Source organism: Syngnathus floridae, unplaced genomic scaffold (genome assembly GCF_059516105.1).
Source record: "Syngnathus floridae isolate MCC-2025c unplaced genomic scaffold, RoL_Sflo_1.0 HiC_scaffold_63, whole genome shotgun sequence".
NCBI classification, from domain to species: domain Eukaryota; kingdom Metazoa; phylum Chordata; class Actinopteri; order Syngnathiformes; family Syngnathidae; genus Syngnathus; species Syngnathus floridae.
The window spans coordinates 18065-157726 of NW_028284092.1; the positions used below are offsets into that span (position 1 = coordinate 18065).

At 46.1% G+C, this 139662-nt stretch overlaps 6 protein-coding genes and 9 long non-coding RNA genes across 16 annotated transcripts; all 15 read right to left on the minus strand.

Moving 5' to 3' along the window:
* Positions 1-11807: 11807 nt before the first annotated feature.
* Positions 11808-13452, minus strand: LOC148378125 (uncharacterized). The gene is made up of 3 exons (XR_015856155.1): positions 13267-13452; positions 13029-13142; positions 11808-12797 (listed from the first exon to the last, which is right to left on the minus strand). It is a non-coding gene; the product is annotated as an uncharacterized LOC148378125 (long non-coding RNA).
* Positions 13453-14432: 980 nt separating this feature from the next.
* On the minus strand, positions 14433-20433 carry LOC148378126 (uncharacterized). The gene is made up of 2 exons (XM_088368001.1): positions 20148-20433; positions 14433-20076 (listed from the first exon to the last, which is right to left on the minus strand). The coding sequence occupies exon 2, from the start codon at positions 15470-15472 to the stop codon at positions 14756-14758; it is 717 nt and encodes a 238-aa protein (XP_088224127.1). The 5' UTR covers positions 15473-20076; positions 20148-20433; the 3' UTR covers positions 14433-14755.
* A 13708-nt stretch (positions 20434-34141) lies between these two features.
* On the minus strand, positions 34142-37262 carry LOC148378127 (janus kinase and microtubule-interacting protein 3-like). Of its 2 annotated transcripts, XM_088368003.1 has the most exons (14): positions 37209-37262; positions 37054-37124; positions 36813-36917; positions 36555-36668; positions 36354-36473; positions 36066-36128; positions 35881-35979; positions 35566-35799; positions 35380-35445; positions 35250-35318; positions 35096-35173; positions 34806-35039; positions 34601-34726; positions 34142-34231 (listed from the first exon to the last, which is right to left on the minus strand). In XM_088368003.1, the coding sequence occupies exons 5-13, from the start codon at positions 36420-36422 to the stop codon at positions 34610-34612; spliced, it is 1029 nt and encodes a 342-aa protein (XP_088224129.1). In that variant the 5' UTR covers positions 36423-36473; positions 36555-36668; positions 36813-36917; positions 37054-37124; positions 37209-37262; the 3' UTR covers positions 34142-34231; positions 34601-34609. The 2 variants fall into 2 exon arrangements, with proteins under 2 accessions (XP_088224129.1, XP_088224128.1); XM_088368002.1 differs by lacking the exon at positions 34142-34231 and having other exon boundaries at positions 34587-35039.
* Positions 37263-37335: 73 nt separating this feature from the next.
* LOC148378128 (uncharacterized) lies at positions 37336-38980 on the minus strand. The gene is made up of 3 exons (XR_015856154.1): positions 38795-38980; positions 38557-38670; positions 37336-38325 (listed from the first exon to the last, which is right to left on the minus strand). It is a non-coding gene; the product is annotated as an uncharacterized LOC148378128 (long non-coding RNA).
* A 17506-nt stretch (positions 38981-56486) lies between these two features.
* LOC148378129 (janus kinase and microtubule-interacting protein 3-like) lies at positions 56487-57527 on the minus strand. Its single transcript, XM_088367995.1, has 4 exons — positions 57325-57527; positions 57051-57113; positions 56866-56964; positions 56487-56780 (listed from the first exon to the last, which is right to left on the minus strand). The coding sequence occupies exons 1-4, from the start codon at positions 57391-57393 to the stop codon at positions 56487-56489; spliced, it is 525 nt and encodes a 174-aa protein (XP_088224121.1). The 5' UTR covers positions 57394-57527.
* Positions 57528-57859: 332 nt separating this feature from the next.
* Positions 57860-58229, minus strand: LOC148378130 (uncharacterized). Its single transcript, XR_015856151.1, has 3 exons — positions 58176-58229; positions 58021-58091; positions 57860-57884 (listed from the first exon to the last, which is right to left on the minus strand). It is a non-coding gene; the product is annotated as an uncharacterized LOC148378130 (long non-coding RNA).
* Positions 58230-58729: 500 nt separating this feature from the next.
* On the minus strand, positions 58730-60393 carry LOC148378131 (uncharacterized). The gene is made up of 4 exons (XR_015856156.1): positions 60216-60393; positions 59763-59956; positions 59525-59638; positions 58730-59293 (listed from the first exon to the last, which is right to left on the minus strand). It is a non-coding gene; the product is annotated as an uncharacterized LOC148378131 (long non-coding RNA).
* A 16932-nt stretch (positions 60394-77325) lies between these two features.
* Positions 77326-78307, minus strand: LOC148378132 (janus kinase and microtubule-interacting protein 3-like). Its single transcript, XM_088367996.1, has 4 exons — positions 78164-78307; positions 77890-77952; positions 77705-77803; positions 77326-77619 (listed from the first exon to the last, which is right to left on the minus strand). The coding sequence occupies exons 1-4, from the start codon at positions 78230-78232 to the stop codon at positions 77326-77328; spliced, it is 525 nt and encodes a 174-aa protein (XP_088224122.1). The 5' UTR covers positions 78233-78307.
* Positions 78308-78698: 391 nt separating this feature from the next.
* Positions 78699-79068, minus strand: LOC148378133 (uncharacterized). Its single transcript, XR_015856149.1, has 3 exons — positions 79015-79068; positions 78860-78930; positions 78699-78723 (listed from the first exon to the last, which is right to left on the minus strand). It is a non-coding gene; the product is annotated as an uncharacterized LOC148378133 (long non-coding RNA).
* A 171-nt stretch (positions 79069-79239) lies between these two features.
* On the minus strand, positions 79240-81143 carry LOC148378134 (uncharacterized). Its single transcript, XR_015856153.1, has 4 exons — positions 81055-81143; positions 80602-80795; positions 80364-80477; positions 79240-80132 (listed from the first exon to the last, which is right to left on the minus strand). It is a non-coding gene; the product is annotated as an uncharacterized LOC148378134 (long non-coding RNA).
* An 18304-nt stretch (positions 81144-99447) lies between these two features.
* On the minus strand, positions 99448-100429 carry LOC148378135 (janus kinase and microtubule-interacting protein 3-like). Its single transcript, XM_088367997.1, has 4 exons — positions 100286-100429; positions 100012-100074; positions 99827-99925; positions 99448-99741 (listed from the first exon to the last, which is right to left on the minus strand). Exons 1-4 carry the CDS (start codon positions 100352-100354, stop codon positions 99448-99450), a joined length of 525 nt encoding a protein of 174 aa, XP_088224123.1. The 5' UTR covers positions 100355-100429.
* Positions 100430-100820: 391 nt separating this feature from the next.
* LOC148378136 (uncharacterized) lies at positions 100821-101190 on the minus strand. The gene is made up of 3 exons (XR_015856148.1): positions 101137-101190; positions 100982-101052; positions 100821-100845 (listed from the first exon to the last, which is right to left on the minus strand). It is a non-coding gene; the product is annotated as an uncharacterized LOC148378136 (long non-coding RNA).
* A 500-nt stretch (positions 101191-101690) lies between these two features.
* Positions 101691-103265, minus strand: LOC148378137 (uncharacterized). Its single transcript, XR_015856157.1, has 4 exons — positions 103177-103265; positions 102724-102917; positions 102486-102599; positions 101691-102254 (listed from the first exon to the last, which is right to left on the minus strand). It is a non-coding gene; the product is annotated as an uncharacterized LOC148378137 (long non-coding RNA).
* Positions 103266-119636: 16371 nt separating this feature from the next.
* LOC148378138 (janus kinase and microtubule-interacting protein 3-like) lies at positions 119637-120619 on the minus strand. The gene is made up of 4 exons (XM_088367998.1): positions 120476-120619; positions 120201-120263; positions 120016-120114; positions 119637-119930 (listed from the first exon to the last, which is right to left on the minus strand). Exons 1-4 carry the CDS (start codon positions 120542-120544, stop codon positions 119637-119639), a joined length of 525 nt encoding a protein of 174 aa, XP_088224124.1. The 5' UTR covers positions 120545-120619.
* Positions 120620-120897: 278 nt separating this feature from the next.
* Positions 120898-121389, minus strand: LOC148378139 (uncharacterized). The gene is made up of 3 exons (XR_015856158.1): positions 121327-121389; positions 121172-121242; positions 120898-121035 (listed from the first exon to the last, which is right to left on the minus strand). It is a non-coding gene; the product is annotated as an uncharacterized LOC148378139 (long non-coding RNA).
* Between the last annotated feature and the right edge of the window lie 18273 nt (positions 121390-139662).

Sequence of the window (139662 nt, forward strand, 5' to 3'; positions counted from 1 at the left end):
GTTCAGTGCGGCATGGTGTTGTTCAGTGCGGCATAATGTTGTTTAGTGCGGCATGGTGTTGTTCAGTGCGGGATGGTGTTGTTCAGTGCGTTATAATGTTGTTCAGTGCGGCATGGTGTTGTTCAGTGCAGCGTAATGTTGTTCAGTGCGGCATGGTGTTGTTCAGTGCGGAATGGTGTTGTTCAGTGCGGCATGGTGTTGTTCAGTGCGGCATGGTGTTGTTCAGTGCAGCGTAATGTTGTTCAGTGCGGGATGGTGTTGTTCAGTGCGGCATGGTGTTCAATGCGGAATGGTGTTGTTCAGTGCAGGATGGTGTTGTTCAGTGCGGCATGGTGTTGTTCAGTGCGGCATAATGTTGTTCAGTGCGGCATGGTGTTGTTCAGTGCGGCATGGTGTTGTTCAGTGCGGCATGGTGTTGTTCAGTGCGGCATAATGTTGTTCAGTGCGGCATGGTGTTGTTCAGTGCGGCATGGTGTTGTTCAGTGCGGCATAATGTTCAGTGCGGCATAATGTTGTTCAGTGCGGCATGGTGTTGTTCAGTGCGGGATGGTGTTGTTCAGTGCAGGATGGTGTTGTTCAGTGCGGCATGGTGTTCAGTGCGGGATGGTGTCTTTCAGTGCGGCATGGTGTCGTTCAGTGCGGCATGGTGTCTTTCAGTGCGGCATGGTGTCGTTCAGTGAGGCATGGTGTTGTTCAGTGCGGCATGGTGTTGTTTAGTGCGGCATGGTGTTGTTCAGTGCGGGATGGTGTTGTTCAGTGTGGCATGGTGTTCAGTGCGGCATGGTGTTGTTCAGTGCGGTATCGTGTTGTTCAGTGCGGTATCGTGTTTCTCAGTGCGGTATCGTGTTTTTCAGTGCAGTATCGTTGTGTTGTTCGTATTGTGTTTAACACTTAGCCTCTAACACTTAGCCTCTAACACTTAGCCTCTAGCATCTAGAAGGTAAATAAATAGGAAGGAAGGACTCACCGGTGACGTCTTCGCCCACGTCCAAGCGTTGTACTTTGTATTTTCATCCTTCTGACAGTGGAAAACATAGCCAACAAACACCGTGGAACCTAAACGAATGAAAGAAAACTATCATTTGGCCACAACCAACATTCACAGATACAACACAATGTGACGTGCGGGGTTGAGGTTAAAGGTTGAGTGCAGGGCCCTCGTTTTAAACTACTTTTTTGAAAAGGATTGGGAACAAGTAAGACGTATTTAATTTATTTAATGGGAAGTAGTAAGAGCTATTGAATTTAATCTATGTATTATATTCTATTGTATTGTATGCTGTTGTATTCTTTTGGATTGTATTCACACTAACCCCACTAAAACTTCAGCCCACAAAAACTCGCCTCTGGCGCCTAGCCTCTGGCACTTAGCCTCTAACACTTAGCCTTTAACACTTAGCCTTTAACACTTAGCCTTTAACACTTAGCCTAGAAGGTGAATAAATAGGGTTAAAGGTTGAGTGAAGGGACCTCGTTTTAAACTACTTTTTTGTAAAGGAGTGGGAACAAGTAAGACGTATTTAATTTATTTAATGGGAAGTAGTAAGACTTATTAAATTTATTTAATCTACTTTTCTTCCCAGGCAAAATTTGATGTGCTGCAATTCCAAATTTCCAAAGTGAATGAAGGAATGAAGTCCTTTAAATTATGATTTTGTATAAATACTAGGCATTAACACAAAATCGACGGCACAAAATGGGCAGACTTTACTTGTTTGAAAAGGACTGGTTACAAGACAGACTTTTTTAATTTATTTAATGGGAAGAAGACTTATTTAGTTTAATTGATCTATTTTTGTTCCCTGCCAAAATTCGATTTGCTGCAATTCCAAATTTCCAAAGTGAATGAAGGAAAGAAGTCGTTTAAATTATGATTTTGTTTAAATACTAGGCATAGACACAAAATCTACGGCACAAAATGGGCAGACTTTACTTGTTTGAAGAGGACTGGTTAAAAGACAGACTTTTCTGATTTATTTAATGGGAAGAAGACTTATTTAGTTTATTTAATCTATTTTTGTTCCCTGGCAAAATTGGATTTGCTGAAATTGTATTTTGCCAAATCTTGCCTTGAGACCTGATAGGAAGTATTAAACGCTTAGTTAAATCAATACAAGTTGGTAATAAGAGCGAGTAATGTTGGTTGAACCGATGAATGAAGGTTGAAAGCAATTTAAATTATGACTTTGTATAAATACTAGATATTAACAGAACATCTACTGCGCGAAATGGGCAGAGTTTACTTGTTTGAGAAGGAGTGGCTTATTCAAAACTAAGATTTATTTAATCTGTTTGTTCCCAGGCAAAATTGGATGTGATGCAATTCCAAATTTCACCACATGATGGTGCCCAATTTTGACTTCATAGGACATATTAAACACTTAGCTTGTTATTATGTTCAAGGTAATCAGATTTGTTTATTATTCTAATGGCCTCTTCAAAACTATTCTGGATTACTACTTTGGATCTATTCTACATTACTTGGCAACAACATACTCTGTAACAGATTAGGCAGTATAATCATATCTGTTAACTTGAGAGTGCCCACACTCAATCTACTTATCGTGATGTTTTAAATCAATTACTGTTAGACATTATTTGTCTGATAATCTACCAAATCTTTGAATTGAAGAATTTGTGATTTAATTAATAGCTTGTTGTTATGTTAAGGGTAATCAGACTTGTATATAATTCTAATGGCCTTCTTTTGAAAACTATTCTGAATTACAACTTTGGATCTTATATTACTTTGCAACAATCTACTCCGTGACAGATTAGGCAGTATAATCACATATGTTAACTTCAGTGCCCACACTGTATTTATTTATGGTTATTTGTTAAATCAAGTACTGTTAGACATGAAATAGGAAGTGTTTAACATAAATGTTATGGCTACTCACCATTGTAGCTCGCTCCTGGTCAATGATACGAGCCTCTTCTTGCAGTGGAAAACTTGCAGCCAACAAACACCGTGGAACCTAAAGGAATGAAATTAAACATTAACATTTCGCCTCGACCAATTTTCACACGTACAACGCAACGCGGCTACACTTCTGCTATTACAAACGTAAATCTCCTTAAACACAATGAGTGTTACTTACCGTGTACGCTCTAGACGGTCCAGTTGCAAGCAGAAAATAAAGATATTTCTGTTGATAATCGTCGCTGCTCAGTGGCTCACGGCCATCGCGCCAACAGATTTGAATTTTGGCGGAGGTTCGGGCAATTACGTCATATCCACGGCACATGACTGCGACGTAATACCCGCTTATCTGAAACGGCAGTTAAAAGTAGAGTTACATCAAGTTTTCTTGGAACCTAAACGAATGAAAGAAAACTATCATTTGGCCACAACCAACATTCACAGATACAACACAACGTGCGGGGTTGGGGTTAAAGATTGAGTGAAGGGCCCTCGTTTTAAACTACTGTTTTGAAAAGGAGTGGGAACAAGTAAGACGTATTTAATTTATTTAATGGGAAGTAGTAAGACTTATTAAATTTATTTAATCTACTTTTCTTCCCAGGCAAAATTTGATGTGCTGCAATTCCAAATTTCCAAAGTGAATGAAGGAATGAAGTCCTTTAAATTATGATTTTGTATAAATACTAGGCATTAACACAAAATCGACGGCACAAAATGGGCAGACTTTACTTGTTTGAAAAGGACTGGTTACAAGACAGACTTTTTTAATTTATTTAATGGGAAGAAGACTTATTTAGTTTAATTGATCTATTTTTGTTCCCTGCCAAAATTCGATTTGCTGCAATTCCAAATTTCCAAAGTGAATGAAGGAAAGAAGTCGTTTAAATTATGATTTTGTTTAAATACTAGGCATAGACACAAAATCTACGGCACAAAATGGGCAGACTTTACTTGTTTGAAGAGGACTGGTTACAAGACAGACTTTTCTGATTTATTTAATGGGAAGAGGACTTATTTAGTTTATTTAATCTATTTTTGTTCCCTGGCAAAATTGGATTTGCTGAAATTGTATTTTGCCAAATCTCGATTTGAGACCTGATAGGAAGTATTAAACGCTTAGTTAAATCAATACAAGTTGGTAATAAGAGCGAGTAATGTTGGTTGAACCGATGAATGAAGGTTGAAAGCAATTTAAATTATGACTTTGTATAAATACTAGATATTAACAGAACATCTACTGCGCAAAATGGGCAGAGTTTACTTGTTTGAGAAGGAGTGGCTTATTCAAAACTAAGATTTATGTAATCTGTTTGTTCCCAGGCAAAATTGGATGTGATGCAATTCCAAATTTCACCACATGATGGTGCCCAATTTTGACTTCATAGGACATATTAAACACTTAGCTTGTTATTATGTTCAAGGTAATCAGATTTGTTTATCATTCTAATGGCCTCTTCAAAACTATTCTGGATTACTACTTTGGATCTATTCTACATTACTTGGCAACAACATACTCTGTAACAGATTAGGCAGTATAATCACATATGTTAACTTGAGAGTGCCCACACTCAATCTACTTATCGTGATGTGTTAAATCAATTACTGTTAGACATTATTTGTCTGATAATCTACCAAATCTTTGAATTGAAGAATTTGTGATTTAATTAATAGCTTGTTCAGGGTAATCAGACTTGTATATAATTCTAATGGCCTTCTTTTGAAAACTATTCTGAATTACAACTTTGGATCTTATATTACTTTGCAACAATCTACTCCGTGACAGATTAGGCAGTATAATCACATATGTTAACTTCAGTGCCCACACTGTATTTATTTATGGTTATTTGTTAAATCAAGTACTGTTAGACATGAAATAGGAAGTGTTTAACATAAATGTTATGGCTACTCACCATTGTAGCTCGCTCCTGGTCAATGATACGAGCCTCTTCTTGCAGTGGAAAACTTGCAGCCAACAAACACCGTGGAACCTAAAGGAATGAAATTAAACATTAACATTTCGCCTCGACCAATTTTCACACGTACAACGCAACGCGGCTACACTTCTGCTATTACAAACGTAAATCTCCTTAAACACAATGAGTGTTACTTACCGTGTACGCTCTAGACGGTCCAGTTGCAAGCAGAAAATAAAGATATTTCTGTTGATAATCGTCGCTGCTCAGTGGCTCACGGCCATCGCGCCAACAGATTTGAATTTTGGCGGAGGTTCGGGCAATTACGTCATATCCGCGGCATTTGACTGCGACGTAATACCCGCTTATCTGAAACGGCAGTTAAAAGTAGAGTTACATCAAGTTTTCTTGGAACCTAAACGAATGAAAGAAAACTATCATTTGGCCACAACCAACATTCACAGATACAACACAACGTGCGGGGTTGAGGTTAAAGATTGAGTGAAGGGCCCTCGTTTTAAACTACTGTTTTGAAAAGGAGTGGGAACAAGTAAGACGTATTTAATTTATTTAATGGGAAGTAGTAAGACTTATTAAATTTATTTAATCTACTTTTCTTCCCAGGCAAAATTTGATGTGCTGCAATTCCAAATTTCCAAAGTGAATGAAGGAATGAAGTCCTTTAAATTATGATTTTGTATAAATACTAGGCATTAACACAAAATCGACGGCACAAAATGGGCAGACTTTACTTGTTTGAAAAGGACTGGTTACAAGACAGACTTTTTTAATTTATTTAATGGGAAGAAGACTTATTTAGTTTAATTGATCTATTTTTGTTCCCTGCCAAAATTCGATTTGCTGCAATTCCAAATTTCCAAAGTGAATGAAGGAAAGAAGTCGTTTAAATTATGATTTTGTTTAAATACTAGGCATAGACACAAAATCTACGGCACAAAATGGGCAGACTTTACTTGTTTGAAGAGGACTGGTTACAAGACAGACTTTTCTGATTTATTTAATGGGAAGAGGACTTATTTAGTTTATTTAATCTATTTTTGTTCCCTGGCAAAATTGGATTTGCTGAAATTGTATTTTGCCAAATCTCGATTTGAGACCTGATAGGAAGTATTAAACGCTTAGTTAAATCAATACAAGTTGGTAATAAGAGCGAGTAATGTTGGTTGAACCGATGAATGAAGGTTGAAAGCAATTTAAATTATGACTTTGTATAAATACTAGATATTAACAGAACATCTACTGCGCAAAATGGGCAGAGTTTACTTGTTTGAGAAGGAGTGGCTTATTCAAAACTAAGATTTATGTAATCTGTTTGTTCCCAGGCAAAATTGGATGTGATGCAATTCCAAATTTCACCACATGATGGTGCCCAATTTTGACTTCATAGGACATATTAAACACTTAGCTTGTTATTATGTTCAAGGTAATCAGATTTGTTTATCATTCTAATGGCCTCTTCAAAACTATTCTGGATTACTACTTTGGATCTATTCTACATTACTTGGCAACAACATACTCTGTAACAGATTGGGCAGTATAATCACATATGTTAACTTGAGAGTGCCCACACTCAATCTACTTATCGTGATGTGTTAAATCAATTACTGTTAGACATTATTTGTCTGATAATCTACCAAATCTTTGAATTGAAGAATTTGTGATTTAATTAATAGCTTGTTCAGGGTAATCAGACTTGTATATAATTCTAATGGCCTTCTTTTGAAAACTATTCTGAATTACAACTTTGGATCTTATATTACTTTGCAACAATCTACTCGGTGACAGATTAGGCAGTATAATCACATATGTTAACTTCAGTGCCCACACTGTATTTATTTATGGTTATTTGTTAAATCAAGTACTGTTAGACATGAAATAGGAAGTGTTTAACATAAATGTTATGGCTACTCACCATTGTAGCTCGCTCCTGGTCAATGATATGAGCCTCTTCTTGCAGTGGAAAACTTGCAGCCAACAAACACCGTGGAACCTAAAGGAATGAAATTAAACATTAACATTTCGCCCGGACCAACATTCACACGTACAACGCAACGCGGCTACACTTCTGCTATTACAAACGTAAATCTCCTTAAACACAACGAGTGTTACTTACCGTGTACGCTCTAGGCAAAATTGGATGTGATGCAATTCCAAATCTATCTGAAACGGCAGTTAAAAGTAGAGTTACATCAAGTTTTCTTTTTTAATCAACACAATCATTTACAACCGTTGACCAGAAAGAATCGTCGAAATTCGACGTCCCCCACAAACGCCACGCTCACTCGCTTTTCAGGGCAACAAAAGTACTTCTTTTTAAAAACGATGAGTTGTACTTACCGTGTACGCTCTGGACGGTCCAGTTGCAAGCAGAAAATAAAAATATTTCTCTTGTTAGTCGTATGTTACCATCCGCTGTGTCTTTGTCAACATCGCCGCCATTTTCCTACTTCCTGCTGCGAGCCACGCCCACGGATTTAAATTTGGGCGGAAGCTCTTTCCATTGGCGTCGTTTTCGCGTATAGCAAATCCGATTGGTTGGGAAGGGGGCACGGTTATGCAGCCGAGGAGTCCTGTGATCGGTGGGATGTAAAGTAGGCGTCGACGTCACGTCCGCGTCACGTGACCACGACGTGGCAGACGTCAAATAGCAACCGCTGTTTTGTTTAGTAGACTTACAGTTGTTATGCATTGACATAATGGCGCACACACCAAATAGATTTAAATAAATTAAATAATTCTTCTGCCCACTCTCTTTTAAACAAGTTAACTCTCCCCGCGGATTTGAATTCCGGCGAAAGTTACGCCCATCGACGTCACGTATGTCACGTGACCACGACGTGGCAGATGTCATATAGCAACCGCTGTTTTGTTTAGTAGATTTACAGTTGTTATGCATTGGCATAATGGTGTGCACTCAAAATAGATTTAAATAAATTAAATATTTCTTCTGCCTACTCCCTTTTAAACAAGTTAACTCTGCCCACGTCCATTGACGTCTTGTCTGCGTCACGTGACCACGACGTAGCGACGTCATATAGTAACCGCTGTTTTGACCAGTAGACTTAGTTATTATGCGTTGACATAATGGCGCACTGGTTAGCATGGCCACCTCTTAAGCATGATGATGCGGGTTCGACGCCTGATCAATGTTAGCATGGAGTGAGCTGAAGTGCATGGCGCTGAAGATTTGAATCTTTGAAATGCGCTGAGGTCTGACATATCAGGCAGAATGGTTTGCCATCACGTTCAACAAAAAATAGAAACTTTCCCACTCTGATTAAAACGTCCTGTGTTCATCTACGTATTTTCGTTTTGCTGTGCATCTTTTCCCTGCCATTTCGAGAGCCCAATTGACACTCATAGTTTAAAGAAATGTGTTTGCCCATCCTACTTTGTGGAATTTCACCACATGCGCTTTTGACCAAAATACCAAATTGAACTCAAGTGAAGCCAACACGCACAACCCCCCCCCCCCCCACACACACACACACACACACACACACACACAAATGTTGATATGAACATAAAAGAGCCGCATGCGGTTCGGGAGTTGCGGCTTGGCCAAACCTGTACTATACAACTTTATTTGTATAAAATTTTCACAACAGCTGTCACACAAACAAAGCGGGAAAAACCGAAGACGTGCGTGTTCCGCCCACGCTGGATTTATTTGCACCTTTGAAAAGACACCGTATTGCCGCAGATGTGGCAAAGAGTACTTTTGGGCATCTGAGACGGAAGGATGTCCAAAGCATCACGTCACCTGCTCTGGTAGGCATGGTGGTGGGACGTTGAGGTCAACCGCTTTGGGGTTGGCTGACTCTTTGATCGCAGGATGCCACACACTTGAAGACAGAAGCAGAAAAGCAGAGCTAAATGCAAAATGTACTCACCGGTGATTCCAATTTTTTTCCCCCCTGAAGAAACAGCTGGACGGGTGGCCCCGGCTGGCCAGTGGGACTCTTGTTATTCTGACCCTTTTTAGTGCGCGTTTGGGGCAACAACCGTTTTTTGTGGCGCTCTCTTCTGGTTCAAAAGTGCCCTGCATGTGAATTTGCTTTTCCTGCCTTCTGATTGGATGAGCGCCGGTGTGACGCGGTGCCTCTGTCACCGTGGCGGGGGGTATACGTTGGCATCGGAGCGTCTGCCAACGTCTGAGACCGGCTGGCAGTGTATCGGAGGTGTCGAGTGCGGTGCCGCTGGAGCTCACTCACCAGCTGGTGTTGGGGCCACAGAATGAAGGCCAAGGAGAAGAATAGAAAGAGAAACAGAAACTTCTCCTCCAATTGTTTGATTTGTCTCTTCTGAGCTTCGATGAATTCTTTCAGCTCTTTGTTCCTCTAGGACGGACAAATGGAAAGTGGCATTCAAAAGCCAGTAAGCGTGCAAGTAAGTGCCGGGCTGGCTTTGGGCCCTTACCTGTTGCGCGCTGTGCAGCAGATCCATTCTCTCTTGGAGGATGCAAGCGTCGCGCTCCCTCAACTCGCACATCAGGGCTCGCTTCCATTGGTCCACGGCGCTCCTAAGCTCTTCTCTCTGATCCGCCGTCAGCACGTCATTCACGCCAGCGTGGCTGGCTTTTTCGCCGTCCGTGGCGGGGCAGTCCCGCTGCGGTAGCGCCTCGTACAACATGGCCTCCAGCTCCAGGATCCTCTGGGCCGCAATCCTCGTCCATCAGTGGTCCGGCGGGAGATTTGAGGGCGGCTTACCTTATGAGCCTGGTCCATGGAACACTTCCTGAAGTCCAACTCTTCATCCAGGTAGCCCTTCTGCTTGCAGAACATATCCTAGCACAGCTCAAGGTCAGAATTGTTGGGGCACATTGCCGGAGTTCCCCTTGGCTGATGTCGCGTGTCTGTCTACCTTCTCACTTTCAATGTCCAACATCTTCTGTTGAAGTGCTGACTTGGTCACTTTGATGTATTCTAACCACTGAGGAAAGGCTGCTGTCACATAAGCAGAATGCGAGAGCGTGCGTGGACGTGCGCGTTACCTTCTCGGCTAGGGTGAGAAGGGTCCTGGCGTGAATCACGACCACCTGCTCCTCGTTGGTGAGATTCTGCAAGAGCCCAAAGGCACAGCGTCAACAAGCTTCTTTCAGCGCAAAGCCTTCCAAAAGTCACATTTGAGCCGCCGAGTCTCGTGGAGTGCGAACATAAGGAGTTCGACATACACTTACGGCGTTATAGCCCAGGATGTCCAGCTTCTTCATCAGATCACTGATGACGATGTCCGGGGGAAAGGCGCAAGGAGCAATGTAAGGTGTTCTGGGACCTCGGGTTAAGGTTAGGGTTGCGAGGGACGCCTTACGTACGCTCACGCCCTCGGCCTCGCAGTAGATCTGCAAAGGGCTGAGGCCGTCTGGGAAACGGACTTGCAGAAACTTCAAGACGGGGCGCCACTCCCTCTCCTGAAAGGCAGAGGCATGCATCCGTCCGTCCGTCCGTCCGTCCGTCACATCTCTGGCCTCAACACGCTTGTGCGAGTCTTCCCACCTCCAGCTCCAGGATGCGGAACTCAAGCAGTTCGTTTTGGTCTCGGATATCCTGGATGTGCTCTTTCAGACGCGCTTCTTCCGCCTCCATCCGCCTGACCTGAAAAGACAGTCAGACCTCATCTGCGGGGCTTCCCGACAGGTGTGACGCCAAGCGACTCCGCCCAGCGCCTTTCTTTCCGTCACCTTTTCGGCCAACTGCTGATTGCTCTGACGCAGCAGCTGCTTCTCCTCCACCCACTTGACATTCTAGAAGAGACAAACGCGTGGACAGCTTTGGAATGTTGTGTCATTTTCATCCACAAATTCTTTGGTTGACTGGAAAATGACATTTGCTTTTCTCCGCATTTTCCCAGCCACGTTCGGGGGGGGGGGGGGGGGGGGGGTGGTTGGTCCAGTAATGCCAGACGGATGAGTGACTGAAGAATGTAGCTATTTTGTCTGAGAAAAAGGTGTGCTCATTGATGAGCTTACCTGTCCTTGTTGCTTCAGCGCTGACTCCAGATCTGCTACTCTGCTTTGATAGTGACCCATTTCTACCATCAGCTTTTCTCTGGTCTGAAAGGAGGAGGAGGGAGGCTCCTCCTCCTCCTTTCAGACCAGAGAACACCCGAGGCTGGGTGAGAACGGGGAGGCTGCGACCCGGCCGGGGGTTGCGGGAAGGGGCGCCACCTTGATCTCCTTCTCGGCGTCGTAGTCCCCTTTCGCTGGTCTGGGCTAGCAGAGCGTAGGCTCGTTGCAGCGCTTGATATTCTTGCGTCAGCTGGCGGTAGCGAAGCTCCGCCTCTTCATGCACACACCAATGCAACACAGCACTAGTACCAGAATCAGTCAGACCGGCGACAAAGCACCCGCGACGCAAAGACGAGTCCGATTCCAGGCTGAAGAGGAATGTTTGGTGCCAATACGCTGGCAGAAATGGCGGGCTACCTCTTCGGGTTCCGTGTCGGGGGTTCTGTCGGTGTGAAAAGACAAGGACGATCCGTCCGAGTCCACCAACACGTCTTCGTCGTAGCCGTAAAATGTTTCGATGACCTGCGGGCGCGGAAGCAAACATCTCTCTGAACAAACTGAAGCGACACCTCACGATGAATCGACGAGAGGAACGATAGCGAGAAAAAGGCCATTTCATCTTGCGCAACACCAAGCAGCCGCAAACAAACAGACTCACCTTGCAGGACCTCACGCTTTGTTCCTCCTCAGAGATTCTCGACGTCGGTATCGTAGCAGCAAATCTCTCTCCTGTCGACACAAATAATCCGCCTTTGAGATTCTTTGGATGCAAAGGGAACGAACGGCTCCGGCGCAGAAACAAACGCGACTCACAATGACATTTCTGACATGAGCTCCTGTCTCCAGAGCCTGAAAAACACGTCACCGGCGATGATTGGAGGGACGCTCGTCTTTTCCAAAAGTGACAACTACAGGGTGTGTCAGGGTTTTCCAGATTATCTTTATCGTATCATTGTGTTGCTTTGACTTTGACTGCGACCTGTAATAAATAATATTATTTATCCCTTATTTATCCCTATCGCTTATCCCTTCCTACACAAAGTCGTAAAACACCCCTTGCTATGTTTTGACTAGAGGTCAAGGGCTTCCTCTATTCAATCCACTCTTACACCCACCCTGTTTCTCTTAATTAAAATGCTCGTGCAGGAGCCGAGAGTCAGACTTCATTCGTACAACGGATGGACTCTCCACCTGCAGGTGTCCAAAAGAACTTACTTGTCTCCCGTGTGGTTCTTGCAAAATAAGTTGGAGCGAGCGCAACTCTAACAGGGTGCATTTTGCCACTAGCTGCCTACGGACAATGACGTCGCGCTCGCGGCTCATGGTTGACGGGCTGAGCAGCCGGGCAAGTCCGTCGTTTTCAGCGCACAGCGAGTGGCAAAGGCGCTGACAAAACGGGAGCTTTGAGCTGCTGAAAACGGCAAAACAAGTCTAAAGCGTGTTCAAACGCGTGCGCACAATGCTCCTGCTTGAAAGGTCGGAATTTAAGGGGCCAATTTTTTGGATGGCGGCCGCCGGCCAAGCTTTGGACGGAAAAGGTTTCCTGGCGACAGCGAGCGAGCGCGGCGCTGCCGTACGTGCACCGAGTCGCCTGCCTGAAGACCTTGGACAAGTCGTCGATGATGTGCCGCTGCTCCACAACTTGAAGGAACTCCATTTCACCGTCCTGCTGGCCGCAACCGCGGTCCAGGTCATTGAGCGAACTAGGCCTTCTCTGTGGAACACAAATGCAGTGGACTCTGTTGGCACGCCGCCGTTGTCCGCGTCGACTTACCAAGCTTGCCATCTCCTCGTTCTCCTGGGTGACAAAGCGCACTTTGTTTTCAAGGCGACACAGCACCAGCGAGAGTTCTTCATTCTTCCTGCTCAGGCGTTTGTTTTTGTACAGGAGTGGCAGAAACTGGCTTTCTGTTTCTCTCAGTCGCTTTAGCTGCAAGCATGAAGTGCGGGATGTGAAAGACGCACAACACGCGGGCCAGAACGTATCCATTCCTTTTGCATCGGTTTGAACGGAATCGTGGCTTTGGCTCCCAATAAAAGACATCTACCAGGCAACCGACTCGCCGCGCCGCTCAACTAATAAGCAAGCGCAATGGGTGCCTCGCTGGATGGCGCGCATCAAACGTAGCGCAAACCTTCAAGCGTGCCGTCAATAAATTACCAGTTCATTGCGCTCTTCAGAAAGCAGGGCGTTTCGATCCTCCAGTTTCCTGATGACTGCGCTGAGCTCAGCGATTTTCAGATGAAACCGTCGCGTGTCCCGATCCTCCTGAGACTGAAAACGCCCCGCAACACACACACACAAGCACTCGTTCAAAGTTCAAAACTGTTTTTGTGCTACCTTCCTCCAGCAACGAACTAAGTCATGCGTACTGCAAGTGTGTGATGAGGTGGCTTACGCAATGAAGAGGATTGCTAGTAGCGGCGTTGACCCCACTTCCAGGGTAGTTTAGGCCCGCCCTTTGGGAATCCCTCAGGGCAGCGATCTGCTGCTCGGCAGCCTGAGTCTGCAGCTGAAGGCGGTGGACGTGGCCGGCCCCAGGGCTTCATCCAAAACACTAACCGCTCTGTCTTTCAGCTTGATCTCATCCGTCTGGATGTACAAACGGGGAGCGCTCAGGCAGGCGGGCAAACTCATTTGCCAGAATTGTGACAAAAACAAAGAGAGCAACCGGCCAATTTTTTTTCTTGAATCGACTGGAACACCTTTGCTGTGACAAAAGCGAAGCGAGCAACCGGACATTTTCTTCTTGTGAAATAGAATAGAATAGAATGCCTTAGGTGTCATTGCACTGCAGGTATACAACGAAATTGGGAACATAGCCACGCACCGCGCATCTGATCAGTCCTACCAGTCGGCGGATCTCCCTCTCGCAGTCTCTCTTGGTTCGGCTCAGCTCCTCCCGATGCTGGTGATGAGCCGATCGGAGCTCGGCCGCTCGGGACTGCCAGGCCTGCTGGGCCGCTGCCAGGGCTTCTTCCGCGCTCCTGGTGGAGGCGACACCGCTCGGTCTCCCGACACCGCCGCGTCTCCTCCACCTCCGCCAGCAAAGCGCCCCCCCTCCTCACCTGAGCAGACATTGCGCCACACCGGGCCGTTGAGACCGCAACGGAGCGCCGCGACGCTTACTGGGGACAAGCTACACAATACGGTAGCGGCCGCATCGAAGCCCGACGTGGCGTGCGGATAGTCAGACACGGATAGAGCGGATCACCTTGTCCATGGAGCCGTCCCTCAGGCTGAGGACCAAGGCATTCAGTCGCTGGATCTCTCCATCTTTGATTTTGATCACTCTCATCAGCTCCATTTCATGCTGCCGCAGTAATGTCTCCCTGGTAATGGCTAACTCTTTCTGCTTCTCCTCATGGAGTTTGCTTTTGAGTTCCGTCATGGCGGCGGTGGCACGGTGGTGCTCCGCCCGCAGGTCCTGACTTCTCTCTCTCTCCAGACAGCTGACCTGACATGACTTAGACTTAGACTTAGACAAACTTTATTGTCATCTTGTCTGCACATGGTGCATACAAAACGAAATTCCGTTGCATACGTCTTACAACAAAGTAGTGATATTGCAGTTGAATAGAAGTAACATATCCTATGAAAATATATATATATACATATATACTATATATATATATATATATATATATTAAAAATAAGTATAAAGTGCAGCAGTGATAATTATGCAATAGTGCAAGTAGGCAAAACAGTATTCAAGAGTGTGCAGAGGAATGCTAAACCATGTATTAAACTTCTATTTAAAGGGTTTATACAAGTTCAGTAAAGTTGGTGGTGCGAGATAGTGCAAGATAGAGGTCCGTAGTGTCATAAAGTACAGTTCTGTGAATGTGTGATGCAGAGTTCAGTTTAGAGCTCAACAGTTCTTGTGTTCAACAGTCTGATGACAGCAGGGAAAAAGCTGTTGCAGAACCTGGTGGACCTGCAGCGGATGCTGCAAACCTCTTCCCAGAGGGCAGCAGGGAGAACAGTCCATGGTGGGGGTGTGATGGGTCATTGATGATGTTACGGGCACGGGACATGCAGCGCTGAGATGAAATGTCCTGAATGGAGGGAAGAGGAGCCCCTATGATCCTCTCTGCTGTCCTCACCACTCTCCTCACGTTCTTCCAATCGGAGGCGGTGCAGCCTCCACACCACACAGAGAGACAGCTTGTCAGAATGCTCTCTATGGTGCTCCTGTAGAACGTCCTCATGATGGGTGGGGGCAGGTGGGCTCTCCTCATCCTCCGCAGGAAGTACAAGCGCTTCTGTGCCCTCTTGACCAGTGCCGTAGTGTTCATAGTCCAGGTGAGGTCTTCTGTGATGTGGACCCCCAGGAATTTGGTGGTGCTGACCACCTCCACAGCTGAGCTGTTGATGATCAGTGGAGCGTGGTGAGGCTGTTTTTTCCTGAAGTCGACGATGATCTCCTTCATCTTCTCCTCATTCAGGATCAGGCTGTTTTCTCTGCACCAGCCCACCAGCTGCTCCACCTCCTCTCTGTAGTCCAGGTCGTTGTTGTCTCTGATGAGCCCCACCACCGTTGTGTCGTCTGCTGACTTCACGATGTGATTGGTGGTGAACCTGAGGACGCAGTCGTGTGTCATCAGGGTGCACAGCAGGGTCAAGTCAAGTCAAGTTTATTTGTATAGCCCTAAATCACAAACAGTCTCAAAGGGCTTCACATAGCCAAAAATTGACAATTATTCTCAAAGCATCCCCTGATCATAAGCTCCCAAAAGGGCAAGGAAAAACTCAAAAAACCCCTGGCAGGGGAAAATGAGAAACCTTGAGAAGGGACCACAGATGGAAGGATCCCCCTTTCAGGATCACCAGGTTATAATGGATGCAGAGAGTGCACAAGTAATACATAATATGAAAATCAATGAAAAAATGGATGTCGGAGGTGCCCTCGGTTGTCCTGGCCGTGTCTTCAAGGAGGTTGAGCTGCAGTTCCTTCATCTTGAATTGGTCCCCGAGAATCCAGCTAGCCGCGATCAGCTTTTGAGCCACCTAACCTCCCCCAGCCGGGGAGGGGGTGGGCAGAGAGAACAAAACAAACTCCGGCCAAATCGGCCATCACAAGTTAGTTAAAGGCCATCTCATAGAAATGTGTCTTTAAACGTGTCTTAAATGTTTCTACTGAGGTAGTAGTTCTAATATCCATTGGTAGGGCATTCCAAAGCTCTGGAGCCCGAATAGAGAATGCTCTAGACCCTGCAGACATTTTCTTGGCCCTCGGTATAACTAAAAGACTAGCGTTTTGCGAACGAAGGTTACGAGACGGAACATAAGGAACGACTAGGTCGACGAGATATGAAGGCGCTAAGCCATGCAGTGATTTATAGGTTAGTAGAAGAACCTTGAAGTCACATCTTAAATGGACCGGGAGCCAATGTAATTTGGCTAATATTGGGGTAATGTGATCAAATTTTCTTGACCGTGAGAGCATCCTCGCAGCGGCATTTTGCACTAACTGTAGACTTTTGATACTGGACTTAGGAAGACCAGAGAATAATACATTACAGTAGTCCAGGCGCGACGTAACGAACGCATGTATAATGGTTTCCGCATCCCCGGTCGAGAGGATAGGACGAATCTTAGCAATATTACGAAGGTGAAAAAACGCAATCCTGGTTATATTCTTAATGTGTTTTTGAAAGGAGAGCGTTTGGTCAAATATTACCCCGAGATTAGTTACCGTATCACTCTGAGTGATAGTCCGGTTATCTATAGTTATAGTGGTTTCCTTAAATAAGTGTTGATAACGAGTAGGACCAATTATCAACATCTCAGTTTTATCTGGGTTAAGACGAAGGAAGTTGAGAGACATCCATTGCTTGATCTCCGCAAGGCACGCCTCGAGATTACAACAGTCCCGTGGATCTGTCATCGATAACGGCATATATAATTGGGTGTCATCCGCGTAGCATTGAAAGCTAATATTATATTTACGTATTATGTCCCCAAGCGGAATCATATAAATATTAAATAAAATCGGTCCGAGTACCGATCCCTGTGGAACACCACACGTAACATTATAAAGCTCAGAGGACGTATTACCATGGACCACTCGGTGCGTCCTGCCTGATAGATAGGAATTGAACCAGCTGAGTGCTGACCCTGAGATACCAACACAACTTTTAAGACGCCCTAATAAAATATCAAAGTCTACAGTGTCAAAGGCAGCACTAAGATCGAGTAGTAACAATACAGACGACGTATTTGAATCCATAGCTATGAGGAGATCATTAGTCACTTTAGCAAGTGCTGTCTCTGTAGAATGATTAGCTCTAAAACCAGACTGAAAGGAGTCATATCGATTATTAGCGACCATGTAATCAATAAGCTGCTGCGCTACTACTTTTTCGAGAAGTTTTGCTATGAATGGGAGGTTTGAAACTGGCCTATAATTACTGAGACAGTCCGGGTCGAGATTTGCTCGCTTAAGTAGTGGTTTGATAATAGCGGTTTTAAAGGCTATTGGCACTATCCCAGAGGAGACAGACAGATTGATTATATTTAAGACGGACGGTCCTAAAATTGGAAATAATTCTTTAAGTAGTTTGGCTGGAAGCGGGTCGAGTAAACATGTTGTTTGTTTAGCCGTACTAACCAATTTTGTAAGCATTTCAAGGGACACGCTATCAAAATTTGAGAGGGTTATTGCATGATCCCCAGCGCTAGTAACCAGCGGAGCGATTGGCATGGTATTTTTGATCTCGTCCCGAATGGACTCAATCTTTTGAGCAAAAAATTTCATAAACTCGTCAGCTGAGTGGAAGGAGCTATCGGGGGTCGGCTGGCGCAGAGTTAGCTTTGCCACTGTATCAAATAGGTATTTAGGATTGTTTTTATTAAGATTAATGACTTGCGAAAAATAACAAGTTTTTGCTAAAATTAGCGCATCTTTATATTTCAGGAGGCTGTCCTTCCATGCCTGATGGAAAACCTCAAGTTTGGTTAAACGCCATCTGCGCTCATGCTTTCTACATAATTGTTTAAACGTACGTGTTTCATCTGTGAACCACGGAGTTGGCCATCTACGGCGAGTTTTCAGACGTAGCGGTGCCACAGAGTCGATGGCTTTTAATAATGTCGCATTGAATTCATTTGTAAGATTATCGATAGAGCCGCTGTATGCGGGAAACATGGCGGTTGCCGGCGACAGTAACTCAGACAGCGCAGTTGCAGTCATGGAGTTAAGATTACGGCTGCTATAATTCCGATTGCTCTCTTGTCTTTGACAAGGAACTAAAATTTCAAATTTTATTAAGAAATGATCAGACAGAACAGTAGTGTAGGGCAGTACTGCTATATTTGAGGTTGCTAGTCCCCGGGATAATACCAGATCTAAGGTATTTCCATTCTTATGCGTTGCTGCTTGTACAGCTTGCGTAAAACCACACGTATCGATTAAAGTTTGAAATGCCGAAGTCAGTGGTTCTGACGGTGAATTCATGTGGATGTTGAAATCACCCATGATAACTATATTATCTGCATTTGTCACTAGATCAGCCACAAATTCTGAAAATTCATCCAGGAAGCCAGAGTAAGCCCCGGGTGGGCGGTAAATAACAACAAGATAGAATGACGGTAACGCAGTGGATCGCACAATGAGAACTTCAAATGTTTTAAATACGTGAATTGAGCGAGGCCTAAATCTAAGCTCAGAATTTGAGATGAGGGCGACACCCCCACCCTTTTTTCGAGGACGTGCCACATGCGAGCTCACAAAATTTGGAGGCGAGGCCTCGTTAAGTGGCAGCAATTCATTAGGTTTTAACCAGGTCTCGCAAAGACCAAAAACGTTTAGATTATGTTCCGTGATAAGGTCATTAACGAGAACTGCTTTCGTATGAAGTGATCTAATATTCATAAAACCGAATTTAAGTGTAATCGGTTGATCAGGGTGCGTATCTATCGAAAGATTTTTAAACGGGATGCGAGTAAAATTGTGTTCTCTAGGCCTAATATCACCTCTCAAAAGTTTATTAGGGCGGTGGGATGAAACGACCGTGGGAATTTGATGATGAATATTTGTTACACATGTGAAGTTATCTAAAACAGGCACCGTTTCATCAGCAAGACCGGTCGGAACGGAGTGATTGGATTTGTCTACTACCCCAGTAGAAAGTGTGTTTATGTGCATTGCAGCACTATTTAAACTGTCGCGCTCTAGTCTACACAAGGAGCTATGTGTATGCTGAAAGTCTAGCCTAGCGCTAGTTAACTTTAACTTATCAGACTCCAAACCCATCCTCACAGGTGGTCTAATCACCTGTGCCCTGGCCTGCTCTAGAGTGACCTGTCATGAGAGGCTCAAACAGTAATCTATATTCCTAGAAAGAGTGAAGGCGCCTTCACGGTTAGGGTGAAGGCCGTCCTTCCTCAGCAGGTCAGGGCGGCCCCAGAAGGATGACCAGTTATCTATAAAATACAGTCCCTGCTTTTTACAGAACCCAGCCATCCATCGATTAAGGGAGACTAATCTACTAAACCTCTCATCAGTGCCTCTCCCAGGCAGGGGGCCAGAGACAAATACTCGATGCCGACTCATCTTTCTGGCAAGATCACAAGTCCTCGCTATGTTTTTCTTTGTGATCTCTGATTGTCTCATCCTAACATCATTGGAGCCGACATGTATCACTATGTCCGAGTAGCTAGTGTTGTTGGAACTACGCTGTTGACTAGGCCTATTGCGAGTCAGCTCCCTAAGATTAGCTTCTATGTCGGGTGCTCTGCCCCCAGGAATACACATTACCGTGGCTGGATTTTTAAGCGTAATGTTTCGGGTAATGGAGTCGCCTATGACCAAAGTGCGAGGGCCAGTAGACCGAGATGACTTTGGACGGCTATGCGTCTTACCTGGCTCATCGCGATTAGCAAGCCGCTTGGGGCTAATGCTAACCGGGCTAGCGGGCTGACTACAGCCCGCGTCTGTGTCCGCCGCAACTACTGTTATCGCACTATTCTGCTCTAACTGGCGGACACGTCCCTCTAGCAGAGACAACCTCTCTAAGAGAAGGGTGCAGTTGGTGCACGAAGCCGTACATACCTCTTGGTCCGCTGCCATACTTTGTGTCCGAGGAGCGACGATCTGTCAGAGCAACCCGGAAGTCCGGGGGGGCTCAGGACGCAGCCCTGAAGGGAGCCTGTGCTGAGGGTGATGACATCAGAGGTGTTCTGTCCGACCCGGACTGACTGAGGTCTGTTGGTGAGGAAGTCTAGCAGCCAGTTGCGAAGGGGGGTGTTGAAGCCCAGGTGTTCCAATTTTCCTACCAGATGCTGTGGGATGATGGTGTTAAACGCTGAGCTGAAGTCCAGGAACAGCCTCCGCACATGGGTGTTCTTCTCCTCCAGGTGAGCCAGGCTCAGGTGAAGAACGGAGGAGATGGCGTCCTGAGTGGAGCGGTTTTGCCGGTCGGCAAACTGGAACGGGTCAAATAATAGGGGGAGTCTGGAAACGATGTGACCTTTAAGCAGCCTTTCGAAGCACTTCATCATAACCGGAGTCAGTGCAACAGGCCGGTAATCATTAAATGAGGTGATTTGAGGTTTCTTCGGCACCGGAATGATGGAGGCAGTCTTAAAGCACGCCGGCACTGTGGCTTGGCCCAGCGAGGTGTTAAAAATGTCTGTGATGACCCCAGCCAGATGACTTGCACATTCCCTGAACACACGCCCAGGAATGTTGTCGGGGCCAGGGGCCTTACAGGGGTTGACTCTCCTCAGGGTCTTCAACACATCGGCGGAGTCAAGGCAGAGTACCTCCTCTTCCTGATGGGGGACAGTTTTAACTGCTGGAGTGCCGTTTAGTGCCTCGAACCTCCCAAAGAAGTTATTTAGACCATTTAGAAAGTCAGCATCAACTACACCCACCGGGGGGGGGGGGGGGGGGGGAGAGTGAGTTGTAGTCTGTAATCGCCCGTATGCCTTGCCACATACTCCTGATGTTTTTGACGTCGTGGAAACGATCCTGAAATTTTCGACTGCGGTCTCGCTTCGCTATCCTGATGGCACGGTTCAAGTTGGCTCTCGCTGTCCTCAGTGTCTCCTTGTCGCCAGACTTGAAGGCAGAGTTCCGCGCTCGTAGCGTTTGACGTACCTCCTCAGTCATCCAGGGTCGTTGGTTGCCCCGGGTGATGATATTCTTAGTGGTGCTGACGTCCTCGGTGCATTTGTTGATGTAGGCTGACACAGTCATGGCACACGCATGTCTAATCTACATCGGGAAAACTGGGAGGGAGGGAGGGAGGCAGGCAGGGAGGCAGGCAGGGAGGCAGGCAGTGTCTGTCTGTTGAGGTTTTCACCTTGTTCTTCTCCTGCTGAAGTTCTAACTGGACGTCCATCAGTTTGGTTCTCAGCTCGTCATTGGCGGCCTGAAGGGCGTCCGTTCGCTCCGCCTTGGCCCGCCCTGCCGGAGCTCGTTTGGACATCTCTTACTCGAGTCTCGCCCGGTCGTCAGTCAGAGATCACAACATTTGTACCTGGAGAGCACAAACGCAGCGCTGTTTTCCACTGGCTTCGAACTCAACTTCAATCGGTACCGTAACTTACAACATCATAAACATAGAACTAGCTTGACTTATTCATTGAATAAATGCATTTGGTTCTTCAAAACTGCATCACGCAACATAGCGTGACCGAGACGGCCGTTATCCACCTGCGTGAAGTTATTTGGTGAAATGAATGAGATGTTTAAGACACCATCGTTCTGTCTCTATGTAGATGAAGGGAAATAATCGATTGCTGAAGGTCCAAAGGTGTTGTGATAAACAAATAAACATATTAGTGATTAGTGACATATTTGTGATAAACATATTAGGCAGGATAATCACATATGTTAACGTGACTGCCCACACTGTATTTATTTATGGTTATTTGTTAAATCGAGTACTGTTAGACATGAAATAGGAAGTGTTTAACATAAATGGAAGACGAAAGGGGTACTCACCATTGTAGCTCCTGCTGGTCAATGATACGAGCCTCTTCTTGCAGTGGAAAACATACAGCCAACAAACACCGTGGAACCTAAAGGAATGAAATTAAACATTAACATTTAGCCTCAACCAACATTCACAGATACAACGCAACGCAAACTACACAAACGTAAATCTTTTTAAACACAATGAGTTGTACTTACCGTGTACGCTCTAGACGGTCCACTTGCAAGCGGAAAATAAAGATATTTCTGTTGATAATCGTCGTGTTTGTATCCGGTGTCTCGCTCAAGGCCATTGCGCCCACAGATTTGAATTTTGGCGAGAGTTCAGCCTATTGACGTCATTTCCGCGGTGTAATACCCGCATATCTGAAACGGCAAAGTTAAGAGTAGAGTTAAATAAAGTTTTTAGTCAACGCAATAATTTACAACCGTTGACCAGTCGAAATAATCGTCGAAATTTGGCGTCTGTGGCTGGAAGCAGACGCCGAGTTCGACATTCCTCCCAAACGCCACACTCCCTTGCTTTTCAGGGCTAAAAAAAAACAGTTGTAATTACCTTGTACGCTCTAGACGGTCAAGTTGCAAGCTGAAAACAAAAATATTTGCCTTGTTAGTCATCGTGTTACTAACAGCTGTGTCTTGTTTGCCAGAACTGCCGCTTTCCTACTTCCTGTTGCAAGCCACGCCCACGGATTATAATTTTGCCGTGAGTTCCGCCTATTGACGTCATGTCCGCGTCACATGACTGCGACGTAATATTATCTAAAACTGTTTGTGCGGTATTGTGTTGTTCTGTGCGGTATTGTGTTATTCTGTGCGGCGTCGTGTTGTTCTGTGCGGCGTCGTGTTGTTCAGTGCGACGTCGTGTTGTTCAGTGCGGCATGGTGTTGTTCAGTGCGGCATGGTGTTGTTCAGTGCGGCATGGTGTTGTTCAGTGCGGCATAATGTTGTTCAGTGCGGCATAATGTTGTTCAGTGCGGCATGGTGTTGTTCAGTGCGGCATGGTGTTGTTCAGTGCGGCATGGTGTTGTTCAGTGCGGCATAATGTTGTTCAGTGCGCCATAATGTTGTTCAGTGCGGCATGGTGTTGTTCAGTGCGGGATGGTGTTGTTCAGTGCAGGATGGTGTTGTTCAGTGCGGCATGGTGTTGTTCAATGCGGCATGGTGTTGTTCAGTGCGGGATGGTGTTGTTCAGTGCGGCATGGTGTTGTTCAGTGCGGCATAATGTTGTTCAGTGCGGCATGGTGTTGTTCAGTGCGGCATGGTGTTGTTCAGTGCGGCATGGTGTTGTTCCGTGCGGCATGGTGTTGTTCAGTGCGGAATGGTGTTGTTCAGTGCGGCATGGTGTTGTTCAGTCCGGGATGGTGTTGTTCAATGCGGGATCGTGTTGTTCAGTGCGGGGTGGTGTTGTTCAGTGCGGGATGGTGTTGTTCAGTGCGGCATGGTGTTGTTCAATGCGGCATGGTGTTGTTCAGTGCGGGATGGTGTTGTTCATTGCGGCATGGTGTTGTTCAGTGCGGCATGGTGTTGTTCAGTGCGGCATGGTGTTGTTCAGTGCGGCATGGTGTTGTTCAGTGCGGCATAATGTTGTTCAGTGCGGCATGGTGTTGTTCAGTGTGGAAAGGTGTTGTTCAGTGCAGGATGGTGTTGTTCAGTGCGGCATGGTGTTGTTCAATGCAGGATCGTGTTGTTCAGTGCAGCATAATGTTGTTCAGTGCAGCATGGTGTTGTTCAGTGCGGCATGGTGTTGTTCAATGCGGCATGGTGTTGTTCACTGCGGGATGGTGTTGTTCAATGCGGGATCGTGTTGTTCAGTGCGGCATAATGTTGTTCAGTGCAGCATGGTGTTGTTCAGTGCGGCATGGTGTTGTTCAGTGCGACATAATGTTGTTTAGTGCGGCATAATGTTGTTCAGTGCGGCATAATGTTGTTCAGTGCGGCATGGTGTTGTTCAGTGCGGCATGGTGTTGTTCAGTGCGGCATGGTGTTGTTCAGTGCAGGATGGTGTTGTTCAGTGCGGCATGGTGTTGTTCAATGCGGCATGGTGTTGTTCAGTGCGGAATGGTGTTGTTCAGTGCAGGATGGTGTTGTTCAGTGCGGCATGGTGTTGTTCAGTGCGGAATGGTGTTGTTCAGTGCGGCATGGTGTTGTTCAGTGCGGCATGGTGTTGTTCAGTGCAGGATGGTGTTGTTCAATGCGGGATCGTGTTGTTCAGTGCGGCATGGTGTTGTTCAGTGCGGCATGGTGTTGTTCAGTGCGGCATAATGTTGTTCAGTGCGGCATGGTGTTGTTCAGTGCGGCATGGTGTTGTTCAGTGCGGCATGGTGTTGTTCAGTGCGGCATGGTGTTGTTCAGTGCGGCATAATGTTGTCCAGTGCGCCATAATGTTGTTCAGTGCGGCATGGTGTTGTTTAGTGCGGGATGGTGTTGTTCAGTGCAGGATGGTGTTGTTCAGTGCGGCATGGTGTTGTTCAATGCGGCATGGTGTTGTTCAGTGCGGGATGGTGTTGTTCAGTGCGGCATGGTGTTGTTCAGTGCGGCATAATGTTGTTCAGTGCGGCATGGTGTTGTTCAGTGCGGCATGGTGTTGTTCAGTGCGGCATGGTGTTGTTCAGTGCGGCATGGTGTTGTTCAGTGCGGAATGGTGTTGTTCAGTGCGGCATGGTGTTGTTCAGTGCGGGATGGTGTTCAATGCGGGATCGTGTTGTTCAGTGCGGGGTGGTGTTGTTCAGTGCAGGATGGTGTTGTTCAGTGCAGGATGGTGTTGTTCAGTGCGGCATGGTGTTGTTCAATGCAGGATCGTGTTGTTCAGTGCAGCATAATGTTGTTCAGTGCAGCATGGTGTTGTTCAGTGCGGCATGGTGTTGTTAAATGCGGCATGGTGTTGTTCAGTGCGGGATGGTGTTGTTCAGTGCGGCATGGTGTTTTTCAGTGCGGCATAATGTTGTTCAGTGCGGCATGGTGTTGTTCAGTGCGGCATGGTGTTGTTCAGTGCGACATAATGTTGTTCAGTGCGGCATAATGTTGTTCAGTGCGGCATGGTGTTGTTCAGTGCGGCATGGTGTTGTTCAGTGCGGCATGGTGTTGTTCAGTGCGGCATGGTGTTGTTCAGTGCAGGATGGTGTTGTTCAGTGCAGGATGGTGTTGTTCAATGCGGCATGGTGTTGTTCAGTGCGGGATGGTGTTGTTCAGTGCAGGATGGTGTTGTTCAGTGCGGCATGGTGTTGTTCAGTGCGGCATGGTGTTGTTCAGTGCGGCATGGTGTTGTTCAGTGCGGCATGGTGTTGTTCAGTGCAGGATGGTGTTGTTCAATGCGGGATGGTGTTGTTCAGTGCGGGATGGTGTTGTTCAGTGCAGGATGGTGTTGTTCAGTGCGGCATGGTGTTGTTCAATGCGGCATGGTGTTGTTCAGTGCAGGATGGTGTTGTTCAGTGCGGCATGGTGTTGTTCAATGCGGCATGGTGTTGTTCAATGCGGCATGGTGTTGTTCAGTGCGGCATGGTGTTGTTCAGTGCGGCATGGTGTTGTTCAGTGCAGCGTAATGTTGTTCAGTGCGGCATGGTGTTGTTCAGTGCGGAATGGTGTTGTTCAGTGCGGCATGGTGTTGTTCAGTGCGGCATGGTGTTGTTCAGTGCGGGATGGTGTTGTTCAGTGCAGGATGGTGTTGTTCAGTGCGGCATGGTGTTGTTCAGTGCGGCATGGTGTTGTTCATTTCGGCATAATGTTGTTCAGTGCGGCATAATGTTGTTTAGTGCGGCATGGTGTTGTTCAGTGCGGGATGGTGTTGTTCAGTGCGTTATAATGTTGTTCAGTGCGGCATGGTGTTGTTCAGTGCGGCATGGTGTTGTTCAGTGCGGCATGGTGTTGTTCAGTGCGGCATAATGTTGTTCAGTGCGGCATAATGTTGTTCAGTGCGGCATGGTGTTGTTCAGTGCGGGATGGTGTTGTTCAGTGCGGCATGGTGTTCAATGCGGAATGGTGTTGTTCAGTGCAGGATGGTGTTGTTCAGTGCGGCATGGTGTTGTTCAGTGCGGCATAATGTTGTTCAGTGCGGCATGGTGTTGTTCAGTGCGGCATGGTGTTGTTCAGTGCGGCATGGTGTTGTTCAGTGCGGCATAATGTTGTTCAGTGCGGCATGGTGTTGTTCAGTGCGGCATGGTGTTGTTCAGTGCGGCATAATGTTCAGTGCGGCATAATGTTGTTCAGTGCGGCATGGTGTTGTTCAGTGCGGGATGGTGTTGTTCAGTGCAGGATGGTGTTGTTCAGTGCGGCATGGTGTTCAGTGCGGGATGGTGTCTTTCAGTGCGGCATGGTGTCGTTCAGTGCGGCATGGTGTCTTTCAGTGCGGCATGGTGTCGTTCAGTGAGGCATGGTGTTGTTCAGTGCGGCATGGTGTTGTTTAGTGCGGCATGGTGTTGTTCAGTGCGGCATGGTGTTGTTTAGTGCGGCATGGTGTTGTTCAGTGCGGGATGGTGTTGTTCAGTGTGGCATGGTGTTCAGTGCGGCATGGTGTTGTTCAGTGCGGTATCGTGTTGTTCAGTGCGGTATCGTGTTTCTCAGTGCGGTATCGTGTTGTTCAGTGCAGTATCGTTGTGTTGTTCGTATTGTGTTTAACACTTAGCCTCTAACACTTAGCCTCTAACACTTAGCCTCTAGCATCTAGAAGGTAAATAAATAGGAAGGAAGGACTCACCGGTGACGTCTTCGCCCACGTCCAAGCGTTGTACTTTGTATTTTCATCCTTCTGACAGTGGAAAACATAGCCAACAAACACCGTGGAACCTAAACGAATGAAAGAAAACTATCATTTGGCCACAACCAACATTCACAGATACAACACAATGTGACGTGCGGGGTTGAGGTTAAAGGTTGAGTGAAGGGCCCTCGTTTTAAACTACTTTTTTGAAAAGGATTGGGAACAAGTAAGACGTATTTAATTTATTTAATGGGAAGTAGTAAGAGCTATTGAATTTAATCTATGTATTATATTCTATTGTATTGTATTCTGTTGTATTCTTTTGGATTGTATTCACACTAACCCCACTAAAACTTCAGCCCACAAAAACTCGCCTCTGGCGCCTAGCCTCTGGCACTTAGCCTCTAACACTTAGCCTTTAACACTTAGCCTTTAACACTTAGCCTTTAACACTTAGCCTAGAAGGTGAATAAATAGGGTTAAAGGTTGAGTGAAGGGACCTCGTTTTAAACTACTTTTTTGTAAAGGAGTGGGAACAAGTAAGACGTATTTAATTTATTTAATGGGAAGTAGTAAGACTTATTAAATTTATTTAATCTACTTTTCTTCCCAGGCAAAATTTGATGTGCTGCAATTCCAAATTTCCAAAGTGAATGAAGGAATGAAGTCCTTTAAATTATGATTTTGTATAAATACTAGGCATTAACACAAAATCGACGGCACAAAATGGGCAGACTTTACTTGTTTGAAAAGGACTGGTTACAAGACAGACTTTTTTAATTTATTTAATGGGAAGAAGACTTATTTAGTTTAATTGATCTATTTTTGTTCCCTGGCAAAATTCGATTTGCTGCAATTCCAAATTTCCAAAGTGAATGAAGGAAAGAAGTCGTTTAAATTATGATTTTGTTTAAATACTAGGCATAGACACAAAATCTACGGCACAAAATGGGCAGACTTTACTTGTTTGAAGAGGACTGGTTACAAGACAGACTTTTCTGATTTATTTAATGGGAAGAAGACTTATTTAGTTTATTTAATCTATTTTTGTTCCCTGGCAAAATTGGATTTGCTGAAATTGTATTTTGCCAAATCTTGCCTTGAGACCTGATAGGAAGTATTAAACGCTTAGTTAAATCAATACAAGTTGGTAATAAGAGCGAGTAATGTTGGTTGAACCGATGAATGAAGGTTGAAAGCAATTTAAATTATGACTTTGTATAAATACTAGATATTAACAGAACATCTACTGCGCGAAATGGGCAGAGTTTACTTGTTTGAGAAGGAGTGGCTTATTCAAAACTAAGATTTATTTAATCTGTTTGTTCCCAGGCAAAATTGGATGTGATGCAATTCCAAATTTCACCACATGATGGTGCCCAATTTTGACTTCATAGGACATATTAAACACTTAGCTTGTTATTATGTTCAAGGTAATCAGATTTGTTTATTATTCTAATGGCCTCTTCAAAACTATTCTGGATTACTACTTTGGATCTATTCTACATTACTTGGCAACAACATACTCTGTAACAGATTAGGCAGTATAATCATATCTGTTAACTTGAGAGTGCCCACACTCAATCTACTTATCGTGATGTGTTAAATCAATTACTGTTAGACATTATTTGTCTGATAATCTACCAAATCTTTGAATTGAAGAATTTGTGATTTAATTAATAGCTTGTTGTTATGTTAAGGGTAATCAGACTTGTATATAATTCTAATGGCCTTCTTTTGAAAACTATTCTGAATTACAACTTTGGATCTTATATTACTTTGCAACAATCTACTCCGTGACAGATTAGGCAGTATAATCACATATGTTAACTTCAGTGCCCACACTGTATTTATTTATGGTTATTTGTTAAATCAAGTACTGTTAGACATGAAATAGGAAGTGTTTAACATAAATGTTATGGCTACTCACCATTGTAGCTCGCTCCTGGTCAATGATACGAGCCTCTTCTTGCAGTGGAAAACTTGCAGCCAACAAACACCGTGGAACCTAAAGGAATGAAATTAAACATTAACATTTCGCCTCGACCAATTTTCACACGTACAACGCAACGCGGCTACACTTCTGCTATTACAAACGTAAATCTCCTTAAACACAATGAGTGTTACTTACCGTGTACGCTCTAGACGGTCCAGTTGCAAGCAGAAAATAAAGATATTTCTGTTGATAATCGTCGCTGCTCAGTGGCTCACGGCCATCGCGCCAACAGATTTGAATTTTGGCGGAGGTTCGGGCAATTACGTCATATCCACGGCACATGACTGCGACGTAATACCCGCTTATCTGAAACGGCAGTTAAAAGTAGAGTTACATCAAGTTTTCTTGGAACCTAAACGAATGAAAGAAAACTATCATTTGGCCACAACCAACATTCACAGATACAACACAACGTGCGGGGTTGGGGTTAAAGATTGAGTGAAGGGCCCTCGTTTTAAACTACTGTTTTGAAAAGGAGTGGGAACAAGTAAGACGTATTTAATTTATTTAATGGGAAGTAGTAAGACTTATTAAATTTATTTAATCTACTTTTCTTCCCAGGCAAAATTTGATGTGCTGCAATTCCAAATTTCCAAAGTGAATGAAGGAATGAAGTCCTTTAAATTATGATTTTGTATAAATACTAGGCATTAACACAAAATCGACGGCACAAAATGGGCAGACTTTACTTGTTTGAAAAGGACTGGTTACAAGACAGACTTTTTTAATTTATTTAATGGGAAGAAGACTTATTTAGTTTAATTGATCTATTTTTGTTCCCTGCCAAAATTCGATTTGCTGCAATTCCAAATTTCCAAAGTGAATGAAGGAAAGAAGTCGTTTAAATTATGATTTTGTTTAAATACTAGGCATAGACATAAAATCTACGGCACAAAATGGGCAGACTTTACTTGTTTGAAGAGGACTGGTTACAAGACAGACTTTTCTGATTTATTTAATGGGAAGAGGACTTATTTAGTTTATTTAATCTATTTTTGTTCCCTGGCAAAATTGGATTTGCTGAAATTGTATTTTGCCAAATCTCGATTTGAGACCTGATAGGAAGTATTAAACGCTTAGTTAAATCAATACAAGTTGGTAATAAGAGCGAGTAATGTTGGTTGAACCGATGAATGAAGGTTGAAAGCAATTTAAATTATGACTTTGTATAAATACTAGATATTAACAGAACATCTACTGCGCAAAATGGGCAGAGTTTACTTGTTTGAGAAGGAGTGGCTTATTCAAAACTAAGATTTATGTAATCTGTTTGTTCCCAGGCAAAATTGGATGTGATGCAATTCCAAATTTCACCACATGATGGTGCCCAATTTTGACTTCATAGGACATATTAAACACTTAGCTTGTTATTATGTTCAAGGTAATCAGATTTGTTTATCATTCTAATGGCCTCTTCAAAACTATTCTGGATTACTACTTTGGATCTATTCTACATTACTTGGCAACAACATACTCTGTAACAGATTAGGCAGTATAATCACATATGTTAACTTGAGAGTGCCCACACTCAATCTACTTATCGTGATGTGTTAAATCAATTACTGTTAGACATTATTTGTCTGATAATCTACCAAGTCTTTGAATTGAAGAATTTGTGATTTAATTAATAGCTTGTTCAGGGTAATCAGACTTGTATATAATTCTAATGGCCTTCTTTTGAAAACTATTCTGAATTACAACTTTGGATCTTATATTACTTTGCAACAATCTACTCCGTGACAGATTAGGCAGTATAATCACATATGTTAACTTCAGTGCCCACACTGTATTTATTTATGGTTATTTGTTAAATCAAGTACTGTTAGACATGAAATAGGAAGTGTTTAACATAAATGTTATGGCTACTCACCATTGTAGCTCGCTCCTGGTCAATGATACGAGCCTCTTCTTGCAGTGGAAAACTTGCAGCCAACAAACACCGTGGAACCTAAAGGAATGAAATTAAACATTAACATTTCGCCTCGACCAATTTTCACACGTACAACGCAACGCGGCTACACTTCTGCTATTACAAACGTAAATCTCCTTAAACACAATGAGTGTTACTTACCGTGTACGCTCTAGACGGTCCAGTTGCAAGCAGAAAATAAAGATATTTCTGTTGATAATCGTCGCTGCTCAGTGGCTCACGGCCATCGCGCCAACAGATTTGAATTTTGGCGGAGGTTCGGGCAATTACGTCATATCCGCGGCATTTGACTGCGACGTAATACCCGCTTATCTGAAACGGCAGTTAAAAGTAGAGTTACATCAAGTTTTCTTGGAACCTAAACGAATGAAAGAAAACTATCATTTGGCCACAACCAACATTCACAGATACAACACAACGTGCGGGGTTGAGGTTAAAGATTGAGTGAAGGGCCCTCGTTTTAAACTACTGTTTTGAAAAGGAGTGGGAACAAGTAAGACGTATTTAATTTATTTAATGGGAAGTAGTAAGACTTATTAAATTTATTTAATCTACTTTTCTTCCCAGGCAAAATTTGATGTGCTGCAATTCCAAATTTCCAAAGTGAATGAAGGAATGAAGTCCTTTAAATTATGATTTTGTATAAATACTAGGCATTAACACAAAATCGACGGCACAAAATGGGCAGACTTTACTTGTTTGAAAAGGACTGGTTACAAGACAGACTTTTTTAATTTATTTAATGGGAAGAAGACTTATTTAGTTTAATTGATCTATTTTTGTTCCCTGCCAAAATTCGATTTGCTGCAATTCCAAATTTCCAAAGTGAATGAAGGAAAGAAGTCGTTTAAATTATGATTTTGTTTAAATACTAGGCATAGACACAAAATCTACGGCACAAAATGGGCAGACTTTACTTGTTTGAAGAGGACTGGTTACAAGACAGACTTTTCTGATTTATTTAATGGGAAGAGGACTTATTTAGTTTATTTAATCTATTTTTGTTCCCTGGCAAAATTGGATTTGCTGAAATTGTATTTTGCCAAATCTCGATTTGAGACCTGATAGGAAGTATTAAACGCTTAGTTAAATCAATACAAGTTGGTAATAAGAGCGAGTAATGTTGGTTGAACCGATGAATGAAGGTTGAAAGCAATTTAAATTATGACTTTGTATAAATACTAGATATTAACAGAACATCTACTGCGCAAAATGGGCAGAGTTTACTTGTTTGAGAAGGAGTGGCTTATTCAAAACTAAGATTTATGTAATCTGTTTGTTCCCAGGCAAAATTGGATGTGATGCAATTCCAAATTTCACCACATGATGGTGCCCAATTTTGACTTCATAGGACATATTAAACACTTAGCTTGTTATTATGTTCAAGGTAATCAGATTTGTTTATCATTCTAATGGCCTCTTCAAAACTATTCTGGATTACTACTTTGGATCTATTCTACATTACTTGGCAACAACATACTCTGTAACAGATTAGGCAGTATAATCACATATGTTAACTTGAGAGTGCCCACACTCAATCTACTTATCGTGATGTGTTAAATCAATTACTGTTAGACATTATTTGTCTGATAATCTACCAAATCTTTGAATTGAAGAATATGTGATTTAATTAATAGCTTGTTCAGGGTAATCAGACTTGTATATAATTCTAATGGCCTTCTTTTGAAAACTATTCTGAATTACAACTTTGGATCTTATATTACTTTGCAACAATCTACTCGGTGACAGATTAGGCAGTATAATCACATATGTTAACTTCAGTGCCCACACTGTATTTATTTATGGTTATTTGTTAAATCAAGTACTGTTAGACATGAAATAGGAAGTGTTTAACATAAATGTTATGGCTACTCACCATTGTAGCTCGCTCCTGGTCAATGATATGAGCCTCTTCTTGCAGTGGAAAACTTGCAGCCAACAAACACCGTGGAACCTAAAGGAATGAAATTAAACATTAACATTTCGCCCGGACCAACATTCACACGTACAACGCAACGCGGCTACACTTCTGCTATTACAAACGTAAATCTCCTTAAACACAACGAGTGTTACTTACCGTGTACGCTCTAGGCAAAATTGGATGTGATGCAATTCCAAATCTATCTGAAACGGCAGTTAAAAGTAGAGTTACATCAAGTTTTCTTTTTTAATCAACACAATCATTTACAACCGTTGACCGGAAAGAATCGTCGAAATTCGACGTCCCCCACAAACGCCACGCTCACTCGCTTTTCAGGGCAACAAAAGTACTTCTTTTTAAAAACGATGAGTTGTACTTACCGTGTACGCTCTGGACGGTCCAGTTGCAAGCAGAAAATAAAAATATTTCTCTTGTTAGTCGTATGTTACCATCCGCTGTGTCTTTGTCAACATCGCCGCCATTTTCCTACTTCCTGCTGCGAGCCACGCCCACGGATTTAAATTTGGGCGGAAGCTCTTTCCATTGGCGTCGTTTTCGCGTATAGCAAATCCGATTGGTTGGGAAGGGGGCACGGTTATGCAGCCGAGGAGTCCTGTGATCGGTGGGATGTAAAGTAGGCGTCGACGTCACGTCCGCGTCACGTGACCACGACGTGGCAGACGTCAAATAGCAACCGCTGTTTTGTTTAGTAGACTTACAGTTGTTATGCATTGACATAATGGCGCACACACCAAATAGATTTAAATAAATTAAATAATTCTTCTGCCCACTCTCTTTTAAACAAGTTAACTCTCCCCGCGGATTTGAATTCCGGCGAAAGTTACGCCCATCGACGTCACGTATGTCACGTGACCACGACGTGGCAGATGTCATATAGCAACCGCTGTTTTGTTTAGTAGATTTACAGTTGTTATGCATTGGCATAATGGTGTGCACTCAAAATAGATTTAAATAAATTAAATATTTCTTCTGCCTACTCCCTTTTAAACAACTCTGCCCACGTCCATTGACGTCTTGTCTGCGTCACGTGACCACGACGTAGCGACGTCATATAGTAACCGCTGTTTTGACCTGTAGACTTAGTTATTATGCGTTGACATAATGGCGCACTGGTTAGCATGGCCACCTCTTAAGCATGATGATGCGGGTTCGACGCCTGATCAATGTTAGCATGGAGTGAGCTGAAGTGCATGGCGCTGAAGATTTGAATCTTTGAAATGCGCTGAGGTCTGACATATCAGGCAGAATGGTTTGCCATCACGTTCAACAAAAAATAGAAACTTTCCCACTCTGATTAAAACGTCCTGTGTTCATCTACGTATTTTCGTTTTGCTGTGCATCTTTTCCCTGCCATTTCGAGAGCCCAATTGACACTCATAGTTTAAAGAAATGTGTTTGCCCATCCTACTTTGTGGAATTTCACCACATGCGCTTTTGACCAAAATACCAAATTGAACTCAAGTGAAGCCAACACGCACAACCCCCCCCCCCCCCACACACACACACACACACACACAAATGTTGATATGAACATAAAAGAGCCGCATGCGGTTCGGGAGTTGCGGCTTGGCCAAACCTGTACTATACAACTTTATTTGTATAAAATTTTCACAACAGCTGTCACACAAACAAAGCGGGAAAAACCGAAGACGTGCGTGTTCCGCCCACGCTGGATTTATTTGCACCTTTGAAAAGACACCGTATTGCCGCAGATGTGGCAAAGAGTACTTTTGGGCATCTGAGACGGAAGGATGTCCAAAGCATCACGTCACCTGCTCTGGTAGGCATGGTGGTGGGACGTTGAGGTCAACCGCTTTGGGGTTGGCTGACTCTTTGATCGCAGGATGCCACACACTTGAAGACAGAAGCAGAAAAGCAGAGCTAAATGCAAAATGTACTCACCGGTGACTCCAATTTTTTTCCCCCCTGAAGAAACAGCTGGACGGGTGGCCCCGGCTGGCCAGTGGGACTCTTGTTATTCTGACCCTTTTTAGTGCGCGTTTGGGGCAACAACCGTTTTTTGTGGCGCTCTCTTCTGGTTCAAAAGTGCCCTGCATGTGAATTTGCTTTTCCTGCCTTCTGATTGGATGAGCGCCGGTGTGACGCGGTGCCTCTGTCACCGTGGCGGGGGGTATACGTTGGCATCGGAGCGTCTGCCAACGTCTGAGACCGGCTGGCAGTGTATCGGAGGTGTCGAGTGCGGTGCCGCTGGAGCTCACTCACCAGCTGGTGTTAGGGCCACAGAATGAAGGCCAAGGAGAAGAATAGAAAGAGAAACAGAAACTTCTCCTCCAATTGTTTGATTTGTCTCTTCTGAGCTTCGATGAATTCTTTCAGCTCTTTGTTCCTCTAGGACGGACAAATGGAAAGTGGCATTCAAAAGCCAGTAAGCGTGCAAGTAAGTGCCGGGCTGGCTTTGGGCCCTTACCTGTTGCGCGCTGTGCAGCAGATCCATTCTCTCTTGGAGGATGCAAGCGTCGCGCTCCCTCAACTCGCACATCAGGGCTCGCTTCCATTGGTCCACGGCGCTCCTAAGCTCTTCTCTCTGATCCGCCGTCAGCACGTCATTCACGCCAGCGTGGCTGGCTTTTTCGCCGTCCGTGGCGGGGCAGTCCCGCTGCGGTAGCGCCTCGTACAACATGGCCTCCAGCTCCAGGATCCTCTGGGCCGCAATCCTCGTCCATCAGTGGTCCGGCGGGAGATTTGAGGGCGGCTTACCTTATGAGCCTGGTCCATGGAACACTTCCTGAAGTCCAACTCTTCATCCAGGTAGCCCTTCTGTTTGCAGAACATATCCTAGCACAGCTCAAGGTCAGAATTGTTGGGGCACATTGCCGGAGTTCCCCTTGGCTGATGTCGCGTGTCTGTCTACCTTCTCACTTTCAATGTCCAACATCTTCTGTTGAAGTGCTGACTTGGTCACTTTGATGTATTCTAACCACTGAGGAAAGGCTGCTGTCACATAAGCAGAATGCGAGAGCGTGCGTGGACGTGCGCGTTACCTTCTCGGCTAGGGTGAGAAGGGTCCTGGCGTGAATCACGACCACCTGCTCCTCGTTGGTGAGATTCTGCAAGAGCCCAAAGGCACAGCGTCAACAAGCTTCTTTCAGCGCAAAGCCTTCCAAAAGTCACATTTGAGCCGCCGAGTCTCGTGGAGTGCGAACATAAGGAGTTCGACATACACTTACGGCGTTATAGCCCAGGATGTCCAGCTTCTTCATCAGATCACTGATGACGATGTCCGGGGGAAAGGCGCAAGGAGCAATGTAAGGTGTTCTGGGACCTCGGGTTAAGGTTAGGGTTGCGAGGGACGCCTTACGTACGCTCACGCCCTCGGCCTCGCAGTAGATCTGCAAAGGGCTGAGGCCGTCTGGGAAACGGACTTGCAGAAACTTCAAGACGGGGGAGCGCCACTCCCTCTCCTGAAAGGCAGAGGCATGCATCCGTCCGTCCGTCCATCCGTCACATCTCTGGCCTCAACACGCTTGTGCGAGTCTTCCCACCTCCAGCTCCAGGATGCGGAACTCAAGCAGTTCGTTTTGGTCTCGGATATCCTGGATGTGCTCTTTCAGACGCGCTTCTTCCGCCTCCATCCGCCTGACCTGAAAAGACAGTCAGACCTCATCTGCGGGGCTTCCCGACAGGTGTGACGCCAAGCGACTCCGCCCAGCGCCTTTCTTTCCGTCACCTTTTCGGCCAACTGCTGATTGCTCTGACGCAGCAGCTGCTTCTCCTCCACCCACTTGACATTCTAGAAGAGACAAACGCGTGGACAGCTTTGGAATGTTGTGTCATTTTCATCCACAAATTCTTTGGTTGACTGGAAAATGACATTTGCTTTTCTCCGCATTTTCCCAGCCACGTTCGGGGGGGGGGGGGGGGGGGGGGGGGTTGGTCCAGTAATGCCAGACGGATGAGTGACTGAAGAATGTAGCTATTTTGTCTGAGAAAAAGGTGTGCTCATTGATGAGCTTACCTGTCCTTGTTGCTTCAGCGCTGACTCCAGATCTGCTACTCTGCTTTGATAGTGACCCATTTCTACCATCAGCTTTTCTCTGGTCTGAAAGGAGGAGGAGGAGGGAGGCTCCTCCTCCTCCTTTCAGACCAGAGAACACCCGAGGCTGGGTGAGAACGGGGAGGCTGCGACCCGGCCGGGGGTTGCGGGAAGGGGCGCCACCTTGATCTCCTTCTCGGCGTCGTAGTCCCCTTTCGCTGGTCTGGGCTAGCAGAGCGTAGGCTCGTTGCAGCGCTTGATATTCTTGCGTCAGCTGGCGGTAGCGAAGCTCCGCCTCTTCATGCACACACCAATGCAACACAGCACTAGTACCAGAATCAGTCAGACCGGCGACAAAGCACCCGCGACGCAAAGACGAGTCCGATTCCAGGCTGAAGAGGAATGTTTGGTGCCAATACGCTGGCAGAAATGGCGGGCTACCTCTTCGGGTTCCGTGTCGGGGGTTCTGTCGGTGTGAAAAGACAAGGACGATCCGTCCGAGTCCACCAACACGTCTTCGTCGTAGCCGTAAAATGTTTCGATGACCTGCGGGCGCGGAAGCAAACATCTCTCTGAACAAACTGAAGCGACACCTCACGATGAATCGACGAGAGGAACGATAGCGAGAAAAAGGCCATTTCATCTTGCGCAACACCAAGCAGCCGCAAACAAACAGACTCACCTTGCAGGACCTCACGCTTTGTTCCTCCTCAGAGATTCTCGACGTCGGTATCGTAGCAGCAAATCTCTCTCCTGTCGACACAAATAATCCGCCTTTGAGATTCTTTGGATGCAAAGGGAACGAACGGCTCCGGCGCAGAAACAAACGCGACTCACAATGACATTTCTGACATGAGCTCCTGTCTCCAGAGCCTGAAAAACACGTCACCGGCGATGATTGGAGGGACGCTCGTCTTTTCCAAAAGTGACAACTACAGGGTGTGTCAGGGTTTTCCAGATTATCTTTATCGTATCATTGTGTTGCTTTGACTTTGACTGCGACCTGTAATAAATAATATTATTTATCCCTTATTTATCCCTATCGCTTATCCCTTCCTACACAAAGTCGTAAAACACCCCTTGCTATGTTTTGACTAGAGGTCAAGGGCTTCCTCTATTCAATCCACTCTTACACCCACCCTGTTTCTCTTAATTAAAATGCTCGTGCAGGAGCCGAGAGTCAGACTTCATTCGTACAACGGATGGACTCTCCACCTGCAGGTGTCCAAAAGAACTTACTTGTCTCCCGTGTGGTTCTTGCAAAATAAGTTGGAGCGAGCGCAACTCTAACAGGGTGCATTTTGCCACTAGCTGCCTACGGACAATGACGTCGCGCTCGCGGCTCATGGTTGACGGGCTGAGCAGCCGGGCAAGTCCGTCGTTTTCAGCGCACAGCGAGTGGCAAAGGCGCTGACAAAACGGGAGCTTTGAGCTGCTGAAAACGGCAAAACAAGTCTAAAGCGTGTTCAAACGCGTGCGCACAATGCTCCTGCTTGAAAGGTCGGAATTTAAGGGGCCAATTTTTTGGATGGCGGCCGCCGGCCAAGCTTTGGACGGAAAAGGTTTCCTGGCGACAGCGAGCGAGCGCGGCGCTGCCGTACGTGCACCGAGTCGCCTGCCTGAAGACCTTGGACAAGTCGTCGATGATGTGCCGCTGCTCCACAACTTGAAGGAACTCCATTTCACCGTCCTGCTGGCCGCAACCGCGGTCCAGGTCATTGAGCGAACTAGGCCTTCTCTGTGGAACACAAATGCAGTGGACTCTGTTGGCACGCCGCCGTTGTCCGCGTCGACTTACCAAGCTTGCCATCTCCTCGTTCTCCTGGGTGACAAAGCGCACTTTGTTTTCAAGGCGACACAGCACCAGCGAGAGTTCTTCATTCTTCCTGCTCAGGCGTTTGTTTTTGTACAGGAGTGGCAGAAACTGGCTTTCTGTTTCTCTCAGTCGCTTTAGCTGCAAGCATGAAGTGCGGGATGTGAAAGACGCACAACACGCGGGCCAGAACGTATCCATTCCTTTTGCATCGGTTTGAACGGAATCGTGGCTTTGGCTCCCAATAAAAGACATCTACCAGGCAACCGACTCGCCGCGCCGCTCAACTAATAAGCAAGCGCAATGGGTGCCTCGCTGGATGGCGCGCATCAAACGTAGCGCAAACCTTCAAGCGTGCCGTCAATAAATTACCAGTTCATTGCGCTCTTCAGAAAGCAGGGCGTTTCGATCCTCCAGTTTCCTGATGACTGCGCTGAGCTCAGCGATTTTCAGATGAAACCGTCGCGTGTCCCGATCCTCCTGAGACTGAAAACGCCCCGCAACACACACACACAAGCACTCGTTCAAAGTTCAAAACTGTTTTTGTGCTACCTTCCTCCAGCAACGAACTAAGTCATGCGTACTGCAAGTGTGTGATGAGGTGGCTTACGCAATGAAGAGGATTGCTAGTAGCGGCGTTGACCCCACTTCCAGGGTAGTTTAGGCCCGCCCTTTGGGAATCCCTCAGGGCAGCGATCTGCTGCTCGGCAGCCTGAGTCTGCAGCTGAAGGCGGTGGACGTGGCCGGCCCCAGGGCTTCATCCAAAACACTAACCGCTCTGTCTTTCAGCTTGATCTCATCCGTCTGGATGTACAAACGGGGAGCGCTCAGGCAGGCGGGCAAACTCATTTGCCAGAATTGTGACAAAAACAAAGAGAGCAACCGGCCAATTTTTTTCTGGAATCGACTAGAACACCTTTGCTGTGACAAAAGCGAAGCGAGCAACCGGACATTTTCTTCTTGTGAAATAGAATAGAATAGAATGCCTTAGGTGTCATTGCACTGCAGGTATACAACGAAATTGGGAACATAGCCACGCACCGCGCATCTGATCAGTCCTACCAGTCGGCGGATCTCCCTCTCGCAGTCTCTCTTGGTTCGGCTCAGCTCCTCCCGATGCTGGTGATGAGCCGATCGGAGCTCGGCCGCTCGGGACTGCCAGGCCTGCTGGGCCGCTGCCAGGGCTTCTTCCGCGCTCCTGGTGGAGGCGACACCGCTCGGTCTCCCGACACCGCCGCGTCTCCTCCACCTCCGCCAGCAAAGCGCCCCCCCTCCTCACCTGAGCAGACATTGCGCCACACCGGGCCGTTGAGACCGCAACGGAGCGCCGCGACGCTTACTGGGGACAAGCTACACAATACGGTAGCGGCCGCATCGAAGCCCGACGTGGCGTGCGGATAGTCAGACACGGATAGAGCGGATCACCTTGTCCATGGAGCCGTCCCTCAGGCTGAGGACCAAGGCATTCAGTCGCTGGATCTCTCCATCTTTGATTTTGATCACTCTCATCAGCTCCATTTCATGCTGCCGCAGTAATGTCTCCCTGGTAATGGCTAACTCTTTCTGCTTCTCCTCATGGAGTTTGCTTTTGAGTTCCGTCATGGCGGCGGTGGCACGGTGGTGCTCCGCCCGCAGGTCCTGACTTCTCTCTCTCTCCAGACAGCTGACCTGACATGACTTAGACTTAGACAAACTTTATTGTCATCTTGTCTGCACATGGTGCATACAAAACGAAATTCCGTTGCATACGTCTTACAACAAAGTAGTGATATTGCAGTTGAATAGAAGTAACATATCCTATGAAAATATATATATATACATATATACTATATATATATATATATATATTAAAAATAAGTATAAAGTGCAGCAGTGATAATTATGCAATAGTGCAAGTAGGCAAAACAGTATTCAAGAGTGTGCAGAGGAATGCTAAACCATGTATTAAACTTCTATTTAAAGGGTTTATACAAGTTCAGTAAAGTTGGTAGTGCGAGATAGTGCAAGATAGAGGTCCGTAGTGTCATAAAGTACAGTTCTGTGAATGTGTGATGCAGAGTTCAGTTTAGAGCTCAACAGTTCTAGTGTTCAACAGTCTGATGACAGCAGGGAAAAAGCTGTTGCAGAACCTGGTGGACCTGCAGCGGATGCTGCAAACCTCTTCCCAGAGGGCAGCAGGGAGAACAGTCCATGGTGGGGGTGTGATGGGTCATTGATGATGTTACGGGCACGGGACATGCAGCGCTGAGATGAAATGTCCTGAATGGAGGGAAGAGGAGCCCCTATGATCCTCTCTGCTGTCCTCACCACTCTCCTCACGTTCTTCCAATCGGAGGCGGTGCAGCCTCCACACCACACAGAGAGACAGCTTGTCAGAATGCTCTCTATGGTGCTCCTGTAGAACGTCCTCATGATGGGTGGGGGCAGGTGGGCTCTCCTCATCCTCCGCTGTAAGTACAAGCGCTTCTGTGCCCTCTTGACCAGTGCCGTAGTGTTCATAGTCCAGGTGAGGTCTTCTGTGATGTGGACCCCCAGGAATTTGGTGGTGCTGACCACCTCCACAGCTGAGCTGTTGATGATCAGTGGAGCGTGGTGAGGCTGTTTTTTCCTGAAGTCGACGATGATCTCCTTCATCTTCTCCTCATTCAGGATCAGGGTGTTTTCTCTGCACCAGCCCACCAGCTGCTCCACCTCCTCTCTGTAGTCCAGGTCGTTGTTGTCTCTGATGAGCCCCACCACCGTTGTGTCGTCTGCTGACTTCACGATGTGATTGGTGGTGAACCTGAGGACGCAGTCGTGTGTCATCAGGGTGAACAGCAGGGGGCTCAGGACGCAGCCCTGAAGGGAGCCTGTGCTGAGGGTGATGACATCAGAGGTGTTCTGTCCGACCCGGACTGACTGAGGTCTGTTGCTGAGGAAGTCTAGCAGCCAGTTGCGAAGGGGGGTGTTGAAGCCCAGGTGTTCCAATTTTCCTACCAGATGCTGTGGGATGATGGTGTCAAACGCTGAGCTGAAGTCCAGGAACAGCCTCCGCACATGGGTGTTCTTCTCCTCCAGGTGAGCCAGGCTCAGGTGAAGAACGGAGGAGATGGCGTCCTGAGTGGAGCGGTTTTGCCGGTCGGCAAACTGGAACGGGTCAAATAATAGGGGGAGTCTGGAAACGATGTGACCTTTAAGCAGCCTTTCGAAGCACTTCATCATAACCGGAGTCAGTGCAACAGGCCGGTAATCATTAAATGAGGTGATTTGAGGTTTCTTCGGCACCGGAATGATGGAGGCAGTCTTAAAGCACGCCGGCACTGTGGCTTGGCCCAGCGAGGTGTTAAAAATGTCTGTGATGACCCCAGCCAGATGACTTGCACATTCCCTGAACACACGCCCAGGAATGTTGTCGGGGCCAGGGGCCTTACAGGGGTTGACTCTCCTCAGGGTCTTCAACACATCGGCGGAGTCAAGGCAGAGTACCTCCTCTTCCTGATGGGGGACAGTTTTAACTGCTGGAGTGCCGTTTAGTGCCTCGAACCTCCCAAAGAAGTTATTTAGACCATTTAGAAAGTCAGCATCAACTACACCCACCGGGGGGGGGGGGGGGGGGAGAGTGAGTTGTAGTCTGTAATCGCCCGTATGCCTTGCCACATACTCCTGATGTTTTTGACGTCGTGGAAACGATCCTGAAATTTTCGACTGCGGTCTCGCTTCGCTATCCTGATGGCACGGTTCAAGTTGGCTCTCGCTGTCCTCAGTGTCTCCTTGTCGCCAGACTTGAAGGCAGAGTTCCGCGCTCGTAGCGTTTGACGTACCTCCTCAGTCATCCAGGGTCGTTGGTTGCCCCGGGTGATGATATTCTTAGTGGTGCTGACGTCCTCGGTGCATTTGTTGATGTAGGCTGACACAGTCATGGCACACGCATGTCTAATCTACATCGGGAAAACTGGGAGGGAGGGAGGGAGGGAGGCAGGCAGGGAGGCAGGCAGGGAGGCAGGCAGTGTCTGTCTGTTGAGGTTTTCACCTTGTTCTTCTCCTGCTGAAGTTCTAACTGGACGTCCATCAGTTTGGTTCTCAGCTCGTCATTGGCGGCCTGAAGGGCGTCCGTTCGCTCCGCCTTGGCCCGCCCTGCCGGAGCTCGTTTGGACATCTCTTACTCGAGTCTCGCCCGGTCGTCAGTCAGAGATCACAACATTTGTACCTGGAGAGCACAAACGCAGCGCTGTTTTCCACTGGCTTCGAACTCAACTTCAATCGGTACCGTAACTTACAACATCATAAACATAGAACTAGCTTGACTTATTCATTGAATAAATGCATTTGGTTCTTCAAAACTGCATCACGCAACATAGCGTGACCGAGACGGCCGTTATCCACCTGCGTGAAGTTATTTGGTGAAATGAATGAGATGTTTAAGACACCATCGTTCTGTCTCTATGTAGATGAAGGGAAATAATCGATTGCTGAAGGTCCAAAGGTGTTGTGATAAACAAATAAACATATTAGTGATTAGTGACATATTTGTGATAAACATATTAGGCAGGATAATCACATATGTTAACGTGACTGCCCACACTGTATTTATTTATGGTTATTTGTTAAATCGAGTACTGTTAGACATGAAATAGGAAGTGTTTAACATAAATGGAAGACGAAAGGGGTACTCACCATTGTAGCTCCTGCTGGTCAATGATACGAGCCTCTTCTTGCAGTGGAAAACATACAGCCAACAAACACCGTGGAACCTAAAGGAATGAAATTAAACATTAACATTTAGCCTCAACCAACATTCACAGATACAACGCAACGCAAACTACACAAACGTAAATCTTTTTAAACACAATGAGTTGTACTTACCGTGTACGCTCTAGACGGTCCACTTGCAAGCAGAAAATAAAGATATTTCTGTTGATAATCGTCGTGTTTGTATCCGGTGTCTCGCTCAAGGCCATTGCGCCCACAGATTTGAATTTTGGCGAGAGTTCAGCCTATTGACGTCATTTCCGCGGTGTAATACCCGCATATCTGAAACGGCAAAGTTAAGAGTAGAGTTAAATAAAGTTTTTAGTCAACGCAATAATTTACAACCGTTGACCAGTCGAAATAATCGTCGAAATTTGGCGTCTGTGGCTGGAAGCAGACGCCGAGTTCGACATTCCTCCCAAACGCCACACTCCCTCGCTTTTCAGGGCTAAAAAAAAACAGTTGTAATTACCTTGTACGCTCTAGACGGTCAAGTTGCAAGCTGAAAACAAAAATATTTGCCTTGTTAGTCATCGTGTTACTAACCGCTGTGTCTTGTTTGCCAGAATTGCCGCTTTCCTACTTCCTGTTGCAAGCCACGCCCACGGATTATAATTTTGCCGTGAGTTCCGCCTATTGACGTCATGTCCGCGTCACATGACTGCGACGTAATATTATCTAAAACTGTTTGTGCGGTATTGTGTTGTTCTGTGCGGTATTGTGTTATTCTGTGCGGCGTCGTGTTGTTCTGTGCGGCGTCGTGTTGTTCAGTGCGACGTCGTGTTGTTCAGTGCGGCATGGTGTTGTTCAGTAAGGCATGGTGTTGTTCAGTGCGGCATGGTGTTGTTCAGTGCGGCATAATGTTGTTCAGTGCGGCATGGTGTTGTTCAGTGCAGGATGGTGTTGTTCAGTGCGGCATGGTGTTGTTCAATGCAGGATCGTGTTGTTCAGTGCAGCATAATGTTGTTCAGTGCAGCATGGTGTTGTTCAGTGCGGCATGGTGTTGTTCAATGCGGCATGGTGTTGTTCACTGCGGGATGGTGTTGTTCAATGCGGGATCGTGTTGTTCAGTGCGGCATAATGTTGTTCAGTGCGGCATGGTGTTGTTCAGTGCGGCATGGTGTTGTTCAGTGCGACATAATGTTGTTTAGTGCGGCATAATGTTGTTCAGTGCGGCATAATGTTGTTCAGTGCGGCATGGTGTTGTTCAGTGCGGCATGGTGTTGTTCAGTGCGGCATGGTGTTGTTCAGTGCAGGATGGTGTTGTTCAGTGCGGCATGGTGTTGTTCAATGCGGCATGGTGTTGTTCAGTGCGGGATGGTGTTGTTCATTGCGGCATGGTGTTGTTCAGTGCGGCATGGTGTTGTTCAGTGCGGCATGGTGTTGTTCAGTGCGGCATGGTGTTGTTCAGTGCGGCATAATGTTGTTCAGTGCGGCATGGTGTTGTTCAGTGCAGGATGGTGTTGTTCAGTGCGGCATGGTGTTGTTCATTGCAGGATCGTGTTGTTCAGTGCAGCATAATGTTGTTCAGTGCAGCATGGTGTTGTTCAGTGCGGCATGGTGTTGTTCAATGCGGCATGGTGTTGTTCACTGCGGGATGGTGTTGTTCAATGCGGGATCGTGTTGTTCAGTGCGGGGTGGTGTTGTTCAGTGCAGGATGGTGTTGTTCAGTGCAGGATGGTGTTGTTCAGTGCGGCATGGTGTTGTTCAATGCAGGATCGTGTTGTTCAGTGCAGCATAATGTTGTTCAGTGCGGCATGGTGTTGTTCAATGCAGGATCGTGTTGTTCAGTGCAGCATAATGTTGTTCAGTGCAGCATGGTGTTGTTCAGTGCGGTATGGTGTTGTTCAATGCGGCATGGTGTTGTTCAGTGCGGGATGGTGTTGTTCAGTGCGGCATGGTGTTTTTCAGTGCGGCATAATGTTGTTCAGTGCAGCATGGTGTTGTTCAGTGCGGCATGGTGTTGTTCAGTGCGACATAATGTTGTTCAGTGCGGCATAATGTTGTTCAGTGCGGCATGGTGTTGTTCAGTGCGGCATGGTGTTGTTCAGTGCGGCATGGTGTTGTTCAGTGCGGCATGGTGTTGTTCAGTGCAGGATGGTGTTGTTCAGTGCAGGATGGTGTTGTTCAGTGCAGGATGGTGTTGTTCAGTGCAGGATGGTGTTGTTCAGTGGGAATGGTGTTGTTCAGTGCGGAATGGTGTTGTTCAGTGCGGCATGGTGTTGTTGAGTGCGGCATGGTGTTGTTCAGTGCAGGATGGTGTTGTTCAATGCGGGATGGTGTTGTTCAGTGCGGGATGGTGTTGTTCAGTGCAGGATGGTGTTGTTCAGTGCGGCATGGTGTTGTTCAATGCGGCATGGTGTTCAGTGCAGGATGGTGTTGTTCAGTGCGGCATGGTGTTGTTCAATGCGGCATGGTGTTGTTCAATGCGGCATGGTGTTGTTCAGTGCGGCATGGTGTTGTTCAGTGCGGCATGGTGTTGTTCAGTGCAGCGTAATGTTGTTCAGTGCGGCATGGTGTTGTTCAGTGCGGAATGGTGTTGTTCAGTGCGGGATGGTGTTGTTCAGTGCGGGATGGTGTTGTTCAGTGCGGCATGGTGTCGTTCAGTGCGGCATGGTGTTGTTCAGTGCGGGATGGTGTTGTTCATTGCGGCATGGTGTTGTTCAGTGCGGCATGGTGTTGTTCAGTGCGGCATGGTGTTGTTCAGTGCGGCATAATGTTGTTCAGTGCGGCATAATGTTGTTCAGTGCGGCATGGTGTTGTTCAGTGCGGGATGGTGTTGTTCAGTGCAGGATGGTGTTGTTCAGTGTGGCATGGTGTTGTTCAATGCGGTATCGTGTTGTTCAGTGCGGCATGGTGTTGTTCAGTGCGGCATGGTGTTGTTCAGTGCGGCATGGTGTTGCTCAGTGCGGCATGGTGTTGTTCAGTGCGGCATAATGTTGTTCAGTGCGGCATAATGTTGTTCAGTGCGGCATAATGTTGTTCAGTGCGGCATAATGTAGTTCAGTGCGGCATAATGTTGTTCAGTGCGGCATAATGTTGTTCAGTGCGGGATGGTGTTGTTCATTGCGGCATGGTGTTGTTCAGTGCGGCATGGTGTTGTTCAGTGCGGCATGGTGTTGTTCAGTGCGGGATGGTGTTGATCAGTGCAGGATGGTGTTGTTCAGTGCGGCATGGTGTTGTTCAATGCGGCATGGTGTTGTTCAGTTCGGGATGGTGTTGTTCAGTGCGTCATGGTGTTGTTCAGTGCGGCATAATGTTTTTCAGTGCGGCATGGTGTTGTTCAGTGCGGCATGGTGTTGTTCAGTGCAGCATAATGTTGTTCAGTGCGGCATGGTGTTGTTCAGTGCGGAATGGTGTTGTTCAGTGCGGCATGGTGTTGTTCAGTGCGGCATGGTGTTGTTCAGTGCGGCATGGTGTTGTTCAGTGAGGCATGGTGTTGTTCAGTGCGGGATGGTGTTCAATGCGGGATCGTGTTGTTCAGTGCGGCATGGTGTTGTTCAGTGCGGCATGGTGTTGTTCAGTGCGGCATGGTGTTGTTCAGTGCAGCATGGTGTTGTTCATTTCGGCATAATGTTGTTCAGTGCGGCATAATGTTGTTTAGTGCGGCATGGTGTTGTTCAGTGCGGGATGGTGTTGTTCAGTGCGTTATAATGTTGTTCAGTGCGGCATGGTGTTGTTCAGTGCGGCATGGTGTTGTTCAGTGCGGCATGGTGTTGTTCAGTGCGGCATAATGTTGTTCAGTGCGGCATAATGTTGTTCAGTGCGGCATGGTGTTCAGTGCGGGATGGTGTTGTTCAGTGCGGGATGGTGTTGTTCAGTGCGGCATGGTGTTCAATGCGGAATGGTGTTGTTCAGTGCAGGATGGTGTTTTTCAGTGCGGCATGGTGTTGTTCAGTGCGGCATAATGTTGTTCAGTGCGGCATGGTGTTGTTCAGTGCGGCATGGTGTTGTTCAGTGCGGCATGGTGTTGTTCAGTGCGGCATGGTGTTGTTCAGTGCGGCATAGTGTTGTTCAGTGCGGCATGGTGTTGTTCAGTGCGGCATGGTGTTGTTCAGTGCGGCATAATGTTCAGTGCGGCATAATGTTGTTCAGTGCGGCATGGTGTTGTTCAGTGCGGGATGGTGTTGTTCAGTGCAGGATGGTGTTGTTCAGTGCGGCATGGTGTTGTTCAGTGCGGCATGGTGTTGTTCAGTGCGGCATGGTGTTGTTCAGTGCAGGATGGTGTTGTTCAGTGCAGGATGGTGTTGTTCAGTGCAGGATGGTGTTGTTCAGTGCGGGATGGTGTTGTTCAGTGCAGGATGGTGTTGTTCAGTGGGAATGGTGTTGTTCAGTGCGGAATGGTGTTGTTCAGTGCGGCATGGTGTTGTTGAGTGCGGCATGGTGTTGTTCAGTGCAGGATGGTGTTGTTCAATGCGGGATGGTGTTGTTCAGTGCGGGATGGTGTTGTTCAGTGCAGGATGGTGTTGTTCAGTGCGGCATGGTGTTGTTCAATGCGGCATGGTGTTCAGTGCAGGATGGTGTTGTTCAGTGCGGCATGGTGTTGTTCAATGCGGCATGGTGTTGTTCAATGCGGCATGGTGTTGTTCAGTGCGGCATGGTGTTGTTCAGTGCGGCATGGTGTTGTTCAGTGCAGCGTAATGTTGTTCAGTGCGGCATGGTGTTGTTCAGTGCGGAATGGTGTTGTTCAGTGCGGGATGGTGTTGTTCAGTGCGGGATGGTGTTGTTCAGTGCGGCATGGTGTCGTTCAGTGCGGCATGGTGTTGTTCAGTGCGGGATGGTGTTGTTCATTGCGGCATGGTGTTGTTCAGTGCGGCATGGTGTTGTTCAGTGCGGCATGGTGTTGTTCAGTGCGGCATAATGTTGTTCAGTGAGGCATAATGTTGTTCAGTGCGGCATGGTGTTGTTCAGTGCGGGATGGTGTTGTTCAGTGCAGGATGGTGTTGTTCAGTGTGGCATGGTGTTGTTCAATGCGGTATCGTGTTGTTCAGTGCGGCATGGTGTTGTTCAGTGCGGCATGGTGTTGTTCAGTGCGGCATGGTGTTGCTCAGTGCGGCATGGTGTTGTTCAGTGCGGCATAATGTTGTTCAGTGCGGCATAATGTTGTTCAGTGCGGCATAATGTTGTTCAGTGCGGCATAATGTAGTTCAGTGCGGCATAATGTTGTTCAGTGCGGCATAATGTTGTTCAGTGCGGGATGGTGTTGTTCATTGCGGCATGGTGTTGTTCAGTGCGGCATGGTGTTGTTCAGTGCGGCATGGTGTTGTTCAGTGCGGGATGGTGTTGATCAGTGCAGGATGGTGTTGTTCAGTGCGGCATGGTGTTGTTCAATGCGGCATGGTGTTGTTCAGTTCGGGATGGTGTTGTTCAGTGCGGCATGGTGTTGTTCAGTGCGGCATAATGTTTTTCAGTGCGGCATGGTGTTGTTCAGTGCGGCATGGTGTTGTTCAGTGCAGCATAATGTTGTTCAGTGCGGCATGGTGTTGTTCAGTGCGGAATGGTGTTGTTCAGTGCGGCATGGTGTTGTTCAGTGCGGCATGGTGTTGTTCAGTGCGGCATGGTGTTGTTCAGTGAGGCATGGTGTTGTTCAGTGCGGGATGGTGTTCAATGCGGGATCGTGTTGTTCAGTGCGGCATGGTGTTGTTCAGTGCGGCATGGTGTTGTTCAGTGCGGCATGGTGTTGTTCAGTGCAGCATGGTGTTGTTCATTTCGGCATAATGTTGTTCAGTGCGGCATAATGTTGTTTAGTGCGGCATGGTGTTGTTCAGTGCGGGATGGTGTTGTTCAGTGCGTTATAATGTTGTTCAGTGCGGCATGGTGTTGTTCAGTGCGGCATGGTGTTGTTCAGTGCGGCATGGTGTTGTTCAGTGCGGCATAATGTTGTTCAGTGCGGCATAATGTTGTTCAGTGCGGCATGGTGTTCAGTGCGGGATGGTGTTGTTCAGTGCGGGATGGTGTTGTTCAGTGCGGCATGGTGTTCAATGCGGAATGGTGTTGTTCAGTGCAGGATGGTGTTTTTCAGTGCGGCATGGTGTTGTTCAGTGCGGCATAATGTTGTTCAGTGCGGCATGGTGTTGTTCAGTGCGGCATGGTGTTGTTCAGTGCGGCATGGTGTTGTTCAGTGCGGCATGGTGTTGTTCAGTGCGGCATAATGTTGTTCAGTGCGGCATGGTGTTGTTCAGTGCGGCATGGTGTTGTTCAGTGCGGCATAATGTTCAGTGCGGCATAATGTTGTTCAGTGCGGCATGGTGTTGTTCAGTGCGGGATGGTGTTGTTCAGTGCAGGATGGTGTTGTTCAGTGCGGCATGGTGTTCAGTGCGGGATGGTGTCTTTCAGTGCGGCATGGTGTCGTTCAGTGCGGCATAGTGTCTTTCAGTGCGGCATGGTGTCGTTCAGTGAGGCATGGTGTTGTTCAGTGCGGCATGGTGTTATTTAGTGCGGCATGGTGTTGTTCAGTGCGGGATGGTGTTGTTCAGTGTGGCATGGTGTTCAGTGCGGCATGGTGTTGTTCAGTGCGGTATCGTGTTGTTCAGTGCGGTATCGTGTTTCTCAGTGCGGTATCGTGTTGTTCAGTGCAGTATCGTTGTGTTGTTCGTATTGTGTTGTTCGTAATGTGTTGTGTTGTTCGTATTGTGTTGTGTTGTTCATATTGTGTTGTTCATATTGTGTTGAGTTGTTCGTATTGTGTTGTGTTGTTCGTATTGTGTTGCCTTTAACACTTAGGCTCTAACACTTAGCCTCTAACACTTAGCCTCTAGCATCTAGAAGGTAAATAAATAGGAAGGAAGGACTCACCGGTGACGTCTTCGCCCACGTCCAAGCGTTGTACTTTGTATTTTCATCCTTCTGACAGTGGAAAACATAGCCAACAAACACCGTGGAACCTAAACGAATGAAAGAAAACTATCATTTGGCCACAACCAACATTCACAGATACAACACAATGTGACGTGCGGGGTTGAGGTTAAAGGTTGAGTGAAGGGCCCTCGTTTTAAACTACTTTTTTGAAAAGGATTGGGAACAAGTAAGACGTATTTAATTTATTTAATGGGAAGTAGTAAGAGCTATTGAATTTAATCTATGTATTATATTCTATTGTATTGTATTCTGTTGTATTCTTTTGGATTGTATTCACACTAACCCCACTAAAACTTCAGCCCACAAAAACTCGCCTCTGGCGCCTAGCCTCTGGCACTTAGCCTCTAACACTTAGCCTTTAACACTTAGCCTTTAACACTTAGCCTTCAACACTTAGCCTAGAAGGTGAATAAATAGGGTTAAAGGTTGAGTGAAGGGACCTCGTTTTAAACTACTTTTTTGAAAAGGAGTGGGAACAAGTAAGACGTATTTAATTTATTTAATGGGAAGTAGTAAGACTTATTAAATTTATTTAATCTACTTTTCTTCCCAGGCAAAATTTGATGTGCTGCAATTCCAAATTTCCAAAGTGAATGAAGGAATGAAGTCCTTTAAATTATGATTTTGTATAAATACTAGGCATTAACACAAAATCGACGTCACAAAATGGGCAGACTTTACTTGTTTGAAAAGGACTGGTTACAAGACAGACTTTTTTAATTTATTTAATGGGAAGAAGACTTATTTAGTTTAATTGATCTATTTTTGTTCCCTGGCAAAATTCGATTTGCTGCAATTCCAAATTTCCAAAGTGAATGAAGGAAAGAAGTCGTTTAAATTATGATTTTGTTTAAATACTAGGCATAGACACAAAATCTACGGCACAAAATGGGCAGACTTTACTTGTTTGAAGAGGACTGGTTACAAGACAGACTTTTCTGATTTATTTAATGGGAAGAAGACTTATTTAGTTTATTTAATCTATTTTTGTTCCCTGGCAAAATTGGATTTGCTGAAATTGTATTTTGCCAAATCTTGCCTTGAGACCTGATAGGAAGTATTAAACGCTTAGTTAAATCAATACAAGTTGGTAATAAGAGCGAGTAATGTTGGTTGAACCGATGAATGAAGGTTGAAAGCAATTTAAATTATGACTTTGTATAAATACTAGATATTAACAGAACATCTACTGCGCGAAATGGGCAGAGTTTACTTGTTTGAGAAGGAGTGGCTTATTCAAAACTAAGATTTATTTAATCTGTTTGTTCCCAGGCAAAATTGGATGTGATGCAATTCCAAATTTCACCACATGATGGTGCCCAATTTTGACTTCATAGGACATATTAAACACTTAGCTTGTTATTATGTTCAAGGTAATCAGATTTGTTTATTATTCTAATGGCCTCTTCAAAACTATTCTGGATTACTACTTTGGATCTATTCTACATTACTTGGCAACAACATACTCTGTAACAGATTAGGCAGTATAATCATATATGTTAATTTGAGAGTGCCCACACTCAATCTACTTATCGTGATGTGTTAAATCAATTACTGTTAGACATTATTTGTCTGATAATCTACCAAATCTTTGAATTGAAGAATTTGTGATTTAATTAATAGCTTGTTCAGGGTAATCAGACTTGTATATAATTCTAATGGCCTTCTTTTGAAAACTATTCTGAATTACAACTTTGGATCTTATATTACTTTGCAACAATCTACTCGGTGACAGATTAGGCAGTATAATCACATATGTTAACTTCAGTGCCCACACTGTATTTATTTATGGTTATTTGTTAAATCAAGTACTGTTAGACATGAAATAGGAAGTGTTTAACATAAATGTTATGGCTACTCACCATTGTAGCTCGCTCCTGGTCAATGATACGAGCCTCTTCTTGCAGTGGAAAACTTGCAGCCAACAAACACCGTGGAACCTAAAGGAATGAAATTAAACATTAACATTTCGCCTCGACCAATTTTCACACGTACAACGCAACGCGGCTACACTTCTGCTATTACAAACGTAAATCTCCTTAAACACAATGAGTGTTACTTACCGTGTACGCTCTAGACGGTCCAGTTGCAAGCAGAAAATAAAGATATTTCCGTTGATAATCGTCGCTGCTCAGTGGCTCACGGCCATCGCGCCAACAGATTTGAATTTTGGCGGAGGTTCGGGCAATTACGTCATATCCGCGGCACATGACTGCGACGTAATACCCGCTTATCTGAAACGGCAGTTAAAAGTAGAGTTACATCAAGTTTTCTTGGAACCTAAACGAATGAAAGAAAACTATCATTTGGCCACAACCAACATTCACAGATACAACACAACGTGCGGGGTTGAGGTTAAAGATTGAGTGAAGGGCCCTCGTTTTAAACTACTGTTTTGAAAAGGAGTGGGAACAAGTAAGACGTATTTAATTTATTTAATGGGAAGTAGTAAGACTTATTAAATTTATTTAATCTACTTTTCTTCCCAGGCAAAATTTGATGTGCTGCAATTCCAAATTTCCAAAGTGAATGAAGGAATGAAGTCCTTTAAATTATGATTTTGTATAAATACTAGGCATTAACACAAAATCGACGGCACAAAATGGGCAGACTTTACTTGTTTGAAAAGGACTGGTTACAAGACAGACTTTTTTAATTTATTTAATGGGAAGAAGACTTATTTAGTTTAATTGATCTATTTTTGTTCCCTGGCAAAATTCGATTTGCTGCAATTCCAAATTTCCAAAGTGAATGAAGGAAAGAAGTCGTTTAAATTATGATTTTGTTTAAATACTAGGCATAGACACAAAATCTACGGCACAAAATGGGCAGACTTTACTTGTTTGAAGAGGACTGGTTACAAGACAGACTTTTCTGATTTATTTAATGGGAAGAAGACTTATTTAGTTTATTTAATCTATTTTTGTTCCCTGGCAAAATTGGATTTGCTGAAACTGTATTTTGCCAAATCTTGCCTTGAGACCTGATAGGAAGTATTAAACGCTTAGTTAAATCAATACAAGTTGGTAATAAGAGCGAGTAATGTTGGTTGAACCGATGAATGAAGGTTGAAAGCAATTTAAATTATGACTTTGTATAAATACTAGATATTAACAGAACATCTACTGCGCGAAATGGGCAGAGTTTACTTGTTTGAGAAGGAGTGGCTTATTCAAAACTAAGATTTATTTAATCTGTTTGTTCCCAGGCAAAATTGGATGTGATGCAATTCCAAATTTCACCACATGATGGTGCCCAATTTTGACTTCATAGGACATATTAAACACTTAGCTTGTTATTATGTTCAAGGTAATCAGATTTGTTTATTATTCTAATGGCCTCTTCAAAACTATTCTGGATTACTACTTTGGATCTATTCTACATTACTTGGCAACAACATACTCTGTAACAGATTAGGCAGTATAATCAAATATGTTAACTTGAGAGTGCCCACACTCAATCTACTTATCGTGATGTGTTAAATCAATTACTGTTAGACATTATTTGTCTGATAATCTACCAAATCTTTGAATTGAAGAATTTGTGATTTAATTAATAGCTTGTTCAGGGTAATCAGACTTGTATATAATTCTAATGGCCTTCTTTTGAAAACTATTCTGAATTACAACTTTGGATCTTATATTACTTTGCAACAATCTACTCGGTGACAGATTAGGCAGTATAATCACATATGTTAACTTCAGTGCCCACACTGTATTTATTTATGGTTATTTGTTAAATCAAGTACTGTTAGACATGAAATAGGAAGTGTTTAACATAAATGTTATGGCTACTCACCATTGTAGCTCGCTCCTGGTCAATGATATGAGCCTCTTCTTGCAGTGGAAAACTTGCAGCCAACAAACACCGTGGAACCTAAAGGAATGAAATTAAACATTAACATTTCGCCTGGACCAACATTCACACGTACAACGCAACGCGGCTACACTTCTGCTATTACAAACGTAAATCTCCTTAAACACAACGAGTGTTACTTACCGTGTACGCTCTAGGCAAAATTGGATGTGATGCAATTCCAAATCTATCTGAAACGGCAGTTAAAAGTAGAGTTACATCAAGTTTTCTTTTTTAATCAACACAATCATTTACAACCGTTGACCAGAAAGAATCGTCGAAATTCGACGTCCCCCACAAACGCCACGCTCACTCGCTTTTCAGGGCAACAAAAGTACTTCTTTTTAAAAACGATGAGTTGTACTTACCGTGTACGCTCTGGACGGTCCAGTTGCAAGCAGAAAATAAAAATATTTCTCTTGTTAGTCGTATGTTACCATCCGCCGTGTCTTTGTCAACATCGCCGCCATTTTCCTACTTCCTGCTGCGAGCCACGCCCACGGATTTAAATTTGGGCGGAAGCTCTTTCCATTGGCGTCGTTTTCGCGTATAGCAAATCCGATTGGTTGGGAAGGGGGCACGGTTATGCAGCCGAGGGGTCCTGTGATCGGTGGGATGTAAAGTAGGCGTCGACGTCACGTCCGCGTCACGTGACCACGACGTGGCAGACGTCCTATAGCAACCGCTGTTTTGTTTAGTAGACTTACAGTTGTTATGCATTGACATAATGGCGCACACACCAAATAGATTTAAATAAATTGAATAGTTCTTCTGCCCACTCTCAAGTTAACTCTCCCCGCGGATTTGAATTCCGGCGAAAGTTACGCCCATCGACGTCACGTATGTCACGTGACCACGACGTGGCAGATGTCAAATAGCAACCGCTGTTTTGTTTAGTAGATTTACAGTTGTTATGCATTGGCATAATGGTGTGCACTCAAAATAGATTTAAATAAATTAAATATTTCTTCTGCCCACTCCCTTTTAAACAAGTTAACTCTGCCCACGTCCATTGACGTCTTGTCTGCGTCACGTGACCACGACGTAGCGACGTCATATAGTAACCGCTGTTTTGATCAGTAGACTTAGTTATTATGCGTTGACATAATGGCGCACTGGTTAGCATGGCCACCTCTTAAGCATGATGTTGCGGGTTCGACGCCTGATCAATGTTAGCATGGAGTGAGCTGAAGTGCATGGCGCTGAAGATTTGAATCTTTGAAATGCGCTGAGGTCTGACATATCAGGCAGAATGGTTTGCCATCACGTTCAACAAAAAATAGAAACTTTCCCACTCTGATTAAAACGTCCTGTGTTCATCTACGTATTTTCGTTTTGCTGTGCATCTTTTCCCTGCCATTTCGAGAGCCCAATTGACACTCATAGTTTAAAGAAATGTGTTTGCCCATCCTACTTTGTGGAATTTCACCACATGCGCTTATGACCAAAATACCAAATTGAACTCAAGTGAAGCCAACACGCACAACCCCCCCCCCCCCCCCCCCCCACACACACACACACACACACAATGTTGATATGAACATAAAAGAGCCGCATGCGGTTCGGGAGTTGCGGCTTGGCCAAACCTGTACTATACAACTTTATTTGTATAAAATTTTCACAACAGCTGTCACACAAACAAAGCGGGAAAAACCGAAGACGTGCGTGTTCCGCCCACGCTGGATTTATTTGCACCTTTGAAAAGACACCGTATTGCCGCAGATGTGGCAAAGAGTACTTTTGGGCATCTGAGACGGAAGGATGTCCAAAGCATCATGTCACCTGCTCTGGTAGGCATGGTGGTGGGACGTTGAGGTCAACCGCTTTGGGGTTGGCTGAATCTTTGATCGCAGGATGCCACACACTTGAAGACAGAAGCAGAAAAGCAGAGCTAAATGCAAAATGTACTCACCGGTGACTCCAATTTTTTTCCCCCCTGAAGAAACAGCTGGACGGGTGGCCCCGGCTGGCCAGTGGGACTCTTGTTATTCTGACCCTTTTTAGTGCGCGTTTGGGGCAACAACCGTTTTTTGTGGCGCTCTCTTCTGGTTCAAAAGTGCCCTGCATGTGAATTTGCTTTTCCTGCCTTCTGATTGGATGAGCGCCGGTGTGACGCGGTGCCTCTGTCACCGTGGCGGGGGGTATACGTTGGCATCGGAGCGTCTGCCAACGTCTGAGACCGGCTGGCAGTGTATCGGAGGTGTCGAGTGCGGTGCCGCTGGAGCTCACTCACCAGCTGGTGTTAGGGCCACAGAATGAAGGCCAAGGAGAAGAATAGAAAGAGAAACAGAAACTTCTCCTCCAATTGTTTGATTTGTCTCTTCTGAGCTTCGATGAATTCTTTCAGCTCTTTGTTCCTCTAGGACGGACAAATGGAAAGTGGCATTCAAAAGCCAGTAAGCGTGCAAGTAAGTGCCGGGCTGGCTTTGGGCCCTTACCTGTTGCGCGCTGTGCAGCAGATCCATTCTCTCTTGGAGGATGCAAGCGTCGCGCTCCCTCAACTCGCACATCAGGGCTCGCTTCCATTGGTCCACGGCGCTCCTAAGCTCTTCTCTCTGATCCGCCGTCAGCACGTCATTCACGCCAGCGTGGCTGGCTTTTTCGCCGTCCGTGGCGGGGCAGTCCCGCTGCGGTAGCGCCTCGTACAACATGGCCTCCAGCTCCAGGATCCTCTGGGCCGCAATCCTCGTCCATCAGTGGTCCGGCGGGAGATTTGAGGGAGGCTTACCTTATGAGCCTGGTCCATGGAACACTTCCTGAAGTCCAACTCTTCATCCAGGTAGCCCTTCTGCTTGCAGAACATAGAAGAGCCCAAAGGCACAGCGTCAACAAGCTTCTTTCAGCGCAAAGCCTTCCAAAAGTCACATTTGAGCCGCCGAGTCTCGTGGAGTGCGAACATAAGGAGTTCGACATACACTTACGGCGTTATAGCCCAGGATGTCCAGCTTCTTCATCAGATCACTGATGACGATGTCCGGGGGAAAGGCGCAAGGAGCAATGTAAGGTGTTCTGGGACCTCGGGTTAAGGTTAGGGTTGCGAGGGACGCCTTACGTACGCTCACGCCCTCGGCCTCGCAGTAGATCTGCAAAGGGCTGAGGCCGTCTGGGAAACGGACTTGCAGAAACTTCAAGACGGGGGAGCGCCACTCCCTCTCCTGAAAGGCAGAGGCATGCATCCGTCCGTCCGTCCGTCCGTCCGTCACATCTCTGGCCTCAACACGCTTGTGCGAGTCTTCCCACCTCCAGCTCCAGGATGCGGAACTCAAGCAGTTCGTTTTGGTCTCGGATATCCTGGATGTGCTCTTTCAGACGCGCTTCTTCCGCCTCCATCCGCCTGACCTGAAAAGACAGTCAGACCTCATCTGCGGGGCTTCCCGACGGGTGTGACGCCAAGCGACTCCGCCCAGCGCCTTTCTTTCCGTCACCTTTTCGGCCAACTGCTGATTGCTCTGACGCAGCAGCTGCTTCTCCTCCACCCACTTGACATTCTAGAAGAGACAAACGCGTGGACAGCTTTGGAATGTTGTGTCATTTTCATCCACAAATTCTTTGGTTGACTGGAAAATGACATTTGCTTTTCTCCGCATTTTCCCAGCCACATTCGGGGGGGGGGGTTGGTCCAGTAATGCCAGACGAATGAGTGACTGAAGAATGTAGCTATTTTGTCTGAGAAAAAGGTGTGCTCATTGATGAGCTTACCTGTCCTTGTTGCTTCAGCGCTGACTCCAGATCTGCTACTCTGCTTTGATAGTGACCCATTTCTACCATCAGCTTTTCTCTGGTCTGAAAGGAGGAGGAGGGAGGCTCCTCCTCCTCCTTTCAGACCAGAGAACACCCGAGGCTGGGTGAGAACGGGGAGGCTGCGACCCGGCCGGGGGTTGCGGGAAGGGGCGCCACCTTGATCTCCTTCTCGGCGTCGTAGTCCCCTTCGCTGGTCTGGGCTAGCAGAGCGTAGGCTCGTTGCAGCGCTTGATATTCTTGCGTCAGCTGGCGGTAGCGAAGCTCCGCCTCTTCATGCACACACCAATGCAACACAGCACTAGTACCAGAATCAGTCAGACCGGCGACAAAGCACCCGCGACGCAAAGACGAGTCCGATTCCAGGCTGAAGAGGAATGTTTGGTGCCAATACGCTGGCAGAAATGGCGGGCTACCTCTTCGGGTTCCGTGTCGGGGGTTCTGTCGGTGTGAAAAGACAAGGACGATCCGTCCGAGTCCACCAACACGTCTTCGTCGTAGCCGTAAAATGTTTCGATGACCTGCGGGCGCGGAAGCAAACATCTCTCTGAACAAACTGAAGCGACACCTCACGATGAATCGACGAGAGGAACGATAGCGAGAAAAAGGCCATTTCATCTTGCGCAACACCAAGCAGCCGCAAACAAACAGACTCACCTTGCAGGACCTCACGCTTTGTTCCTCCTCAGAGATTCTCGACGTCGGTATCGTAGCAGCAAATCTCTCTCCTGTCGACACAAATAATCCGCCTTTGAGATTCTTTGGATGCAAAGGGAACGAACGGCTCCGGCGCAGAAACAAACGCGACTCACAATGACATTTCTGACATGAGCTCCTGTCTCCAGAGCCTGAAAAACACGTCACCGGCGATGATTGGAGGGACGCTCGTCTTTTCCAAAAGTGACAACTACAGGGTGTGTCAGGGTTTTCCAGATTATCTTTATCGTATCATTATGTTGCTTTGACTTTGACTGCAACCTGTAATAAATAATATTATTTATCCCTTATTTATCCCTATCGCTTATCCCTTCCTACACAAAGTCGTAAAACACCCCTTGCTATGTTTTGACTAGAGGTCAAGGGCTTCCTCTATTCAATCCACTCTTACACCCACCCTGTTTCTCTTAATTAAAATGCTCGTGCAGGAGCCGAGAGTCAGACTTCATTCGTACAACGGATGGACTCTCCACCTGCAGGTGTCCAAAAGAACTTACTTGTCTCCCGTGTGGTTCTTGCAAAATAAGTTGGAGCGAGCGCAACTCTAACAGGGTGCATTTTGCCACTAGCTGCCTACGGACAATGATGTCGCGCTCGCGGCTCATGGTTGACGGGCTGAGCAGCCGGGCAAGTCCGTCGTTTTCAGCGCACAGCGAGTGGCAAAGGCGCTGACAAAACGGGAGCTTTGAGCTGCTGAAAACGGCAAAACAAGTCTAAAGCGTGTTCAAACGCGTGCGCACAATGCTCCTGCTTGAAAGGTCGGAATTTAAGGGGGCCAATTTTTTGGATGGCGGCCGCCGGCCAAGCTTTGGACGGAAAAGATTTCCTGGCGACAGCGAGCGAGCGTGGCGCTGCCGTACGTGCACCGAGTCGCCTGCCTGAAGACCTTGGACAAGTCGTCGATGATGTGCCGCTGCTCCACAACTTGAAGGAACTCCATTTCACCGTCCTGCTGGCCGCAACCGCGGTCCAGGTCATTGAGCGAACTAGGCCTTCTCTGTGGAACACAAATGCAGTGGACTCTGTTGGCACGCCGCCGTTGTCCGCGTCGACTTACCAAGCTTGCCATCTCCTCGTTCTCCTGGGTGACAAAGCGCACTTTGTTTTCAAGGCGACACAGCACCAGCGAGAGTTCTTCATTCTTCCTGCTCAGGCGTTTGTTTTTGTACAGGAGTGGCAGAAACTGGCTTTCTGTTTCTCTCAGTCGCTTTAGCTGCAAGCATGAAGTGCGGGATGTGAAAGACGCACAACACGCGGGCCAGAACGTATCCATTCCTTTTGCATCGGTTTGAACGGAATCGTGGCTTTGGCTCCCAATAAAAGACATCTACCAGGCAACCGACTCGACGCGCCGCTCAACTAATAAGCAAGCGCAATGGGTGCCTCGCTGGATGGCGCGCATCAAACGTAGCGCAAACCTTCAAGCGTGCCGTCAATAAATTACCAGTTCATTGCGCTCTTCAGAAAGCAGGGCGTTTCGATCCTCCAGGTTCCTGATGACTGCGCTGAGCTCAGCGATTTTCAGATGAAACCGTCACGTGTCCCGATCCTCCTGAGACTGAAAACGCCCCGCAACACACACACACAAGCACTCGTTCAAAGTTCAAAACTGTTTTTGTGCTACCTTCCTCCAGCAACGAACTAAGTCATGCGTACTGCAAGTGTGTGATGAGGTGGCTTACGCAATGAAGAGGATTGCTAGTAGCGGCGTTGACCCCACTTCCAGGGTAGTTTAGGCCCGCCCTTTGGGAATCCCTCAGGGCAGCGATCTGCTGCTCGGCAGCCTGAGTCTGCAGCTGAAGGCGGTGGACGTGGCCGGCCCCAGGGCTTCATCCAAAACACTAACCGCTCTGTCTTTCAGCTTGATCTCATCCGTCTGGATGTACAAACGGGGAGCGCTCAGGCAGGCGGGCAAACTCATTTGCCAGAATTGTGACAAAAACAAAGAGAGCAACCGGCCAATTTTTTTTCTTGAATCGACTGGAACACCTTTGCTGTGACAAAAGCGAAGCGAGCAACCGGACATTTTCTTCTTGTGAAATAGAATAGAATAGAATGCCTTAGGTGTCATTGCACTGCAGGTATACAACGAAATTGGGAACATAGCCACGCACCGCGCATCTGATCAGTCCTACCAGTCGGCGGATCTCCCTCTCGCAGTCTCTCTTGGTTCGGCTCAGCTCCTCCCGATGCTGGTGATGAGCCGATCGGAGCTCGGCCGCTCGGGACTGCCAGGCCTGCTGGGCCGCTGCCAGGGCTTCTTCCGCGCTCCTGGTGGAGGCGACACCGCTCGGTCTCCCGACACCGCCGCGTCTCCTCCACCTCCGCCAGCAAAGCGCCCCCCCTCCTCACCTGAGCAGACATTGCGCCACACCAGGCCGTTGAGACCGCAACGGAGCGCCGCGACGCTTACTGGGGACAAGCTACACAATACGGTAGCGGCCGCATCGAAGCCCGACGTGGCGTGCGGATAGTCAGACACGGATAGAGCGGATCACCTTGTCCATGGAGCCGTCCCTCAGGCTGAGGACCAAGGCATTCAGTCGCTGGATCTCTCCATCTTTGATTTTGATCACTCTCATCAGCTCCATTTCATGCTGCCGCAGTAATGTCTCCCTGGTAATGGCTAACTCTTTCTGCTTCTCCTCATGGAGTTTGCTTTTGAGTTCCGTCATGGCGGCGGTGGCACGGTGGTGCTCCGCCCGCAGGTCCTGACTTCTCTCTCTCTCCAGACAGCTGACCTGACATGACTTAGACTTAGACTTAGACAAACTTTATTGTCATCTTGTCTGCACATGGTGCATACAAAACGAAATTCCGTTGCATACGTCTTACAACAAAGTAGTGATATTGCAGTTGAATAGAAGTAACATATCCTATGAAAATATATATATATACATATACTATATATATATATATATATATATATATATATATATATATATATATATATATTAAAAATAAGTATAAAGTGCAGCAGTGATAATTATGCAATAGTGCAAGTAGGCAAAACAGTATTCAAGAGTGTGCAGAGGAATGCTAAACCATGTATTAAACTTCTATTTAAAGGGTTTATACAAGTTCAGTAAAGTTGGTAGTGCGAGATAGTGCAAGATAGAGGTCCGTAGTGTCATAAAGTACAGTTCTGTGAATGTGTGATGCAGAGTTCAGTTTAGAGCTCAACAGTTCTAGTGTTCAACAGTCTGATGACAGCAGGGAAAAAGCTGTTGCAGAACCTGGTGGACCTGCAGCGGATGCTGCAAACCTCTTCCCAGAGGGCAGCAGGGAGAACAGTCCATGGTGGGGGTGTGATGGGTCATTGATGATGTTACGGGCACGGGACATGCAGCGCTGAGATGAAATGTCCTGAATGGAGGGAAGAGGAGCCCCTATGATCCTCTCTGCTGTCCTCACCACTCTCCTCACGTTCTTCCAATCGGAGGCGGTGCAGCCTCCACACCACACAGAGAGACAGCTTGTCAGAATGCTCTCTATGGTGCTCCTGTAGAACGTCCTCATGATGGGTGGGGGCAGGTGGGCTCTCCTCATCCTCCGCTGTAAGTACAAGCGCTTCTGTGCCCTCTTGACCAGTGCCGTAGTGTTCATAGTCCAGGTGAGGTCTTCTGTGATGTGGACCCCCAGGAATTTGGTGGTGCTGACCACCTCCACAGCTGAGCTGTTGATGATCAGTGGAGCGTGGTGAGGCTGTTTTTTCCTGAAGTCGACGATGATCTCCTTCATCTTCTCCTCATTCAGGATCAGGGTGTTTTCTCTGCACCAGCCCACCAGCTGCTCCACCTCCTCTCTGTAGTCCAGGTCGTTGTTGTCTCTGATGAGCCCCACCACCGTTGTGTCGTCTGCTGACTTCACGATGTGATTGGTGGTGAACCTGAGGACGCAGTCGTGTGTCATCAGGGTGAACAGCAGGGGGCTCAGGACGCAGCCCTGAAGGGAGCCTGTGCTGAGGGTGATGACATCAGAGGTGTTCTGTCCGACCCGGACTGACTGAGGTCTGTTGCTGAGGAAGTCTAGCAGCCAGTTGCGAAGGGGGGTGTTGAAGCCCAGGTGTTCCAATTTTCCTACCAGATGCTGTGGGATGATGGTGTCAAACGCTGAGCTGAAGTCCAGGAACAGCCTCCGCACATGGGTGTTCTTCTCCTCCAGGTGAGCCAGGCTCAGGTGAAGAACGGAGGAGATGGCGTCCTGAGTGGAGCGGTTTTGCCGGTCGGCAAACTGGAACGGGTCAAATAATAGGGGGAGTCTGGAAACGATGTGACCTTTAAGCAGCCTTTCGAAGCACTTCATCATAACCGGAGTCAGTGCAACAGGCCGGTAATCATTAAATGAGGTGATTTGAGGTTTCTTCGGCACCGGAATGATGGAGGCAGTCTTAAAGCACGCCGGCACTGTGGCTTGGCCCAGCGAGGTGTTAAAAATGTCTGTGATGACCCCAGCCAGATGACTTGCACATTCCCTGAACACACGCCCAGGAATGTTGTCGGGGCCAGGGGCCTTACAGGGGTTGACTCTCCTCAGGGTCTTCAACACATCGGCGGAGTCAAGGCAGAGTACCTCCTCTTCCTGATGGGGGACAGTTTTAACTGCTGGAGTGCCGTTTAGTGCCTCGAACCTCCCAAAGAAGTTATTTAGACCATTTAGAAAGTCAGCATCAACTACACCCACCGGGGGGGGGGGGGGGGGGAGAGTGAGTTGTAGTCTGTAATCGCCCGTATGCCTTGCCACATACTCCTGATGTTTTTGACGTCGTGGAAACGATCCTGAAATTTTCGACTGCGGTCTCGCTTCGCTATCCTGATGGCACGGTTCAAGTTGGCTCTCGCTGTCCTCAGTGTCTCCTTGTCGCCAGACTTGAAGGCAGAGTTCCGCGCTCGTAGCGTTTGACGTACCTCCTCAGTCATCCAGGGTCGTTGGTTGCCCCGGGTGATGATATTCTTAGTGGTGCTGACGTCCTCGGTGCATTTGTTGATGTAGGCTGACACAGTCATGGCACACGCATGTCTAATCTACATCGGGAAAACTGGGAGGGAGGGAGCGAGGGAGGCAGGCAGGGAGGCAGGCAGGGAGGCAGGCAGTGTCTGTCTGTTGAGGTTTTCACCTTGTTCTTCTCCTGCTGAAGTTCTAACTGGACGTCCATCAGTTTGGTTCTCAGCTCGTCATTGGCGGCCTGAAGGGCGTCCGTTCGCTCCGCCTTGGCCCGCCCTGCCGGAGCTCGTTTGGACATCTCTTACTCGAGTCTCGCCCGGTCGTCAGTCAGAGATCACAACATTTGTACCTGGAGAGCACAAACGCAGCGCTGTTTTCCACTGGCTTCGAACTCAACTTCAATCGGTACCGTAACTTACAACATCATAAACATAGAACTAGCTTGACTTATTCATTGAATAAATGCATTTGGTTCTTCAAAACTGCATCACGCAACATAGCGTGACCGAGACGGCCGTTATCCACCTGCGTGAAGTTATTTGGTGAAATGAATGAGATGTTTAAGACACCATCGTTCTGTCTCTATGTAGATGAAGGGAAATAATCGATTGCTGAAGGTCCAAAGGTGTTGTGATAAACAAATAAACATATTAGTGATTAGTGACATATTTGTGATAAACATATTAGGCAGGATAATCACATATGTTAACGTGACTGCCCACACTGTATTTATTTATGGTTATTTGTTAAATCGAGTACTGTTAGACATGAAATAGGAAGTGTTTAACATAAATGGAAGACGAAAGGGGTACTCACCATTGTAGCTCCTGCTGGTCAATGATACGAGCCTCTTCTTGCAGTGGAAAACATACAGCCAACAAACACCGTGGAACCTAAAGGAATGAAATTAAACATTAACATTTAGCCTCAACCAACATTCACAGATACAACGCAACGCAAACTACACAAACGTAAATCTTTTTAAACACAATGAGTTGTACTTACCGTGTACGCTCTAGACGGTCCACTTGCAAGCAGAAAATAAAGATATTTCTGTTGATAATCGTCGTGTTTGTATCCGGTGTCTCGCTCAAGGCCATTGCGCCCACAGATTTGAATTTTGGCGAGAGTTCAGCCTATTGACGTCATTTCCGCGGTGTAATACCCGCATATCTGAAACGGCAAAGTTAAGAGTAGAGTTAAATAAAGTTTTTAGTCAACGCAATAATTTACAACCGTTGACCAGTCGAAATAATCGTCGAAATTTGGCGTCTGTGGCTGGAAGCAGACGCCGAGTTCGACATTCCTCCCAAACGCCACACTCCCTCGCTTTTCAGGGCTAAAAAAAAACAGTTGTAATTACCTTGTACGCTCTAGACGGTCAAGTTGCAAGCTGAAAACAAAAATATTTGCCTTGTTAGTCATCGTGTTACTAACCGCTGTGTCTTGTTTGCCAGAATTGCCGCTTTCCTACTTCCTGTTGCAAGCCACGCCCACGGATTATAATTTTGCCGTGAGTTCCGCCTATTGACGTCATGTCCGCGTCACATGACTGCGACGTAATATTATCTAAAACTGTTTGTGCGGTATTGTGTTGTTCTGTGCGGTATTGTGTTATTCTGTGCGGCGTCGTGTTGTTCTGTGCGGCGTCGTGTTGTTCAGTGCGACGTCGTGTTGTTCAGTGCGGCATGGTGTTGTTCAGTAAGGCATGGTGTTGTTCAGTGCGGCATGGTGTTGTTCAGTGCGGCATAATGTTGTTCAGTGCGGCATGGTGTTGTTCAGTGCAGGATGGTGTTGTTCAGTGCGGCATGGTGTTGTTCAATGCAGGATCGTGTTGTTCAGTGCAGCATAATGTTGTTCAGTGCAGCATGGTGTTGTTCAGTGCGGCATGGTGTTGTTCAATGCGGCATGGTGTTGTTCACTGCGGGATGGTGTTGTTCAATGCGGGATCGTGTTGTTCAGTGCGGCATAATGTTGTTCAGTGCGGCATGGTGTTGTTCAGTGCGGCATGGTGTTGTTCAGTGCGACATAATGTTGTTTAGTGCGGCATAATGTTGTTCAGTGCGGCATAATGTTGTTCAGTGCGGCATGGTGTTGTTCAGTGCGGCATGGTGTTGTTCAGTGCGGCATGGTGTTGTTCAGTGCAGGATGGTGTTGTTCAGTGCGGCATGGTGTTGTTCAATGCGGCATGGTGTTGTTCAGTGCGGGATGGTGTTGTTCATTGCGGCATGGTGTTGTTCAGTGCGGCATGGTGTTGTTCAGTGCGGCATGGTGTTGTTCAGTGCGGCATGGTGTTGTTCAGTGCGGCATAATGTTGTTCAGTGCGGCATGGTGTTGTTCAGTGCAGGATGGTGTTGTTCAGTGCGGCATGGTGTTGTTCATTGCAGGATCGTGTTGTTCAGTGCAGCATAATGTTGTTCAGTGCAGCATGGTGTTGTTCAGTGCGGCATGGTGTTGTTCAATGCGGCATGGTGTTGTTCACTGCGGGATGGTGTTGTTCAATGCGGGATCGTGTTGTTCAGTGCGGGGTGGTGTTGTTCAGTGCAGGATGGTGTTGTTCAGTGCAGGATGGTGTTGTTCAGTGCGGCATGGTGTTGTTCAATGCAGGATCGTGTTGTTCAGTGCAGCATAATGTTGTTCAGTGCGGCATGGTGTTGTTCAATGCAGGATCGTGTTGTTCAGTGCAGCATAATGTTGTTCAGTGCAGCATGGTGTTGTTCAGTGCGGCATGGTGTTGTTCAATGCGGCATGGTGTTGTTCAGTGCGGGATGGTGTTGTTCAGTGCGGCATGGTGTTTTTCAGTGCGGCATAATGTTGTTCAGTGCAGCATGGTGTTGTTCAGTGCGGCATGGTGTTGTTCAGTGCGACATAATGTTGTTCAGTGCGGCATAATGTTGTTCAGTGCGGCATGGTGTTGTTCAGTGCGGCATGGTGTTGTTCAGTGCGGCATGGTGTTGTTCAGTGCGGCATGGTGTTGTTCAGTGCAGGATGGTGTTGTTCAGTGCAGGATGGTGTTGTTCAGTGCAGGATGGTGTTGTTCAGTGCGGGATGGTGTTGTTCAGTGCAGGATGGTGTTGTTCAGTGGGAATGGTGTTGTTCAGTGCGGAATGGTGTTGTTCAGTGCGGCATGGTGTTGTTGAGTGCGGCATGGTGTTGTTCAGTGCAGGATGGTGTTGTTCAATGCGGGATGGTGTTGTTCAGTGCGGGATGGTGTTGTTCAGTGCAGGATGGTGTTGTTCAGTGCGGCATGGTGTTGTTCAATGCGGCATGGTGTTCAGTGCAGGATGGTGTTGTTCAGTGCGGCATGGTGTTGTTCAATGCGGCATGGTGTTGTTCAATGCGGCATGGTGTTGTTCAGTGCGGCATGGTGTTGTTCAGTGCGGCATGGTGTTGTTCAGTGCAGCGTAATGTTGTTCAGTGCGGCATGGTGTTGTTCAGTGCGGAATGGTGTTGTTCAGTGCGGGATGGTGTTGTTCAGTGCGGGATGGTGTTGTTCAGTGCGGCATGGTGTCGTTCAGTGCGGCATGGTGTTGTTCAGTGCGGGATGGTGTTGTTCATTGCGGCATGGTGTTGTTCAGTGCGGCATGGTGTTGTTCAGTGCGGCATGGTGTTGTTCAGTGCGGCATAATGTTGTTCAGTGCGGCATAATGTTGTTCAGTGCGGCATGGTGTTGTTCAGTGCGGGATGGTGTTGTTCAGTGCAGGATGGTGTTGTTCAGTGTGGCATGGTGTTGTTCAATGCGGTATCGTGTTGTTCAGTGCGGCATGGTGTTGTTCAGTGCGGCATGGTGTTGTTCAGTGCGGCATGGTGTTGCTCAGTGCGGCATGGTGTTGTTCAGTGCGGCATAATGTTGTTCAGTGCGGCATAATGTTGTTCAGTGCGGCATAATGTTGTTCAGTGCGGCATAATGTAGTTCAGTGCGGCATAATGTTGTTCAGTGCGGCATAATGTTGTTCAGTGCGGGATGGTGTTGTTCATTGCGGCATGGTGTTGTTCAGTGCGGCATGGTGTTGTTCAGTGCGGCATGGTGTTGTTCAGTGCGGGATGGTGTTGATCAGTGCAGGATGGTGTTGTTCAGTGCGGCATGGTGTTGTTCAATGCGGCATGGTGTTGTTCAGTTCGGGATGGTGTTGTTCAGTGCGGCATGGTGTTGTTCAGTGCGGCATAATGTTTTTCAGTGCGGCATGGTGTTGTTCAGTGCGGCATGGTGTTGTTCAGTGCAGCATAATGTTGTTCAGTGCGGCATGGTGTTGTTCAGTGCGGAATGGTGTTGTTCAGTGCGGAATGGTGTTGTTCAGTGCGGCATGGTGTTGTTCAGTGCGGCATGGTGTTGTTCAGTGCGGCATGGTGTTGTTCAGTGAGGCATGGTGTTGTTCAGTGCGGGATGGTGTTCAATGCGGGATCGTGTTGTTCAGTGCGGCATGGTGTTGTTCAGTGCGGCATGGTGTTGTTCAGTGCGGCATGGTGTTGTTCAGTGCAGCATGGTGTTGTTCATTTCGGCATAATGTTGTTCAGTGCGGCATAATGTTGTTTAGTGCGGCATGGTGTTGTTCAGTGCGGGATGGTGTTGTTCAGTGCGTTATAATGTTGTTCAGTGCGGCATGGTGTTGTTCAGTGCGGCATGGTGTTGTTCAGTGCGGCATGGTGTTGTTCAGTGCGGCATAATGTTGTTCAGTGCGGCATAATGTTGTTCAGTGCGGCATGGTGTTCAGTGCGGGATGGTGTTGTTCAGTGCGGGATGGTGTTGTTCAGTGCGGCATGGTGTTCAATGCGGAATGGTGTTGTTCAGTGCAGGATGGTGTTTTTCAGTGCGGCATGGTGTTGTTCAGTGCGGCATAATGTTGTTCAGTGCGGCATGGTGTTGTTCAGTGCGGCATGGTGTTGTTCAGTGCGGCATGGTGTTGTTCAGTGCGGCATGGTGTTGTTCAGTGCGGCATAGTGTTGTTCAGTGCGGCATGGTGTTGTTCAGTGCGGCATGGTGTTGTTCAGTGCGGCATAATGTTCAGTGCGGCATAATGTTGTTCAGTGCGGCATGGTGTTGTTCAGTGCGGGATGGTGTTGTTCAGTGCAGGATGGTGTTGTTCAGTGCGGCATGGTGTTCAGTGCGGGATGGTGTCTTTCAGTGCGGCATGGTGTCGTTCAGTGCGGCATAGTGTCTTTCAGTGCGGCATGGTGTCGTTCAGTGAGGCATGGTGTTGTTCAGTGCGGCATGGTGTTATTTAGTGCGGCATGGTGTTGTTCAGTGCGGGATGGTGTTGTTCAGTGTGGCATGGTGTTCAGTGCGGCATGGTGTTGTTCAGTGCGGTATCGTGTTGTTCAGTGCGGTATCGTGTTTCTCAGTGCGGTATCGTGTTGTTCAGTGCAGTATCGTTGTGTTGTTCGTATTGTGTTGTGTTGTTCGTAATGTGTTGTGTTGTTCGTATTGTGTTGTGTTGTTCATATTGTGTTGTTCATATTGTGTTGAGTTGTTCGTATTGTGTTGTGTTGTTCGTATTGTGTTGCCTTTAACACTTAGGCTCTAACACTTAGCCTCTAACACTTAGCCTCTAGCATCTAGAAGGTAAATAAATAGGAAGGAAGGACTCACCGGTGACGTCTTCGCCCACGTCCAAGCGTTGTACTTTGTATTTTCATCCTTCTGACAGTGGAAAACATAGCCAACAAACACCGTGGAACCTAAACAAATGAAAGAAAACTATCATTTGGCCACAACCAACATTCACAGATACAACACAATGTGACGTGCGGGGTTGAGGTTAAAGGTTGAGTGAAGGGCCCTCGTTTTAAACTACTTTTTTGAAAAGGATTGGGAACAAGTAAGACGTATTTAATTTATTTAATGGGAAGTAGTAAGAGCTATTGAATTTAATCTATGTATTATATTCTATTGTATTGTATTCTGTTGTATTCTTTTGGATTGTATTCACACTAACCCCACTAAAACTTCAGCCCACAAAAACTCGCCTCTGGCGCCTAGCCTCTGGCACTTAGCCTCTAACACTTAGCCTTTAACACTTAGCCTTTAACACTTAGCCTTCAACACTTAGCCTAGAAGGTGAATAAATAGGGTTAAAGGTTGAGTGAAGGGACCTCGTTTTAAACTACTTTTTTGAAAAGGAGTGGGAACAAGTAAGACGTATTTAATTTATTTAATGGGAAGTAGTAAGACTTATTAAATTTATTTAATCTACTTTTCTTCCCAGGCAAAATTTGATGTGCTGCAATTCCAAATTTCCAAAGTGAATGAAGGAATGAAGTCCTTTAAATTATGATTTTGTATAAATACTAGGCATTAACACAAAATCGACGTCACAAAATGGGCAGACTTTACTTGTTTGAAAAGGACTGGTTACAAGACAGACTTTTTTAATTTATTTAATGGGAAGAAGACTTATTTAGTTTAATTGATCTATTTTTGTTCCCTGGCAAAATTCGATTTGCTGCAATTCCAAATTTCCAAAGTGAATGAAGGAAAGAAGTCGTTTAAATTATGATTTTGTTTAAATACTAGGCATAGACACAAAATCTACGGCACAAAATGGGCAGACTTTACTTGTTTGAAGAGGACTGGTTACAAGACAGACTTTTCTGATTTATTTAATGGGAAGAAGACTTATTTAGTTTATTTAATCTATTTTTGTTCCCTGGCAAAATTGGATTTGCTGAAATTGTATTTTGCCAAATCTTGCCTTGAGACCTGATAGGAAGTATTAAACGCTTAGTTAAATCAATACAAGTTGGTAATAAGAGCGAGTAATGTTGGTTGAACCGATGAATGAAGGTTGAAAGCAATTTAAATTATGACTTTGTATAAATACTAGATATTAACAGAACATCTACTGCGCGAAATGGGCAGAGTTTACTTGTTTGAGAAGGAGTGGCTTATTCAAAACTAAGATTTATTTAATCTGTTTGTTCCCAGGCAAAATTGGATGTGATGCAATTCCAAATTTCACCACATGATGGTGCCCAATTTTGACTTCATAGGACATATTAAACACTTAGCTTGTTATTATGTTCAAGGTAATCAGATTTGTTTATTATTCTAATGGCCTCTTCAAAACTATTCTGGATTACTACTTTGGATCTATTCTACATTACTTGGCAACAACATACTCTGTAACAGATTAGGCAGTATAATCATATATGTTAACTTGAGAGTGCCCACACTCAATCTACTTATCGTGATGTGTTAAATCAATTACTGTTAGACATTATTTGTCTGATAATCTACCAAATCTTTGAATTGAAGAATTTGTGATTTAATTAATAGCTTGTTCAGGGTAATCAGACTTGTATATAATTCTAATGGCCTTCTTTTGAAAACTATTCTGAATTACAACTTTGGATCTTATATTACTTTGCAACAATCTACTCGGTGACAGATTAGGCAGTATAATCACATATGTTAACTTCAGTGCCCACACTGTATTTATTTATGGTTATTTGTTAAATCAAGTACTGTTAGACATGAAATAGGAAGTGTTTAACATAAATGTTATGGCTACTCACCATTGTAGCTCGCTCCTGGTCAATGATACGAGCCTCTTCTTGCAGTGGAAAACTTGCAGCCAACAAACACCGTGGAACCTAAAGGAATGAAATTAAACATTAACATTTCGCCTCGACCAATTTTCACACGTACAACGCAACGCGGCTACACTTCTGCTATTACAAACGTAAATCTCCTTAAACACAATGAGTGTTACTTACCGTGTACGCTCTAGACGGTCCAGTTGCAAGCAGAAAATAAAGATATTTCCGTTGATAATCGTCGCTGCTCAGTGGCTCACGGCCATCGCGCCAACAGATTTGAATTTTGGCGGAGGTTCGGGCAATTACGTCATATCCGCGGCACATGACTGCGACGTAATACCCGCTTATCTGAAACGGCAGTTAAAAGTAGAGTTACATCAAGTTTTCTTGGAACCTAAACGAATGAAAGAAAACTATCATTTGGCCACAACCAACATTCACAGATACAACACAACGTGCGGGGTTGAGGTTAAAGATTGAGTGAAGGGCCCTCGTTTTAAACTACTGTTTTGAAAAGGAGTGGGAACAAGTAAGACGTATTTAATTTATTTAATGGGAAGTAGTAAGACTTATTAAATTTATTTAATCTACTTTTCTTCCCAGGCAAAATTTGATGTGCTGCAATTCCAAATTTCCAAAGTGAATGAAGGAATGAAGTCCTTTAAATTATGATTTTGTATAAATACTAGGCATTAACACAAAATCGACGGCACAAAATGGGCAGACTTTACTTGTTTGAAAAGGACTGGTTACAAGACAGACTTTTTTAATTTATTTAATGGGAAGAAGACTTATTTAGTTTAATTGATCTATTTTTGTTCCCTGGCAAAATTCGATTTGCTGCAATTCCAAATTTCCAAAGTGAATGAAGGAAAGAAGTCGTTTAAATTATGATTTTGTTTAAATACTAGGCATAGACACAAAATCTACGGCACAAAATGGGCAGACTTTACTTGTTTGAAGAGGACTGGTTACAAGACAGACTTTTCTGATTTATTTAATGGGAAGAAGACTTATTTAGTTTATTTAATCTATTTTTGTTCCCTGGCAAAATTGGATTTGCTGAAATTGTATTTTGCCAAATCTTGCCTTGAGACCTGATAGGAAGTATTAAACGCTTAGTTAAATCAATACAAGTTGGTAATAAGAGCGAGTAATGTTGGTTGAACCGATGAATGAAGGTTGAAAGCAATTTAAATTATGACTTTGTATAAATACTAGATATTAACAGAACATCTACTGCGCGAAATGGGCAGAGTTTACTTGTTTGAGAAGGAGTGGCTTATTCAAAACTAAGATTTATTTAATCTGTTTGTTCCCAGGCAAAATTGGATGTGATGCAATTCCAAATTTCACCACATGATGGTGCCCAATTTTGACTTCATAGGACATATTAAACACTTAGCTTGTTATTATGTTCAAGGTAATCAGATTTGTTTATTATTCTAATGGCCTCTTCAAAACTATTCTGGATTACTACTTTGGATCTATTCTACATTACTTGGCAACAACATACTCTGTAACAGATTAGGCAGTATAATCATATATGTTAACTTGAGAGTGCCCACACTCAATCTACTTATCGTGATGTGTTAAATCAATTACTGTTGGACATTATTTGTCTGATAATCTACCAAATCTTTGAATTGAAGAATTTGTGATTTAATTAATAGCTTGTTCAGGGTAATCAGACTTGTATATAATTCTAATGGCCTTCTTTTGAAAACTATTCTGAATTACAACTTTGGATCTTATATTACTTTGCAACAATCTACTCGGTGACAGATTAGGCAGTATAATCACATATGTTAACTTCAGTGCCCACACTGTATTTATTTATGGTTATTTGTTAAATCAAGTACTGTTAGACATGAAATAGGAAGTGTTTAACATAAATGTTATGGCTACTCACCATTGTAGCTCGCTCCTGGTCAATGATACGAGCCTCTTCTTGCAGTGGAAAACTTGCAGCCAACAAACACCGTGGAACCTAAAGGAATGAAATTAAACATTAACATTTCGCCTCGACCAATTTTCACACGTACAACGCAACGCGGCTACACTTCTGCTATTACAAACGTAAATCTCCTTAAACACAATGAGTGTTACTTACCGTGTACGCTCTAGACGGTCCAGTTGCAAGCAGAAAATAAAGATATTTCCGTTGATAATCGTCGCTGCTCAGTGGCTCACGGCCATCGCGCCAACAGATTTGAATTTTGGCGGAGGTTCGGGCAATTACGTCATATCCGCGGCACATGACTGCGACGTAATACCCGCTTATCTGAAACGGCAGTTAAAAGTAGAGTTACATCAAGTTTTCTTGGAACCTAAACGAATGAAAGAAAACTATCATTTGGCCACAACCAACATTCACAGATACAACACAACGTGCGGGGTTGAGGTTAAAGATTGAGTGAAGGGCCCTCGTTTTAAACTACTGTTTTGAAAAGGAGTGGGAACAAGTAAGACGTATTTAATTTATTTAATGGGAAGTAGTAAGACTTATTAAATTTATTTAATCTACTTTTCTTCCCAGGCAAAATTTGATGTGCTGCAATTCCAAATTTCCAAAGTGAATGAAGGAATGAAGTCCTTTAAATTATGATTTTGTATAAATACTAGGCATTAACACAAAATCGACGGCACAAAATGGGCAGACTTTACTTGTTTGAAAAGGACTGGTTACAAGACAGACTTTTTTAATTTATTTAATGGGAAGAAGACTTATTTAGTTTAATTGATCTATTTTTGTTCCCTGGCAAAATTCGATTTGCTGCAATTCCAAATTTCCAAAGTGAATGAAGGAAAGAAGTCGTTTAAATTATGATTTTGTTTAAATACTAGGCATAGACACAAAATCTACGGCACAAAATGGGCAGACTTTACTTGTTTGAAGAGGACTGGTTACAAGACAGACTTTTCTGATTTATTTAATGGGAAGAAGACTTATTTAGTTTATTTAATCTATTTTTGTTCCCTGGCAAAATTGGATTTGCTGAAACTGTATTTTGCCAAATCTTGCCTTGAGACCTGATAGGAAGTATTAAACGCTTAGTTAAATCAATACAAGTTGGTAATAAGAGCGAGTAATGTTGGTTGAACCGATGAATGAAGGTTGAAAGCAATTTAAATTATGACTTTGTATAAATACTAGATATTAACAGAACATCTACTGCGCGAAATGGGCAGAGTTTACTTGTTTGAGAAGGAGTGGCTTATTCAAAACTAAGATTTATTTAATCTGTTTGTTCCCAGGCAAAATTGGATGTGATGCAATTCCAAATTTCACCACATGATGGTGCCCAATTTTGACTTCATAGGACATATTAAACACTTAGCTTGTTATTATGTTCAAGGTAATCAGATTTGTTTATTATTCTAATGGCCTCTTCAAAACTATTCTGGATTACTACTTTGGATCTATTCTACATTACTTGGCAACAACATACTCTGTAACAGATTAGGCAGTATAATCAAATATGTTAACTTGAGAGTGCCCACACTCAATCTACTTATCGTGATGTGTTAAATCAATTACTGTTAGACATTATTTGTCTGATAATCTACCAAATCTTTGAATTGAAGAATTTGTGATTTAATTAATAGCTTGTTCAGGGTAATCAGACTTGTATATAATTCTAATGGCCTTCTTTTGAAAACTATTCTGAATTACAACTTTGGATCTTATATTACTTTGCAACAATCTACTCGGTGACAGATTAGGCAGTATAATCACATATGTTAACTTCAGTGCCCACACTGTATTTATTTATGGTTATTTGTTAAATCAAGTACTGTTAGACATGAAATAGGAAGTGTTTAACATAAATGTTATGGCTACTCACCATTGTAGCTCGCTCCTGGTCAATGATATGAGCCTCTTCTTGCAGTGGAAAACTTGCAGCCAACAAACACCGTGGAACCTAAAGGAATGAAATTAAACATTAACATTTCGCCTGGACCAACATTCACACGTACAACGCAACGCGGCTACACTTCTGCTATTACAAACGTAAATCTCCTTAAACACAACGAGTGTTACTTACCGTGTACGCTCTAGGCAAAATTGGATGTGATGCAATTCCAAATCTATCTGAAACGGCAGTTAAAAGTAGAGTTACATCAAGTTTTCTTTTTTAATCAACACAATCATTTACAACCGTTGACCAGAAAGAATCGTCGAAATTCGACGTCCCCCACAAACGCCACGCTCACTCGCTTTTCAGGGCAACAAAAGTACTTCTTTTTAAAAACGATGAGTTGTACTTACCGTGTACGCTCTGGACGGTCCAGTTGCAAGCAGAAAATAAAAATATTTCTCTTGTTAGTCGTATGTTACCATCCGCCGTGTCTTTGTCAACATCGCCGCCATTTTCCTACTTCCTGCTGCGAGCCACGCCCACGGATTTAAATTTGGGCGGAAGCTCTTTCCATTGGCGTCGTTTTCGCGTATAGCAAATCCGATTGGTTGGGAAGGGGGCACGGTTATGCAGCCGAGGGGTCCTGTGATCGGTGGGATGTAAAGTAGGCGTCGACGTCACGTCCGCGTCACGTGACCACGACGTGGCAGACGTCCTATAGCAACCGCTGTTTTGTTTAGTAGACTTACAGTTGTTATGCATTGACATAATGGCGCACACACCAAATAGATTTAAATAAATTGAATAGTTCTTCTGCCCACTCTCAAGTTAACTCTCCCCGCGGATTTGAATTCCGGCGAAAGTTACGCCCATCGACGTCACGTATGTCACGTGACCACGACGTGGCAGATGTCAAATAGCAACCGCTGTTTTGTTTAGTAGATTTACAGTTGTTATGCATTGGCATAATGGTGTGCACTCAAAATAGATTTAAATAAATTAAATATTTCTTCTGCCCACTCCCTTTTAAACAAGTTAACTCTGCCCACGTCCATTGACGTCTTGTCTGCGTCACGTGACCACGACGTAGCGACGTCATATAGTAACCGCTGTTTTGATCAGTAGACTTAGTTATTATGCGTTGACATAATGGCGCACTGGTTAGCATGGCCACCTCTTAAGCATGATGTTGCGGGTTCGACGCCTGATCAATGTTAGCATGGAGTGAGCTGAAGTGCATGGCGCTGAAGATTTGAATCTTTGAAATGCGCTGAGGTCTGACATATCAGGCAGAATGGTTTGCCATCACGTTCAACAAAAAATAGAAACTTTCCCACTCTGATTAAAACGTCCTGTGTTCATCTACGTATTTTCGTTTTGCTGTGCATCTTTTCCCTGCCATTTCGAGAGCCCAATTGACACTCATAGTTTAAAGAAATGTGTTTGCCCATCCTACTTTGTGGAATTTCACCACATGCGCTTATGACCAAAATACCAAATTGAACTCAAGTGAAGCCAACACGCACAACCCCCCCCCCCCCCCCCCCCCACACACACACACACACACAAATGTTGATATGAACATAAAAGAGCCGCATGCGGTTCGGGAGTTGCGGCTTGGCCAAACCTGTACTATACAACTTTATTTGTATAAAATTTTCACAACAGCTGTCACACAAACAAAGCGGGAAAAACCGAAGACGTGCGTGTTCCGCCCACGCTGGATTTATTTGCACCTTTGAAAAGACACCGTATTGCCGCAGATGTGGCAAAGAGTACTTTTGGGCATCTGAGACGGAAGGATGTCCAAAGCATCATGTCACCTGCTCTGGTAGGCATGGTGGTGGGACGTTGAGGTCAACCGCTTTGGGGTTGGCTGAATCTTTGATCGCAGGATGCCACACACTTGAAGACAGAAGCAGAAAAGCAGAGCTAAATGCAAAATGTACTCACCGGTGACTCCAATTTTTTTCCCCCCTGAAGAAACAGCTGGACGGGTGGCCCCGGCTGGCCAGTGGGACTCTTGTTATTCTGACCCTTTTTAGTGCGCGTTTGGGGCAACAACCGTTTTTTGTGGCGCTCTCTTCTGGTTCAAAAGTGCCCTGCATGTGAATTTGCTTTTCCTGCCTTCTGATTGGATGAGCGCCGGTGTGACGCGGTGCCTCTGTCACCGTGGCGGGGGGTATACGTTGGCATCGGAGCGTCTGCCAACGTCTGAGACCGGCTGGCAGTGTATCGGAGGTGTCGAGTGCGGTGCCGCTGGAGCTCACTCACCAGCTGGTGTTAGGGCCACAGAATGAAGGCCAAGGAGAAGAATAGAAAGAGAAACAGAAACTTCTCCTCCAATTGTTTGATTTGTCTCTTCTGAGCTTCGATGAATTCTTTCAGCTCTTTGTTCCTCTAGGACGGACAAATGGAAAGTGGCATTCAAAAGCCAGTAAGCGTGCAAGTAAGTGCCGGGCTGGCTTTGGGCCCTTACCTGTTGCGCGCTGTGCAGCAGATCCATTCTCTCTTGGAGGATGCAAGCGTCGCGCTCCCTCAACTCGCACATCAGGGCTCGCTTCCATTGGTCCACGGCGCTCCTAAGCTCTTCTCTCTGATCCGCCGTCAGCACGTCATTCACGCCAGCGTGGCTGGCTTTTTCGCCGTCCGTGGCGGGGCAGTCCCGCTGCGGTAGCGCCTCGTACAACATGGCCTCCAGCTCCAGGATCCTCTGGGCCGCAATCCTCGTCCATCAGTGGTCCGGCGGGAGATTTGAGGGAGGCTTACCTTATGAGCCTGGTCCATGGAACACTTCCTGAAGTCCAACTCTTCATCCAGGTAGCCCTTCTGCTTGCAGAACATAGAAGAGCCCAAAGGCACAGCGTCAACAAGCTTCTTTCAGCGCAAAGCCTTCCAAAAGTCACATTTGAGCCGCCGAGTCTCGTGGAGTGCGAACATAAGGAGTTCGACATACACTTACGGCGTTATAGCCCAGGATGTCCAGCTTCTTCATCAGATCACTGATGACGATGTCCGGGGGAAAGGCGCAAGGAGCAATGTAAGGTGTTCTGGGACCTCGGGTTAAGGTTAGGGTTGCGAGGGACGCCTTACGTACGCTCACGCCCTCGGCCTCGCAGTAGATCTGCAAAGGGCTGAGGCCGTCTGGGAAACGGACTTGCAGAAACTTCAAGACGGGGGAGCGCCACTCCCTCTCCTGAAAGGCAGAGGCATGCATCCGTCCGTCCGTCCGTCCGTCCGTCACATCTCTGGCCTCAACACGCTTGTGCGAGTCTTCCCACCTCCAGCTCCAGGATGCGGAACTCAAGCAGTTCGTTTTGGTCTCGGATATCCTGGATGTGCTCTTTCAGACGCGCTTCTTCCGCCTCCATCCGCCTGACCTGAAAAGACAGTCAGACCTCATCTGCGGGGCTTCCCGACGGGTGTGACGCCAAGCGACTCCGCCCAGCGCCTTTCTTTCCGTCACCTTTTCGGCCAACTGCTGATTGCTCTGACGCAGCAGCTGCTTCTCCTCCACCCACTTGACATTCTAGAAGAGACAAACGCGTGGACAGCTTTGGAATGTTGTGTCATTTTCATCCACAAATTCTTTGGTTGACTGGAAAATGACATTTGCTTTTCTCCGCATTTTCCCAGCCACATTCGGGGGGGGGGGTTGGTCCAGTAATGCCAGACGAATGAGTGACTGAAGAATGTAGCTATTTTGTCTGAGAAAAAGGTGTGCTCATTGATGAGCTTACCTGTCCTTGTTGCTTCAGCGCTGACTCCAGATCTGCTACTCTGCTTTGATAGTGACCCATTTCTACCATCAGCTTTTCTCTGGTCTGAAAGGAGGAGGAGGGAGGCTCCTCCTCCTCCTTTCAGACCAGAGAACACCCGAGGCTGGGTGAGAACGGGGAGGCTGCGACCCGGCCGGGGGTTGCGGGAAGGGGCGCCACCTTGATCTCCTTCTCGGCGTCGTAGTCCCCTTCGCTGGTCTGGGCTAGCAGAGCGTAGGCTCGTTGCAGCGCTTGATATTCTTGCGTCAGCTGGCGGTAGCGAAGCTCCGCCTCTTCATGCACACACCAATGCAACACAGCACTAGTACCAGAATCAGTCAGACCGGCGACAAAGCACCCGCGACGCAAAGACGAGTCCGATTCCAGGCTGAAGAGGAATGTTTGGTGCCAATACGCTGGCAGAAATGGCGGGCTACCTCTTCGGGTTCCGTGTCGGGGGTTCTGTCGGTGTGAAAAGACAAGGACGATCCGTCCGAGTCCACCAACACGTCTTCGTCGTAGCCGTAAAATGTTTCGATGACCTGCGGGCGCGGAAGCAAACATCTCTCTGAACAAACTGAAGCGACACCTCACGATGAATCGACGAGAGGAACGATAGCGAGAAAAAGGCCATTTCATCTTGCGCAACACCAAGCAGCCGCAAACAAACAGACTCACCTTGCAGGACCTCACGCTTTGTTCCTCCTCAGAGATTCTCGACGTCGGTATCGTAGCAGCAAATCTCTCTCCTGTCGACACAAATAATCCGCCTTTGAGATTCTTTGGATGCAAAGGGAACGAACGGCTCCGGCGCAGAAACAAACGCGACTCACAATGACATTTCTGACATGAGCTCCTGTCTCCAGAGCCTGAAAAACACGTCACCGGCGATGATTGGAGGGACGCTCGTCTTTTCCAAAAGTGACAACTACAGGGTGTGTCAGGGTTTTCCAGATTATCTTTATCGTATCATTATGTTGCTTTGACTTTGACTGCAACCTGTAATAAATAATATTATTTATCCCTTATTTATCCCTATCGCTTATCCCTTCCTACACAAAGTCGTAAAACACCCCTTGCTATGTTTTGACTAGAGGTCAAGGGCTTCCTCTATTCAATCCACTCTTACACCCACCCTGTTTCTCTTAATTAAAATGCTCGTGCAGGAGCCGAGAGTCAGACTTCATTCGTACAATGGATGGACTCTCCACCTGCAGGTGTCCAAAAGAACTTACTTGTCTCCCGTGTGGTTCTTGCAAAATAAGTTGGAGCGAGCGCAACTCTAACAGGGTGCATTTTGCCACTAGCTGCCTACGGACAATGATGTCGCGCTCGCGGCTCATGGTTGACGGGCTGAGCAGCCGGGCAAGTCCGTCGTTTTCAGCGCACAGCGAGTGGCAAAGGCGCTGACAAAACGGGAGCTTTGAGCTGCTGAAAACGGCAAAACAAGTCTAAAGCGTGTTCAAACGCGTGCGCACAATGCTCCTGCTTGAAAGGTCGGAATTTAAGGGGGCCAATTTTTTGGATGGCGGCCGCCGGCCAAGCTTTGGACGGAAAAGATTTCCTGGCGACAGCGAGCGAGCGTGGCGCTGCCGTACGTGCACCGAGTCGCCTGCCTGAAGACCTTGGACAAGTCGTCGATGATGTGCCGCTGCTCCACAACTTGAAGGAACTCCATTTCACCGTCCTGCTGGCCGCAACCGCGGTCCAGGTCATTGAGCGAACTAGGCCTTCTCTGTGGAACACAAATGCAGTGGACTCTGTTGGCACGCCGCCGTTGTCCGCGTCGACTTACCAAGCTTGCCATCTCCTCGTTCTCCTGGGTGACAAAGCGCACTTTGTTTTCAAGGCGACACAGCACCAGCGAGAGTTCTTCATTCTTCCTGCTCAGGCGTTTGTTTTTGTACAGGAGTGGCAGAAACTGGCTTTCTGTTTCTCTCAGTCGCTTTAGCTGCAAGCATGAAGTGCGGGATGTGAAAGACGCACAACACGCGGGCCAGAACGTATCCATTCCTTTTGCATCGGTTTGAACGGAATCGTGGCTTTGGCTCCCAATAAAAGACATCTACCAGGCAACCGACTCGACGCGCCGCTCAACTAATAAGCAAGCGCAATGGGTGCCTCGCTGGATGGCGCGCATCAAACGTAGCGCAAACCTTCAAGCGTGCCGTCAATAAATTACCAGTTCATTGCGCTCTTCAGAAAGCAGGGCGTTTCGATCCTCCAGGTTCCTGATGACTGCGCTGAGCTCAGCGATTTTCAGATGAAACCGTCACGTGTCCCGATCCTCCTGAGACTGAAAACGCCCCGCAACACACACACACAAGCACTCGTTCAAAGTTCAAAACTGTTTTTGTGCTACCTTCCTCCAGCAACGAACTAAGTCATGCGTACTGCAAGTGTGTGATGAGGTGGCTTACGCAATGAAGAGGATTGCTAGTAGCGGCGTTGACCCCACTTCCAGGGTAGTTTAGGCCCGCCCTTTGGGAATCCCTCAGGGCAGCGATCTGCTGCTCGGCAGCCTGAGTCTGCAGCTGAAGGCGGTGGACGTGGCCGGCCCCAGGGCTTCATCCAAAACACTAACCGCTCTGTCTTTCAGCTTGATCTCATCCGTCTGGATGTACAAACGGGGAGCGCTCAGGCAGGCGGGCAAACTCATTTGCCAGAATTGTGACAAAAACAAAGAGAGCAACCGGCCAATTTTTTTTCTTGAATCGACTGGAACACCTTTGCTGTGACAAAAGCGAAGCGAGCAACCGGACATTTTCTTCTTGTGAAATAGAATAGAATAGAATGCCTTAGGTGTCATTGCACTGCAGGTATACAACGAAATTGGGAACATAGCCACGCACCGCGCATCTGATCAGTCCTACCAGTCGGCGGATCTCCCTCTCGCAGTCTCTCTTGGTTCGGCTCAGCTCCTCCCGATGCTGGTGATGAGCCGATCGGAGCTCGGCCGCTCGGGACTGCCAGGCCTGCTGGGCCGCTGCCAGGGCTTCTTCCGCGCTCCTGGTGGAGGCGACACCGCTCGGTCTCCCGACACCGCCGCGTCTCCTCCACCTCCGCCAGCAAAGCGCCCCCCCTCCTCACCTGAGCAGACATTGCGCCACACCGGGCCGTTGAGACCGCAACGGAGCGCCGCGACGCTTACTGGGGACAAGCTACACAATACGGTAGCGGCCGCATCGAAGCCCGACGTGGCGTGCGGATAGTCAGACACGGATAGAGCGGATCACCTTGTCCATGGAGCCGTCCCTCAGGCTGAGGACCAAGGCATTCAGTCGCTGGATCTCTCCATCTTTGATTTTGATCACTCTCATCAGCTCCATTTCATGCTGCCGCAGTAATGTCTCCCTGGTAATGGCTAACTCTTTCTGCTTCTCCTCATGGAGTTTGCTTTTGAGTTCCGTCATGGCGGCGGTGGCACGGTGGTGCTCCGCCCGCAGGTCCTGACTTCTCTCTCTCTCCAGACAGCTGACCTGACATGACTTAGACTTAGACTTAGACAAACTTTATTGTCATCTTGTCTGCACATGGTGCATACAAAACGAAATTCCGTTGCATACGTCTTACAACAAAGTAGTGATATTGCAGTTGAATAGAAGTAACATATCCTATGAAAATATATATATATACATATACTATATATATATATATATATATATATATATATATATATATATATATATATATATATATATATATATATTAAAAATAAGTATAAAGTGCAGCAGTGATAATTATGCAATAGTGCAAGTAGGCAAAACAGTATTCAAGAGTGTGCAGAGGAATGCTAAACCATGTATTAAACTTCTATTTAAAGGGTTTATACAAGTTCAGTAAAGTTGGTAGTGCGAGATAGTGCAAGATAGAGGTCCGTAGTGTCATAAAGTACAGTTCTGTGAATGTGTGATGCAGAGTTCAGTTTAGAGCTCAACAGTTCTAGTGTTCAACAGTCTGATGACAGCAGGGAAAAAGCTGTTGCAGAACCTGGTGGACCTGCAGCGGATGCTGCAAACCTCTTCCCAGAGGGCAGCAGGGAGAACAGTCCATGGTGGGGGTGTGATGGGTCATTGATGATGTTACGGGCACGGGACATGCAGCGCTGAGATGAAATGTCCTGAATGGAGGGAAGAGGAGCCCCTATGATCCTCTCTGCTGTCCTCACCACTCTCCTCACGTTCTTCCAATCGGAGGCGGTGCAGCCTCCACACCACACAGAGAGACAGCTTGTCAGAATGCTCTCTATGGTGCTCCTGTAGAACGTCCTCATGATGGGTGGGGGCAGGTGGGCTCTCCTCATCCTCCGCTGTAAGTACAAGCGCTTCTGTGCCCTCTTGACCAGTGCCGTAGTGTTCATAGTCCAGGTGAGGTCTTCTGTGATGTGGACCCCCAGGAATTTGGTGGTGCTGACCACCTCCACAGCTGAGCTGTTGATGATCAGTGGAGCGTGGTGAGGCTGTTTTTTCCTGAAGTCGACGATGATCTCCTTCATCTTCTCCTCATTCAGGATCAGGGTGTTTTCTCTGCACCAGCCCACCAGCTGCTCCACCTCCTCTCTGTAGTCCAGGTCGTTGTTGTCTCTGATGAGCCCCACCACCGTTGTGTCGTCTGCTGACTTCACGATGTGATTGGTGGTGAACCTGAGGACGCAGTCGTGTGTCATCAGGGTGAACAGCAGGGGGCTCAGGACGCAGCCCTGAAGGGAGCCTGTGCTGAGGGTGATGACATCAGAGGTGTTCTGTCCGACCCGGACTGACTGAGGTCTGTTGCTGAGGAAGTCTAGCAGCCAGTTGCGAAGGGGGGTGTTGAAGCCCAGGTGTTCCAATTTTCCTACCAGATGCTGTGGGATGATGGTGTCAAACGCTGAGCTGAAGTCCAGGAACAGCCTCCGCACATGGGTGTTCTTCTCCTCCAGGTGAGCCAGGCTCAGGTAAAGAACGGAGGAGATGGCGTCCTGAGTGGAGCGGTTTTGCCGGTCGGCAAACTGGAACGGGTCAAATAATAGGGGGAGTCTGGAAACGATGTGACCTTTAAGCAGCCTTTCGAAGCACTTCATCATAACCGGAGTCAGTGCAACAGGCCGGTAATCATTAAATGAGGTGATTTGAGGTTTCTTCGGCACCGGAATGATGGAGGCAGTCTTAAAGCACGCCGGCACTGTGGCTTGGCCCAGCGAGGTGTTAAAAATGTCTGTGATGACCCCAGCCAGATGACTTGCACATTCCCTGAACACACGCCCAGGAATGTTGTCGGGGCCAGGGGCCTTACAGGGGTTGACTCTCCTCAGGGTCTTCAACACATCGGCGGAGTCAAGGCAGAGTACCTCCTCTTCCTGATGGGGGACAGTTTTAACTGCTGGAGTGCCGTTTAGTGCCTCGAACCTCCCAAAGAAGTTATTTAGACCATTTAGAAAGTCAGCATCAACTACACCCACCGGGGGGGGGGGGGGGGGGGGAGAGTGAGTTGTAGTCTGTAATCGCCCGTATGCCTTGCCACATACTCCTGATGTTTTTGACGTCGTGGAAACGATCCTGAAATTTTCGACTGCGGTCTCGCTTCGCTATCCTGATGGCACGGTTCAAGTTGGCTCTCGCTGTCCTCAGTGTCTCCTTGTCGCCAGACTTGAAGGCAGAGTTCCGCGCTCGTAGCGTTTGACGTACCTCCTCAGTCATCCAGGGTCGTTGGTTGCCCCGGGTGATGATATTCTTAGTGGTGCTGACGTCCTCGGTGCATTTGTTGATGTAGGCTGACACAGTCATGGCACACGCATGTCTAATCTACATCGGGAAAACTGGGAGGGAGGGAGGGAGGCAGGCAGGGAGGCAGGCAGGGAGGCAGGCAGTGTCTGTCTGTTGAGGTTTTCACCTTGTTCTTCTCCTGCTGAAGTTCTAACTGGACGTCCATCAGTTTGGTTCTCAGCTCGTCATTGGCGGCCTGAAGGGCGTCCGTTCGCTCCGCCTTGGCCCGCCCTGCCGGAGCTCGTTTGGACATCTCTTACTCGAGTCTCGCCCGGTCGTCAGTCAGAGATCACAACATTTGTACCTGGAGAGCACAAACGCAGCGCTGTTTTCCACTGGCTTCGAACTCAACTTCAATCGGTACCGTAACTTACAACATCATAAACATAGAACTAGCTTGACTTATTCATTGAATAAATGCATTTGGTTCTTCAAAACTGCATCACGCAACATAGCGTGACCGAGACGGCCGTTATCCACCTGCGTGAAGTTATTTGGTGAAATGAATGAGATGTTTAAGACACCATCGTTCTGTCTCTATGTAGATGAAGGGAAATAATCGATTGCTGAAGGTCCAAAGGTGTTGTGATAAACAAATAAACATATTAGTGATTAGTGACATATTTGTGATAAACATATTAGGCAGGATAATCACATATGTTAACGTGACTGCCCACACTGTATTTATTTATGGTTATTTGTTAAATCGAGTACTGTTAGACATGAAATAGGAAGTGTTTAACATAAATGGAAGACGAAAGGGGTACTCACCATTGTAGCTCCTGCTGGTCAATGATACGAGCCTCTTCTTGCAGTGGAAAACATACAGCCAACAAACACCGTGGAACCTAAAGGAATGAAATTAAACATTAACATTTAGCCTCAACCAACATTCACAGATACAACGCAACGCAAACTACACAAACGTAAATCTTTTTAAACACAATGAGTTGTACTTACCGTGTACGCTCTAGACGGTCCACTTGCAAGCAGAAAATAAAGATATTTCTGTTGATAATCGTCGTGTTTGTATCCGGTGTCTCGCTCAAGGCCATTGCGCCCACAGATTTGAATTTTGGCGAGAGTTCAGCCTATTGACGTCATTTCCGCGGTGTAATACCCGCATATCTGAAACGGCAAAGTTAAGAGTAGAGTTAAATAAAGTTTTTAGTCAACGCAATAATTTACAACCGTTGACCAGTCGAAATAATCGTCGAAATTTGGCGTCTGTGGCTGGAAGCAGACGCCGAGTTCGACATTCCTCCCAAACGCCACACTCCCTCGCTTTTCAGGGCTAAAAAAAAACAGTTGTAATTACCTTGTACGCTCTAGACGGTCAAGTTGCAAGCTGAAAACAAAAATATTTGCCTTGTTAGTCATCGTGTTACTAACCGCTGTGTCTTGTTTGCCAGAATTGCCGCTTTCCTACTTCCTGTTGCAAGCCACGCCCACGGATTATAATTTTGCCGTGAGTTCCGCCTATTGACGTCATGTCCGCGTCACATGACTGCGACGTAATATTATCTAAAACTGTTTGTGCGGTATTGTGTTGTTCTGTGCGGTATTGTGTTATTCTGTGCGGCGTCGTGTTGTTCTGTGCGGCGTCGTGTTGTTCAGTGCGACGTCGTGTTGTTCAGTGCGGCATGGTGTTGTTCAGTAAGGCATGGTGTTGTTCAGTGCGGCATGGTGTTGTTCAGTGCGGCATAATGTTGTTCAGTGCGGCATGGTGTTGTTCAGTGCAGGATGGTGTTGTTCAGTGCGGCATGGTGTTGTTCAATGCAGGATCGTGTTGTTCAGTGCAGCATAATGTTGTTCAGTGCAGCATGGTGTTGTTCAGTGCGGCATGGTGTTGTTCAATGCGGCATGGTGTTGTTCACTGCGGGATGGTGTTGTTCAATGCGGGATCGTGTTGTTCAGTGCGGCATAATGTTGTTCAGTGCGGCATGGTGTTGTTCAGTGCGGCATGGTGTTGTTCAGTGCGACATAATGTTGTTTAGTGCGGCATAATGTTGTTCAGTGCGGCATAATGTTGTTCAGTGCGGCATGGTGTTGTTCAGTGCGGCATGGTGTTGTTCAGTGCGGCATGGTGTTGTTCAGTGCAGGATGGTGTTGTTCAGTGCGGCATGGTGTTGTTCAATGCGGCATGGTGTTGTTCAGTGCGGGATGGTGTTGTTCATTGCGGCATGGTGTTGTTCAGTGCGGCATGGTGTTGTTCAGTGCGGCATGGTGTTGTTCAGTGCGGCATGGTGTTGTTCAGTGCGGCATAATGTTGTTCAGTGCGGCATGGTGTTGTTCAGTGCAGGATGGTGTTGTTCAGTGCGGCATGGTGTTGTTCAATGCAGGATCGTGTTGTTCAGTGCAGCATAATGTTGTTCAGTGCAGCATGGTGTTGTTCAGTGCGGCATGGTGTTGTTCAATGCGGCATGGTGTTGTTCACTGCGGGATGGTGTTGTTCAATGCGGGATCGTGTTGTTCAGTGCGGCATAATGTTGTTCAGTGCGGCATGGTGTTGTTCAGTGTGGCATGCTGTTGTTCAGTGCGACATAATGTTGTTTAGTGCGGCATAATGTTGTTCAGTGCGGCATAATGTTGTTCAGTGCGGCATGGTGTTGTTCAGTGCGGCATGGTGTTGTTCAGTGCGGCATGGTGTTGTTCAGTGCAGGATGGTGTTGTTCAGTGCGGCATGGTGTTGTTCAATGCGGCATGGTGTTGTTCAGTGCGGGATGGTGTTGTTCAGTGCGGGATGGTGTTGTTCAGTGCGGCATGGTGTTGTTCAGTGCGGAATGGTGTTGTTCAGTGCGGCATGGTGTTGTTCAGTGCGGCATGGTGTTGTTCAATGCGGCATGGTGTTGTTCAGTGCGGGATGGTGTTGTTCAGTGCGGCATGGTGTTGTTCAGTGCGGCATGGTGTTGTTCAGTGCGGCATGGTGTTGTTCAGTGCGGCATGGTGTTGTTCAATGCGTCAGTGCGGCATAATGTTGTTCAGTGCGGCATGGTGTTGTTCAGTGCGGCATGGTGTTGTTCAGTGCGGCATGGTGTTGTTCAGTGCAGGATGGTGTTGTTCAGTGCGGCATGGTGTTGTTCAATGCGGCATGGTGTTGTTCAGTGCGGGATGGTGTTGTTCAGTGCGGGATGGTGTTGTTCAGTGCGGCATGGTGTTGTTCAGTGCGGAATGGTGCTGTTCAGTGCGGCATGGTGTTGTTCAGTGCGGCATGGTGTTGTTCAGTGCAGGATGGTGTTGTTCAATGCGGGATCGTGTTGTTCAGTGCGGCATGGTGTTTTTCAGTGCGGCATGGTGTTGTTCAGTGCGGCATAATGTTGTTCAGTGCGGCATGGTGTTGTTCAGTGCGGCATGGTGTTGTTCAGTGCGGCATGGTGTTGTTCAGTGCGGCATAATGTTGTCCAGTGCGCCATAATGTTGTTCAGTGCGGCATGGTGTTGTTCAGTGCGGGATGGTGTTGTTCAGTGCGGCATGGTGTTGTTCAATGCGGCATGGTGTTGTTCAGTGCGGGATGGTGTTGTTCAGTGCAGGATGGTGTTGTTCAGTGCGGCATGGTGTTGTTCAATGCGGCATGGTGTTGTTCAGTGCGGGATGGTGTTGTTCAGTGCGGCATGGTGTTGTTCAGTGCGGCATGGTGTTGTTCAGTGCGGCATGGTGTTGTTCAGTGCGGCATGGTGTTGTTCAGTGCGGCATGGTGTTGTTCAGTGCGGCATGGTGTTGTTCAGTGCGGAATGGTGTTGTTCAGTGCGGCATGGTGTTGTTCAGTGCGGGATCGTGTTGTTCAGTGCGGGATCGTGTTGTTCAGTGCGGGGTGGTGTTGTTCAGTGCAGGATGGTGTTGTTCAGTGCAGGATGGTGTTGTTCAATGCAGGATCGTGTTGTTCAATGCAGGATCGTGTTGTTCAGTGCAGCATGGTGTTGTTCAGTGCGGCATGGTGTTGTTCAGTGCGGCATGGTGTTGTTCAGTGCGGGATGGTGTTGTTCAGTGCGGGATGGTGTTTTTCAGTGCGGCATAATGTTGTTCAGTGCGGCATAATGTTGTTCAGTGCGGCATGGTGTTGTTCAGTGCGACATAATGTTGTTCAGTGCGACATAATGTTGTTCAGTGCGGCATGGTGTTGTTCAGTGCGGCATGGTGTTGTTCAGTGCGGCATGGTGTTGTTCAGTGCGGCATGGTGTTGTTCAGTGCGGCATGGTGTTGTTCAGTGCAGGATGGTGTTGTTCAATGCGGCATGGTGTTGTTCAATGCGGCATGGTGTTGTTCAGTGCGGGATGGTGTTGTTCAGTGCAGGATGGTGTTGTTCAGTGGGCATGGTGTTGTTCAGTGCGGAATGGTGTTGTTCAGTGCGGCATGGTGTTGTTGAGTGCGGCATGGTGTTGTTCAGTGCAGGATGGTGTTGTTCAATGCGGGATGGTGTTGTTCAGTGCGGGATGGTGTTGTTCAGTGCAGGATGGTGTTGTTCAGTGCGGCATGGTGTTGTTCAATGCGGCATGGTGTTGTTCAGTGCAGGATGGTGTTGTTCAGTGCGGCATGGTGTTGTTCAATGCAGCATGGTGTTGTTCAATGCGGCATGGTGTTGTTCAGTGCGGCATGGTGTTGTTCAGTGCGGCATGGTGTTGTTCAGTGCAGCGTAATGTTGTTCAGTGCGGCATGGTGTTGTTCAGTGCGGAATGGTGTTGTTCAGTGCGGGATGGTGTTGTTCAGTGCGGCATGGTGTTGTTCAGTGCGGCATGGTGTTGTTCAGTGCGGCATGGTGTTGTTCAGTGCGGGATGGTGTTGTTCATTGCGGCATGGTGTTGTTCAGTGCGGCATGGTGTTGTTCAGTGCGGCATGGTGTTGTTCAGTGCGGCATAATGTTGTTCAGTGCGGCATAATGTTGTTCAGTGCGGCATGGTGTTGTTCAGTGCGGGATGGTGTTGTTCAGTGCAGGATGGTGTTGTTCAGTGCGGCATGGTGTTGTTCAATGCGGTATCGTGTTGTTCAGTGCGGCATGGTGTTGTTCAGTGCGGCATGGTGTTGTTCAGTGCGGCATGGTGTTGCTCAGTGCGGCATGGTGTTGTTCAGTGCGGCATAATGTTGTTCAGTGCGGCATAATGTTGTTCAGTGCGGCATAATGTTGTTCAGTGCGGCATAATGTAGTTCAGTGCGGCATAATGTTGTTCAGTGCGGCATAATGTTGTTCAGTGCGGGATGGTGTTGTTCATTGCGGCATGGTGTTGTTCAGTGCGGCATGGTGTTGTTCAGTGCGGCATGGTGTTGTTCAGTGCGGGATGGTGTTGTTCAGTGCAGGATGGTGTTGTTCAGTGCGGCATGGTGTTGTTCAATGCGGCATGGTGTTGTTCAGTTCGGGATGGTGTTGTTCAGTGCGGCATGGTGTTGTTCAGTGCGGCATAATGTTTTTCAGTGCGGCATGGTGTTGTTCAGTGCGGCATGGTGTTGTTCAGTGCAGCATAATGTTGTTCAGTGCGGCATGGTGTTGTTCAGTGCGGAATGGTGTTGTTCAGTGCGGCATGGTGTTGTTCAGTGCGGCATGGTGTTGTTCAAGTGCGGCATGGTGTTGTTCAGTGCGGCATGGTGTTGTTCAGTGAGGCATGGTGTTGTTCAGTGCGGGATGGTGTTCAATGCGGGATGGTGTTGTTCAGTGCGGCATGGTGTTGTTCAGTGCGGCATGGTGTTCAGTGCGGCATGGTGTTGTTCAGTGCAGCATGGTGTTGTTCATTTCGGCATAATGTTGTTCAGTGCGGCATAATGTTGTTTAGTGCGGCATGGTGTTGTTCAGTGCGGGATGGTGTTGTTCAGTGCGTTATAATGTTGTTCAGTGCGGCATGGTGTTGTTCAGTGCGGCATGGTGTTGTTCAGTGCGGCATGGTGTTGTTCAGTGCGGCATAATGTTGTTCAGTGCGGCATAATGTTGTTCAGTGCGGCATGGTGTTCAGTGCGGGATGGTGTTGTTCAGTGCGGGATGGTGTTGTTCAGTGCGGCATGGTGTTCAATGCGGAATGGTGTTGTTCAGTGCAGGATGGTGTTTTTCAGTGCGGCATGGTGTTGTTCAGTGCGGCATAATGTTGTTCAGTGCGGCATGGTGTTGTTCAGTGCGGCATGGTGTTGTTCAGTGCGGCATGGTGTTGTTCAGTGCGGCATGGTGTTGTTCAGTGCGGCATAATGTTGTTCAGTGCGGCATGGTGTTGTTCAGTGCGGCATGGTGTTGTTCAGTGCGGCATAATGTTCAGTGCGGCATAATGTTGTTCAGTGCGGCATGGTGTTGTTCAGTGCGGGATGGTGTTGTTCAGTGCAGGATGGTGTTGTTCAGTGCGGCATGGTGTTCAGTGCGGGATGGTGTCTTTCAGTGCGGCATGGTGTCGTTCAGTGCGGCATAGTGTCTTTCAGTGCGGCATGGTGTCGTTCAGTGAGGCATGGTGTTGTTCAGTGCGGCATGGTGTTATTTAGTGCGGCATGGTGTTGTTCAGTGCGGGATGGTGTTGTTCAGTGTGGCATGGTGTTCAGTGCGGCATGGTGTTGTTCAGTGCGGTATCGTGTTGTTCAGTGCGGTATCGTGTTTCTCAGTGCGGTATCGTGTTGTTCAGTGCAGTATCGTTGTGTTGTTCGTATTGTGTTGTGTTGTTCGTAATGTGTTGTGTTGTTCGTATTGTGTTGTGTTGTTCATATTGTGTTGTTCATATTGTGTTGAGTTGTTCGTATTGTGTTGTGTTGTTCGTATTGTCTTGCCTTTAACACTTAGCCTCTAACACTTAGCCTCTAACACTTAGCCTCTAGCATCTAGAAGGTAAATAAATAGGAAGGAAGGACTCACCGGTGACGTCTTCGCCCACGTCCAAGCGTTGTACTTTGTATTTTCATCCTTCTGACAGTGGAAAACATAGCCAACAAACACCGTGGAACCTAAACGAATGAAAGAAAACTATCATTTGGCCACAACCAACATTCACAGATACAACACAATGTGACGTGCGGGGTTGAGGTTAAAGGTTGAGTGAAGGGCCCTCGTTTTAAACTACTTTTTTGAAAAGGATTGGGAACAAGTAAGACGTATTTAATTTATTTAATGGGAAGTAGTAAGAGCTATTGAATTTAATCTATGTATTATATTCTATTGTATTGTATTCTGTTGTATTCTTTTGGATTGTATTCACACTAACCCCACTAAAACTTCAGCCCACAAAAACTCGCCTCTGGCGCCTAGCCTCTGGCACTTAGCCTCTAACACTTAGCCTTTAACACTTAGCCTTTAACACTTAGCCTTCAACACTTAGCCTAGAAGGTGAATAAATAGGGTTAAAGGTTGAGTGAAGGGACCTCGTTTTAAACTACTTTTTTGAAAAGGAGTGGGAACAAGTAAGACGTATTTAATTTATTTAATGGGAAGTAGTAAGACTTATTAAATTTATTTAATCTACTTTTCTTCCCAGGCAAAATTTGATGTGCTGCAATTCCAAATTTCCAAAGTGAATGAAGGAATGAAGTCCTTTAAATTATGATTTTGTATAAATACTAGGCATTAACACAAAATCGACGTCACAAAATGGGCAGACTTTACTTGTTTGAAAAGGACTGGTTACAAGACAGACTTTTTTAATTTATTTAATGGGAAGAAGACTTATTTAGTTTAATTGATCTATTTTTGTTCCCTGGCAAAATTCGATTTGCTGCAATTCCAAATTTCCAAAGTGAATGAAGGAAAGAAGTCGTTTAAATTATGATTTTGTTTAAATACTAGGCATAGACACAAAATCTACGGCACAAAATGGGCAGACTTTACTTGTTTGAAGAGGACTGGTTACAAGACAGACTTTTCTGATTTATTTAATGGGAAGAAGACTTATTTAGTTTATTTAATCTATTTTTGTTCCCTGGCAAAATTGGATTTGCTGAAATTGTATTTTGCCAAATCTTGCCTTGAGACCTGATAGGAAGTATTAAACGCTTAGTTAAATCAATACAAGTTGGTAATAAGAGCGAGTAATGTTGGTTGAACCGATGAATGAAGGTTGAAAGCAATTTAAATTATGACTTTGTATAAATACTAGATATTAACAGAACATCTACTGCGCGAAATGGGCAGAGTTTACTTGTTTGAGAAGGAGTGGCTTATTCAAAACTAAGATTTATTTAATCTGTTTGTTCCCAGGCAAAATTGGATGTGATGCAATTCCAAATTTCACCACATGATGGTGCCCAATTTTGACTTCATAGGACATATTAAACACTTAGCTTGTTATTATGTTCAAGGTAATCAGATTTGTTTATTATTCTAATGGCCTCTTCAAAACTATTCTGGATTACTACTTTGGATCTATTCTACATTACTTGGCAACAACATACTCTGTAACAGATTAGGCAGTATAATCATATATGTTAACTTGAGAGTGCCCACACTCAATCTACTTATCGTGATGTGTTAAATCAATTACTGTTAGACATTATTTGTCTGATAATCTACCAAATCTTTGAATTGAAGAATTTGTGATTTAATTAATAGCTTGTTCAGGGTAATCAGACTTGTATATAATTCTAATGGCCTTCTTTTGAAAACTATTCTGAATTACAACTTTGGATCTTATATTACTTTGCAACAATCTACTCGGTGACAGATTAGGCAGTATAATCACATATGTTAACTTCAGTGCCCACACTGTATTTATTTATGGTTATTTGTTAAATCAAGTACTGTTAGACATGAAATAGGAAGTGTTTAACATAAATGTTATGGCTACTCACCATTGTAGCTCGCTCCTGGTCAATGATACGAGCCTCTTCTTGCAGTGGAAAACTTGCAGCCAACAAACACCGTGGAACCTAAAGGAATGAAATTAAACATTAACATTTCGCCTCGACCAATTTTCACACGTACAACGCAACGCGGCTACACTTCTGCTATTACAAACGTAAATCTCCTTAAACACAATGAGTGTTACTTACCGTGTACGCTCTAGACGGTCCAGTTGCAAGCAGAAAATAAAGATATTTCCGTTGATAATCGTCGCTGCTCAGTGGCTCACGGCCATCGCGCCAACAGATTTGAATTTTGGCGGAGGTTCGGGCAATTACGTCATATCCGCGGCACATGACTGCGACGTAATACCCGCTTATCTGAAACGGCAGTTAAAAGTAGAGTTACATCAAGTTTTCTTGGAACCTAAACGAATGAAAGAAAACTATCATTTGGCCACAACCAACATTCACAGATACAACACAACGTGCGGGGTTGAGGTTAAAGATTGAGTGAAGGGCCCTCGTTTTAAACTACTGTTTTGAAAAGGAGTGGGAACAAGTAAGACGTATTTAATTTATTTAATGGGAAGTAGTAAGACTTATTAAATTTATTTAATCTACTTTTCTTCCCAGGCAAAATTTGATGTGCTGCAATTCCAAATTTCCAAAGTGAATGAAGGAATGAAGTCCTTTAAATTATGATTTTGTATAAATACTAGGCATTAACACAAAATCGACGGCACAAAATGGGCAGACTTTACTTGTTTGAAAAGGACTGGTTACAAGACAGACTTTTTTAATTTATTTAATGGGAAGAAGACTTATTTAGTTTAATTGATCTATTTTTGTTCCCTGGCAAAATTCGATTTGCTGCAATTCCAAATTTCCAAAGTGAATGAAGGAAAGAAGTCGTTTAAATTATGATTTTGTTTAAATACTAGGCATAGACACAAAATCTACGGCACAAAATGGGCAGACTTTACTTGTTTGAAGAGGACTGGTTACAAGACAGACTTTTCTGATTTATTTAATGGGAAGAAGACTTATTTAGTTTATTTAATCTATTTTTGTTCCCTGGCAAAATTGGATTTGCTGAAATTGTATTTTGCCAAATCTTGCCTTGAGACCTGATAGGAAGTATTAAACGCTTAGTTAAATCAATACAAGTTGGTAATAAGAGCGAGTAATGTTGGTTGAACCGATGAATGAAGGTTGAAAGCAATTTAAATTATGACTTTGTATAAATACTAGATATTAACAGAACATCTACTGCGCGAAATGGGCAGAGTTTACTTGTTTGAGAAGGAGTGGCTTATTCAAAACTAAGATTTATTTAATCTGTTTGTTCCCAGGCAAAATTGGATGTGATGCAATTCCAAATTTCACCACATGATGGTGCCCAATTTTGACTTCATAGGACATATTAAACACTTAGCTTGTTATTATGTTCAAGGTAATCAGATTTGTTTATTATTCTAATGGCCTCTTCAAAACTATTCTGGATTACTACTTTGGATCTATTCTACATTACTTGGCAACAACATACTCTGTAACAGATTAGGCAGTATAATCATATATGTTAACTTGAGAGTGCCCACACTCAATCTACTTATCGTGATGTGTTAAATCAATTACTGTTGGACATTATTTGTCTGATAATCTACCAAATCTTTGAATTGAAGAATTTGTGATTTAATTAATAGCTTGTTCAGGGTAATCAGACTTGTATATAATTCTAATGGCCTTCTTTTGAAAACTATTCTGAATTACAACTTTGGATCTTATATTACTTTGCAACAATCTACTCGGTGACAGATTAGGCAGTATAATCACATATGTTAACTTCAGTGCCCACACTGTATTTATTTATGGTTATTTGTTAAATCAAGTACTGTTAGACATGAAATAGGAAGTGTTTAACATAAATGTTATGGCTACTCACCATTGTAGCTCGCTCCTGGTCAATGATACGAGCCTCTTCTTGCAGTGGAAAACTTGCAGCCAACAAACACCGTGGAACCTAAAGGAATGAAATTAAACATTAACATTTCGCCTCGACCAATTTTCACACGTACAACGCAACGCGGCTACACTTCTGCTATTACAAACGTAAATCTCCTTAAACACAATGAGTGTTACTTACCGTGTACGCTCTAGACGGTCCAGTTGCAAGCAGAAAATAAAGATATTTCCGTTGATAATCGTCGCTGCTCAGTGGCTCACGGCCATCGCGCCAACAGATTTGAATTTTGGCGGAGGTTCGGGCAATTACGTCATATCCGCGGCACATGACTGCGACGTAATACCCGCTTATCTGAAACGGCAGTTAAAAGTAGAGTTACATCAAGTTTTCTTGGAACCTAAACGAATGAAAGAAAACTATCATTTGGCCACAACCAACATTCACAGATACAACACAACGTGCGGGGTTGAGGTTAAAGATTGAGTGAAGGGCCCTCGTTTTAAACTACTGTTTTGAAAAGGAGTGGGAACAAGTAAGACGTATTTAATTTATTTAATGGGAAGTAGTAAGACTTATTAAATTTATTTAATCTACTTTTCTTCCCAGGCAAAATTTGATGTGCTGCAATTCCAAATTTCCAAAGTGAATGAAGGAATGAAGTCCTTTAAATTATGATTTTGTATAAATACTAGGCATTAACACAAAATCGACGGCACAAAATGGGCAGACTTTACTTGTTTGAAAAGGACTGGTTACAAGACAGACTTTTTTAATTTATTTAATGGGAAGAAGACTTATTTAGTTTAATTGATCTATTTTTGTTCCCTGGCAAAATTCGATTTGCTGCAATTCCAAATTTCCAAAGTGAATGAAGGAAAGAAGTCGTTTAAATTATGATTTTGTTTAAATACTAGGCATAGACACAAAATCTACGGCACAAAATGGGCAGACTTTACTTGTTTGAAGAGGACTGGTTACAAGACAGACTTTTCTGATTTATTTAATGGGAAGAAGACTTATTTAGTTTATTTAATCTATTTTTGTTCCCTGGCAAAATTGGATTTGCTGAAACTGTATTTTGCCAAATCTTGCCTTGAGACCTGATAGGAAGTATTAAACGCTTAGTTAAATCAATACAAGTTGGTAATAAGAGCGAGTAATGTTGGTTGAACCGATGAATGAAGGTTGAAAGCAATTTAAATTATGACTTTGTATAAATACTAGATATTAACAGAACATCTACTGCGCGAAATGGGCAGAGTTTACTTGTTTGAGAAGGAGTGGCTTATTCAAAACTAAGATTTATTTAATCTGTTTGTTCCCAGGCAAAATTGGATGTGATGCAATTCCAAATTTCACCACATGATGGTGCCCAATTTTGACTTCATAGGACATATTAAACACTTAGCTTGTTATTATGTTCAAGGTAATCAGATTTGTTTATTATTCTAATGGCCTCTTCAAAACTATTCTGGATTACTACTTTGGATCTATTCTACATTACTTGGCAACAACATACTCTGTAACAGATTAGGCAGTATAATCAAATATGTTAACTTGAGAGTGCCCACACTCAATCTACTTATCGTGATGTGTTAAATCAATTACTGTTAGACATTATTTGTCTGATAATCTACCAAATCTTTGAATTGAAGAATTTGTGATTTAATTAATAGCTTGTTCAGGGTAATCAGACTTGTATATAATTCTAATGGCCTTCTTTTGAAAACTATTCTGAATTACAACTTTGGATCTTATATTACTTTGCAACAATCTACTCGGTGACAGATTAGGCAGTATAATCACATATGTTAACTTCAGTGCCCACACTGTATTTATTTATGGTTATTTGTTAAATCAAGTACTGTTAGACATGAAATAGGAAGTGTTTAACATAAATGTTATGGCTACTCACCATTGTAGCTCGCTCCTGGTCAATGATATGAGCCTCTTCTTGCAGTGGAAAACTTGCAGCCAACAAACACCGTGGAACCTAAAGGAATGAAATTAAACATTAACATTTCGCCTGGACCAACATTCACACGTACAACGCAACGCGGCTACACTTCTGCTATTACAAACGTAAATCTCCTTAAACACAACGAGTGTTACTTACCGTGTACGCTCTAGGCAAAATTGGATGTGATGCAATTCCAAATCTATCTGAAACGGCAGTTAAAAGTAGAGTTACATCAAGTTTTCTTTTTTAATCAACACAATCATTTACAACCGTTGACCAGAAAGAATCGTCGAAATTCGACGTCCCCCACAAACGCCACGCTCACTCGCTTTTCAGGGCAACAAAAGTACTTCTTTTTAAAAACGATGAGTTGTACTTACCGTGTACGCTCTGGACGGTCCAGTTGCAAGCAGAAAATAAAAATATTTCTCTTGTTAGTCGTATGTTACCATCCGCCGTGTCTTTGTCAACATCGCCGCCATTTTCCTACTTCCTGCTGCGAGCCACGCCCACGGATTTAAATTTGGGCGGAAGCTCTTTCCATTGGCGTCGTTTTCGCGTATAGCAAATCCGATTGGTTGGGAAGGGGGCACGGTTATGCAGCCGAGGGGTCCTGTGATCGGTGGGATGTAAAGTAGGCGTCGACGTCACGTCCGCGTCACGTGACCACGACGTGGCAGACGTCCTATAGCAACCGCTGTTTTGTTTAGTAGACTTACAGTTGTTATGCATTGACATAATGGCGCACACACCAAATAGATTTAAATAAATTGAATAGTTCTTCTGCCCACTCTCAAGTTAACTCTCCCCGCGGATTTGAATTCCGGCGAAAGTTACGCCCATCGACGTCACGTATGTCACGTGACCACGACGTGGCAGATGTCAAATAGCAACCGCTGTTTTGTTTAGTAGATTTACAGTTGTTATGCATTGGCATAATGGTGTGCACTCAAAATAGATTTAAATAAATTAAATATTTCTTCTGCCCACTCCCTTTTAAACAAGTTAACTCTGCCCACGTCCATTGACGTCTTGTCTGCGTCACGTGACCACGACGTAGCGACGTCATATAGTAACCGCTGTTTTGATCAGTAGACTTAGTTATTATGCGTTGACATAATGGCGCACTGGTTAGCATGGCCACCTCTTAAGCATGATGTTGCGGGTTCGACGCCTGATCAATGTTAGCATGGAGTGAGCTGAAGTGCATGGCGCTGAAGATTTGAATCTTTGAAATGCGCTGAGGTCTGACATATCAGGCAGAATGGTTTGCCATCACGTTCAACAAAAAATAGAAACTTTCCCACTCTGATTAAAACGTCCTGTGTTCATCTACGTATTTTCGTTTTGCTGTGCATCTTTTCCCTGCCATTTCGAGAGCCCAATTGACACTCATAGTTTAAAGAAATGTGTTTGCCCATCCTACTTTGTGGAATTTCACCACATGCGCTTATGACCAAAATACCAAATTGAACTCAAGTGAAGCCAACACGCACAACCCCCCCCCCCCCCCCCCCCCACACACACACACACACACAAATGTTGATATGAACATAAAAGAGCCGCATGCGGTTCGGGAGTTGCGGCTTGGCCAAACCTGTACTATACAACTTTATTTGTATAAAATTTTCACAACAGCTGTCACACAAACAAAGCGGGAAAAACCGAAGACGTGCGTGTTCCGCCCACGCTGGATTTATTTGCACCTTTGAAAAGACACCGTATTGCCGCAGATGTGGCAAAGAGTACTTTTGGGCATCTGAGACGGAAGGATGTCCAAAGCATCATGTCACCTGCTCTGGTAGGCATGGTGGTGGGACGTTGAGGTCAACCGCTTTGGGGTTGGCTGAATCTTTGATCGCAGGATGCCACACACTTGAAGACAGAAGCAGAAAAGCAGAGCTAAATGCAAAATGTACTCACCGGTGACTCCAATTTTTTTCCCCCCTGAAGAAACAGCTGGACGGGTGGCCCCGGCTGGCCAGTGGGACTCTTGTTATTCTGACCCTTTTTAGTGCGCGTTTGGGGCAACAACCGTTTTTTGTGGCGCTCTCTTCTGGTTCAAAAGTGCCCTGCATGTGAATTTGCTTTTCCTGCCTTCTGATTGGATGAGCGCCGGTGTGACGCGGTGCCTCTGTCACCGTGGCGGGGGGTATACGTTGGCATCGGAGCGTCTGCCAACGTCTGAGACCGGCTGGCAGTGTATCGGAGGTGTCGAGTGCGGTGCCGCTGGAGCTCACTCACCAGCTGGTGTTAGGGCCACAGAATGAAGGCCAAGGAGAAGAATAGAAAGAGAAACAGAAACTTCTCCTCCAATTGTTTGATTTGTCTCTTCTGAGCTTCGATGAATTCTTTCAGCTCTTTGTTCCTCTAGGACGGACAAATGGAAAGTGGCATTCAAAAGCCAGTAAGCGTGCAAGTAAGTGCCGGGCTGGCTTTGGGCCCTTACCTGTTGCGCGCTGTGCAGCAGATCCATTCTCTCTTGGAGGATGCAAGCGTCGCGCTCCCTCAACTCGCACATCAGGGCTCGCTTCCATTGGTCCACGGCGCTCCTAAGCTCTTCTCTCTGATCCGCCGTCAGCACGTCATTCACGCCAGCGTGGCTGGCTTTTTCGCCGTCCGTGGCGGGGCAGTCCCGCTGCGGTAGCGCCTCGTACAACATGGCCTCCAGCTCCAGGATCCTCTGGGCCGCAATCCTCGTCCATCAGTGGTCCGGCGGGAGATTTGAGGGAGGCTTACCTTATGAGCCTGGTCCATGGAACACTTCCTGAAGTCCAACTCTTCATCCAGGTAGCCCTTCTGCTTGCAGAACATAGAAGAGCCCAAAGGCACAGCGTCAACAAGCTTCTTTCAGCGCAAAGCCTTCCAAAAGTCACATTTGAGCCGCCGAGTCTCGTGGAGTGCGAACATAAGGAGTTCGACATACACTTACGGCGTTATAGCCCAGGATGTCCAGCTTCTTCATCAGATCACTGATGACGATGTCCGGGGGAAAGGCGCAAGGAGCAATGTAAGGTGTTCTGGGACCTCGGGTTAAGGTTAGGGTTGCGAGGGACGCCTTACGTACGCTCACGCCCTCGGCCTCGCAGTAGATCTGCAAAGGGCTGAGGCCGTCTGGGAAACGGACTTGCAGAAACTTCAAGACGGGGGAGCGCCACTCCCTCTCCTGAAAGGCAGAGGCATGCATCCGTCCGTCCGTCCGTCCGTCCGTCACATCTCTGGCCTCAACACGCTTGTGCGAGTCTTCCCACCTCCAGCTCCAGGATGCGGAACTCAAGCAGTTCGTTTTGGTCTCGGATATCCTGGATGTGCTCTTTCAGACGCGCTTCTTCCGCCTCCATCCGCCTGACCTGAAAAGACAGTCAGACCTCATCTGCGGGGCTTCCCGACGGGTGTGACGCCAAGCGACTCCGCCCAGCGCCTTTCTTTCCGTCACCTTTTCGGCCAACTGCTGATTGCTCTGACGCAGCAGCTGCTTCTCCTCCACCCACTTGACATTCTAGAAGAGACAAACGCGTGGACAGCTTTGGAATGTTGTGTCATTTTCATCCACAAATTCTTTGGTTGACTGGAAAATGACATTTGCTTTTCTCCGCATTTTCCCAGCCACATTCGGGGGGGGGGGTTGGTCCAGTAATGCCAGACGAATGAGTGACTGAAGAATGTAGCTATTTTGTCTGAGAAAAAGGTGTGCTCATTGATGAGCTTACCTGTCCTTGTTGCTTCAGCGCTGACTCCAGATCTGCTACTCTGCTTTGATAGTGACCCATTTCTACCATCAGCTTTTCTCTGGTCTGAAAGGAGGAGGAGGGAGGCTCCTCCTCCTCCTTTCAGACCAGAGAACACCCGAGGCTGGGTGAGAACGGGGAGGCTGCGACCCGGCCGGGGGTTGCGGGAAGGGGCGCCACCTTGATCTCCTTCTCGGCGTCGTAGTCCCCTTCGCTGGTCTGGGCTAGCAGAGCGTAGGCTCGTTGCAGCGCTTGATATTCTTGCGTCAGCTGGCGGTAGCGAAGCTCCGCCTCTTCATGCACACACCAATGCAACACAGCACTAGTACCAGAATCAGTCAGACCGGCGACAAAGCACCCGCGACGCAAAGACGAGTCCGATTCCAGGCTGAAGAGGAATGTTTGGTGCCAATACGCTGGCAGAAATGGCGGGCTACCTCTTCGGGTTCCGTGTCGGGGGTTCTGTCGGTGTGAAAAGACAAGGACGATCCGTCCGAGTCCACCAACACGTCTTCGTCGTAGCCGTAAAATGTTTCGATGACCTGCGGGCGCGGAAGCAAACATCTCTCTGAACAAACTGAAGCGACACCTCACGATGAATCGACGAGAGGAACGATAGCGAGAAAAAGGCCATTTCATCTTGCGCAACACCAAGCAGCCGCAAACAAACAGACTCACCTTGCAGGACCTCACGCTTTGTTCCTCCTCAGAGATTCTCGACGTCGGTATCGTAGCAGCAAATCTCTCTCCTGTCGACACAAATAATCCGCCTTTGAGATTCTTTGGATGCAAAGGGAACGAACGGCTCCGGCGCAGAAACAAACGCGACTCACAATGACATTTCTGACATGAGCTCCTGTCTCCAGAGCCTGAAAAACACGTCACCGGCGATGATTGGAGGGACGCTCGTCTTTTCCAAAAGTGACAACTACAGGGTGTGTCAGGGTTTTCCAGATTATCTTTATCGTATCATTATGTTGCTTTGACTTTGACTGCAACCTGTAATAAATAATATTATTTATCCCTTATTTATCCCTATCGCTTATCCCTTCCTACACAAAGTCGTAAAACACCCCTTGCTATGTTTTGACTAGAGGTCAAGGGCTTCCTCTATTCAATCCACTCTTACACCCACCCTGTTTCTCTTAATTAAAATGCTCGTGCAGGAGCCGAGAGTCAGACTTCATTCGTACAACGGATGGACTCTCCACCTGCAGGTGTCCAAAAGAACTTACTTGTCTCCCGTGTGGTTCTTGCAAAATAAGTTGGAGCGAGCGCAACTCTAACAGGGTGCATTTTGCCACTAGCTGCCTACGGACAATGATGTCGCGCTCGCGGCTCATGGTTGACGGGCTGAGCAGCCGGGCAAGTCCGTCGTTTTCAGCGCACAGCGAGTGGCAAAGGCGCTGACAAAACGGGAGCTTTGAGCTGCTGAAAACGGCAAAACAAGTCTAAAGCGTGTTCAAACGCGTGCGCACAATGCTCCTGCTTGAAAGGTCGGAATTTAAGGGGGCCAATTTTTTGGATGGCGGCCGCCGGCCAAGCTTTGGACGGAAAAGATTTCCTGGCGACAGCGAGCGAGCGTGGCGCTGCCGTACGTGCACCGAGTCGCCTGCCTGAAGACCTTGGACAAGTCGTCGATGATGTGCCGCTGCTCCACAACTTGAAGGAACTCCATTTCACCGTCCTGCTGGCCGCAACCGCGGTCCAGGTCATTGAGCGAACTAGGCCTTCTCTGTGGAACACAAATGCAGTGGACTCTGTTGGCACGCCGCCGTTGTCCGCGTCGACTTACCAAGCTTGCCATCTCCTCGTTCTCCTGGGTGACAAAGCGCACTTTGTTTTCAAGGCGACACAGCACCAGCGAGAGTTCTTCATTCTTCCTGCTCAGGCGTTTGTTTTTGTACAGGAGTGGCAGAAACTGGCTTTCTGTTTCTCTCAGTCGCTTTAGCTGCAAGCATGAAGTGCGGGATGTGAAAGACGCACAACACGCGGGCCAGAACGTATCCATTCCTTTTGCATCGGTTTGAACGGAATCGTGGCTTTGGCTCCCAATAAAAGACATCTACCAGGCAACCGACTCGACGCGCCGCTCAACTAATAAGCAAGCGCAATGGGTGCCTCGCTGGATGGCGCGCATCAAACGTAGCGCAAACCTTCAAGCGTGCCGTCAATAAATTACCAGTTCATTGCGCTCTTCAGAAAGCAGGGCGTTTCGATCCTCCAGGTTCCTGATGACTGCGCTGAGCTCAGCGATTTTCAGATGAAACCGTCACGTGTCCCGATCCTCCTGAGACTGAAAACGCCCCGCAACACACACACACAAGCACTCGTTCAAAGTTCAAAACTGTTTTTGTGCTACCTTCCTCCAGCAACGAACTAAGTCATGCGTACTGCAAGTGTGTGATGAGGTGGCTTACGCAATGAAGAGGATTGCTAGTAGCGGCGTTGACCCCACTTCCAGGGTAGTTTAGGCCCGCCCTTTGGGAATCCCTCAGGGCAGCGATCTGCTGCTCGGCAGCCTGAGTCTGCAGCTGAAGGCGGTGGACGTGGCCGGCCCCAGGGCTTCATCCAAAACACTAACCGCTCTGTCTTTCAGCTTGATCTCATCCGTCTGGATGTACAAACGGGGAGCGCTCAGGCAGGCGGGCAAACTCATTTGCCAGAATTGTGACAAAAACAAAGAGAGCAACCGGCCAATTTTTTTTCTTGAATCGACTGGAACACCTTTGCTGTGACAAAAGCGAAGCGAGCAACCGGACATTTTCTTCTTGTGAAATAGAATAGAATAGAATGCCTTAGGTGTCATTGCACTGCAGGTATACAACGAAATTGGGAACATAGCCACGCACCGCGCATCTGATCAGTCCTACCAGTCGGCGGATCTCCCTCTCGCAGTCTCTCTTGGTTCGGCTCAGCTCCTCCCGATGCTGGTGATGAGCCGATCGGAGCTCGGCCGCTCGGGACTGCCAGGCCTGCTGGGCCGCTGCCAGGGCTTCTTCCGCGCTCCTGGTGGAGGCGACACCGCTCGGTCTCCCGACACCGCCGCGTCTCCTCCACCTCCGCCAGCAAAGCGCCCCCCCTCCTCACCTGAGCAGACATTGCGCCACACCGGGCCGTTGAGACCGCAACGGAGCGCCGCGACGCTTACTGGGGACAAGCTACACAATACGGTAGCGGCCGCATCGAAGCCCGACGTGGCGTGCGGATAGTCAGACACGGATAGAGCGGATCACCTTGTCCATGGAGCCGTCCCTCAGGCTGAGGACCAAGGCATTCAGTCGCTGGATCTCTCCATCTTTGATTTTGATCACTCTCATCAGCTCCATTTCATGCTGCCGCAGTAATGTCTCCCTGGTAATGGCTAACTCTTTCTGCTTCTCCTCATGGAGTTTGCTTTTGAGTTCCGTCATGGCGGCGGTGGCACGGTGGTGCTCCGCCCGCAGGTCCTGACTTCTCTCTCTCTCCAGACAGCTGACCTGACATGACTTAGACTTAGACTTAGACAAACTTTATTGTCATCTTGTCTGCACATGGTGCATACAAAACGAAATTCCGTTGCATACGTCTTACAACAAAGTAGTGATATTGCAGTTGAATAGAAGTAACATATCCTATGAAAATATATATATATACATATACTATATATATATATATATATATATATATATATATATATATATATATATATATATATATATATATATATTAAAAATAAGTATAAAGTGCAGCAGTGATAATTATGCAATAGTGCAAGTAGGCAAAACAGTATTCAAGAGTGTGCAGAGGAATGCTAAACCATGTATTAAACTTCTATTTAAAGGGTTTATACAAGTTCAGTAAAGTTGGTAGTGCGAGATAGTGCAAGATAGAGGTCCGTAGTGTCATAAAGTACAGTTCTGTGAATGTGTGATGCAGAGTTCAGTTTAGAGCTCAACAGTTCTAGTGTTCAACAGTCTGATGACAGCAGGGAAAAAGCTGTTGCAGAACCTGGTGGACCTGCAGCGGATGCTGCAAACCTCTTCCCAGAGGGCAGCAGGGAGAACAGTCCATGGTGGGGGTGTGATGGGTCATTGATGATGTTACGGGCACGGGACATGCAGCGCTGAGATGAAATGTCCTGAATGGAGGGAAGAGGAGCCCCTATGATCCTCTCTGCTGTCCTCACCACTCTCCTCACGTTCTTCCAATCGGAGGCGGTGCAGCCTCCACACCACACAGAGAGACAGCTTGTCAGAATGCTCTCTATGGTGCTCCTGTAGAACGTCCTCATGATGGGTGGGGGCAGGTGGGCTCTCCTCATCCTCCGCTGTAAGTACAAGCGCTTCTGTGCCCTCTTGACCAGTGCCGTAGTGTTCATAGTCCAGGTGAGGTCTTCTGTGATGTGGACCCCCAGGAATTTGGTGGTGCTGACCACCTCCACAGCTGAGCTGTTGATGATCAGTGGAGCGTGGTGAGGCTGTTTTTTCCTGAAGTCGACGATGATCTCCTTCATCTTCTCCTCATTCAGGATCAGGGTGTTTTCTCTGCACCAGCCCACCAGCTGCTCCACCTCCTCTCTGTAGTCCAGGTCGTTGTTGTCTCTGATGAGCCCCACCACCGTTGTGTCGTCTGCTGACTTCACGATGTGATTGGTGGTGAACCTGAGGACGCAGTCGTGTGTCATCAGGGTGAACAGCAGGGGGCTCAGGACGCAGCCCTGAAGGGAGCCTGTGCTGAGGGTGATGACATCAGAGGTGTTCTGTCCGACCCGGACTGACTGAGGTCTGTTGCTGAGGAAGTCTAGCAGCCAGTTGCGAAGGGGGGTGTTGAAGCCCAGGTGTTCCAATTTTCCTACCAGATGCTGTGGGATGATGGTGTCAAACGCTGAGCTGAAGTCCAGGAACAGCCTCCGCACATGGGTGTTCTTCTCCTCCAGGTGAGCCAGGCTCAGGTAAAGAACGGAGGAGATGGCGTCCTGAGTGGAGCGGTTTTGCCGGTCGGCAAACTGGAACGGGTCAAATAATAGGGGGAGTCTGGAAACGATGTGACCTTTAAGCAGCCTTTCGAAGCACTTCATCATAACCGGAGTCAGTGCAACAGGCCGGTAATCATTAAATGAGGTGATTTGAGGTTTCTTCGGCACCGGAATGATGGAGGCAGTCTTAAAGCACGCCGGCACTGTGGCTTGGCCCAGCGAGGTGTTAAAAATGTCTGTGATGACCCCAGCCAGATGACTTGCACATTCCCTGAACACACGCCCAGGAATGTTGTCGGGGCCAGGGGCCTTACAGGGGTTGACTCTCCTCAGGGTCTTCAACACATCGGCGGAGTCAAGGCAGAGTACCTCCTCTTCCTGATGGGGGACAGTTTTAACTGCTGGAGTGCCGTTTAGTGCCTCGAACCTCCCAAAGAAGTTATTTAGACCATTTAGAAAGTCAGCATCAACTACACCCACCGGGGGGGGGGGGGGGGGGGGAGAGTGAGTTGTAGTCTGTAATCGCCCGTATGCCTTGCCACATACTCCTGATGTTTTTGACGTCGTGGAAACGATCCTGAAATTTTCGACTGCGGTCTCGCTTCGCTATCCTGATGGCACGGTTCAAGTTGGCTCTCGCTGTCCTCAGTGTCTCCTTGTCGCCAGACTTGAAGGCAGAGTTCCGCGCTCGTAGCGTTTGACGTACCTCCTCAGTCATCCAGGGTCGTTGGTTGCCCCGGGTGATGATATTCTTAGTGGTGCTGACGTCCTCGGTGCATTTGTTGATGTAGGCTGACACAGTCATGGCACACGCATGTCTAATCTACATCGGGAAAACTGGGAGGGAGGGAGGGAGGCAGGCAGGGAGGCAGGCAGGGAGGCAGGCAGTGTCTGTCTGTTGAGGTTTTCACCTTGTTCTTCTCCTGCTGAAGTTCTAACTGGACGTCCATCAGTTTGGTTCTCAGCTCGTCATTGGCGGCCTGAAGGGCGTCCGTTCGCTCCGCCTTGGCCCGCCCTGCCGGAGCTCGTTTGGACATCTCTTACTCGAGTCTCGCCCGGTCGTCAGTCAGAGATCACAACATTTGTACCTGGAGAGCACAAACGCAGCGCTGTTTTCCACTGGCTTCGAACTCAACTTCAATCGGTACCGTAACTTACAACATCATAAACATAGAACTAGCTTGACTTATTCATTGAATAAATGCATTTGGTTCTTCAAAACTGCATCACGCAACATAGCGTGACCGAGACGGCCGTTATCCACCTGCGTGAAGTTATTTGGTGAAATGAATGAGATGTTTAAGACACCATCGTTCTGTCTCTATGTAGATGAAGGGAAATAATCGATTGCTGAAGGTCCAAAGGTGTTGTGATAAACAAATAAACATATTAGTGATTAGTGACATATTTGTGATAAACATATTAGGCAGGATAATCACATATGTTAACGTGACTGCCCACACTGTATTTATTTATGGTTATTTGTTAAATCGAGTACTGTTAGACATGAAATAGGAAGTGTTTAACATAAATGGAAGACGAAAGGGGTACTCACCATTGTAGCTCCTGCTGGTCAATGATACGAGCCTCTTCTTGCAGTGGAAAACATACAGCCAACAAACACCGTGGAACCTAAAGGAATGAAATTAAACATTAACATTTAGCCTCAACCAACATTCACAGATACAACGCAACGCAAACTACACAAACGTAAATCTTTTTAAACACAATGAGTTGTACTTACCGTGTACGCTCTAGACGGTCCACTTGCAAGCAGAAAATAAAGATATTTCTGTTGATAATCGTCGTGTTTGTATCCGGTGTCTCGCTCAAGGCCATTGCGCCCACAGATTTGAATTTTGGCGAGAGTTCAGCCTATTGACGTCATTTCCGCGGTGTAATACCCGCATATCTGAAACGGCAAAGTTAAGAGTAGAGTTAAATAAAGTTTTTAGTCAACGCAATAATTTACAACCGTTGACCAGTCGAAATAATCGTCGAAATTTGGCGTCTGTGGCTGGAAGCAGACGCCGAGTTCGACATTCCTCCCAAACGCCACACTCCCTCGCTTTTCAGGGCTAAAAAAAAACAGTTGTAATTACCTTGTACGCTCTAGACGGTCAAGTTGCAAGCTGAAAACAAAAATATTTGCCTTGTTAGTCATCGTGTTACTAACCGCTGTGTCTTGTTTGCCAGAATTGCCGCTTTCCTACTTCCTGTTGCAAGCCACGCCCACGGATTATAATTTTGCCGTGAGTTCCGCCTATTGACGTCATGTCCGCGTCACATGACTGCGACGTAATATTATCTAAAACTGTTTGTGCGGTATTGTGTTGTTCTGTGCGGTATTGTGTTATTCTGTGCGGCGTCGTGTTGTTCTGTGCGGCGTCGTGTTGTTCAGTGCGACGTCGTGTTGTTCAGTGCGGCATGGTGTTGTTCAGTAAGGCATGGTGTTGTTCAGTGCGGCATGGTGTTGTTCAGTGCGGCATAATGTTGTTCAGTGCGGCATGGTGTTGTTCAGTGCAGGATGGTGTTGTTCAGTGCGGCATGGTGTTGTTCAATGCAGGATCGTGTTGTTCAGTGCAGCATAATGTTGTTCAGTGCAGCATGGTGTTGTTCAGTGCGGCATGGTGTTGTTCAATGCGGCATGGTGTTGTTCACTGCGGGATGGTGTTGTTCAATGCGGGATCGTGTTGTTCAGTGCGGCATAATGTTGTTCAGTGCGGCATGGTGTTGTTCAGTGCGGCATGGTGTTGTTCAGTGCGACATAATGTTGTTTAGTGCGGCATAATGTTGTTCAGTGCGGCATAATGTTGTTCAGTGCGGCATGGTGTTGTTCAGTGCGGCATGGTGTTGTTCAGTGCGGCATGGTGTTGTTCAGTGCAGGATGGTGTTGTTCAGTGCGGCATGGTGTTGTTCAATGCGGCATGGTGTTGTTCAGTGCGGGATGGTGTTGTTCATTGCGGCATGGTGTTGTTCAGTGCGGCATGGTGTTGTTCAGTGCGGCATGGTGTTGTTCAGTGCGGCATGGTGTTGTTCAGTGCGGCATAATGTTGTTCAGTGCGGCATGGTGTTGTTCAGTGCAGGATGGTGTTGTTCAGTGCGGCATGGTGTTGTTCAATGCAGGATCGTGTTGTTCAGTGCAGCATAATGTTGTTCAGTGCAGCATGGTGTTGTTCAGTGCGGCATGGTGTTGTTCAATGCGGCATGGTGTTGTTCACTGCGGGATGGTGTTGTTCAATGCGGGATCGTGTTGTTCAGTGCGGCATAATGTTGTTCAGTGCGGCATGGTGTTGTTCAGTGTGGCATGCTGTTGTTCAGTGCGACATAATGTTGTTTAGTGCGGCATAATGTTGTTCAGTGCGGCATAATGTTGTTCAGTGCGGCATGGTGTTGTTCAGTGCGGCATGGTGTTGTTCAGTGCGGCATGGTGTTGTTCAGTGCAGGATGGTGTTGTTCAGTGCGGCATGGTGTTGTTCAATGCGGCATGGTGTTGTTCAGTGCGGGATGGTGTTGTTCAGTGCGGGATGGTGTTGTTCAGTGCGGCATGGTGTTGTTCAGTGCGGAATGGTGTTGTTCAGTGCGGCATGGTGTTGTTCAGTGCGGCATGGTGTTGTTCAATGCGGCATGGTGTTGTTCAGTGCGGGATGGTGTTGTTCAGTGCGGCATGGTGTTGTTCAGTGCGGCATGGTGTTGTTCAGTGCGGCATGGTGTTGTTCAGTGCGGCATGGTGTTGTTCAATGCGTCAGTGCGGCATAATGTTGTTCAGTGCGGCATGGTGTTGTTCAGTGCGGCATGGTGTTGTTCAGTGCGGCATGGTGTTGTTCAGTGCAGGATGGTGTTGTTCAGTGCGGCATGGTGTTGTTCAATGCGGCATGGTGTTGTTCAGTGCGGGATGGTGTTGTTCAGTGCGGGATGGTGTTGTTCAGTGCGGCATGGTGTTGTTCAGTGCGGAATGGTGCTGTTCAGTGCGGCATGGTGTTGTTCAGTGCGGCATGGTGTTGTTCAGTGCAGGATGGTGTTGTTCAATGCGGGATCGTGTTGTTCAGTGCGGCATGGTGTTTTTCAGTGCGGCATGGTGTTGTTCAGTGCGGCATAATGTTGTTCAGTGCGGCATGGTGTTGTTCAGTGCGGCATGGTGTTGTTCAGTGCGGCATGGTGTTGTTCAGTGCGGCATAATGTTGTCCAGTGCGCCATAATGTTGTTCAGTGCGGCATGGTGTTGTTCAGTGCGGGATGGTGTTGTTCAGTGCGGCATGGTGTTGTTCAATGCGGCATGGTGTTGTTCAGTGCGGGATGGTGTTGTTCAGTGCAGGATGGTGTTGTTCAGTGCGGCATGGTGTTGTTCAATGCGGCATGGTGTTGTTCAGTGCGGGATGGTGTTGTTCAGTGCGGCATGGTGTTGTTCAGTGCGGCATGGTGTTGTTCAGTGCGGCATGGTGTTGTTCAGTGCGGCATGGTGTTGTTCAGTGCGGCATGGTGTTGTTCAGTGCGGCATGGTGTTGTTCAGTGCGGAATGGTGTTGTTCAGTGCGGCATGGTGTTGTTCAGTGCGGGATCGTGTTGTTCAGTGCGGGATCGTGTTGTTCAGTGCGGGGTGGTGTTGTTCAGTGCAGGATGGTGTTGTTCAGTGCAGGATGGTGTTGTTCAATGCAGGATCGTGTTGTTCAATGCAGGATCGTGTTGTTCAGTGCAGCATGGTGTTGTTCAGTGCGGCATGGTGTTGTTCAGTGCGGCATGGTGTTGTTCAGTGCGGGATGGTGTTGTTCAGTGCGGGATGGTGTTTTTCAGTGCGGCATAATGTTGTTCAGTGCGGCATAATGTTGTTCAGTGCGGCATGGTGTTGTTCAGTGCGACATAATGTTGTTCAGTGCGACATAATGTTGTTCAGTGCGGCATGGTGTTGTTCAGTGCGGCATGGTGTTGTTCAGTGCGGCATGGTGTTGTTCAGTGCGGCATGGTGTTGTTCAGTGCGGCATGGTGTTGTTCAGTGCAGGATGGTGTTGTTCAATGCGGCATGGTGTTGTTCAATGCGGCATGGTGTTGTTCAGTGCGGGATGGTGTTGTTCAGTGCAGGATGGTGTTGTTCAGTGGGCATGGTGTTGTTCAGTGCGGAATGGTGTTGTTCAGTGCGGCATGGTGTTGTTGAGTGCGGCATGGTGTTGTTCAGTGCAGGATGGTGTTGTTCAATGCGGGATGGTGTTGTTCAGTGCGGGATGGTGTTGTTCAGTGCAGGATGGTGTTGTTCAGTGCGGCATGGTGTTGTTCAATGCGGCATGGTGTTGTTCAGTGCAGGATGGTGTTGTTCAGTGCGGCATGGTGTTGTTCAATGCAGCATGGTGTTGTTCAATGCGGCATGGTGTTGTTCAGTGCGGCATGGTGTTGTTCAGTGCGGCATGGTGTTGTTCAGTGCAGCGTAATGTTGTTCAGTGCGGCATGGTGTTGTTCAGTGCGGAATGGTGTTGTTCAGTGCGGGATGGTGTTGTTCAGTGCGGCATGGTGTTGTTCAGTGCGGCATGGTGTTGTTCAGTGCGGCATGGTGTTGTTCAGTGCGGGATGGTGTTGTTCATTGCGGCATGGTGTTGTTCAGTGCGGCATGGTGTTGTTCAGTGCGGCATGGTGTTGTTCAGTGCGGCATAATGTTGTTCAGTGCGGCATAATGTTGTTCAGTGCGGCATGGTGTTGTTCAGTGCGGGATGGTGTTGTTCAGTGCAGGATGGTGTTGTTCAGTGCGGCATGGTGTTGTTCAATGCGGTATCGTGTTGTTCAGTGCGGCATGGTGTTGTTCAGTGCGGCATGGTGTTGTTCAGTGCGGCATGGTGTTGCTCAGTGCGGCATGGTGTTGTTCAGTGCGGCATAATGTTGTTCAGTGCGGCATAATGTTGTTCAGTGCGGCATAATGTTGTTCAGTGCGGCATAATGTAGTTCAGTGCGGCATAATGTTCAGTGCGGCATAATGTTGTTCAGTGCGGGATGGTGTTGTTCATTGCGGCATGGTGTTGTTCAGTGCGGCATGGTGTTGTTCAGTGCGGCATGGTGTTGTTCAGTGCGGGATGGTGTTGTTCAGTGCAGGATGGTGTTGTTCAGTGCGGCATGGTGTTGTTCAATGCGGCATGGTGTTGTTCAGTTCGGGATGGTGTTGTTCAGTGCGGCATGGTGTTGTTCAGTGCGGCATAATGTTTTTCAGTGCGGCATGGTGTTGTTCAGTGCGGCATGGTGTTGTTCAGTGCAGCATAATGTTGTTCAGTGCGGCATGGTGTTGTTCAGTGCGGAATGGTGTTGTTCAGTGCGGCATGGTGTTGTTCAGTGCGGCATGGTGTTGTTCAAGTGCGGCATGGTGTTGTTCAGTGCGGCATGGTGTTGTTCAGTGAGGCATGGTGTTGTTCAGTGCGGGATGGTGTTCAATGCGGGATGGTGTTGTTCAGTGCGGCATGGTGTTGTTCAGTGCGGCATGGTGTTCAGTGCGGCATGGTGTTGTTCAGTGCAGCATGGTGTTGTTCATTTCGGCATAATGTTGTTCAGTGCGGCATAATGTTGTTTAGTGCGGCATGGTGTTGTTCAGTGCGGGATGGTGTTGTTCAGTGCGTTATAATGTTGTTCAGTGCGGCATGGTGTTGTTCAGTGCGGCATGGTGTTGTTCAGTGCGGCATGGTGTTGTTCAGTGCGGCATAATGTTGTTCAGTGCGGCATAATGTTGTTCAGTGCGGCATGGTGTTCAGTGCGGGATGGTGTTGTTCAGTGCGGGATGGTGTTGTTCAGTGCGGCATGGTGTTCAATGCGGAATGGTGTTGTTCAGTGCAGGATGGTGTTTTTCAGTGCGGCATGGTGTTGTTCAGTGCGGCATAATGTTGTTCAGTGCGGCATGGTGTTGTTCAGTGCGGCATGGTGTTGTTCAGTGCGGCATGGTGTTGTTCAGTGCGGCATGGTGTTGTTCAGTGCGGCATAATGTTGTTCAGTGCGGCATGGTGTTGTTCAGTGCGGCATGGTGTTGTTCAGTGCGGCATAATGTTCAGTGCGGCATAATGTTGTTCAGTGCGGCATGGTGTTGTTCAGTGCGGGATGGTGTTGTTCAGTGCAGGATGGTGTTGTTCAGTGCGGCATGGTGTTCAGTGCGGGATGGTGTCTTTCAGTGCGGCATGGTGTCGTTCAGTGCGGCATAGTGTCTTTCAGTGCGGCATGGTGTCGTTCAGTGAGGCATGGTGTTGTTCAGTGCGGCATGGTGTTATTTAGTGCGGCATGGTGTTGTTCAGTGCGGGATGGTGTTGTTCAGTGTGGCATGGTGTTCAGTGCGGCATGGTGTTGTTCAGTGCGGTATCGTGTTGTTCAGTGCGGTATCGTGTTTCTCAGTGCGGTATCGTGTTGTTCAGTGCAGTATCGTTGTGTTGTTCGTATTGTGTTGTGTTGTTCGTAATGTGTTGTGTTGTTCGTATTGTGTTGTGTTGTTCATATTGTGTTGTTCATATTGTGTTGAGTTGTTCGTATTGTGTTGTGTTGTTCGTATTGTCTTGCCTTTAACACTTAGCCTCTAACACTTAGCCTCTAACACTTAGCCTCTAGCATCTAGAAGGTAAATAAATAGGAAGGAAGGACTCACCGGTGACGTCTTCGCCCACGTCCAAGCGTTGTACTTTGTATTTTCATCCTTCTGACAGTGGAAAACATAGCCAACAAACACCGTGGAACCTAAACGAATGAAAGAAAACTATCATTTGGCCACAACCAACATTCACAGATACAACACAATGTGACGTGCGGGGTTGAGGTTAAAGGTTGAGTGAAGGGCCCTCGTTTTAAACTACTTTTTTGAAAAGGATTGGGAACAAGTAAGACGTATTTAATTTATTTAATGGGAAGTAGTAAGAGCTATTGAATTTAATCTATGTATTATATTCTATTGTATTGTATTCTGTTGTATTCTTTTGGATTGTATTCACACTAACCCCACTAAAACTTCAGCCCACAAAAACTCGCCTCTGGCGCCTAGCCTCTGGCACTTAGCCTCTAACACTTAGCCTTTAACACTTAGCCTTTAACACTTAGCCTTCAACACTTAGCCTAGAAGGTGAATAAATAGGGTTAAAGGTTGAGTGAAGGGACCTCGTTTTAAACTACTTTTTTGAAAAGGAGTGGGAACAAGTAAGACGTATTTAATTTATTTAATGGGAAGTAGTAAGACTTATTAAATTTATTTAATCTACTTTTCTTCCCAGGCAAAATTTGATGTGCTGCAATTCCAAATTTCCAAAGTGAATGAAGGAATGAAGTCCTTTAAATTATGATTTTGTATAAATACTAGGCATTAACACAAAATCGACGTCACAAAATGGGCAGACTTTACTTGTTTGAAAAGGACTGGTTACAAGACAGACTTTTTTAATTTATTTAATGGGAAGAAGACTTATTTAGTTTAATTGATCTATTTTTGTTCCCTGGCAAAATTCGATTTGCTGCAATTCCAAATTTCCAAAGTGAATGAAGGAAAGAAGTCGTTTAAATTATGATTTTGTTTAAATACTAGGCATAGACACAAAATCTACGGCACAAAATGGGCAGACTTTACTTGTTTGAAGAGGACTGGTTACAAGACAGACTTTTCTGATTTATTTAATGGGAAGAAGACTTATTTAGTTTATTTAATCTATTTTTGTTCCCTGGCAAAATTGGATTTGCTGAAATTGTATTTTGCCAAATCTTGCCTTGAGACCTGATAGGAAGTATTAAACGCTTAGTTAAATCAATACAAGTTGGTAATAAGAGCGAGTAATGTTGGTTGAACCGATGAATGAAGGTTGAAAGCAATTTAAATTATGACTTTGTATAAATACTAGATATTAACAGAACATCTACTGCGCGAAATGGGCAGAGTTTACTTGTTTGAGAAGGAGTGGCTTATTCAAAACTAAGATTTATTTAATCTGTTTGTTCCCAGGCAAAATTGGATGTGATGCAATTCCAAATTTCACCACATGATGGTGCCCAATTTTGACTTCATAGGACATATTAAACACTTAGCTTGTTATTATGTTCAAGGTAATCAGATTTGTTTATTATTCTAATGGCCTCTTCAAAACTATTCTGGATTACTACTTTGGATCTATTCTACATTACTTGGCAACAACATACTCTGTAACAGATTAGGCAGTATAATCATATATGTTAACTTGAGAGTGCCCACACTCAATCTACTTATCGTGATGTGTTAAATCAATTACTGTTAGACATTATTTGTCTGATAATCTACCAAATCTTTGAATTGAAGAATTTGTGATTTAATTAATAGCTTGTTCAGGGTAATCAGACTTGTATATAATTCTAATGGCCTTCTTTTGAAAACTATTCTGAATTACAACTTTGGATCTTATATTACTTTGCAACAATCTACTCGGTGACAGATTAGGCAGTATAATCACATATGTTAACTTCAGTGCCCACACTGTATTTATTTATGGTTATTTGTTAAATCAAGTACTGTTAGACATGAAATAGGAAGTGTTTAACATAAATGTTATGGCTACTCACCATTGTAGCTCGCTCCTGGTCAATGATACGAGCCTCTTCTTGCAGTGGAAAACTTGCAGCCAACAAACACCGTGGAACCTAAAGGAATGAAATTAAACATTAACATTTCGCCTCGACCAATTTTCACACGTACAACGCAACGCGGCTACACTTCTGCTATTACAAACGTAAATCTCCTTAAACACAATGAGTGTTACTTACCGTGTACGCTCTAGACGGTCCAGTTGCAAGCAGAAAATAAAGATATTTCCGTTGATAATCGTCGCTGCTCAGTGGCTCACGGCCATCGCGCCAACAGATTTGAATTTTGGCGGAGGTTCGGGCAATTACGTCATATCCGCGGCACATGACTGCGACGTAATACCCGCTTATCTGAAACGGCAGTTAAAAGTAGAGTTACATCAAGTTTTCTTGGAACCTAAACGAATGAAAGAAAACTATCATTTGGCCACAACCAACATTCACAGATACAACACAACGTGCGGGGTTGAGGTTAAAGATTGAGTGAAGGGCCCTCGTTTTAAACTACTGTTTTGAAAAGGAGTGGGAACAAGTAAGACGTATTTAATTTATTTAATGGGAAGTAGTAAGACTTATTAAATTTATTTAATCTACTTTTCTTCCCAGGCAAAATTTGATGTGCTGCAATTCCAAATTTCCAAAGTGAATGAAGGAATGAAGTCCTTTAAATTATGATTTTGTATAAATACTAGGCATTAACACAAAATCGACGGCACAAAATGGGCAGACTTTACTTGTTTGAAAAGGACTGGTTACAAGACAGACTTTTTTAATTTATTTAATGGGAAGAAGACTTATTTAGTTTAATTGATCTATTTTTGTTCCCTGGCAAAATTCGATTTGCTGCAATTCCAAATTTCCAAAGTGAATGAAGGAAAGAAGTCGTTTAAATTATGATTTTGTTTAAATACTAGGCATGGACACAAAATCTACGGCACAAAATGGGCAGACTTTACTTGTTTGAAGAGGACTGGTTACAAGACAGACTTTTCTGATTTATTTAATGGGAAGAAGACTTATTTAGTTTATTTAATCTATTTTTGTTCCCTGGCAAAATTGGATTTGCTGAAATTGTATTTTGCCAAATCTTGCCTTGAGACCTGATAGGAAGTATTAAACGCTTAGTTAAATCAATACAAGTTGGTAATAAGAGCGAGTAATGTTGGTTGAACCGATGAATGAAGGTTGAAAGCAATTTAAATTATGACTTTGTATAAATACTAGATATTAACAGAACATCTACTGCGCGAAATGGGCAGAGTTTACTTGTTTGAGAAGGAGTGGCTTATTCAAAACTAAGATTTATTTAATCTGTTTGTTCCCAGGCAAAATTGGATGTGATGCAATTCCAAATTTCACCACATGATGGTGCCCAATTTTGACTTCATAGGACATATTAAACACTTAGCTTGTTATTATGTTCAAGGTAATCAGATTTGTTTATTATTCTAATGGCCTCTTCAAAACTATTCTGGATTACTACTTTGGATCTATTCTACATTACTTGGCAACAACATACTCTGTAACAGATTAGGCAGTATAATCATATATGTTAACTTGAGAGTGCCCACACTCAATCTACTTATCGTGATGTGTTAAATCAATTACTGTTAGACATTATTTGTCTGATAATCTACCAAATCTTTGAATTGAAGAATTTGTGATTTAATTAATAGCTTGTTCAGGGTAATCAGACTTGTATATAATTCTAATGGCCTTCTTTTGAAAACTATTCTGAATTACAACTTTGGATCTTATATTACTTTGCAACAATCTACTCGGTGACAGATTAGGCAGTATAATCACATATGTTAACTTCAGTGCCCACACTGTATTTATTTATGGTTATTTGTTAAATCAAGTACTGTTAGACATGAAATAGGAAGTGTTTAACATAAATGTTATGGCTACTCACCATTGTAGCTCGCTCCTGGTCAATGATACGAGCCTCTTCTTGCAGTGGAAAACTTGCAGCCAACAAACACCGTGGAACCTAAAGGAATGAAATTAAACATTAACATTTCGCCTCGACCAATTTTCACACGTACAACGCAACGCGGCTACACTTCTGCTATTACAAACGTAAATCTCCTTAAACACAATGAGTGTTACTTACCGTGTACGCTCTAGGCAAAATTGGATGTGATGCAATTCCAAATCTATCTGAAACGGCAGTTAAAAGTAGAGTTACATCAAGTTTTCTTTTTTAATCAACACAATCATTTACAACCGTTGACCAGAAAGAATCGTCGAAATTCGACGTCCCCCACAAACGCCACGCTCACTCGCTTTTCAGGGCAACAAAAGTACTTCTTTTTAAAAACGATGAGTTGTACTTACCGTGTACGCTCTGGACGGTCCAGTTGCAAGCAGAAAATAAAAATATTTCTCTTGTTAGTCGTATGTTACCATCCGCCGTGTCTTTGTCAACATCGCCGCCATTTTCCTACTTCCTGCTGCGAGCCACGCCCACGGATTTAAATTTGGGCGGAAGCTCTTTCCATTGGCGTCGTTTTCGCGTATAGCAAATCCGATTGGTTGGGAAGGGGGCACGGTTATGCAGCCGAGGGGTCCTGTGATCGGTGGGATGTAAAGTAGGCGTCGACGTCACGTCCGCGTCACGTGACCACGACGTGGCAGACGTCCTATAGCAACCGCTGTTTTGTTTAGTAGACTTACAGTTGTTATGCATTGACATAATGGCGCACACACCAAATAGATTTAAATAAATTAAATAGTTCTTCTGCCCACTCTCTTTTAAACAAGTTAACTCTCCCCGCGGATTTGAATTCCGGCGAAAGTTACGCCCATCGACGTCACGTATGTCACGTGACCACGACGTGGCAGATGTCAAATAGCAACCGCTGTTTTGTTTAGTAGATTTACAGTTGTTATGCATTGGCATAATGGTGTGCACTCAAAATAGATTTAAATAAATTAAATATTTCTTCTGCCCACTCCCTTTTAAACAAGTTAACTCTGCCCACGTCCATTGACGTCTTGTCTGCGTCACGTGACCACGACGTAGCGACGTCATATAGTAACCGCTGTTTTGATCAGTAGACTTAGTTATTATGCGTTGACATAATGGCGCACTGGTTAGCATGGCCACCTCTTAAGCATGATGTTGCGGGTTCGACGCCTGATCAATGTTAGCATGGAGTGAGCTGAAGTGCATGGCGCTGAAGATTTGAATCTTTGAAATGCGCTGAGGTCTGACATATCAGGCAGAATGGTTTGCCATCACGTTCAACAAAAAATAGAAACTTTCCCACTCTGATTAAAACGTCCTGTGTTCATCTACGTATTTTGGTTTTGCTGTGCATCTTTTCCCTGCCATTTCGAGAGCCCAATTGACACTCATAGTTTAAAGAAATGTGTTTGCCCATCCTACTTTGTGGAATTTCACCACATGCGCTTATGACCAAAATACCAAATTGAACTCAAGTGAAGCCAACACGCACAACCCCCCCCCCCCCCCCCCCCCACACACACACACACACAAATGTTGATATGAACATAAAAGAGCCGCATGCGGTTCGGGAGTTGCGGCTTGGCCAAACCTGTACTATACAACTTTATTTGTATAAAATTTTCACAACAGCTGTCACACAAACAAAGCGGGAAAAACCGAAGACGTGCGTGTTCCGCCCACGCTGGATTTATTTGCACCTTTGAAAAGACACCGTATTGCCGCAGATGTGGCAAAGAGTACTTTTGGGCATCTGAGACGGAAGGATGTCCAAAGCATCATGTCACCTGCTCTGGTAGGCATGGTGGTGGGACGTTGAGGTCAACCGCTTTGGGGTTGGCTGAATCTTTGATCGCAGGATGCCACACACTTGAAGACAGAAGCAGAAAAGCAGAGCTAAATGCAAAATGTACTCACCGGTGACTCCAATTTTTTTCCCCCCTGAAGAATCAGCTGGACGGGTGGCCCCGGCTGGCCAGTGGGACTCTTGTTATTCTGACCCTTTTTAGTGCGCGTTTGGGGCAACAACCGTTTTTTGTGGCGCTCTCTTCTGGTTCAAAAGTGCCCTGCATGTGAATTTGCTTTTCCTGCCTTCTGATTGGATGAGCGCCGGTGTGACGCGGTGCCTCTGTCACCGTGGCGGGGGGTATACGTTGGCATCGGAGCGTCTGCCAACGTCTGAGACCGGCTGGCAGTGTATCGGAGGTGTCGAGTGCGGTGCCGCTGGAGCTCACTCACCAGCTGGTGTTAGGGCCACAGAATGAAGGCCAAGGAGAAGAATAGAAAGAGAAACAGAAACTTCTCCTCCAATTGTTTGATTTGTCTCTTCTGAGCTTCGATGAATTCTTTCAGCTCTTTGTTCCTCTAGGACGGACAAATGGAAAGTGGCATTCAAAAGCCAGTAAGCGTGCAAGTAAGTGCCGGGCTGGCTTTGGGCCCTTACCTGTTGCGCGCTGTGCAGCAGATCCATTCTCTCTTGGAGGATGCAAGCGTCGCGCTCCCTCAACTCGCACATCAGGGCTCGCTTCCATTGGTCCACGGCGCTCCTAAGCTCTTCTCTCTGATCCGCCGTCAGCACGTCATTCACGCCAGCGTGGCTGGCTTTTTCGCCGTCCGTGGCGGGGCAGTCCCGCTGCGGTAGCGCCTCGTACAACATGGCCTCCAGCTCCAGGATCCTCTGGGCCGCAATCCTCGTCCATCAGTGGTCCGGCGGGAGATTTGAGGGAGGCTTACCTTATGAGCCTGGTCCATGGAACACTTCCTGAAGTCCAACTCTTCATCCAGGTAGCCCTTCTGCTTGCAGAACATAGAAGAGCCCAAAGGCACAGCGTCAACAAGCTTCTTTCAGCGCAAAGCCTTCCAAAAGTCACATTTGAGCCGCCGAGTCTCGTGGAGTGCGAACATAAGGAGTTCGACATACACTTACGGCGTTATAGCCCAGGATGTCCAGCTTCTTCATCAGATCACTGATGACGATGTCCGGGGGAAAGGCGCAAGGAGCAATGTAAGGTGTTCTGGGACCTCGGGTTAAGGTTAGGGTTGCGAGGGACGCCTTACGTACGCTCACGCCCTCGGCCTCGCAGTAGATCTGCAAAGGGCTGAGGCCGTCTGGGAAACGGACTTGCAGAAACTTCAAGACGGGGGAGCGCCACTCCCTCTCCTGAAAGGCAGAGGCATGCATCCGTCCGTCCGTCCGTCCGTCCGTCACATCTCTGGCCTCAACACGCTTGTGCGAGTCTTCCCACCTCCAGCTCCAGGATGCGGAACTCAAGCAGTTCGTTTTGGTCTCGGATATCCTGGATGTGCTCTTTCAGACGCGCTTCTTCCGCCTCCATCCGCCTGACCTGAAAAGACAGTCAGACCTCATCTGCGGGGCTTCCCGACGGGTGTGACGCCAAGCGACTCCGCCCAGCGCCTTTCTTTCCGTCACCTTTTCGGCCAACTGCTGATTGCTCTGACGCAGCAGCTGCTTCTCCTCCACCCACTTGACATTCTAGAAGAGACAAACGCGTGGACAGCTTTGGAATGTTGTGTCATTTTCATCCACAAATTCTTTGGTTGACTGGAAAATGACATTTGCTTTTCTCCGCATTTTCCCAGCCACATTCGGGGGGGGGGGGTTGGTCCAGTAATGCCAGACGAATGAGTGACTGAAGAATGTAGCTATTTTGTCTGAGAAAAAGGTGTGCTCATTGATGAGCTTACCTGTCCTTGTTGCTTCAGCGCTGACTCCAGATCTGCTACTCTGCTTTGATAGTGACCCATTTCTACCATCAGCTTTTCTCTGGTCTGAAAGGAGGAGGAGGGAGGCTCCTCCTCCTCCTTTCAGACCAGAGAACACCCGAGGCTGGGTGAGAACGGGGAGGCTGCGACCCGGCCGGGGGTTGCGGGAAGGGGCGCCACCTTGATCTCCTTCTCGGCGTCGTAGTCCCCTTCGCTGGTCTGGGCTAGCAGAGCGTAGGCTCGTTGCAGCGCTTGATATTCTTGCGTCAGCTGGCGGTAGCGAAGCTCCGCCTCTTCATGCACACACCAATGCAACACAGCACTAGTACCAGAATCAGTCAGACCGGCGACAAAGCACCCGCGACGCAAAGACGAGTCCGATTCCAGGCTGAAGAGGAATGTTTGGTGCCAATACGCTGGCAGAAATGGCGGGCTACCTCTTCGGGTTCCGTGTCGGGGGTTCTGTCGGTGTGAAAAGACAAGGACGATCCGTCCGAGTCCACCAACACGTCTTCGTCGTAGCCGTAAAATGTTTCGATGACCTGCGGGCGCGGAAGCAAACATCTCTCTGAACAAACTGAAGCGACACCTCACGATGAATCGACGAGAGGAACGATAGCGAGAAAAAGGCCATTTCATCTTGCGCAACACCAAGCAGCCGCAAACAAACAGACTCACCTTGCAGGACCTCACGCTTTGTTCCTCCTCAGAGATTCTCGACGTCGGTATCGTAGCAGCAAATCTCTCTCCTGTCGACACAAATAATCCGCCTTTGAGATTCTTTGGATGCAAAGGGAACGAACGGCTCCGGCGCAGAAACAAACGCGACTCACAATGACATTTCTGACATGAGCTCCTGTCTCCAGAGCCTGAAAAACACGTCACCGGCGATGATTGGAGGGACGCTCGTCTTTTCCAAAAGTGACAACTACAGGGTGTGTCAGGGTTTTCCAGATTATCTTTATCGTATCATTATGTTGCTTTGACTTTGACTGCAACCTGTAATAAATAATATTATTTATCCCTTATTTATCCCCATCGCTTATCCCTTCCTACACAAAGTCGTAAAACACCCCTTGCTATGTTTTGACTAGAGGTCAAGGGCTTCCTCTATTCAATCCACTCTTACACCCACCCTGTTTCTCTTAATTAAAATGCTCGTGCAGGAGCCGAGAGTCAGACTTCATTCGTACAACGGATGGACTCTCCACCTGCAGGTGTCCAAAAGAACTTACTTGTCTCCCGTGTGGTTCTTGCAAAATAAGTTGGAGCGAGCGCAACTCTAACAGGGTGCATTTTGCCACTAGCTGCCTACGGACAATGATGTCGCGCTCGCGGCTCATGGTTGACGGGCTGAGCAGCCGGGCAAGTCCGTCGTTTTCAGCGCACAGCGAGTGGCAAAGGCGCTGACAAAACGGGAGCTTTGAGCTGCTGAAAACGGCAAAACAAGTCTAAAGCGTGTTCAAACGCGTGCGCACAATGCTCCTGCTTGAAAGGTCGGAATTTAAGGGGGCCAATTTTTTGGATGGCGGCCGCCGGCCAAGCTTTGGACGGAAAAGATTTCCTGGCGACAGCGAGCGAGCGTGGCGCTGCCGTACGTGCACCGAGTCGCCTGCCTGAAGACCTTGGACAAGTCGTCGATGATGTGCCGCTGCTCCACAACTTGAAGGAACTCCATTTCACCGTCCTGCTGGCCGCAACCGCGGTCCAGGTCATTGAGCGAACTAGGCCTTCTCTGTGGAACACAAATGCAGTGGACTCTGTTGGCACGCCGCCGTTGTCCGCGTCGACTTACCAAGCTTGCCATCTCCTCGTTCTCCTGGGTGACAAAGCGCACTTTGTTTTCAAGGCGACACAGCACCAGCGAGAGTTCTTCATTCTTCCTGCTCAGGCGTTTGTTTTTGTACAGGAGTGGCAGAAACTGGCTTTCTGTTTCTCTCAGTCGCTTTAGCTGCAAGCATGAAGTGCGGGATGTGAAAGACGCACAACACGCGGGCCAGAACGTATCCATTCCTTTTGCATCGGTTTGAACGGAATCGTGGCTTTGGCTCCCAATAAAAGACATCTACCAGGCAACCGACTCGACGCGCCGCTCAACTAATAAGCAAGCGCAATGGGTGCCTCGCTGGATGGCGCGCATCAAACGTAGCGCAAACCTTCAAGCGTGCCGTCAATAAATTACCAGTTCATTGCGCTCTTCAGAAAGCAGGGCGTTTCGATCCTCCAGGTTCCTGATGACTGCGCTGAGCTCAGCGATTTTCAGATGAAACCGTCGCGTGTCCCGATCCTCCTGAGACTGAAAACGCCCCGCAACACACACACACAAGCACTCGTTCAAAGTTCAAAACTGTTTTTGTGCTACCTTCCTCCAGCAACGAACTAAGTCATGCGTACTGCAAGTGTGTGATGAGGTGGCTTACGCAATGAAGAGGATTGCTAGTAGCGGCGTTGACCCCACTTCCAGGGTAGTTTAGGCCCGCCCTTTGGGAATCCCTCAGGGCAGCGATCTGCTGCTCGGCAGCCTGAGTCTGCAGCTGAAGGCGGTGGACGTGGCCGGCCCCAGGGCTTCATCCAAAACACTAACCGCTCTGTCTTTCAGCTTGATCTCATCCGTCTGGATGTACAAACGGGGAGCGCTCAGGCAGGCGGGCAAACTCATTTGCCAGAATTGTGACAAAAACAAAGAGAGCAACCGGCCAATTTTTTTTCTTGAATCGACTGGAACACCTTTGCTGTGACAAAAGCGAAGCGAGCAACCGGACATTTTCTTCTTGTGAAATAGAATAGAATAGAATGCCTTAGGTGTCATTGCACTGCAGGTATACAACGAAATTGGGAACATAGCCACGCACCGCGCATCTGATCAGTCCTACCAGTCGGCGGATCTCCCTCTCGCAGTCTCTCTTGGTTCGGCTCAGCTCCTCCCGATGCTGGTGATGAGCCGATCGGAGCTCGGCCGCTCGGGACTGCCAGGCCTGCTGGGCCGCTGCCAGGGCTTCTTCCGCGCTCCTGGTGGAGGCGACACCGCTCGGTCTCCCGACACCGCCGCGTCTCCTCCACCTCCGCCAGCAAAGCGCCCCCCCTCCTCACCTGAGCAGACATTGCGCCACACCGGGCCGTTGAGACCGCAACGGAGCGCCGCGACGCTTACTGGGGACAAGCTACACAATACGGTAGCGGCCGCATCGAAGCCCGACGTGGCGTGCGGATAGTCAGACACGGATAGAGCGGATCACCTTGTCCATGGAGCCGTCCCTCAGGCTGAGGACCAAGGCATTCAGTCGCTGGATCTCTCCATCTTTGATTTTGATCACTCTCATCAGCTCCATTTCATGCTGCCGCAGTAATGTCTCCCTGGTAATGGCTAACTCTTTCTGCTTCTCCTCATGGAGTTTGCTTTTGAGTTCCGTCATGGCGGCGGTGGCACGGTGGTGCTCCGCCCGCAGGTCCTGACTTCTCTCTCTCTCCAGACAGCTGACCTGACATGACTTAGACTTAGACTTAGACAAACTTTATTGTCATCTTGTCTGCACATGGTGCATACAAAACGAAATTCCGTTGCATACGTCTTACAACAAAGTAGTGATATTGCAGTTGAATAGAAGTAACATATCCTATGAAAATATATATATATACATATACTATATATATATATATATATATATATATATATATATATATATATATATATTAAAAATAAGTATAAAGTGCAGCAGTGATAATTATGCAATAGTGCAAGTAGGCAAAACAGTATTCAAGAGTGTGCAGAGGAATGCTAAACCATGTATTAAACTTCTATTTAAAGGGTTTATACAAGTTCAGTAAAGTTGGTAGTGCGAGATAGTGCAAGATAGAGGTCCGTAGTGTCATAAAGTACAGTTCTGTGAATGTGTGATGCAGAGTTCAGTTTAGAGCTCAACAGTTCTAGTGTTCAACAGTCTGATGACAGCAGGGAAAAAGCTGTTGCAGAACCTGGTGGACCTGCAGCGGATGCTGCAAACCTCTTCCCAGAGGGCAGCAGGGAGAACAGTCCATGGTGGGGGTGTGATGGGTCATTGATGATGTTACGGGCACGGGACATGCAGCGCTGAGATGAAATGTCCTGAATGGAGGGAAGAGGAGCCCCTATGATCCTCTCTGCTGTCCTCACCACTCTCCTCACGTTCTTCCAATCGGAGGCGGTGCAGCCTCCACACCACACAGAGAGACAGCTTGTCAGAATGCTCTCTATGGTGCTCCTGTAGAACGTCCTCATGATGGGTGGGGGCAGGTGGGCTCTCCTCATCCTCCGCTGTAAGTACAAGCGCTTCTGTGCCCTCTTGACCAGTGCCGTAGTGTTCATAGTCCAGGTGAGGTCTTCTGTGATGTGGACCCCCAGGAATTTGGTGGTGCTGACCACCTCCACAGCTGAGCTGTTGATGATCAGTGGAGCGTGGTGAGGCTGTTTTTTCCTGAAGTCGACGATGATCTCCTTCATCTTCTCCTCATTCAGGATCAGGGTGTTTTCTCTGCACCAGCCCACCAGCTGCTCCACCTCCTCTCTGTAGTCCAGGTCGTTGTTGTCTCTGATGAGCCCCACCACCGTTGTGTCGTCTGCTGACTTCACGATGTGATTGGTGGTGAACCTGAGGACGCAGTCGTGTGTCATCAGGGTGAACAGCAGGGGGCTCAGGACGCAGCCCTGAAGGGAGCCTGTGCTGAGGGTGATGACATCAGAGGTGTTCTGTCCGACCCGGACTGACTGAGGTCTGTTGCTGAGGAAGTCTAGCAGCCAGTTGCGAAGGGGGGTGTTGAAGCCCAGGTGTTCCAATTTTCCTACCAGATGCTGTGGGATGATGGTGTCAAACGCTGAGCTGAAGTCCAGGAACAGCCTCCGCACATGGGTGTTCTTCTCCTCCAGGTGAGCCAGGCTCAGGTGAAGAACGGAGGAGATGGCGTCCTGAGTGGAGCGGTTTTGCCGGTCGGCAAACTGGAACGGGTCAAATAATAGGGGGAGTCTGGAAACGATGTGACCTTTAAGCAGCCTTTCGAAGCACTTCATCATAACCGGAGTCAGTGCAACAGGCCGGTAATCATTAAATGAGGTGATTTGAGGTTTCTTCGGCACCGGAATGATGGAGGCAGTCTTAAAGCACGCCGGCACTGTGGCTTGGCCCAGCGAGGTGTTAAAAATGTCTGTGATGACCCCAGCCAGATGACTTACACATTCCCTGAACACACGCCCAGGAATGTTGTCGGGGCCAGGGGCCTTACAGGGGTTGACTCTCCTCAGGGTCTTCAACACATCGGCGGAGTCAAGGCAGAGTACCTCCTCTTCCTGATGGGGGACAGTTTTAACTGCTGGAGTGCCGTTTAGTGCCTCGAACCTCCCAAAGAAGTTATTTAGACCATTTAGAAAGTCAGCATCAACTACACCCACCGGGGGGGGGGGGGGAGAGTGAGTTGTAGTCTGTAATCGCCCGTATGCCTTGCCACATACTCCTGATGTTTTTGACGTCGTGGAAACGATCCTGAAATTTTCGACTGCGGTCTCGCTTCGCTATCCTGATGGCACGGTTCAAGTTGGCTCTCGCTGTCCTCAGTGTCTCCTTGTCGCCAGACTTGAAGGCAGAGTTCCGCGCTCGTAGCGTTTGACGTACCTCCTCAGTCATCCAGGGTCGTTGGTTGCCCCGGGTGATGATATTCTTAGTGGTGCTGACGTCCTCGGTGCATTTGTTGATGTAGGCTGACACAGTCATGGCACACGCATGTCTAATCTACATCGGGAAAACTGGGAGGGAGGGAGGGAGGGAGGCAGGCAGGGAGGCAGGCAGGGAGGCAGGCAGTGTCTGTCTGTTGAGGTTTTCACCTTGTTCTTCTCCTGCTGAAGTTCTAACTGGACGTCCATCAGTTTGGTTCTCAGCTCGTCATTGGCGGCCTGAAGGGCGTCCGTTCGCTCCGCCTTGGCCCGCCCTGCCGGAGCTCGTTTGGACATCTCTTACTCGAGTCTCGCCCGGTCGTCAGTCAGAGATCACAACATTTGTACCTGGAGAGCACAAACGCAGCGCTGTTTTCCACTGGCTTCGAACTCAACTTCAATCGGTACCGTAACTTACAACATCATAAACATAGAACTAGCTTGACTTATTCATTGAATAAATGCATTTGGTTCTTCAAAACTGCATCACGCAACATAGCGTGACCGAGACGGCCGTTATCCACCTGCGTGAAGTTATTTGGTGAAATGAATGAGATGTTTAAGACACCATCGTTCTGTCTCTATGTAGATGAAGGGAAATAATCGATTGCTGAAGGTCCAAAGGTGTTGTGATAAACAAATAAACATATTAGTGATTAGTGACATATTTGTGATAAACATATTAGGCAGGATAATCACATATGTTAACGTGACTGCCCACACTGTATTTATTTATGGTTATTTGTTAAATCGAGTACTGTTAGACATGAAATAGGAAGTGTTTAACATAAATGGAAGACGAAAGGGGTACTCACCATTGTAGCTCCTGCTGGTCAATGATACGAGCCTCTTCTTGCAGTGGAAAACATACAGCCAACAAACACCGTGGAACCTAAAGGAATGAAATTAAACATTAACATTTAGCCTCAACCAACATTCACAGATACAACGCAACGCAAACTACACAAACGTAAATCTTTTTAAACACAATGAGTTGTACTTACCGTGTACGCTCTAGACGGTCCACTTGCAAGCAGAAAATAAAGATATTTCTGTTGATAATCGTCGTGTTTGTATCCGGTGTCTCGCTCAAGGCCATTGCGCCCACAGATTTGAATTTTGGCGAGAGTTCAGCCTATTGACGTCATTTCCGCGGTGTAATACCCGCATATCTGAAACGGCAAAGTTAAGAGTAGAGTTAAATAAAGTTTTTAGTCAACGCAATAATTTACAACCGTTGACCAGTCGAAATAATCGTCGAAATTTGGCGTCTGTGGCTGGAAGCAGACGCCGAGTTCGACATTCCTCCCAAACGCCACACTCCCTCGCTTTTCAGGGCTAAAAAAAAACAGTTGTAATTACCTTGTACGCTCTAGACGGTCAAGTTGCAAGCTGAAAACAAAAATATTTGCCTTGTTAGTCATCGTGTTACTAACCGCTGTGTCTTGTTTGCCAGAATTGCCGCTTTCCTACTTCCTGTTGCAAGCCACGCCCACGGATTATAATTTTGCCGTGAGTTCCGCCTATTGACGTCATGTCCGCGTCACATGACTGCGACGTAATATTATCTAAAACTGTTTGTGCGGTATTGTGTTGTTCTGTGCGGTATTGTGTTATTCTGTGCGGCGTCGTGTTGTTCTGTGCGGCGTCGTGTTGTTCAGTGCGACGTCGTGTTGTTCAGTGCGGCATGGTGTTGTTCAGTAAGGCATGGTGTTGTTCAGTGCGGCATGGTGTTGTTCAGTGCGGCATAATGTTGTTCAGTGCGGCATGGTGTTGTTCAGTGCAGGATGGTGTTGTTCAGTGCGGCATGGTGTTGTTCAATGCAGGATCGTGTTGTTCAGTGCAGCATAATGTTGTTCAGTGCAGCATGGTGTTGTTCAGTGCGGCATGGTGTTGTTCAATGCGGCATGGTGTTGTTCACTGCGGGATGGTGTTGTTCAATGCGGGATCGTGTTGTTCAGTGCGGCATAATGTTGTTCAGTGCGGCATGGTGTTGTTCAGTGCGGCATGGTGTTGTTCAGTGCGACATAATGTTGTTTAGTGCGGCATAATGTTGTTCAGTGCGGCATAATGTTGTTCAGTGCGGCATGGTGTTGTTCAGTGCGGCATGGTGTTGTTCAGTGCGGCATGGTGTTGTTCAGTGCAGGATGGTGTTGTTCAGTGCGGCATGGTGTTGTTCAATGCGGCATGGTGTTGTTCAGTGCGGGATGGTGTTGTTCATTGCGGCATGGTGTTGTTCAGTGCGGCATGGTGTTGTTCAGTGCGGCATGGTGTTGTTCAGTGCGGCATGGTGTTGTTCAGTGCGGCATAATGTTGTTCAGTGCGGCATGGTGTTGTTCAGTGCAGGATGGTGTTGTTCAGTGCGGCATGGTGTTGTTCAATGCAGGATCGTGTTGTTCAGTGCAGCATAATGTTGTTCAGTGCAGCATGGTGTTGTTCAGTGCGGCATGGTGTTGTTCAATGCGGCATGGTGTTGTTCACTGCGGGATGGTGTTGTTCAATGCGGGATCGTGTTGTTCAGTGCGGCATAATGTTGTTCAGTGCGGCATGGTGTTGTTCAGTGTGGCATGCTGTTGTTCAGTGCGACATAATGTTGTTTAGTGCGGCATAATGTTGTTCAGTGCGGCATAATGTTGTTCAGTGCGGCATGGTGTTGTTCAGTGCGGCATGGTGTTGTTCAGTGCGGCATGGTGTTGTTCAGTGCAGGATGGTGTTGTTCAGTGCGGCATGGTGTTGTTCAATGCGGCATGGTGTTGTTCAGTGCGGGATGGTGTTGTTCAGTGCAGGATGGTGTTGTTCAGTGCGGCATGGTGTTGTTCAATGCGTCAGTGCGGCATAATGTTGTTCAGTGCGGCATGGTGTTGTTCAGTGCGGCATGGTGTTGTTCAGTGCGGCATGGTGTTGTTCAGTGCAGGATGGTGTTGTTCAGTGCGGCATGGTGTTGTTCAATGCGGCATGGTGTTGTTCAGTGCGGGATGGTGTTGTTCAGTGCAGGATGGTGTTGTTCAGTGCGGCATGGTGTTGTTCAGTGCGGAATGGTGCTGTTCAGTGCGGCATGGTGTTGTTCAGTGCGGCATGGTGTTGTTCAGTGCAGGATGGTGTTGTTCAATGCGGGATCGTGTTGTTCAGTGCGGCATGGTGTTTTTCAGTGCGGCATGGTGTTGTTCAGTGCGGCATAATGTTGTTCAGTGCGGCATGGTGTTGTTCAGTGCGGCATGGTGTTGTCCAGTGCGCCATAATGTTGTTCAGTGCGGCATGGTGTTGTTCAGTGCGGGATGGTGTTGTTCAGTGCGGCATGGTGTTGTTCAATGCGGCATGGTGTTGTTCAGTGCGGGATGGTGTTGTTCAGTGCGGGATGGTGTTGTTCAGTGCGGCATGGTGTTGTTCAATGCGGCATGGTGTTGTTCAGTGCGGGATGGTGTTGTTCAGTGCGGCATGGTGTTGTTCAGTGCGGCATGGTGTTGTTCAGTGCGGCATGGTGTTGTTCAGTGCGGCATGGTGTTGTTCAGTGCGGCATGGTGTTGTTCAGTGCGGCATGGTGTTGTTCAGTGCAGCATGGTGTTGTTCAGTGCGGCATGGTGTTGTTCAATGCGGCATGGTGTTGTTCAGTGCGGGATGGTGTTGTTCAATGCGGGATCGTGTTGTTCAGTGCGGGGTGGTGTTGTTCAGTGCAGGATGGTGTTGTTCAGTGCAGGATGGTGTTGTTCAGTGCGGCATGGTGTTGTTCAATGCAGGATCGTGTTGTTCAGTGCAGCATAATGTTGTTCAGTGCAGCATGGTGTTGTTCAGTGCGGCATGGTATTGTTCAATGCGGCATGGTGTTGTTCAGTGCGGGATGGTGTTGTTCAGTGCGGCATGGTGTTTTTCAGTGCGGCATAATGTTGTTCAGTGCAGCATGGTGTTGTTCAGTGCGGCATGGTGTTGTTCAGTGCGACATAATGTTGTTCAGTGCGGCATAATGTTGTTCAGTGCGGCATGGTGTTGTTCAGTGCGGCATGGTGTTGTTCAGTGCGGCATGGTGTTGTTCAGTGCGGCATGGTGTTGTTCAGTGCAGGATGGTGTTGTTCAGTGCAGGATGGTGTTGTTCAATGCGGCATGGTGTTGTTCAGTGCGGGATGGTGTTGTTCAGTGCAGGATGGTGTTGTTCAGTGGGCATGGTGTTGTTCAGTGCGGAATGGTGTTGTTCAGTGCGGCATGGTGTTGTTGAGTGCGGCATGGTGTTGTTCAGTGCAGGATGGTGTTGTTCAATGCGGGATGGTGTTGTTCAGTGCGGGATGGTGTTGTTCAGTGCAGGATGGTGTTGTTCAGTGCGGCATGGTGTTGTTCAATGCGGCATGGTGTTGTTCAGTGCAGGATGGTGTTGTTCAGTGCGGCATGGTGTTGTTCAATGCGGCATGGTGTTGTTCAATGCGGCATGGTGTTGTTCAGTGCGGCATGGTGTTGTTCAGTGCGGCATGGTGTTGTTCAGTGCAGCGTAATGTTGTTCAGTGCGGCATGGTGTTGTTCAGTGCGGAATGGTGTTGTTCAGTGCGGGATGGTGTTGTTCAGTGCGGCATGGTGTTGTTCAGTGCGGCATGGTGTTGTTCAGTGCGGCATGGTGTTGTTCAGTGCGGGATGGTGTTGTTCATTGCGGCATGGTGTTGTTCAGTGCGGCATGGTGTTGTTCAGTGCGGCATGGTGTTGTTCAGTGCGGCATAATGTTGTTCAGTGCGGCATAATGTTGTTCAGTGCGGCATGGTGTTGTTCAGTGCGGGATGGTGTTGTTCAGTGCAGGATGGTGTTGTTCAGTGCGGCATGGTGTTGTTCAATGCGGTATCGTGTTGTTCAGTGCGGCATGGTGTTGTTCAGTGCGGCATGGTGTTGTTCAGTGCGGCATGGTGTTGCTCAGTGCGGCATGGTGTTGTTCAGTGCGGCATAATGTTGTTCAGTGCGGCATAATGTTGTTCAGTGCGGCATAATGTTGTTCAGTGCGGCATAATGTAGTTCAGTGCGGCATAATGTTGTTCAGTGCGGCATAATGTTGTTCAGTGCGGGATGGTGTTGTTCATTGCGGCATGGTGTTGTTCAGTGCGGCATGGTGTTGTTCAGTGCGGCATGGTGTTGTTCAGTGCGGGATGGTGTTGATCAGTGCAGGATGGTGTTGTTCAGTGCGGCATGGTGTTGTTCAATGCGGCATGGTGTTGTTCAGTTCGGGATGGTGTTGTTCAGTGCGGCATGGTGTTGTTCAGTGCGGCATAATGTTTTTCAGTGCGGCATGGTGTTGTTCAGTGCGGCATGGTGTTGTTCAGTGCAGCATAATGTTGTTCAGTGCGGCATGGTGTTGTTCAGTGCGGAATGGTGTTGTTCAGTGCGGCATGGTGTTGTTCAGTGCGGCATGGTGTTGTTCAGTGCGGCATGGTGTTGTTCAGTGAGGCATGGTGTTGTTCAGTGCGGGATGGTGTTCAATGCGGGATCGTGTTGTTCAGTGCGGCATGGTGTTGTTCAGTGCGGCATGGTGTTGTTCAGTGCGGCATGGTGTTGTTCAGTGCAGCATGGTGTTGTTCATTTCGGCATAATGTTGTTCAGTGCGGCATAATGTTGTTTAGTGCGGCATGGTGTTGTTCAGTGCGGGATGGTGTTGTTCAGTGCGTTATAATGTTGTTCAGTGCGGCATGGTGTTGTTCAGTGCGGCATGGTGTTGTTCAGTGCGGCATGGTGTTGTTCAGTGCGGCATAATGTTGTTCAGTGCGGCATAATGTTGTTCAGTGCGGCATGGTGTTCAGTGCGGGATGGTGTTGTTCAGTGCGGGATGGTGTTGTTCAGTGCGGCATGGTGTTCAATGCGGAATGGTGTTGTTCAGTGCAGGATGGTGTTTTTCAGTGCGGCATGGTGTTGTTCAGTGCGGCATAATGTTGTTCAGTGCGGCATGGTGTTGTTCAGTGCGGCATGGTGTTGTTCAGTGCGGCATGGTGTTGTTCAGTGCGGCATGGTGTTGTTCAGTGCGGCATAGTGTTGTTCAGTGCGGCATGGTGTTGTTCAGTGCGGCATGGTGTTGTTCAGTGCGGCATAATGTTCAGTGCGGCATAATGTTGTTCAGTGCGGCATGGTGTTGTTCAGTGCGGGATGGTGTTGTTCAGTGCAGGATGGTGTTGTTCAGTGCGGCATGGTGTTCAGTGCGGGATGGTGTCTTTCAGTGCGGCATGGTGTCGTTCAGTGCGGCATAGTGTCTTTCAGTGCGGCATGGTGTCGTTCAGTGAGGCATGGTGTTGTTCAGTGCGGCATGGTGTTATTTAGTGCGGCATGGTGTTGTTCAGTGCGGGATGGTGTTGTTCAGTGTGGCATGGTGTTCAGTGCGGCATGGTGTTGTTCAGTGCGGTATCGTGTTGTTCAGTGCGGTATCGTGTTTCTCAGTGCGGTATCGTGTTGTTCAGTGCAGTATCGTTGTGTTGTTCGTATTGTGTTGTGTTGTTCGTAATGTGTTGTGTTGTTCGTATTGTGTTGTGTTGTTCATATTGTGTTGTTCATATTGTGTTGAGTTGTTCGTATTGTGTTGTGTTGTTCGTATTGTGTTGCCTTTAACACTTAGCCTCTAACACTTAGCCTCTAACACTTAGCCTCTAGCATCTAGAAGGTAAATAAATAGGAAGGAAGGACTCACCGGTGACGTCTTCGCCCACGTCCAAGCGTTGTACTTTGTATTTTCATCCTTCTGACAGTGGAAAACATAGCCAACAAACACCGTGGAACCTAAACGAATGAAAGAAAACTATCATTTGGCCACAACCAACATTCACAGATACAACACAATGTGACGTGCGGGGTTGAGGTTAAAGGTTGAGTGAAGGGCCCTCGTTTTAAACTACTTTTTTGAAAAGGATTGGGAACAAGTAAGACGTATTTAATTTATTTAATGGGAAGTAGTAAGAGCTATTGAATTTAATCTATGTATTATATTCTATTGTATTGTATTCTGTTGTATTCTTTTGGATTGTATTCACACTAACCCCACTAAAACTTCAGCCCACAAAAACTCGCCTCTGGCGCCTAGCCTCTGGCACTTAGCCTCTAACACTTAGCCTTTAACACTTAGCCTTTAACACTTAGCCTTCAACACTTAGCCTAGAAGGTGAATAAATAGGGTTAAAGGTTGAGTGAAGGGACCTCGTTTTAAACTACTTTTTTGAAAAGGAGTGGGAAGAAGTAAGACGTATTTAATTTATTTAATGGGAAGTAGTAAGACTTATTAAATTTATTTAATCTACTTTTCTTCCCAGGCAAAATTTGATGTGCTGCAATTCCAAATTTCCAAAGTGAATGAAGGAATGAAGTCCTTTAAATTATGATTTTGTATAAATACTAGGCATTAACACAAAATCGACGTCACAAAATGGGCAGACTTTACTTGTTTGAAAAGGACTGGTTACAAGACAGACTTTTTTAATTTATTTAATGGGAAGAAGACTTATTTAGTTTAATTGATCTATTTTTGTTCCCTGGCAAAATTCGATTTGCTGCAATTCCAAATTTCCAAAGTGAATGAAGGAAAGAAGTCGTTTAAATTATGATTTTGTTTAAATACTAGGCATAGACACAAAATCTACGGCACAAAATGGGCAGACTTTACTTGTTTGAAGAGGACTGGTTACAAGACAGACTTTTCTGATTTATTTAATGGGAAGAAGACTTATTTAGTTTATTTAATCTATTTTTGTTCCCTGGCAAAATTGGATTTGCTGAAATTGTATTTTGCCAAATCTTGCCTTGAGACCTGATAGGAAGTATTAAACGCTTAGTTAAATCAATACAAGTTGGTAATAAGAGCGAGTAATGTTGGTTGAACCGATGAATGAAGGTTGAAAGCAATTTAAATTATGACTTTGTATAAATACTAGATATTAACAGAACATCTACTGCGCGAAATGGGCAGAGTTTACTTGTTTGAGAAGGAGTGGCTTATTCAAAACTAAGATTTATTTAATCTGTTTGTTCCCAGGCAAAATTGGATGTGATGCAATTCCAAATTTCACCACATGATGGTGCCCAATTTTGACTTCATAGGACATATTAAACACTTAGCTTGTTATTATGTTCAAGGTAATCAGATTTGTTTATTATTCTAATGGCCTCTTCAAAACTATTCTGGATTACTACTTTGGATCTATTCTACATTACTTGGCAACAACATACTCTGTAACAGATTAGGCAGTATAATCATATATGTTAACTTGAGAGTGCCCACACTCAATCTACTTATCGTGATGTGTTAAATCAATTACTGTTAGACATTATTTGTCTGATAATCTACCAAATCTTTGAATTGAAGAATTTGTGATTTAATTAATAGCTTGTTCAGGGTAATCAGACTTGTATATAATTCTAATGGCCTTCTTTTGAAAACTATTCTGAATTACAACTTTGGATCTTATATTACTTTGCAACAATCTACTCGGTGACAGATTAGGCAGTATAATCACATATGTTAACTTCAGTGCCCACACTGTATTTATTTATGGTTATTTGTTAAATCAAGTACTGTTAGACATGAAATAGGAAGTGTTTAACATAAATGTTATGGCTACTCACCATTGTAGCTCGCTCCTGGTCAATGATACGAGCCTCTTCTTGCAGTGGAAAACTTGCAGCCAACAAACACCGTGGAACCTAAAGGAATGAAATTAAACATTAACATTTCGCCTCGACCAATTTTCACACGTACAACGCAACGCGGCTACACTTCTGCTATTACAAACGTAAATCTCCTTAAACACAATGAGTGTTACTTACCGTGTACGCTCTAGACGGTCCAGTTGCAAGCAGAAAATAAAGATATTTCCGTTGATAATCGTCGCTGCTCAGTGGCTCACGGCCATCGCGCCAACAGATTTGAATTTTGGCGGAGGTTCGGGCAATTACGTCATATCCGCGGCACATGACTGCGACGTAATACCCGCTTATCTGAAACGGCAGTTAAAAGTAGAGTTACATCAAGTTTTCTTGGAACCTAAACGAATGAAAGAAAACTATCATTTGGCCACAACCAACATTCACAGATACAACACAACGTGCGGGGTTGAGGTTAAAGATTGAGTGAAGGGCCCTCGTTTTAAACTACTGTTTTGAAAAGGAGTGGGAACAAGTAAGACGTATTTAATTTATTTAATGGGAAGTAGTAAGACTTATTAAATTTATTTAATCTACTTTTCTTCCCAGGCAAAATTTGATGTGCTGCAATTCCAAATTTCCAAAGTGAATGAAGGAATGAAGTCCTTTAAATTATGATTTTGTATAAATACTAGGCATTAACACAAAATCGACGGCACAAAATGGGCAGACTTTACTTGTTTGAAAAGGACTGGTTACAAGACAGACTTTTTTAATTTATTTAATGGGAAGAAGACTTATTTAGTTTAATTGATCTATTTTTGTTCCCTGGCAAAATTCGATTTGCTGCAATTCCAAATTTCCAAAGTGAATGAAGGAAAGAAGTCGTTTAAATTATGATTTTGTTTAAATACTAGGCATAGACACAAAATCTACGGCACAAAATGGGCAGACTTTACTTGTTTGAAGAGGACTGGTTACAAGACAGACTTTTCTGATTTATTTAATGGGAAGAAGACTTATTTAGTTTATTTAATCTATTTTTGTTCCCTGGCAAAATTGGATTTGCTGAAATTGTATTTTGCCAAATCTTGCCTTGAGACCTGATAGGAAGTATTAAACGCTTAGTTAAATCAATACAAGTTGGTAATAAGAGCGAGTAATGTTGGTTGAACCGATGAATGAAGGTTGAAAGCAATTTAAATTATGACTTTGTATAAATACTAGATATTAACAGAACATCTACTGCGCGAAATGGGCAGAGTTTACTTGTTTGAGAAGGAGTGGCTTATTCAAAACTAAGATTTATTTAATCTGTTTGTTCCCAGGCAAAATTGGATGTGATGCAATTCCAAATTTCACCACATGATGGTGCCCAATTTTGACTTCATAGGACATATTAAACACTTAGCTTGTTATTATGTTCAAGGTAATCAGATTTGTTTATTATTCTAATGGCCTCTTCAAAACTATTCTGGATTACTACTTTGGATCTATTCTACATTACTTGGCAACAACATACTCTGTAACAGATTAGGCAGTATAATCATATATGTTAACTTGAGAGTGCCCACACTCAATCTACTTATCGTGATGTGTTAAATCAATTACTGTTAGACATTATTTGTCTGATAATCTACCAAATCTTTGAATTGAAGAATTTGTGATTTAATTAATAGCTTGTTCAGGGTAATCAGACTTGTATATAATTCTAATGGCCTTCTTTTGAAAACTATTCTGAATTACAACTTTGGATCTTATATTACTTTGCAACAATCTACTCGGTGACAGATTAGGCAGTATAATCACATATGTTAACTTCAGTGCCCACACTGTATTTATTTATGGTTATTTGTTAAATCAAGTACTGTTAGACATGAAATAGGAAGTGTTTAACATAAATGTTATGGCTACTCACCATTGTAGCTCGCTCCTGGTCAATGATACGAGCCTCTTCTTGCAGTGGAAAACTTGCAGCCAACAAACACCGTGGAACCTAAAGGAATGAAATTAAACATTAACATTTCGCCTCGACCAATTTTCACACGTACAACGCAACGCGGCTACACTTCTGCTATTACAAACGTAAATCTCCTTAAACACAATGAGTGTTACTTACCGTGTACGCTCTAGACGGTCCAGTTGCAAGCAGAAAATAAAGATATTTCCGTTGATAATCGTCGCTGCTCAGTGGCTCACGGCCATCGCGCCAACAGATTTGAATTTTGGCGGAGGTTCGGGCAATTACGTCATATCCGCGGCACATGACTGCGACGTAATACCCGCTTATCTGAAACGGCAGTTAAAAGTAGAGTTACATCAAGTTTTCTTGGAACCTAAACGAATGAAAGAAAACTATCATTTGGCCACAACCAACATTCACAGATACAACACAACGTGCGGGGTTGAGGTTAAAGATTGAGTGAAGGGCCCTCGTTTTAAACTACTGTTTTGAAAAGGAGTGGGAACAAGTAAGACGTATTTAATTTATTTAATGGGAAGTAGTAAGACTTATTAAATTTATTTAATCTACTTTTCTTCCCAGGCAAAATTTGATGTGCTGCAATTCCAAATTTCCAAAGTGAATGAAGGAATGAAGTCCTTTAAATTATGATTTTGTATAAATACTAGGCATTAACACAAAATCGACGGCACAAAATGGGCAGACTTTACTTGTTTGAAAAGGACTGGTTACAAGACAGACTTTTTTAATTTATTTAATGGGAAGAAGACTTATTTAGTTTAATTGATCTATTTTTGTTCCCTGGCAAAATTCGATTTGCTGCAATTCCAAATTTCCAAAGTGAATGAAGGAAAGAAGTCGTTTAAATTATGATTTTGTTTAAATACTAGGCATGGACACAAAATCTACGGCACAAAATGGGCAGACTTTACTTGTTTGAAGAGGACTGGTTACAAGACAGACTTTTCTGATTTATTTAATGGGAAGAAGACTTATTTAGTTTATTTAATCTATTTTTGTTCCCTGGCAAAATTGGATTTGCTGAAATTGTATTTTGCCAAATCTTGCCTTGAGACCTGATAGGAAGTATTAAACGCTTAGTTAAATCAATACAAGTTGGTAATAAGAGCGAGTAATGTTGGTTGAACCGATGAATGAAGGTTGAAAGCAATTTAAATTATGACTTTGTATAAATACTAGATATTAACAGAACATCTACTGCGCGAAATGGGCAGAGTTTACTTGTTTGAGAAGGAGTGGCTTATTCAAAACTAAGATTTATTTAATCTGTTTGTTCCCAGGCAAAATTGGATGTGATGCAATTCCAAATTTCACCACATGATGGTGCCCAATTTTGACTTCATAGGACATATTAAACACTTAGCTTGTTATTATGTTCAAGGTAATCAGATTTGTTTATTATTCTAATGGCCTCTTCAAAACTATTCTGGATTACTACTTTGGATCTATTCTACATTACTTGGCAACAACATACTCTGTAACAGATTAGGCAGTATAATCATATATGTTAACTTGAGAGTGCCCACACTCAATCTACTTATCGTGATGTGTTAAATCAATTACTGTTAGACATTATTTGTCTGATAATCTACCAAATCTTTGAATTGAAGAATTTGTGATTTAATTAATAGCTTGTTCAGGGTAATCAGACTTGTATATAATTCTAATGGCCTTCTTTTGAAAACTATTCTGAATTACAACTTTGGATCTTATATTACTTTGCAACAATCTACTCGGTGACAGATTAGGCAGTATAATCACATATGTTAACTTCAGTGCCCACACTGTATTTATTTATGGTTATTTGTTAAATCAAGTACTGTTAGACATGAAATAGGAAGTGTTTAACATAAATGTTATGGCTACTCACCATTGTAGCTCGCTCCTGGTCAATGATACGAGCCTCTTCTTGCAGTGGAAAACTTGCAGCCAACAAACACCGTGGAACCTAAAGGAATGAAATTAAACATTAACATTTCGCCTCGACCAATTTTCACACGTACAACGCAACGCGGCTACACTTCTGCTATTACAAACGTAAATCTCCTTAAACACAATGAGTGTTACTTACCGTGTACGCTCTAGACGGTCCAGTTGCAAGCAGAAAATAAAGATATTTCCGTTGATAATCGTCGCTGCTCAGTGGCTCACGGCCATCGCGCCAACAGATTTGAATTTTGGCGGAGGTTCGGGCAATTACGTCATATCCGCGGCACATGACTGCGACGTAATACCCGCTTATCTGAAACGGCAGTTAAAAGTAGAGTTACATCAAGTTTTCTTGGAACCTAAACGAATGAAAGAAAACTATCATTTGGCCACAACCAACATTCACAGATACAACACAACGTGCGGGGTTGAGGTTAAAGATTGAGTGAAGGGCCCTCGTTTTAAACTACTGTTTTGAAAAGGAGTGGGAACAAGTAAGACGTATTTAATTTATTTAATGGGAAGTAGTAAGACTTATTAAATTTATTTAATCTACTTTTCTTCCCAGGCAAAATTTGATGTGCTGCAATTCCAAATTTCCAAAGTGAATGAAGGAATGAAGTCCTTTAAATTATGATTTTGTATAAATACTAGGCATTAACACAAAATCGACGGCACAAAATGGGCAGACTTTACTTGTTTGAAAAGGACTGGTTACAAGACAGACTTTTTTAATTTATTTAATGGGAAGAAGACTTATTTAGTTTAATTGATCTATTTTTGTTCCCTGGCAAAATTCGATTTGCTGCAATTCCAAATTTCCAAAGTGAATGAAGGAAAGAAGTCGTTTAAATTATGATTTTGTTTAAATACTAGGCATGGACACAAAATCTACGGCACAAAATGGGCAGACTTTACTTGTTTGAAGAGGACTGGTTACAAGACAGACTTTTCTGATTTATTTAATGGGAAGAAGACTTATTTAGTTTATTTAATCTA

What these genes read in the sequence shown, in the direction of transcription:
- LOC148378132 (XM_088367996.1), bottom strand. Translation starts at nt 78,232, where the DNA reads ATGGTAGAAATGGGTCACTATCAAAGCAGAGTAGCAGATCTGGAGTCA. An exon ending in ATCAGCAGTTGGCCGAAAAG is followed by an intron (nt 77,804 to 77,889) that starts GTGACGGAAAGA and finishes CTGTCTTTTCAG; the next exon opens with GTCAGGCGGATGGAGGCGGA. An exon ending in TCCGCATCCTGGAGCTGGAG is followed by an intron (nt 77,620 to 77,704) that starts GTGGGAAGACTC and finishes TCTGCCTTTCAG; the next exon opens with GAGAGGGAGTGGCGCTCCCC.
- LOC148378127 (XM_088368002.1), bottom strand. Translation starts at nt 36,422, where the DNA reads ATGGTAGAAATGGGTCACTATCAAAGCAGAGTAGCAGATCTGGAGTCA. An exon ending in CGCTGAAGCAACAAGGACAG is followed by an intron (nt 36,129 to 36,353) that starts GTAAGCTCATCA and finishes TGTCTCTTCTAG; the next exon opens with AATGTCAAGTGGGTGGAGGA. An exon ending in TGGACATTGAAAGTGAGAAG is followed by an intron (nt 35,174 to 35,249) that starts GTAGACAGACAC and finishes GAGCTGTGCTAG; the next exon opens with GATATGTTCTGCAAACAGAA.
- LOC148378135 (XM_088367997.1), bottom strand. Translation starts at nt 100,354, where the DNA reads ATGGTAGAAATGGGTCACTATCAAAGCAGAGTAGCAGATCTGGAGTCA. An exon ending in CGCTGAAGCAACAAGGACAG is followed by an intron (nt 100,075 to 100,285) that starts GTAAGCTCATCA and finishes TGTCTCTTCTAG; the next exon opens with AATGTCAAGTGGGTGGAGGA. An exon ending in TCCGCATCCTGGAGCTGGAG is followed by an intron (nt 99,742 to 99,826) that starts GTGGGAAGACTC and finishes TCTGCCTTTCAG; the next exon opens with GAGAGGGAGTGGCGCTCCCC.
- LOC148378138 (XM_088367998.1), bottom strand. Translation starts at nt 120,544, where the DNA reads ATGGTAGAAATGGGTCACTATCAAAGCAGAGTAGCAGATCTGGAGTCA. An exon ending in CGCTGAAGCAACAAGGACAG is followed by an intron (nt 120,264 to 120,475) that starts GTAAGCTCATCA and finishes TGTCTCTTCTAG; the next exon opens with AATGTCAAGTGGGTGGAGGA. An exon ending in TCCGCATCCTGGAGCTGGAG is followed by an intron (nt 119,931 to 120,015) that starts GTGGGAAGACTC and finishes TCTGCCTTTCAG; the next exon opens with GAGAGGGAGTGGCGCTCCCC.
- LOC148378129 (XM_088367995.1), bottom strand. Translation starts at nt 57,393, where the DNA reads ATGGTAGAAATGGGTCACTATCAAAGCAGAGTAGCAGATCTGGAGTCA. An exon ending in CGCTGAAGCAACAAGGACAG is followed by an intron (nt 57,114 to 57,324) that starts GTAAGCTCATCA and finishes TGTCTCTTCTAG; the next exon opens with AATGTCAAGTGGGTGGAGGA. An exon ending in ATCAGCAGTTGGCCGAAAAG is followed by an intron (nt 56,965 to 57,050) that starts GTGACGGAAAGA and finishes CTGTCTTTTCAG; the next exon opens with GTCAGGCGGATGGAGGCGGA.
- LOC148378126 (XM_088368001.1), bottom strand. Translation starts at nt 15,472, where the DNA reads ATGACACACGACTGCGTCCTCAGGTTCACCACCAATCACATCGTGAAG.